The following is a 128,618-nucleotide window of genomic DNA, read 5'->3' as shown; positions in this document are numbered from 1 at the left end:
GAGGACTGGAAAAAGGGTTAGAAGACTTAATGATGTAAAACAGAAGAAAGAGTGAAAGAGATGAGATATTCACCTAAACATCCACGACCTCTAAGACTGTAAACCCTTAAGAAAAACAGAGAGGCCATTTATGAGAATAGATCTTGAAATAAGTATGTGTAGCTTGCCAGAATCCCGGATGTAAACTTGGGGTAAAAACTTCCTAATGATATTGGCATGGACTCTGCTTATTGGTCTTTGTATCAGGATAAGTGATAACTTTGAATTCTGGTGAAACAGGTTGAAGATGACTACACCAAGCTAAGTAGGAAAGATGTTAAAGAAACTGAGGCTGAGGTAAACTCTATAGAGTTATTCTCATCTTTGTGAAAATAATGAAGAGTGCATGGTTCTCGAGATAGATATTATTAGGAGGATTTTGAGATGTTCGAAGGAAGCATTCCTTGAAAGGGGACTGTTCAAACAGGTCTGTTTGCATTCCTTGAAAAGGGACTCTTCTCAAACAGGTCTGTTTGCTCAGCTGAAATAGTGGCCCTGTGGGATCAGGCTGATGTGACTAATTACTATTTTGAACCAGGTAATAACAACAGGGGTTTGGAAAAGACCATCATGTTAATCCCTCTAGGTGGAGAGGAGGAAGAAAATCAAGTAAAGAGAATATAAAAATGGGTAAAGAAGCATCTTGGGGGAAGAAGTTATGGGGATAACCCATAGCAAAAAGATATGTCCCAATTTTAGTTTATTAATACAACTGGAACTAATTTCAGTATAGATAGAAACTAGGTGGAAAAGCAGTGTGGCTAGAATACAGGAACTGAAGAATGTGCTATTCAGAAAAGTTGGAAGATAAAGCTGAGAGGGGATCGTACTTGCACGGTTAATTAATGCTGAGCTGGACTACAAAGAAATAAGGGATGGTATTCAAGAGATTCTAATGTGATAGCATTTGAAGATTCATTTATTTGTTGGACTGGGATTCACAGATGGCTGGATGTCTGAAGTTTTAGTTACCTGACAGAAAAATAAATAAATAAAGTGTTGAAAAGTTCATGAAGTTGTCTTCATTTGTCTAACTCGTGTGAGTAGGTGTTTACAGACTTTATGACAGCTGTAGAGTTTAACTAAAATATGCCTGACGTAGTCAGATGACATTTGAGCTTCCTTAAAGAAGGACTATGTGATTAAAGCCTTTTTGTATTTACCTACTCACTTGCTTGAAAACTTTTTATATGAAGTTACAGAAAGGATAGGTTTCTCAGTTATACTATGAATAAGCCTTTAGATAGAAATTCAAATAAGAAGACTGACAATTCAGTAATTGGGTAGGATCAGGCATCACTAAATTCCCTGGAAAACTTTCAGCATCATCAATCATGTTTGCAAGAACAACCATGCTACATTCCACCTGTTGTTTCAGAACACAAGAACTGAAGTTTATTTTAGATGTTAAAAAGGAAGCACAGTCAAGTTGTAGAGAACATGCTTAATGTAAAGAGAAAAAGGTCTGAGTAATTGTTGATATTTTATACCAACTCATTTTATTTTGCCCTGAAACAAGCCATGTTTTCAGTAGGCATATCTCAACTGAGTAGGTGATAATACAGGGTTGAGGTGCAGGAGCTTCTCAAACCTGTATGGCTCTATAACAAACAAGATGTGGACTGCTGTCTTCAGCTTTTGAAATGTCACTCTCTTAACTTTTACTGCTGAATATTGTAATAAGTAGACAAGATGTATTAAAAGAGCATTAACTGATTGTAGGTGCTGTTTGAAAATGTTTGTTGGTTTCCATTACTGAGGCAATCTTTTCTCTGTGATATTTGTAGATACTTCTAATAAATATGGCAGTGAAAAAGACAGTATCTTCTGTATGAGGATATGGACAGCTAATTGGAATAAGCACAAATCACAGCTGTTGGAAGTAGAGAGCTAGCAACTACCGCTTTATCAAAAAAATTACATATATTTTCCATTTTTAAAAAAACCTTTTTAAAAAACTGTGAGTATTGCATAAGAAGTTCCTAACACTGATCAGTTCCTATTACTGTCCTTACAATTAGCCTAATTAATTAGATCAGCTACTACAAAATTGTCCACATGTTAAATGGTCTTCATGGAGCATCACTGAAATAATTTGGGTAAGATGTATGTGCTAGGATCTGATTTCAGGGAGGAAAATTATGAGCAGTACCTATCATGTTTAAATTTGTGTTTTAAATTTTTTATATTTTGCTTGTATCATGGTTTTCCACACTACTGATACTTACCTTGGATTAATAATCTGGGAAAAGGTATGTATTTAAAGTTTAAAAAAGAAGTTACAGTGGTTGAACTGAGTCCAGTATATCTACTTTTTCTTAGTTTTTTTTTTACACTCATATTTTTAATAAATTCATACAGTGTATGCAGAAAAGCTTTTCACTTATTCCTAGAAGGACTATTGGAGAGTAAATAATTTCATATTAGAGACATTTTCATATTAAGCTACATTTCTTTGACTATTGTATATTATGTTATAGATGAACTTTTATTTCCTCCTCTGAAGAGAGGCTAGCATGAGATTTTTTTTTTTTAACGTCTCTATAAAAAGATCAAAGTTTCTAATACTATTAAATTCATGGATGTTAATGACAGCAAAATTTGTCTAGCTAATACTCCCAAGGCTAATGATTATACCCTACCTGGTCTACTCATTCTCTCATCTGCTTTAATCATGTTACTGTATTCTTCCTGAGTTATGTCCGGGACATACTTTTAACAATATCTACTTCCTTTAAATTTTCAAAGTTTATACTTCTATAACATCGCATATTAAACATTCCATTTTAAACATTGACAGTATTATTTCCAGACTGATAAGGTAAATATTGACTTTCATGAGCAGGTCACTGCCTGTACCTCATAATATAATTTCACTTATGTAATTGTATTTGCTTTTAGTTTTGCTGTAAGCAAGATTCATGTAGCAAAAAAGGAGACTGGATCTACAGATGAATGTAAACAGGCAGGTAAAGGGGTGAAGAGTCAAAGTTGTATTGATAGAATTTACATGCACCTTAAAAAAATAGAAGATGCTCTTGAGCAGGATAGCGGTGATTACTTTCAGGGAAAGAAAACAGAAAGTTACTCTCGCTGTTGTAGAAGCCATCTATGTATGTTAAGTGACCTTGCTCACTGCTGTGGGGAATTTCTCCATCCTAAATCTGGAGCAAAGGTCTTACCAAGGAAATTTTTAGTGTAAAAGATTCATGTGGCAATCTGGTTTTGGATATGTTTGTAGTTCTTTAATGTTTAAATTGGATTGGTATAATTTCTTTCGTGTTTCACTGGAACATGAGCTAGCTAATTATATATGTAAATGAGATGTATTTTTCAGTGCATCTCACTATTTGTGGTGTAGTGCAAAGTGCATAGTTAAGTCTTTGAAATGATAGTAATTGGTGGGAGCAAATGAGTTTGAAATTCTGTGTATAGTTACCCTTCTTCCGTTCCTTTCCCTAAAGAGGGACTAAGAAATGTGACAGAATAAGTGTCCAACGAAGTCATCGTCTTCTCTTTGATGGAGGAATATTCGTTTCCAGCAAACTTGGGGACTTCCAGAGCTATAGGTGGTTGTTATTACAATTAGTAACTGTGATAGAAGAGTCTTACACTTTTTGAATCAACTTCAGTTTAGCATCCAGGATGTATTGTTGTAGACTCCATACGTTTTTTTTGTTTGTTTTTGAACCTGACATCTTCAAGCTTCGTTTGGTTCTTGTTAATCTTTTTTATGAAAATATTTTTAAAAGGTGAACAGCTGTTTCCTATATTCTTTAACAGTTTTTTAGACCTCTGTCACATCACCGTTTAATCTTCCTTTTTTCTAGGCTGAAGAATCCTTACTTGGTTCTGTTATTCCTCATTAAAAAGCTGTCACTTGGATTTCTCGGACCTTGTTACTGATTTCTGGACTTCAAAAAATTTTACTGTATAACCTTTTTGAGATAAGGGGGTCAGAAGATTGTCTTATGATATTTTCTCATTTATTCCATATTTTGAATAGTATATATATGCATATTTCCATATAATCCTATCATCTCTTTTGTTTTCTTGGTCATTGTTGAGCACTGAGATGCATTTTCATAGAACTCTATGCTTTAACTCTGAGATCTTTTTCCTCAGTGGTATCAGCTAGTTCAGGGCCACCAAAATATATATAAAATTAGGGTTGTGGTGTGGTGGGGTTTTTTTGTATTTGTCACTTTTGGGGTTTTTTGTACCAAGCTTCACCTACCATTTTGTCTCCCCATCACTCGGTATCGCTAAGGTCTCGTACAGCTCTTCTCGCCATCATTTTGACACAGGTTGATATGATCGGTAAAGTATATGATCACAATATTTACCTCCTTTTTCAGTATGCTGAATAGCGTTGTACCTATGACAAGGGCTTGTGGGACTTCATTAGTTATTTCCCTGTAAAGCAGATCATTCATTCCTGACAACATGTTACTGTCCTTTTTGTTACACAGTTCTGTAATGTTTGTAATCAACATAATGGCTTGCGACATCTACCAATATGTTCCACATAATAAAGAATTCTGGTTTGGAAACATCCCTACTCTCCTCCACTGTGAACACACAAAAAATCTCTTAAATCTGTTCACAGTGACCTTATTTTTTCTGACTGCTGCTCTTATAAATTTCATCTCCTACAGGCTTCTTTTTCAGATTACCTCCTGCTGAGGTATTCAGAAATGAATACAAATTTTATGCCTTTACTTTAGAGATCCTTAAACATTTTGTTTGGTCTGCGTTGTTAAGTTTCACATTTAACTTTGACAGAGTTTGTTTTTTTTTCCCCACTGCTTCTGACACTGACCATTGGAGGTAAGACGGCATCCTTGAAAAACTTTACTTTGTTGCCTGATGATGGTTGGGGAAGTTTTGTTCTCTCTAAGGTCTCCATAATGTTTAATTTTGCTTGCTTTTATTTTTTAGTAGTTATTTGCTTAAGTAGGAATTTTCATAATCTCTAGCAAATGAATTTAAAAGATTATGTTCTTAAAAATATTTCCACTGGTTTTATTTTGCTATATAGGTGAGAGAGACAAAATAAATGAAAGAAACTAAAAAAAAACCTCTTCACAGAATCACAGAATCACAGAATCACAGAATCACAGAATCACAGAATCACAGAATGTTAGGGATTGGAAGGGACCTCGAAAGATCATCTAGTCCAATCCCCCTGCTGGGGCAGGATTGCCTAGACCATATCACACAGGAACGCGTCCAGGCGGGTTTTGAACGTCTCCAGAGAAGGAGACTCCACAACCTCTCTGGGCAGCCTGTTCCAGTGTTCGGTCACCCTCACCGTAAAGAAGTTTTTCCTCATATTTATGTGGAACCTCCTGTGTTCCAGCTTGCACCCATTGCCCCTTGTCCTGTCAAGGGATGTCACTGAGAAGAGCCTGGCTCCATCCTCATGACACTTGCCCTTTACATATTTAAAAACATTAATGAGGTCACCCCTCAGTCTCCTCTTCTCTAAGCTAAGGAGACCCAGCTCCCTCAGCCTCTCCTCATAAGGGAGATGTTCCACTCCCTTAATCATCTTCGTGGCTCTGCGCTGGACTCTCTCTAGCAGTTCCCTGTCCTTCTTGAACTGAGGGGCCCAGAACTGGACACAATATTCCAGATGCGGCCTCACCAGGGCAGAGTAGAGGGGGAGGAGAACCTCTCTTGACCTGCTAACCACACCCCTTCTAATACACCCCAGGATGCCATTGGCCTTCTTGGCCACAAGGGCACACTGCTGGCTCATGGTCATCCTGTTGTCCACTAGGACCCCCAGGTCTCTTTCCCCTCCGCTGGTCTCCAACAGCTCTGCCCCCAACTTGTACTGGTACATGGGGTTGTTCTTGCCCAGATGCAGGACTCTACACTTGCCCTTGTTATATTTCATTAAGTTTCTCCCCGCCCAACTCTCCAGCCTGTCCAGGTCCCTCTGAATGGCTGCGCAGCCTTCCGGCGCATCAGCCACTCCTCCCAGTTTTGTGTCATCAGCAAACTTGCTGACAGCGCACTCTAATCCCTCATCCAAGTCATTAATGAATATATTGAATAGTACTGGTCCCAGAACTGACCCTTGCAGGACTCCGCTAGACACAGGCCTCCAACTGGACTCTGTCCCATTGACCACCACTCTGGCTTCTTTCCTTCAGCCAGTTCACAATCCACCTCACTACCCGATCATCCAGACCACACTTCCTCAGTTTAGCTGCAAGGATGCTGTGGGAGACCGTGTCAAACGCTTTACTGAAATCGAGATAGACCACATCCACAGCTTCACCATCATCTATCCACCGGGTTACGTCCTCATAAAAGGCTATCAGGTTGGTTGAGCATGACTTCCCGTTGGTGAAGCCATGTTGAGTGCCCCTAATGATCCCCCTATCCTTGATGTGCCTAGAGACAGCACCAAGAACAAGTTGTTCCATCACCTTTCCGGGGATGGAGGTGAGGCTGACTGGTCTATAGTTACCCGGGTCCTCCTTCTTGCCCTTTTTGAGGACTGGAGTGACATTCGCTTTCCTCCAGTCCTCAGGCACCTCTCCCATTGCCCACGACTTAGCAAAGATGATGGAGAGTGGCCTAGCAATGACTTCCGCCAGCTCCCTCAGCACCCAGGGTTAATTAAATCATCTGTTTTCAGATATCTAACCAAGAAACAGAATAGAAAAAAATAGAAAAAGAATTAAGTAAATAATAATTGACAAAAAAAAGAGAAACAGCAAAGCATGGGTGTATGAAAATCTGAGTAAGTTATGAAAGTAATGATACTTCTAATTTTTGCACTTTTGAGCCTTTTGAGCCTCTTGAGAGGTAATTTATGAACAAAATAGAGTGGAGGTTCTGGTTGTGATTATGGACACTGTTGGCTGCAGCCATTATTTGAAAGTGAAAATGTGTATAGGTATGTGACCACTCTCCCAAAGCATGAGAAGCGGCATGTACCAAGCTCAAGGCAATGGAAGGCTACAGTTTCTGTAACTTCTCTTTCACTCTGAAGTAAGTCTGCCTGTGTGATTCTGTAGTTTTCAAGGTGCATTGATTCATTAGTATGCTGCAAAGATGTCATGGTTTGCCACACACCTGTTACAATCTTTTCCTTGTTTGTTCCTGATTTAGTTGTTTATACGTTCCAGTTTGACAAAAGATTACGTGTTCTGCACAGGCTTAGTTAACACAGAAGAATCACAGGCTATCAAATGGGCATCTATTTCAACTTACATTGGAATAAATTAAGCACAAAAAGTGAATAGTATAGAAAAAGAGAGGATGTCGCAGCAATGTTCTCCTGGCTTGCAATTTTCTTTCCTCACTTCCTGATAAAATTCAAGTTTTGAAGTGTATACCTTGAATAAGCAAAGGATTTTGCATCCTCACTGAAGACAAAAGCCCTTGTCATATTAAGTCTGGAATACAGCATCAGTTTTAAACTTAGCCTGTCTATAAATAAGCTACAGAACTGTGAAATAATTCCATTTATGAGGAAATGCATCAGAGTGGAGCATAAAAAAGCCTCTGTCAGACATAAGTAAGGCTGAAAAGAATTTAAAGAAATAGTACATGTTTTTCTCTTCTGGAAATGTGGTTTGTGCTAAAGAAAATACATTTTGCATTTCTGTCAGATAAAACCCATATGCCCTGAAGTTACTAATCTATAGCTCAACATACCAAAGGCTTGGGGAAAAAGAAAGGCCTCAACCTCCTTCTTCAGTGCCTTAGTGAGTGCTAGAATCACAGAATCACAGAATGTTAGGGATTGGAAGGGACCTCGAAAGATCATCTAGTCCAATCCCCCTGCCGGGGCAGGATTGCCTAGACCATATCACACAGGAACGCGTCCAGGCGGGTTTTGAATGTCTCCAGAGAAGGAGACTCCACAACCTCTCTGGGCAGCCTGTTCCAGTGTTCAGTCACCCTTACCGTAAAGAAGTTTTTCCTCATATTTATGTGGAACCTCCTGTGTTCCAGCTTGCACCCATTGCCCCTTGTCCTGTCAAGGGATGTCACTGAGAAGAGCCTGGCTCCATCCTCTTGACACTTGCCCTTTACATATTTATAAACATTAATAAGGTCACCCCTCAGTCTCCTCTTCTCTAAGCTAAAGAGACCCAGCTCCCTCAGCCTCTCCTCATAAGGGAGATGTTCCACTCCCTTAATCATCTTCGTGGCTCTGCGCTGGACTCTCTCTAGCAGTTCCCTGTCCTTCTTGAACTGAGGGGCCCAGAACTGGACACAATATTCCAGATGCGGCCTCACCAGGGCAGAGTAGAGGGGGAGGAGAACCTCTCTCGACCTGCTGACCACACCCCTTCTAATACACCCCAGGATGCCATTGGCCTTCTTGGCCACAAGGGCACACTGCTGGCTCATGGTCATCCTGCTGTCCACTAGGACCCCCAGGTCCCTTTCCCCTCCGCTGGTCTCCAACAGGTCTATCCCCAACTTGTACTGGTACATGGGGTTGTTCTTGCCCAGATGCAGGACTCTACACTTGCCCTTGTTATATTTCATTAAATTTCTCCCCACCCAACTCTCCAGCCTGTCCAGGTCCCTCTGAATGGCTGCGCAGCCTTCCGGCACATCAGCCACTCCTCCCAGTTTGGTGTCATCAGCGAACTTGCTGACAGCGCACTCTAATCCCTCATCCAAGTCATTAATGAATATATTGAATAGAACTGGTCCCAGAACTGACCCTTGCGGGACTCCGCTAGACACAGGCCTCCAACTGGACTCTGTCCCATTGACCACCACTCTCTGGCTTCTTTCCTTCAGCCAGTTCACAATCCACCTCACTATCTGATCATCCAGACCACACTTCCCCAGTTTAGCTGCGAGGATGCTGTGGGAGACCGTGTCAAACGCTTTACTGAAATCGAGATAGACCACATCCACAGCTTTACCATCATCTATCCACCGGGTAACATCCTCATAAAAGGCTATCAAGTTGGTTGAGCATGACTTCCCGTTGGTGAAGCCATGCTGAGTGCCCCTAATGATCCCCCTATCCTTGATATGCCTAGAGACAGCACCAAGGACAAGTTGTTCCATCACCTTTCCGGGGATGGAGGTGAGGCTGACCGGTCTATACTTACCCGGGTCCTCCTTCCTGCCCTTTTTGAAGACTGGAGTGACATTCGCTTTCCTCCAGTCCTCAGGCACCTCTCCCGTTGCCCACGACTTAGCAAAGATGATGGAGAGTGGCCTAGCAATGACTTCCGCCAGCTCCCTCAGCACCCACGGGTGCATCCCGTCAGGGCCCATGGATTTATGGACGTCCAGATTGCTTAATTGGTCCCTGACCCAGCCCTCATCTACCGAGACAGATTCCTCCTCTATCCTGACTTCTTCTGGGGCCTCAGGGGTCCGGGGCTCCTCAGGACAGCCTCCAACAGTATAGACAGAGGCAAAGAAGGCATTCAGTAACTCCGCCTTCTTTTTATCCTCTGTCTCCAGGGCCCCCACCTCATTCATCAGTGGGCCTACATTGCCTCTAGTGTTGGCTTTACCTGCAATGTATTTGAAGAAGCCCTTTCTGTTGTCCTTGACCTCTCTTGCAAGGTTTAATTCCAAGGAGGCCTTAGCTTTCCTAGTTGCCTCCCTACATCCTCTGACAACAGACTTATATTCCTCCCAAATGGCCAGCCCCTCCTTCCATGATCTGTACACCCTCTTCTTCCACTTGAGTTTGCCCAGCAGTTCCCTGTTCAACCATGCAGGTCTCCTGGTACCCTTCCTTGACTTCCTACCTGTTGGGATGCTCTGATCTTGAGCTCGGAAGAAGCAGTCCTTGAATGCTAACCAACTATCTTGAGCCCCCTTACCTTCTAGTACCCTGTCCCATGGGATTTCCCCTAGCAATTCCTTGAAAAGGCCAAAGTTGGCCCTCCTGAAGTCCAGGGTTGCAATTCTGCTAGCTATTCTGTTCCAATTCTGCTAGCTATTCTGTTCCTGCCACATGAGATCCTGAACTCTACCATCTCATGGTCACTACAACCAAGGCTGCCCTCAACCTTCACCTCTTCAACCAGACCCTCCTTGTTAGTGAGGATAAGATCCAGCAGCGCTCCTCTCCTAGTTGGCTCATCCACCATTTGCATCAGAAAGTTATCATCAATGCACTGGAGGAACCTCCTGGACTGGGGATGGCTGGCTGAGTAGGCCTCCCAGCAAATATCAGGGTAGTTGAAATCCCCCACAACAACCAGGCCCTGTAATTGCGAGGCTGCTCTCAGCTGCCTGTAGAAGGCCTCATCACCCTCCTCATCCTGATCCGGTGGCCTGTAATAGACACCCACAACAGTATCACCCCTGCCAGCCTGCCCCTTAATTCGCACCCACAAACTCTCAACTCGCTCCTGATCCGCCCCTGGACAGAACTCAATACATTCTAGCTGCTCACTCACATAAAGAGCAACTCCACCACCTCTCCTTAGCGGCCTGTCTTTCCTGAACAAGACATAGCCATCCATGACCACATTCCAGTCATGCGAGGCGTCCCACCAAGTCTCTGTAATTCCCACTAGATCATAGGCCCCCGACCGAACACAGATTTCTAACTCCTCCTGTTTATTCCCCATGCTGCGTGCATTGGTGTACAGGCATTTCAGGGAGCGAGCTGGGCACACCGATTTCACCCCAGGGGGATGGGAGGCCTCCTGGTCTACCTCAACACTAGAGCGTTGCCCCAGTGGTGCAAGCCCAGCTACTACCCCATCCCCCTTCGAATCTAGTTTAAAGCTCTCCGAATGAGCCCTGCTAATTCCTGTCCCAGAACCCTTTTGCCCCTACGACATAAACCTTTCCCATGTATCACTGTCACGCCTGTTGTCTTATAAAACCAGCCATTATCAAAGAACCCAAAGCCCTGCCTGTAGCACCAGTCTCGTAGCCAGGCATTAATAGAGAGAATCCTACTATTCCATCCCACGTCATCACCTGAAAATGGAAGGAGGGAGGACAAAACAACTTGTGCCCCAGACTCTTTCACCAACCGTCCTAGGGCCTTGTAGTCTTTCTTCATCCCCTTCAGACTATGGGATGCAGCTTCTTCCCCACCTGTCTGGAAGATCAGCAGGGGGTAGTAGTCTGTGGCCTTCACCAGGTTGGGGAGTTGCCTGGTGATATCTCTGATTCGGGCTCCAGGCAGGCTGCAGACCTCCCTGTGATGGGGGTCAGCTCTGCATATTGGGCCCTCAGATCCCTTTAGGAAGGAGTCTCCAACCACTAAAACTCTTCTCTTCTTCCTTGTGAGGAGGTAGCTATACGCCCGTCAGGTTTTTCTGACTGTGGTGGGACCTCTGATATAGGTTGCCTCTCCACCACATCCCCATTGGACCAGCTGTATTCCATTAGGGCTTCATATCTATTGCTCAGAGGCACCTGTGGAGGCAAGGTAGGCAAGGAGGGCACTCGCCTTTTGCCACGGCCATAGACTTGCCTCCACTCACTCTTCTCCTCTAGGTTATCGTTTTCCACCTGAGAGGGGCAGAGTACAGGGGTCCCTCGATCCTGGGAGCTCTCCGGCAGGTGCTCCCATTTTTGTTGCAGGGAGGGCAGAGCCTGGCTCCACCAGTCTATCTCCATTTCAGCCTCCCGAATGCTCCTAAGCCTTTCTACTTCGGCTTGAAGCCTTTCAACCTGGCTTTGCAGCTGTGCCGCTCGGCCAAGCAGATCATCTGCTTGCTCACAGCGCACACAGCCCCCTGACACCACAGAGATGCTGTAGCATTCCCTGCAGCCCGCAACCTGCACCATCGCCTCCTTCCGTGGGAGCTCTGTCTGGGTTCCCACATCCATTTTGGTCTTCTTCCACCGGATAGATACCATTGTTCTTCCACTGAACTGGGAAATACCTGTTGGTGCCACCCCTGGTTCACAGCTCCTTGGCACCTTCCTCGCCTTGTGCACTGGGAGGGAGTCAGCGCCCTCCCCAACGAGCTGCAAACGACTGCAGCCTCTCCTGCCCTGGAGGAGCCTCTCCTGCCCTGGGACACACCCAGTCACTGCTGACTCACACAGGCACTGCTGACTCTCCCACTCCCTTCTGGGCAGGGACCGGTCCCTGTCCTCCAGGGGGCTCTTTATCAACGATAACAGGGGGTGGAGCGTTTAAATTGTTTAAATCGCCCGTGGTGCCTCCGCGGTGCCTCCGGCTACGCCCCCTCCTCTCCTGATTCGTTGCCGGGAACCTCCGGGTCCGGGGTCAGGGGGAGCAGCTCGGGGCTGATGCTCGCGGGGGGCTCAGGAGGGGCCCAGAGTACGAAAAACCGCCCGGTTAAGCCCGATGTCACCCTCGCCCCCGCACTAACCTCAAGTCGCTGCCGCCGCTTTCGCTGCTGCCGCCGCTGCCAGAACACTCTCATATTTCAGTACAAAAGATCAGCTTATTAGAAAAAGCTAATGAACGATAAAAGCATACCAAGTTTGGCCAGCACAGCAAATAACTTCTCTCTAGTTATTCTAGTATTATTTGCTAGTAAGATGGACTGTTAAAGATGCCTGTATAACAAGCATTGTGCCAGGGTTTATTGACCTGCCTTACTATGAATTTAAATATTTGTTCAGTTGCATTGTATGTATTAATTCATATGTTTCAGTTTACTGGAAAATTCTGTAGTTTATAACTAGCTACTCTAGGATTAAATATTGGATTGTTGATATTCTCTTGAAGGTAAATGTCAAGCGAAAGTATTTGAGTAATGCTAGCATCTCCACTTAAAACTCAGTTTGAGCAATAAGTCTCTAACACTGAGACTTACTGTATTCTGATATTATGATACAGTTACAGAAGATACTTAATTGATAAATGAAATAATGGTATTTAGACTTATCCTATGATGATGCAATTTTGCAATAAAATTCCCAGTCTCCCTTCTATGTCACCTAACCACAAACTGTGTGGTTTGTTTAGACCTACAAGTGTGCTGACTGACTAGCAACAAAGCCACATTGAACAGAAGTGTTAAGCTCCTGCTGCATCCTTTCCCTAAATGGGACGATTAGCTTTGTTCTTTCCACCTTCTCCAAACTCCAATTGTGAAATTTAAAGGAATTTGTATTTGAAAACTTTACCTTCTTTTATTTTGGTTGAAACTGGCAAGAGAGTCAATAGGTTACTGTGAAGAGAAAGCAGGAATGCAAGATAGGCAATATGGACACTGTGACTGTCCAAGTCTCATTTCCATAAGAAACAAGCAAGTCATGGCTCTCTATGGACATAGCATAAATATCATACCTTCTCTAGCCAAGGTCTCTGAAAACGTAAGACACATTTGGAAGCACTTTTGTATAATAGTAACTACATAGAACATTTCGCTGATAAAGTCAGTAAGCAGCATGGTAACATGTTAAACCTAGTGAAAGACAACGCTTGCTATAAATCATAGTGACACCTATCAAGTAGAAAAAGAGCTGTGACAAGTATAGACAGATGGGGGAAAGCTTATAGCCAGTTTGAAACTGCCCCAAAACCCAAACAGACTAAGAAATTATGTAACTCAGTAACAAGTGATCCAATACCTTATGCTTGGCTCTGATTGTCCTCTGTCAAAAAATTCTAAAGTAGAGAGAGGGGCATTTTGGAGATGAGAGAGAAAGAAAAGTTTGAATCTCAGAAAAAAAATAATTTGTGCAATAGTTTAGAACAGTGGAGACCATGATTGCACATCCTTGGTCTGCCACATATTTCTTGTCTGACCACAAGAGTGTTCTTTAAGATTTCTCCACTTTAATTTCCAGTCTGCAAAATGAGAATAATTCTGTAGCAAATAATATAAACAAACACTTAGATTAGATCTACTCCTGCTTTCTGTGCTTACTTGAAATTTGAAGAGACTATTTCACAGCACTACTGTCAAATCATAAGATTAAATAATTGCATCAAATTATAAAGATAGCTAAAGCAGAAGAGCTGACTAGAACAAGATAAATATACTAAAGATTTTATGTCACTGTAGAAAGACATAAAAAGATATAAGATAAATTGATAGGTACAATGGACTTCAAGTTGTATTGGGCAATTAATATAGGCCCGAATAGCTCAGCTAATACACACATACATCAAGCCGTTACAGGTCTCATATTATTTGGACTTACTAGTTCTGTAATTCTCATGGGCATCCTCTCAGGTTTGCAGAGACTTACTTAACTGCCTTCTGTGCCCTGTGATAACACCAACTGCTTCTGAAATGCAGCCAATCATGAAAGTAGAGCAGCTGCACTCATACAGAATTGCTATCTAAATTAGGCCTGGTTTGGGCAAGCTGAGGTGCCTCCAGTCACTCAAGCTTTCTACAAATAGTATAGCTGAGAACATAGACAAAGTGAATGGGCCATCTTCTTTATTCTCTGATGACATAAAATAGAAGACAATGAAAATGGAAGGCAATATGCTTAAAATTGTAGAAGGAAGTGTTTGAAAGCAACACATAATGTAAGGAAATAGAATCTTTGAGATGGTTTAATAAAATCTAAAATAATTTGTTTATATGATTAATGAGTATCTATTGAACTACTCTGGGCATGGTATGAAAATTATTATATAAATAGTCACGTTTCAGGGCTTAAGCCAACTATTAAGACCACCATCTGATAAGTCACTAAAGCATGTTAAGAACATTCATGGTTTCATTCAAGGCAATGGAACTATTCATGCTTAAAGATGGTATGCACTTAAGTGCTTTACTGGCTCAGGAGCTAATAGTTCAATGGTAGAAAGATAATACAACTATGGGCAGGTTGTATTGTAAAAAATTTTTCTTTGTAAAAAAGAAACTTTTACTTTCCCATAAAACAAATAGTATTTGTTAGTCACTGTCAAAAAAGGATATTATGATAGATGGACAACTGGTCTGATCCAATAGGTAGTTCATGTTCTAACATTTTCAATGCTAGTTTTGTTTTTCCTTTTTCTACGATGCAAAGAGGAAAAAAGAATTATGAGCCCTACCTCCTCCTTGATCTCTTTGACCTCTCTAACAATAGATGTATCCACTAGGAAATGTAAATTACTAGAAATGTACATACTAGGAACAGACAATGGAGATTACCTTTTTTAAAACATTATATAGCATCCAGGTTTTTTTTTTAAAGTAGATGGGAAAATCATTTCATTCTTTAGCAATGATGTCACTAAGCTTGCAGCCCAAATGGCATTCTCGTTCTTGGCAAGTAACATTAAACAAAGAATGTATGTTTTTCAAATGCTGCTCAGACTCAGTAAAAGCATTTATGCAAACAAAAGCTGTTGTTGTGTCTAAAAACTGTTGTTTATCTTTAGAATGGAGCCATGTTAATAGTTTTAATATGCTAAAACATGAGGTCCTAGATGCACAGAATAGTACAATTCTGATCATCTGACTAAATAGCACTGTTATACTGTGATCTGAATTAGGACTATGTGCAAGAGAAAGAGAAGATTCGAATGCTGAAGCTTCAGGCCCTGAGTAAATTGTGCACAAATTAGATACCACAGAAGTCTTTTTTATTCTTACTTTTTATAGAAAGTATAGTTGTGTTTTGAAGTTTTAGCTGTATTTTCTTGAATGTCTAGAGAAAATATATGTATAATACGTATAATAGTTGTTACGCTACATCAATATACAAGTTTACTGATCTGACTAAACTGTTGTCTTTCTTTTCTGGAATCTTGGAGGAGATGCACTTTGAAGACACATCATGAGTTTTAGTTCAAAGTGGTTAATGTCCACATCCAAAATCACTAAAATCATGGAATCATAGAATTGTTTAGGTTGTAAAAGACCTTTAAGATCATCGAGTTCAACCATTAACCTAGCACTGCCAAGTCCACCACTAAACCATGTCCCTAAGCACCACATCTGTGTCTTTTAAATACCTCCAGGGATGGTGACTCCACCACTTCCCTGGGCAGCCTCTTCCAATGCTTGACAACCCTTGCAGTGAAGAAACGTTTCCCGATATCCAATCTAAACCTCCCCTGGCACAACTTGAGGCCATTTCCTGTTGTCCTATCGCTTTTTACTTGGGAAGAGAGACTGAGACCCACCTTGCTACAACCTCCTTTCAGGTAGTTGTAGAGAGCGATAAGGTCTCCCCTGAGCCTTCTTTTCTCCAGGCTAAACAACCCCAGTTCCCTCAGCCGCTCCTCATAAGACTTCTCTTCTAGACCCTTCACCGGCTTCGTTGCCCTTCTTTGGACTTGCTCCAGCATCTCAATGTCTTTCTTGTAGTGAGGGGCCCAAAACTGAATAAAGTATCTGAGGTGCAGCCTCACCAGAGCTGAGTACAGGGGGACGATCACTTCCCTTGTCCTGTTGGCCATCCTGTTTCTGATACAAGCCAGGATGCTGTTGGCCTTCTTGGCCACCTGGGCACGCTGCTGGCTCATATTCAGATGACTGTCGACCAACACCCCCAGGTCCTTTTCAGCCAGGCAGCTTTCCAGCCACTCTTCCCCCAGCCTGTAGCGGTGCATGGGGTTGTTGTGCTCCAAGTGCAGGACCTGACACTTAGCCTTGTTGAACCTCACACAGTTGGCCTCGGCCTATCGATTCAGGTTCTCCAGATCCCTCTGCAGAGCCTTCCTACCCTCAAGCAGATCAACACTCCTGTCCAACTTGGCGTTGTCTGCAAACTTACTGAGGGTGCACTCGATCCCCTTGTCCAGATAATTGAAAAAGATCTTAGACAGAAAGGATAAAGATATTAAACAGAAGTAAATAGTGGGATCTCGGTGCTTTTGGTGTCCTCTATTTTCTGATGAGTGCTTCTAATTTTATCAAAGGATATGATGGTATTGAGTGTGAATATATAGAGTTATCTTCATATTCATTTTACAGAGCATAAACAAGGACTGAAACTTTGTAGTTGAGAATAGTATCCCTAATAGTAGATAGGAATATACAAATAGATAGGAAGCAGAATGAGCAGCATATTCTTGTGATGATTTACTTGACTGCCAACATGAATTTCCAGTTTTAGCTTTTCTGGTTTTGCCTAAACATTTATATTTCATTATAAAACATTGTATAGTGCCATTTTTGCATGGGACTGTCCTTTTGTACTTGGGATGGAAGTCATTCCCATGAGGATGACAGAGCACTGGAGCAGGTTGCCCAGAGCAGTTGTTGAGTCTCCATCCTTGGAGATATTTAAAACTGTCTGGACATGGTCCTGGGCAACCAGCTGTATGTGGCCATGCTTCAATTAGGAAATCTCCAGTTGGTCTCCAGAGGTCCCTTCCAACTGTAACCATTCTGTGATTCTGTGATTTCATTTCTTGCCTCTAAAAAAAGAAGGGAAATACATGTGTTGGTGTTTAGATGAAGAATTCTGTTTATAGTAACAGAGCTATCTTTGTGAAGAAACTCTTTCCAATGCACAAAAGTTAATATGGTTCTCGACTTTCTTCATTGTCCTTCAGTTTTTCTCTACCTATTAGGTGTTGGGGAGGGGAGGCAAATGACTTTACTGTACTCGCTGTGTCTCTGGTTGGGATCTGATAAGGACTGAGAAAAAGAACACGGGGACAGCCTTACTCCTCCTAATTGGTGAGTGCAACCAAATAGACAGTATGATATTCTACCCAGGCAAAGATTCCGCAAGTGAGAGTAAGAAGAATTCAGAAAATAATTTACAGGTCTCCTTTTGGGGAAAAGTGTATACAACTATTCTATGTGTCATTTTTATCTGGATGGCTCCCCTAATAAGTTGGCACTTCTTAGCCAATTTCAATCACATTTGGCCAAATGGGAAAGGTCTCGGCAAGAAGTTCCCGTAAGTCTGAATATAGGTAATGGAGAAGGATCCATTAAAGGTCTAGTTGAAGGAAAGCCTGCAGCTGTATTCATTGCCAAAAAAACTACATGGGAGAAAAAAAAAAATCTTAATTTCTTCAGCCACAGGAAACACTTCAGCTGGAGTTTGTATCTTTTTAAACATCTGTTTCAAATAATGACGGGAAAAAAAACATCATGAACCAAGTGTTGGTATTGATATTTTAGTGTGACTTGTCTTAATATTTACCTAGTGTCCAGGAAAAATGATGAGAAAAAAAGAAGAAAGGAAGTGGAAGATTTGAGGAGAAAAGAAAAGAAATGGCAGCTATATGAAGTAGCTTTTTTTTTCATTTAAAATGTTCATCTATGTATCTAAACATCTTTTAATCTCAGTATCACTGTGACATTCAGTGGAACAAAGAAGGAACATCTGTATGTCAGCTACGTACCATACTGTCGTAAAGCACAACCTCCAGACCATTTGGATAACTGTATAATTATCAAGGCAAGTAAGACATTATAAGCCATTTTTAAAGTAATATACAAGCAAAATAGGTTGTTAGTTTCCATAGGTTGGTTTCTCATTGTTTTCATTTGTTCTTCCATATTATTAAATTAGTCTCAAAGGGTCTTGGACAGAGGAAAGAGAAAGGAAAAAAATAAAATAGCAAAAAAGGAGGAGGGAAAAAATGAAGTAAAATGAAAGCAAAAACCAAAGGGAAAAAAAGGTTAAATGAATACTGTAATAAAAGTAACAGCTATCCATTGAGAACAAAAGACTCCAATGGAGTAAAATTGTTCTATGCAAAACCAGGAAGTTTTAATCCCTTCTGGGATGAGTTTAGGATTCCAGAACTTACTCAGTAATGTTTTCAAAATTTATTCAGTAGTGGTTTTGGGGGCAGAGTTAATCATTCTACCTTCATAATGAATCCACCTATATACATATATGAAGCGTAGGTTTTCCAAAATCTCAGAAATTAATACATTCTTGGTAGTTGCAGGGAAGCAGAACCAGTATTTTTCTATCATTTAAATAGGAAAAAGCACTCCAAGCTGCAGAAATAGTACTAATAGACTGCAATTGAAGTAGTCCTATGGGACAGAGAAGGAAAGGTACCATTGTTTGGGAGACAGGGAAGTTGGTTCTTTGTGCTCTGCTGCTGTGAGACATTGCTCTCTCCCAGCTGAGGCAGAATATTCCAGGTTATTTTGGAATATGAAGAGCAAAACTATGACTCAGTGGATTCCCACCTTCTCAAGAGTATGGAAACCATATCACTTACAATTTGAGGCAGCCATGGAGTTGTGTCGGTACCACACAACTTGCCATTTAAAATTGTGGGAAAAAAAAAATCCATCTTTCTTCCGTCTTTTCAAATGACACATTTTTTCTTACTTAATGACAGAATCCAAGATCTGGTTGCTTATTTTTAGTTATTATAGTAGGCCTATTAGATACAAGACGTATATTTGCCAATGTCACATTCCAGTTCACAGACCAACTGCCAATGATTAGGAATTAATAAACTTTCCTACAGCATGATACAAAATCTCTTTATCATCTCTAATGCAATCTTCCTCATATAAAACTGAAATTAAGCAGTCTGTGTGGATTATATATTCTCTTTCTGAGAATCTCTGAGGCAACTGCGTATGATCATTCTGTGGTTTGCTATGCCAGTTACTAATATATCACTAATATTTTTTCTAAAATTGTGTGCAAAATAACAGCTAGTGATGCTTGCTTCATATATATTTGTGTCTCAAATTCGTAGTCTAAGAAGTTCTAATTGCTAATTTAGCTTTGCCTAAGGTTGAGAAATTTGTACATTCTTTCATCTGCTACCTCTCATGTAATAATTCTCTGGCATCTAATTAAGTAGTGACCTGGGATCAGATAACGTCATTCTTTATCCAAGTATCTATTGTCACAAGTTGTAATGGAACTTAATAATCTTTTGCTCATTTATGTGTCTATTGAATTTGGCCCAGGCTGTGAAAATAATGTACAAGAGACAGAAGTGTGAACACACTAGGAAAACAAAAGAGCAATTTAATTTAATTTATAAGAAGTATTTTAGAAAATCTAACCTCCTTTTTGCCCCCATTTCTTTTTTTTTAGCCTTTAATGTTTGCCCTAGAAGATTTTTTATCTACAAAGATTATACCAGCTTGACTAGAAAACACGCAGGAGAGTTAAATGTAAAAGGAAGTTGCAGTAATGCAGTTGGAGTAACGCAAAGCAAGAATCAGCTGCAGGCAGGAAATTTTAATGTGCTGAGGTAAAAATTGTTTTGCAAATTTGCCAGTGTGCTGAATAGACCGGTCTGATACGTTGTCCCCTTACATTAGCTCCCTAAGATGTAACACAACCAAAGTGTACCCAGGGAAGCAGCAGTTCACAGTGGGAAGTATTTCTCATTCATTGGTAAGGTAAGTCATGATCATTTACCTATGGATTTTCTACTGTGCGGAGAATAGTCTTTATCTGATGCTGAGATGAAATATTTGTACGTTGAGTTACAGAGTTTGGATAGAGAAAGGAGGGATTTCTAACAGGATTCTTCACTTTGAAGAAGTTTCTTCTTAAGAAAATTCTCCTCTCTTGGAAAAGTCTTGAATCTCACATTATACGGTGCTGCTGAAGAGGCAGGTAAATTGAATTTCAAACTTGCATTGGAGATAGGCCTCCCTTATCAGGGTCAGCTAAGCATTCCTAACAGATCAGTTTAGCTAGAAGCGTAACTATACGTGCAGGATTGTAGCTTAGGCTTTGTGTTCACAGGGGTGTTAAAAGCAAAGGATTTCCTTTCCACCACCCAGTTCTTAAATCTAGGTATAAAAATGTTATAGGGTACTGAATGTCTACTTGCTCTACAGTAGATTGGGTGGTGAACAGACATTGGCCTGGCTATTTGAATGAAGTTGAATGGATGTTGGGTTTTGCTACTATTTTAGACAAAAAATGTATTTATGCTAAAGATGTTTTTTGTTTGAGATGTCCTGCAAACAAATCAAACCTACAACTCATTACAGTCTCAAATGATTACAGTACATTGTAAGTTTAAAAAAAAAAAAACCAACAACAAACCCACACTTTTTTCTATGCAATAGTGTTTAATTTTAACTACTATTATTATAACCATTAAAGGCCAAAAAGTTCTTCGTTCATGTGCACAGCTTCTATTGCCAAAGACCCAGCAATTGCCCCTAAAATATTCTGATTTTCATCTTGTTGCTATAGCTGCCTCTTTCATCCATGCTGACGAAACTTATGGTAACAATGCTGTAATTGTAACATGCTCCTTGCTGTCCTAAGTAGTTTTCACAGCAGTATTGTCAGAGTGTTTGTGAAGCTTACCATATGGTTTCCACACTTCGGTGCTGACTAGACTCTGGCTGTTACCAATAGACACGAACAACACATCTTCAGAAACTCACATTCTTTACTCTTTGCATCAGTTCATTTTTGCAAAAGATCTGTAATAAACTAGTCTTCATTAAAACAGGAGAAACTGAAATCAATTGTTCTATATATGTAAAGCTGCTGTCCACACCCAGGAGACTCATCTGTGACTGCTCTGCTAGCGCTGTTTGTCCTTGTACACCTCTTGAATTTACTTCATAGTTACTTTGATGAATGACATTATTGATTAAAAAAAAAAAAGCTGAAAATACTAAGAGGCTGCTAAGCAGCTCAACTATTATGACAAACAAGACAACTAATTTATGTGAAGACTGCCATCTTTCTATTAGCCTGTCCTCCATTTGTGTGTTCACCTCTCACTGTAGTTTTCTGTCCTAAATTTTAATAATATTTTGGCACACGTGTGCTTTTGTTTGGTCTCTAAAAAGAATTCTGTTTCCCATTTAGTCCTACATGGTGGAATTTTAAATATATTTAGGTGCTAATTCATGTTGAATTCAGAGAGAATTAAATGCCTTAACAAATATCTTTACAAATATAGCCACCCTTAATACAAATACTAATTATAAATGTATCCACTATATTGGGAATGCCATGATCCAGACGATATTTTTTCACTCATCTTTGATTTTGCACTGTAGGGAGTTTTCATGGATGGGCCTAGGAGACTAGTCTTTCTCCAGACAGTAGAAGAAGAAAATTTTTCTGTTTAGATTGAGCTTTCTAGGGCTTATGAGACAATGTGGTATATAAAGGATAGAGGGTAGTGCAGCTGGCCACGGAACACTTGCTGTGGATATCACTTAAAAAAAGTAACTTTAGTTAATGCAGTTATTTTTTTAATCAAATTCTATCATATGGAAGGAAAGGATTCACAGTTAAATGCTGTATTTTTCTTTGAAGATTTTCCTAGGTACTTTAAGTAACCTTTCATCTGGCTACAAAGAGTTCAAATAATAACTATATGAGTTTGCTTCCCACGCAACTTTAGCTTTCCAAGGTTCTAAGTTTTCACAATTAATTGTTTAGTTCTTTTCCTTCTCATGAATTAAAGAAAAAGAATGAATCATCTGACTTTACATTTTTGGTAAAACCTGTGATTTTGGCTTACAGGATGGTACATTCCAACAAAAGTAAAAGCCAAGCAATCCAGTTTACCATTGATGTAAATCAATACAGCTTCATCAGCTGCTGCTTTTGCACACTAACAAATCTAACATTTTAGAAGCTTAAATACTAGAAATAGTATGGCTATGTCCACTGCTAAGGCTACAGTAGTATAGACTGAAGATAGCAGAGGCATTTCTCCACCCTGAGAGATGTTAGTGTCTTCTGTTTGAGACGACTGCAGGTTTCAGAAGCACAGAATGTCAGATTCTGCCTTGTGAACCTTTGCTCACTGAGTAACAAGGTGTCTTTCATGTGTTCTCAAACCTGAATGGAAGTTTAGAAGATAACAATTCAGCTGCATATCTGTGCAAAGAGGTTAAGAGCTGTCAGACTATGAGTTTTTTAACTTTGGGATCTGACATGTAAAAGTAAAAGGTGCAACGTAACCATTTGCTCCCCTCCCAGACCAGGCAGCCCAAACAAAAATGAGGGGAATTAAACATAGCTTTGGTGAGCTACTTGCTGAGCTCAGCTACTGTTACCACATGACAGTGCAAATTTACAGCTAGCACAGCCCATAAGTCAGTTTGTATTCCTCAGAACTGCCAAAATAGCAAGAAGGAATTTCTGATTTTCTGAACCATAATTATTTCCCCAGCAATCTAGGAGGACAATAAGGTATTACCCCATCCTTTATATCTTGGCTACTGGAACTATGGCATGGATGCATTGTCTGACTCTCCTTAAGCCATTGCCTTCCTTTCTTTGCCTTATTGCTCCCTTATTTGTAAAAACATTACCTGTTTGGGTTTGGAAATACTGATTTGTTAGTGTTTATAATGTGCAGTCATCTATTCCCTGCAGAATTCTGTTATAAATTCATAGTAAAGATTAAAATGAGTGGAAACCTAACTGAATATGATCTACATAAGAGACTCAATATGGCTTCAATAAAGGAAATTTCTGCCTTACAGACCTCAGGGTGATCTTTCAGAGGATCAATATATTTGTGGATGATGATGTTCCAGGCAGTATAGCCTGTGTAGATGTGTAATGCGTTTAATGCAGTCCCTCACTGAAAGCTTTTAAGAAAATTAATCAGCCATAGAACAAAAAGGAAGGTCATTGCATGGCTAAACAGTTGACTAAAATATCCACTAAGGAGGATAAGTGTAAAAAGTCAGTTTTACAATGGTCATTTGTAAAGTTCAGCAGCAGTCTGTGCTAGGATCTACTCTATTCAACATACTCATAAATAACCTGGAAGCAGAGGTTAACATTGATATTAAAAGTTTGTGAAAGATACTAGGTTATTCAGGGTAGAAAGGAGAAGAGAAGACTGTGAAGAAGAACTTACAGAACTGAGTGACTGGGCAATAAAATGGCAGTTGAAATTCAGTGTATATAGATGTGAAGTGATACACATGGTGAAAACAACTCTAGAATCATATGTAAAATTGAATCAGCTGTTACCACTCAAGCACAAGATTCTGAGGTTATGATCTTTAGTTTCATAAAACATTGATTCATTGCTCACTGATAGTCAAAAAAAATAAATCCACTGTTAGGCATTTTCAGCATTGAAAACAAAACAGAGAACACCATTATGCCACACTGTTATGCCACCATGTACATTTATAGTTCAACCATGTTTTGAATACTGTGCAACTTCTGATCCCTTGATCTCAGAAAGGAGTATGTTAAAACTGGAAGATGTTCAAAGAAGGCAAAAAAGGTGATGAAGGTATGGAGTTTCTATAGAAGGGATGAATTAGCAGACTAGGCATTTTTAACTCGGAAAAGGAGGATTTAGAGGGCTGATGACAGATCCACAGAATCCTGGCTTTCATGGGGACAGTTGATGCAGATCAGCTGTTCACTGTCTCTTCTCATACAAGAACTAAGGACCATCAAATAAAGCTGGCTAAGCCAACTTCAAAACAAATATAATATGGTAGTTTTTTATGCAAAGAGTAGTAGACCCATGGAACTGCGTGCCAAAAGGCATTGTAGGTGCTCATATTTATGTGTATTTTAGGGGAGAGTGGACAAGCACATAGAAAAGAAATCCACTGAAGATTACTAAACAGGAAAACTCCATTAAGCTCAGGAAATTGTGTGACCTGAATGTAATTGGAGACTGAGGGACTATTGTAGGGAAAGTCAAGTCTGTTTTTTCTCTGTTGCTCTTTGCTGAGCATCCACTTATGGCTACTGTTAGAAAAAAGATACTAGGCTAAATGGACCCCTGGTTTGTATCCATAGATGCATTTCTGATCTTATATGAGCCTTATTTCTTTTGGTCAGCTGCAGATGCTGAGCACTCATGCTGACAATGTAAGAAGTGCAAATAATGTGTTTCTTTTTTTAAAAACAATAAAGACAGAAGTCACCCAGTTAGAGATTGTTGGGCCTGTGGTGTTCTGTGTTATTAGGCTATTTATATATCTAAGTAAGAATTTAGAGCTGATATTTTCATAAAACACTAAGGGAGCCTGGCTTCCAAATCTGACTGAATGTCAGTCAGGTTTAGCTATTTCATTGTATTTGTTGTCCTTGAAAACTGGGGCATAAAATAACATACAGGCAATACTAGAGAGTAATGATTCGGCTTAAAATTGTGTTGACTTTTGCGCTTTAATTAGGGGTTCATCCCCTCTCTTATACTTTAAGATTATTAAGCTGCCATACATACTTTCAATACAGGGTGAGTAGAAACTCATGTTTCTGTTTTAAATTTTCATCCCCCAAGCCTAAAAAGAGAAAAAAACCAGAAAGTTCAAAACCAAGCTGATGTTAATCATGATTTTCCAGGAAATATGACTGTTCCATAACTGTATTCTGTTGTTCATTCAAGCAGAATAGTGCTCTTTGCATTTGCTGATTCGCTGATTCACTGAGGCTCCTAGAACACTCCAGAATGTGTAACCCTTTAAAATGTCTTTTTCTGAAGAATCAACAGGTTTTTTTTTTTCAGCGAAGACTCAACAAAAAATTATGTGGTTCCTTAATGCATATATTTCTTAAAACCTCAAACTAAACAGTTTAAGGTCTAGAAGAATATTGCTGTCCAAGATTATATGCTTTCAAATATTTCATCTGAGAATGTATGTATGAATGGACATTCCCAAAGCATATGCATTAGATAACATTCAGTCCACCACAGCTACAATGCATAACATTTTCTTTAATGAATTCCAGGGATTTAAGAGGAGTATCTTTTACATTATTAACTTCAGCTTAATGCTATTACAGCAATTAATCCTCTTTTTTGTTCAACTTCATGAGATTTATGCAAGTTCAGGATTTTGAAAATAATATTATATTAGCATAGAACTACCAATGAAGGGATAAATAATGAATTCACTATTTTTTCACTGTCTATCCGGTGAAAATTCACTATCCAGATGCTACCACACTGTCCATCATTAACATGCCTACTCAGTTCACAGTTAAGTAAGTTTTCTAGTTAGCACACTAGGACTCTGGCTTCCGCCTAAAGAAGACTGCTGCTGACTGATTAGAAAATTAATATATTTATATATATATATACGTACCTAATATATCTAGCGATCTAGTACAAGATTTCTGATAAAATTAGGATTTTTCTTACTACATTAAGGTTTTTGCTTATGTTATTTGTTGCTTGCATAACCCTCAATAATCGTAATCTTCTGCAAGGTTAGCACATCAGTTTAGTTCTTAATGTCAGATTAATCTGCAGTAAAACAATATTGGGTGGTCGACAACAGCCTGCTTCTTGGTCTGCACATCTAGTAAATAATAAAATGCAAAAATTCAAATTTTTTGAATTGGAATAAGAGTATTTTTGAAGTTTTGAATGAAGGAGGGAAAACTCACTAACAATTTTGCTGCCAACATCAGTGCATCCAAGACTCAAGTCTAAAAATGCAAGCAGTGTAGATCATAATTTTGTTATTTTAATTTTTTTTCCTTTTCTAGCTCTAATAAATAATTCTATTAGCCAGTTTGCTTGATGGCATTTAGAATTTTTAATATTTTAGCATATTACTTAAATCATAAGACAGAGTGCATCAGTTCCTGAGTATTGGGCCTTCATTCGGGAAGATGCTTAACATATTGTTTATCACTTTAAACAGGAGTCACTTTGTTCAGTTAAGAGCATTGTCAGGTACTTAAAAGTCACACTTGTGTTTAAATTCCTTGCTGCATTGGACATTTGTTTCTTAAAGTAATGTTTCTTAAAGTGTAAACCCGCACTTCAAGAAAGTTGTTGAGGTGTTGGAGCGAGTCCAGAGGAGGGCGACCAAGCTGGTGAAGGGTCTGGAGGGTCTGTCCTATGAGGAACGGCTGAGGGAGCTGGGGTTGTTTAGCCTGGAGAAGAGGAGGCTCAGAGGTGACCTTATTGCAGTCTACAACTACCTGAAGGGAGGTTGTAGTGAAGTGGGAGTTGGCCTCTTCTCCCAGGCAACTAGTGATAGGACAAGAGGACACAACCTCAGGCTTCGCCAGGGGAGGTTCAGGTTGGACATTAGGAAGAATTTCTTTTCAGAAAGGGTCATTAGACATTGGAATTGGCTGCCCAGGGAGGTGGTGGTCACCATCTCTGGATGTGTTTAAGAAAAGCCTGGACATGGCACTTAGTGCCATGGTCTAGTTGACAGGGTGGTGTCAGGGCAACGGTTGGACTCGATGATCCCTGAGGTCTCTTCTAACCTGGTTGATTCTGTGATTCTGTGATTCTGTATGACACTTTTGACATAACCAAACAATTTCTATTTTGCCAACAGATGATACGTGTTTGGATTCAGGCAAATTGCCAAAATACCTTTCTCATATAATTAAAAAATTGCCTTTAGTACATCAGAGGGCCTAATATAGGCAAATCTGTTTGAAAATCAGATTCTAAAGCAGTTGCAAATGGCTAGTTTAGGAGCAATGAAAATTTTAGTCTACAGCAGAAGTTTCATTGCTTTGTTTTCTTTAGCCCTGTAGGACAGATTTGAGACCTATGCCTGTGTGGATATCTTTTGATATGAATGGAATGTAGTCTGAAAATTATATTTCTGATCAGCATAGTAGATTTATTTTTCCTGTTCCTCACTGGGAAGCCAAACTGGCTGTTTGAAAAGAGACACAGCAGGTACAAACAAGAAAAGTTGTTTTTAAATTACTTTGGGATGTTACAGCCTCTTTCTTCTTCTTTTAGTGCTTCTAGAAGATTGAGAGAATTGTAAAAATGCTATAATGTTGATTTTCATACTCATAGTAATCTCAGTGTTTGCATTTAATTTCCATAATGTATTTAATATACAACTCATAACTACCAGTAATGCTTTGAGCACCCCACGGATATTGTAAAACCAGAAATAGCATTTGTACCTTTTGCCTCCAACTAATATTTTTCATTCTGACCCCTCCAAGGTCCATGATAAATCATGTTCCACTTCTACTAGTACCTCAAGTGGGGACCTGTTAGACCCTTATAGACTAGATCCAAACAGTCACAGAGCTGGAAGGGAAGACCCCAAATTGCAGTGCAGCAGAGCAAGTACTTCAATGAGTTGCTCCTATCCTTTTGTATATCTGCATTACTATTTATAAGACATCAGTCTCTGGTTATGCTGGATATGTCTGGCTATCCCTTCAAACAGCTGGACTTCATGTATTTCCAGTGTTTGGTCACATTGTGTGTATATATTTACAATTTGATGGGAGCTGAGTAGCATATGTCCATGTTTGCCTGCTCCAGTTCATAAGGAAAAAAAAGTATTACTGCACTCTGTAATGATGTTGCCATCTCAGTGTGTTGTGTCATGAGGATCTGCTTGAAGTCTTCATGCAAGCTTGTTGCATGCACTGAAAATGTCTATGGCTGTGCCTGCTTCTGTCCCAGTCTGGTGTGGAGGTGTATGGCTTCATAATATAATATAAGGCAGATATGGCAATTCCTATCATCTTCCTTTTCTTCCCTCCTCAAGACAAAGTTGCCACTCCTGCCATTGTTCAGGGTGGATACCATCTTGTTTCCTCATTAAATGTTGAAGATAAAACATTCTGAGCTTGAAAGGGTACTTTGGACACTTTCTTCAAGATCTTGAAATATGCTGTAAGACAAATTGGTGAAAACTTACTTGTGGCCTTACTTGCCTGTTTCACACAAGTGATATAAGATGATGGCAGTTTGCTTTTCTTCATTTCACCTACATTGTTAAGCCTTCTAAGCTCCTCTGTTTGGAGACTTTATATGAACCCATTGAAGAAACCAGGGATTAAGTGAACAGAAAAACCACAGAATCTTTTTAAACCAATAGGTAGATGACTCAATGTTAGAATTCAGGTGTAGCTGCCAGTTGCACTAAGTGAAAAATTTACATCAATTTTCTTTTAAGTGAAAAACCATTTTTGTTGAAATTCAATTTTAAGTTCCATCTCCCCTTCTCCTGAGCCAAAGCTTCCAAAGGGATTACACCTTCCTCGATGTCCAGTGGTTGTCTGGCTCCCACAATACATCACAGTATGTCAGCAAGAGCAAAGACTACTATAACAGGAAAAAGAGTCAGAGTCTAGTATTGCATATCAGAATAATTATAATGAGCTATGGATCCAGCAATAAAAAGTGATCTTGAAAAAGAAAATGGGATCTTACTATAGAAAACCTTTCTTTTCAGAACCAGTGTATCTCAACTGCAGTATTCAAGTGCAGATCTTAATATTCACAAGACCACGAAATTAAGAGTAAAAAGAATTTGCACATTAATAAATGACATCCTAGAATAATAAATATATGGTTGATTAGTATATGTATACATACCAACTGCCTGCTAGTTTTCATTTTCTTTGAAGGACAAGGTATGGCTAAAGTCCTCTCCACAACATAAAATGTTTCACATAACTTGGATTGGATCCTGTTTCCTGTGAAGTCAAGGAGAATTTTGCCGTAGACTTCAATGGACCTAACTCTTGCCCAGATGCTTATATAGTCATTTGAGACAAAGCAAAGAAAATGAAAGAAAAGCCCCACTGTGATTCTGTCTTACTCACAATTAGCACCAGTGTTAATGACTAACATGAGACACAGGACAATAGATAATAAGGCTCACAAAATACTGTAATTTGGAGCATGCCAGAATTTATGTGTTCAGTTACATTGGTACATTGTATTGTAGGAAAAAAGCCTTATAAATACTAATTCAACATTTTTAATTGAGCACAAGTACTATTATCTTACTCAGTTAAATACTTAACAGATAGTAAGCCGTATCAGGCAATTTCAACTAGTTGAAATGTGTTAAGAATTGTTAGTTGACTCCAGTGGTCTTTGGACCAAGGTTGCCTGTAAATGTACAAAACTGTCTTGATTATTTGTAATTAGAAGTTTTTATTTTTTTAAAGACTAGATTTCAAATTAAGTATGGCCTATTTTAACCCTGTGGGCAGTAAGTATTTCTGTTGATTTGTTTAGTGCAACTGTAATGTAGTTAGCTTGATCCTTTTACCCTTGGAATTAATGGCAAAATTCCTGCTGACTCCAGCAGCAAAACCAAGTCTACATCATAACTAACCACAATTCCCTCTACTCCTCCTTCCCTCTTCAAATATCTTGTTTATTACAGAAAATTAATTTTAAAATGTTTTTTAACTAATGATTTGCTGAAAGACATTTAACTATTTACATTTACTTTTTAAACGTCAGAAGTTAAGAAACAGGTTGCTCGATAGGAGAAACAAAATACTTTGATTAATGTATTTCTTTTTTGATCGGTGCATGTGCCAAACCTATGGATAGAAAGGAGATGTTTACATGGTATATCATATGTTGCAAACACTAACAGTATTTAGAAAGACCTGTATTAATGCAATTTTCCTGCTTAAATGTATCCTCTGTGTTTTGTGTGGTACTAGTTAAAGCTTATTATCATACAAACTAAATGAAAGAGCCTAGTGAAATAGGCTGTTGTCAGATCCCACATGATGAATTGTAACTTCAGGCATCTCTTTTTAAATCTCTCTGCTAACCTGTTCCCAATTAGTGACATCTGGGACCAGATTTTCTTTCATTTGAAGCAGAGGCTTTAAGAAGTTTTGACTCTGGAAAAAAAAAAGACATTAAAAAAAGGAGACGGGAAATGTAATAACAGAAAGAACTTTAAATCCAAGTCCTAGATATGATTTTACAAGCAGTGTCAGAATATTTTTAAGTATCACAGCTAAGTGTAGTGCTTTATACCATGAGGTGTTAAAAGTCTGATTTTACAGTGATTGGTATTTTTCCAAGTCTAAGTTTCAAAACTTTGGCTAGGATTTCTTAAGAGGCTTTTCTTTTTTTAATAAAGAGATGAACTAGGATATCTTTGAAGAAACACTAGTAAACTTCCTATCCTACATATAGAAATACAGAAATACGTAGGACACTATACCTCCTTTTTTTCCAAGATTTGGAAATCCTCTTCTGTTGTAAATTGGCACGGTTTTGTTGAAATTAGTGGAGCCATGAGGATTTACACAGTTGAGGATCTTGACATATATATATTTATACTTCCTTTGCATTTTTGGTTATGATATCACTTCTGTTTTTCTTCATGCCATGGATGACTTTTTAGACTATGGATCTGTTCAGTCTTTCCCTGAAATTATGGCTGGAGTGCAGGAGTCCTGAGGCAAAAACATCTAACTTGCTGAAATGTACAAATGGTCTTTTAAACAAGAATTCTTCATTTTGAGAGACACTGAACATTAACCTCCCATGCATTTCAGCTGGAACTGGGGATGTGTTGATCCAAAAACCAGGCCAGCATAGAAATGCATGCATATATACATAAATACACAAACAAGCAAAGAAATACATGCTCAAACTTTGCATTTTTGTGGTTTTTCACAAATAATTATGGGTGCTTTTCATATGTATTACTGTCAAAAGAGAAGGTGGTAATTTAAGTAAATCTAGGTAATTTTTTGTGTGTGTGTCTCCCCAGAAATACATATCCTGTTCTTGTGATAACTAAGACTGCTTAAACAATTCATTGTATAAATGTAATTATACATGCTATAGTGGCAGCTCCAATCCCACATTGCAAAGGAAATGTCAGTCCACGGGTCCTGAGGGAACTGGCGGATGAAGTTGTTGCTAAGCCACTATTCATCATTTTTGAGAAGTCGTGGCAGTCTGGGGAAGTTCCTGCTGACTGGAAAAGGGGAAACATAACTCCCATCTTCAACAAGGGGAAAAAGGAAGATCCGGGGAACTACAGGCCAGTCAGTCTCACCTCTGTGCCTGGCAAGATCATGGAGCAGATCCTCTTGGAAACTATACTGAGGCACACAGAAATCAAGGAGGTGATTGGTGACAGCCGACATGGCTTCACCAAGGGCAAATCATGTCTGACAAATTTGGTGGCCTTCTACGACAGGGTGGATAGGGGAAGAGCAACTGATGTCATCTACCTGGACTTGTGCAAAGCATTTGACACTGTCCCGCACAACATCCTTGTCTCTAAATTGCAGAGATATGGACTTGATGGATGGACCACTCGGTGGATAAAGAATTGGCTGCATGGTCGCACTCAAAGAGTTACGGTCAACGGCTCAATATCCAAGTGGACACCAGTGACGAGTGGCGTTCCTCAGGGGTCAGTATTGGGACCGGTCCTGTTTAACATCTTTGTTGGCGACATGGAGAGTGGGCATTGAGTGCGCCCTCAGCAAGTTTGCTGATGACACCAAGCTGTGCAGTGTGGTCGACACGCTGGAGGGAAGGGATGCCATCTAGAGGGACCTTGACAGGCTTGAGATCTGGGCCCGTGCAAACCGCATGAAGGTCAACAAGGCCAAGTGCAAGGTCTTGCATGCAGGTCGGGGCAATCCCAAGCACAAATACAGGCTGGACGGAGAATGGATTGAGAGCAGCCCTGAGGAGAAGGACTTGGGGGTGATGGTTGACGAGAAGCTCAACGTGAGCCGTCAGTGCATGCTTGCAGCCCAGAGGGCCAACTGTATCTTGGGCTGTATCAAAAGCAGCGTGGCCAGCAGGTCAAGGGAGGTGATTCTGCCCCTTTACTCCACTCTCATGAGACCCCACCTTGAGTACTGCGTTCAGCTCTGGGGTCCCCAACATAAGAAGGACACGGAGATGTTGTAATGAGTCCAGAGGAGGACCATGAAGATAATCAGAGGGCTGGAGCACCTCTCCTATGAAGACAGGCTGAGAGAATTGGGGCTCTTCAACCTGGAGAAGAGAAGGTTCCGGGGAGACCTTATAGCAGCCTTCCAGTACCTGAAGGGGGTCTACAGGAAAGTGGGAGAGGGGCTTTTTACAAGGGCAAGTAGTGATAGGATGAGGGGAATGGTTTTAAACTGAAAGAGGGTAGATCTAGATTAGATATTAGGAAGAAATTCTTTACTGTGAGGGTGGTGAGACACTGGAACAGGTTGCCCAGAGAGGTTGTGGCTGCCCCCTCCCTGGCAGTGTTTAAGGCCAGGTTGGATGAGGCTTTGAGCAACCTGATCTGGTGGAAAGGTGTCCCTGCCTGTGGCAGGGGGGTTGGAACTAGACGATCTTTAAGGTCCCTTCCAACCCAAACCATTCTATGATTCTATGTGAAAAACATTCTTTTGACCCATGGTGGAGTCTGGCAATTGCTAGCTTTTAAGTAGCACTTGAGAAATCGTAGTGAAAGACTACAGTTCCTAACATATACTTGGGAAAATGAAAAGCATGAGTGAGCTTTTTTTTCTGTTTAGGACACTTTATGTAACCCAGTTCAGTAAAGAATTTAAGGGCATATATAAATTAAGGTGTGTGAGTAATCCCACTGAAGTTAATAAGACTATTAAAAAATGATGAAGTGTTTTGCTATATTGAAATCAGACTACATACCATCTCATGGGAACCAGTCTTACAGCAGTCCAATAGAAATATTACCATTTACTTCAGTGGCAGTTACTTGCAAAGTTGAAGCTATTCTTAGCTTTGCTTGTTCAGAGTGAACAGTCAAATTTCTTTCACGTAGGAACAGAACAACAGTACTTTAACATCTATTGCAAAACTTCCCAGACTTCAAAAGAAAAATGCATCTAAGCAGCTAGAAAGACTTATTGAGGGGACACACATATTTATTCAATGACCACTAACATGTATCTGCATTCAGTATGTTTAGCAAAGCACTTTAAATATGGAAGATCCTCAGTATATCATTACAGAGAACTCTCCATGGTTGGATTTTTAGGGATTTTGTTGCACTGTGACAATGTTGCTGAATTTTCTGTTACATGTTGAATGCAAAGTTTCTTGTTATCTGGTGGCAGTTCAGTACCTGGCTTTCAATCCTTTTGTAGCTGTCAGGGAACGGGCAGAATTAAGTTGTACACAACGCATAAAATAAAACATAATGCAACCAAAGCAGTCATGTTTGTAATGTATAGCGAAGTAGAATATGCAGTATAAGGTCAAGTTATGATTGATACTAATGCCCTGGCTTCAGTAAATGAAGCAAACAGAACAGTGTTGGCTTTTGGTATTGCTGCTGCTAGGTGGAACAGATCTGAGGAGCAAGGCATATTATAACTAAATTAGTGTCGCAACTTCAGTAGATTACTGAAGTAGATTGCTAAGTGATGGAAGGTGCAGAAGTGTTATCGGTGTGTCTCTGTACTTTGTGCATATATGTCCTTTAAGTGCTTTGTTTTCTATTCACAAAGTCATCTTTATATTTTGATGGGAGCAAGCAAGCTGAAACATACCAAGCACAGTAATGAATGGTCTGGTGTAAACATATATTTAAATCATCATTAATTCTGACAGCTTCAGGAGATACAATGTAATATACTAATATTTCACCAAATTTTGTATATTTTAATGTATTTATAGTTAAATGTCGGACCTGAGGGCAAAACATTTCACCAGTGTTCATTTAAGAAACATGAGTTTCTTTCTGAAACTCGGAATGAATTTTTTAATTTCTGTGAAAGCAAAACTGTCAGTGAAGCCATTGGAAGATGTAAGTCTGCATAGGTGCTTTCACTTATAAAGTGAGCAGTTTGTTTTACTCCAGGGTAAAAGTTTCGGGATAATTTATGATGCTAGTTTTGTCTTAAGGATTTGGCAAATTCTCAAGAATAACAGCCTTAGTAATTGTACAAGGTCAGTTCAACTTGTAAGCAGTCTGGAACGCGGTCTTAACAGAGGCAGGTCAGTTTCTTAGGCAATCTGGATTTTCCTTGTAGGGAAGAGTTAACAGCAGTATTGGCCCCACTGAAGTTGGTGGGAATTTTGCCAATGATTTCTGTAGAGCCAAGGTTTCACTCGTCTTTAGCAGAACTATTAAATACAGTATATTGCACAAACTGAGGGAAAAAGTGAAAGCTGCAAATAAAAGAAACTTCTTTTTTCTGGATTCATGTTAATGATTCTGCAAATGCTTTTCTTACCAGCTGCTTTGTCAGAGTTAAGACACAATTTATGTTATTCCCGAATACACAGAGAATACACCTATTTAATGGGAAATCTAAACTCTTGAAAGAATCTTGTTTTCTGACTTGCAATGAAGCTATTACTTACATGCACAAGTTAGATCCTCATAATGACTGGCCTGTATGTTTGTGGAACATTTCTGAAGGACAAATTGTGGAATAACTATCAAAGCAAATGTATGTATCTGCTGTTCAGCTGGAAATTTGGCTGTCTGTACATTTCTAAGTTTAGAGAAAAGAATAGGACAGCTATTCTGAACACTAACGTTATTCTAATATAGATGACTATATGGGATGCTGCTTTTAAACAGGGGAAATAGAAGTTAAGCTAAAATTGGCCTAAATTACTTCATACCACATTCATGGGAAGTTAATGGCTCAAGGAGGCTAGTTTATAACAGCTAATTCTTATGCAATGTGTTTAATTTTATGGACCTCAAAACATTTTACAAATCAGGTTATTCTTATAGATAAAATGAGGCACAGAGAGATAAATATCTTGCCAAAAGACATAAGCCAGATAGAGAGCTGGAGACAGAACCTCTGTTGAAGGCTGCTTAAACTTGCTGTTTAGCAGGGCACATTTCTCCCAGATAATTAATTCCTAAATAGTTAGGACTCCTGTGGGGTGGGGGCTCATTTTTGAGAGTAGTCTGAGCATGTTTTTTCTACCTCCCTTTGGTGTAAGTTGCTGCTGGCTGACTGTATGTGTCATCCTCCCTTTTTATACGTTGCACTGGGGACTGTTCTTCCCTCTCATAAGAATATCTCATTGACCCAGTCCCAAACACTATGACTAGGTCTAAGAACAGTTGTGAGATCACAGTCGAAAGAAATAAGAGTGGGAGGAAAGGGTTTTCTGGAATAAAATGGGTAGTACAGGGCTGGTTGGTTTGAGTTTTTTTAGATGGAACCTAAATTCTTTTGCTAGCTCTGCTTCCAGAGGTCAGCCAGGAGCTAAGAAAGGAGTGTCAGAGTAGTCCCTGACAGACAGAAAACTCAATTTTTATGCAAAACTTAAATTACAGTACAGCTCTTCTCCAAAGATTCTGAGCCATTCTTCTCATCTACATGGCCTGTGGCTAATGATGTAGTATATACAAGTGAAAATGTCTGCCCTGAGACTTGGGAGCCACAGAGTACATGCAGCAGGGAACAGCTTAACCCATTAGGTTCATTTAATAGGGCTAATCTGTTTATTTTTCGTTTTGCAGCTGTCCAAAGATATTCTGATCCATCCACCCTTCCAATTAAGAACCGGTGTTCACCAACTTCACACATCCCCGATGTCAGCCAGTTTCTGTAGAATCGTGCCAGAAAACATGGTAAGTTTATAATATTTTTTTCCAAAGTTTGCTACACTACAATACAATAACTTTTAAATTAATTTGTATCAAGGTGCCCTTCCATAGCCACCGCTCAGAACTGTGTAAGCATTGCGTAAATGCAAGCCCCACTCCCTGTGTATAATATTATTAACATGTGTTTGTAGAATCAGGCCACCAAGGATGATCTTAGGTTCCTGGGACAAAGGAAAGATGTGGTACATCATGAGTAAACAAAGTTTGGGAACCTCTGTTAAAGAAACTGAGATGGAAGAAAAGAAACAGAGGCTGTCTATGAAGCTGAGGGAAAAGGAGGAAACCCAGTATACATGAATTTGTTGTAGAGCTTTATCAGTGTTCGTACTCTTTCTGCTGACTGTCTGCTTACATTATACTGAATTTAAATCGCAGTTTCTACTGGTAAGATAAAAGTTTTCTGGCAGGCTGGGACTGTTTGCAGATGAATAGGATGGCTTCTTTCTTTATTAGGCTTATGCAAAAACATTCGTAAATAATACAGCAAATTCATAAACCAATAATGAAATAGCACTGAATTAAGCAGATTTTAAGTGAACATGAGGAAACATAAAAAACTCTGTGCTCCAGTTTTTAAGCTGTTAGATACAACAGACTCTGGAATTTTATTTATGCAAACCTGAAATGTCTTATACTCACTTGTATATTTTCTCTTTCCCAAAGATCATTTGGTCACATACTTGGATGTTACTTTTGTTTGACAGGTATGGAGCTCAGATTTATCAGGGATGTCAGGAAAGGAAATGGCCTTTTGCCAGAATAGCCATTTACTTTATTGATAGCTTTTTCTCACCCTTTATAATGATTTTATTTTTGTTTGAACAGTGAAAATAACCATTGGTACAGATGCCGACTGACAAATTTAAGAGTTACCCTCTGAGAGACTGCAGCTAAAATAATGACTGATCCCTGCTGTTGTTAGATTTGTGGAGGCACCAAGCAGAGTCTAAGGCAGATGCCATTGTCCCCTCCAACCCATGTATGCATGACTCACACTGCTCTCCAGCTTATCCAAATAGAGCCCAGCCTTCCTAGGCCTCAGGTCCTGGAAAACGCCTTGCTTATTCACACATAAGACTAGCTCTGCCTGCAGTGACATGAGAGAGTCTAGAAGGGGAAAGGAAATTTACGGGAAGGGGGAGATCTGAGAGACAGGGAGGATGCATCTCTAGAAGGAGAGGCAGGAAATACCCCATGAATGTCAGATTGAGTTATTCCTGAATTCTACAAGTAATGCCACAAGGGAAATGACATGGATCATCAAAGCATTCCTTTATAGCCCAATAAACTCCTCCTTGTCTTAGAAGCAGACCCTATACATATTAATAGAAAACCAGTGTATGTTTTGAGTGTCCAAGATAGCTGTACTTATTTCTTTCTGCATCAGACAGGAAAGAAAAGAAAATGTAGGCAGTACCTACAAAATGGATACAAACTCCAAAATGGGTAAAAACTCAAAATGCTTAGAAGCAATGACGTTGAAAAGGGCTCAGGGTTATGAGTCCCAGTCTGGAATATTTAACAAAAACAAGGTTAAATTCTGCCTTGGTATTCACACATTGATCCATGCAAAGAGGAAAAAAATGTTCAGAGATTAATCTAGCAGTGAAAGAGTTTGTCTGTACATGGAAAGCTCTATAAAGTAAGCTGAGCCTCTTTGAACAGTCTTTAGGTATTTGAAACATAGAGCCCAGGAAGATACCCTAGTTTGGATACAAGCATCTGTATTGCCACCCATATGGTATAAGCAGCTTGGGCTATTGGCATTCACATAATTATATATATGCATATATGTAATGTTACTTATATATGTACATATATATATATATGTAATTTTATTTATATAAAGAGCAGTCCAAATTTAGAATGGTTATAAATTTTCATCTGACATTGTAATTATTCTGGAAGGACTCCTGAGCCAGCTTCTTTGCCTGACTTTAGCTACAGAATGCCATCATAAGGCAGATGGCATACAAGGTGGTGGCTAGGTCAGCCTTCCTGACTAGACTTGGAGGCACCGTTTCATACACACTAGGGAACAGAAGAGGCTCTCAGTCCTCCCACCTTCCTTTGCTTATCTAGGGCCTGGCATGACTCAGGCTGGTATCCATTTGATGTGGATAGTCAGTAGTTTGGGATTTGAGAATGAAGATAAGCCTGTGGCGTGAGGGATAAACCGACTTATCTACGGGGAGGTTTTATTCCAAGCTAAACCCCAACAAGGACGTGCCAAGTGCGTATGAAGTGTCCACAAGCTACACTGCCCTAAGGTGCTTTGATGGTGACTGATGATGCACAACAAAGCACTGAGTACATAGTAACTTCAACATGAATACAAGCCCAGACATCTATTTAAAACTAAACCAGATATATTTAGACTCAAAATAAGCAACAAATTGTTATCTGTAATGCTATTAGCAGTTTCAAGAAATAACAAAGGATTATGGTGCGTCCGTCTCTGAAAACTCTGACAAGTTTTTTTTTTTGTAAAAGGTGTGTTCTAGTTCAATCGGAAAACCTGCCGATACTATTCAGAAGGACAGGCAAGATAGCCAGAGTGGTGCCCATAAACCTTAACAATCCATTTCCAATATTAAGATGCTAAAACCTAAAAATTTCCAAAACTTCCAGTATTAAAATGATTATCACAGAATGTTAGGGATTAGAAGGGACCTCGACAGATCATCTAGTCCAATCCCCCTGCCGGAGCAGGATTACCTAGATCATATCACACAGGAACACGTCCAGGCGGGTTTTGAATGTCTCCAGAGAAGGAAACTCCACAACCTCTCTGGGCAGCCTGTTCCAGTGTTCAGTTACCCTCACCATAAAGAAGTTTTTCCTCATATTTATGTGGAACCTCCTGTGTTCCAGCTTGCACCCGTTGCCCCTTGTCCTGTCAATGGATGTTACTGAGAAGAGCCTGGCTCCATCCTCATGACACTTGCCCTTTACATATTTGTAAACATTAATGAGGTCACCCCTCAGTCTCCTCTTCTCTAAGCTAAAGAGACCCAGCTCCCTCAGCCTCTCTTCATAAGGGAGATGTTCCACTCCCTTAATCAAGGGAGTTGATTGATTGATTGCCACATGTCTTTTGGACAGAGGTCTTCCTTATTACTCTAGTTAGAAAAGACTGAGGTAGTGTTTTCTCTAGGAAAAAAGCTGTATGCCAATTGTACTTTGCACATACTTGTGTTTGGAGCTAAGCTGAGTGGGTCATTTGTACTCCAATAGCCATGGGTTTGCCTACTGTAGAGTTTGGGGTCTTATTTTTACAGTGGGAGATGGTAAGATCCACCCAGGCTTTTCTTAATCCTTGTGCGTCCATAGCAGTCAGTGAAGTATTCTTCCTATTAAGAAGGAAAGAGGCTTTTTTATCCATCTTTAGTGTTGCACATTACCTTAATGAGAGCTAAAAAGTAGCTTCATTTCTTTTGCCACAAGGGCCAAGGAGTTTCACTTCAGTAACTATGGGTAGATTTCATTTCCAGGTGGATCTGTTTTCTTACTTGCAACATCCTTTCTGAAACCAGAGAAGATAGAGACATTTCTCTTCCCTCTCTTTTGCTCAACTTGTGGGACAGATGGGTGGAGGAAACAAAAATCAGGATTTGGGAGCTGCAGTAAAACAGAGGAGCTGGGAGGCACGACAGCTGGGACTACGGGGCAGCTTTGTTCACTAGGCAGAGGTTGATGTCCTTACATAGGCTTGTTCAGGCCATCTCAAGAATTCCTGTTCCCATGAAAACTAAGTAGCCGAACGACAACTGTGAGCCTGCTGCCATAGATGGTAATGGATTTGTTAGAGTATCTAAAGTCTTTGTCAGTCTACTTGCATGTATCTACTCTCAACAAGACCCTTGGAAATGACTTGCGCAATGATTTGTTTCGCTGTCATTACTCATTAATCTGAGCTTCTGCAAATGATTTTTATTCTTATGAAGTAAAAATAAAAGCCTCATTAAAGAATTTGTTTGTTTTAAAAGCTACACAAAGGATTACAGGGCCTTTGCAAACAGATGTAGAGAAAAAATGTGGTTATGCAAAACGTTCCCTCTCATAAGCCTTTACTTTCCATTGACTTCCAGGAGCTTTGAATTGAGCCCAAAGTGCATGGCTTAGCTCACTACAAAGCTTGGGGTCAATAATTAGAATCACATGTACTTGAGGCCACTGAATCTGATTGTAGGTGAGAGTGCCAATTTATTCTGGAAATGTGTATTAATATTATGCAAAAACCCCCACCCCAAACCAAGGAAAAACCTATTATCAGATCTGCAGATGAGCATAGCCATGATAGTTTCTAGAAATATTTCTTAAATTGTTACTTGAATTTGCCTCATTTCTGGTAAACAGCTTGTGGTGGCAAACTCAACAGGAATGAGGAATTCTTAGTCTGGAGTAAGAATGTCCACACATGGTGTTAATCAGGGTAACATACAGGCTATTATGTATGACTTCACACTGTTTTAGTCAAACTGGTGAACTTCTTTCTACCTGCCTTTAATCAATTAGGAGAGGGTTTAAAGTAAAGTGAAATAAGCCAATATTGAACTAAATCCAGGGTTTCTATAGAGGGGATTCCCCCAGTTCAGTTAAGCTTGTACAAACTTTGGACAAGGTGTGATCTTTGTTAGATGCCTCCTGCAGCTGTCTGATACATGAGAAACAGTAGCTTGGAGGTTGTGATGAAACACTGCCAAGGTTCCACTATAACTGATGTAAGATCCTTGTCAGCTGAGTTAGGGCATTTAAAGAAGAGACAGAAATAGCCATGCATGTGTAGAAAAAGGAAGAAAAAAATACCCCCAAATAAAGTCAGCTCTCCATCCTTCTTCCCCTTTTCCAGCTGCTCCTTCCCAGTAAAACAGAGAGGGGGAAAAACCCCAACCAAACAAAAAAGAAACAGTATCAAAAAAAGATGACCTGGGCATTAAGAGTGTGGATAGGGGTCAGTTCTTTGATGTCTCTTCCTGCAATAGAGTTAGGAGGCACCATGAGAAGGTAGGTGGAGCCAGGTTCAAACAGAACAAAAGGAAATGGCACTTCACACAGTCAGTGGTAGATCCATGAAACCTGTTGCCAAAGGTTATTTTGGATGATAAAGGTTTACAAGAACTCATGGGGAGACAGAATAAATACCTGGAACAGAAATTCACTGGGGACTCCTAAGTGCACAGAAACCACATTCCAGTGATGAAATGCTCCAAACTTAAAGCAGCTGGAGGCTGGGAGAGTAGTTGGGAGAATTATCACGTGTTTTCCTTGTTCATACTCTTCCTTTGGTGACCTTATGATCATTGTTGAAGACAGGCTCTTGAGCTAGTTGGACCCTTGGCTGTATGGCCATTTTTATGTTCTTGTGTAAGAAAAGAAAAGAGCAAGTAACCTGGTGCAGAACAAAACATGCACACTTTCAACTCTTACTGCCTTCAATACTTTTTCCAGTTGGACACTTTGAGGAGATACTAAAAAGTTGAGTTATTGAGTAGTTACAGGAGGAAGAGTCCAATCAGAGTCCATGTGGCACAACTACCAAGTAAACACAAACTAACTTCCAGCTGTTTTTCTGAGTGAAACAGAGGGCAAAGTATAGAGGGGTGATGAACTCTCCAGTTGTTTCCATGAGCATTTGCCTACAAATATTATCCCCCACACTATCTTAAAGATCTTGGCAACAGTATAGCCAACTGGGTGCTTTCAACTCTAGCTCTTCCTTTGACCGCTATCAGTGTTTGTGTTCCTGTTTAAATAAGATAAGGAGGTTGAAAAGAAAAAAAGAAAAATAGAAAAGAAGGGAGGGGAGAGGGAGAGCAGAGCTGACTTCCTCATTTGGGTTAAAATTCTCATCCAGACTTTTTAAGAGGAGGGGGAGGAAAGGGGGGAAGGTTTTTTTCCAGTGAATTTCATTGAAAGATTCTAGAATCTCTCTCCTTTTTAAAATCCTTTTTGTTGACAAAAGTTGTGTTGGTGTAAAATCCACGGGAAGACCATGAACGAGGGTTGAAAAATCTCCCCTCCGGAGGTTAAACCTTTCCTTCTCTGCTAGGTGGTTTCCTTTTGTTTTGTTTTTCTTTGCTTTGCCTTTGTTTGTGGCTTTCTCCTACTTGGCACCGAGAGAAGTCGCTGCCTTTCTCCTTCACACAAATCAGTCACGCCGGCCCTAGGTTCACGCTGAGTATCTGTGTAAAGTTTTCCGAGCTAAAGGGAGTCACTTTTACAGCGTGTGTGGGGGTGGCGGGGAGAGAGGTAGGGGGATCGGAAGCAACAGGGTCTCTGCCTCCAAGCTGCAGTGGCGGCTCTGTTCTGCTAAGCACTTGCAGGCTGTGTAATTAACCGGGTAGGCAGTGAATTAAATCTTTGTAAAGCCCACTGAGTGGGGGGTTCCTGCAAGCTCTTTTCCAACCGGTCTCAGGCGGCTGGGATAACATCAGAAACAGCAGCAACAGCAGCAAGCAAAAAGGGGGGAGCCCACTGGACGCTGCAGGAGAGCCAAGCCCCTGCTCGGTGCGAGTGCTCCCGCCGGCGGGGACCTGCGGGCTGCCGATGGACAACCTCCGCGGGGCCCGGCCGCTGCGGCTGCTCTTGCTCCTGGCGCTGGTGCCTTCGCTCCGGGGCCAAGGTAAGTGCGGGGAGCGGCGCCGAGCCGAGCCGGCGTCCGACGGGATGCGACGCGCCGCGCTCTCCCCCCGCCGCCGCCCCGGCGCCCGCGGGCCCGGCTCTGCCCCCGCGGCGGGGTCCCGGGCGCCCCGGTGAGCTACGGGGTGCCCGCGCAGCGCCGCCTTGCCGGGGGACTGCCGGCGGCGGCGGGGCGCCTCGCCAGCACCCCCAGGCTGGCTGCCCCGGCGGTGCTGCTCCCCTCCCCGGGGCTGGAGGGCGCGGACGGCCGCGCTCCGGGCGGCGAGCGGGGTCCCGCGGGGTGGGAGCGGGCCCACGGGGGATGGGGCAGGGAGATAGCTGGGCTTCCCCTGGTGTCCCCCCCTCCATGCCCCCGGACGTTCCGGGCAGGCTTTAAAGCGCCGCTGCCACGTTCAAGTGAGTAGAAAGGCGTGGCGTGCACCGGCTCCACCGCTGCCACCGCCGGTTCCCGCTCCCCCCACCCTCCCCCGGGGCCGCTGCCACCCGAGCAGCTTAGCTCTGCTCCGGAGGGTCGATACGAGGCTCCGCCGGTACAGACTTTGCCGCTGGGAGCTGGTGAGTGGGTCTGTCGCGGGGCCGGGCAGCGCGGTCCGCCCGGCCCCCCCCGGGCTCCTGGCGGCAGAGCCGGCCGGGCCCCCGGGGAGGCTCGGGGCTTCTGGAGCCCGCTGTGCTGGGAACTGCGACGTGCGGGGGCTGTTGGCGCTGCCGCCCGCCGTCGCACGGTGTCCCTCTGCAACGAAAGGCGACTGGTGGTGGGCGTCGGCTTAAATTGCACACCGCGATGGTGATGTGTCCCGAAACCGGTGGTCAGGAGAGATGTCACGTCTGATCTGCTGGGGACCAAATTACACCTCCCCAAAATGGGAAGCGGGATCAACAGTTACTTGAAATCTCTGTCGGGCAGGAAAAATAGTGAAGCAAGGGACGCAGGGTTTTTGAAGACAAAATGTGAAACATTTATGAATGATGTTGTGTGATGTGGTTACTTTTGAAGGCAGGGGTCTGGATGTGGGCCACGACTCCCTTTCCACACTGTGCATTTTTTTCCTGTTCTCTTAATACTGTATAAAAAAAGGCTATTAATTTGATTTAATTTGGTGTAGTAATCTAAAGCAGATATAACTGGTAAGATATGACAAAGAAACTACTTTTCATATAGTGATAATGAATTTATCATAGCTAAGTGACTTTTTCTATTTGAGTAACCGCAGGGGAGCCATTCAGAGTTGAGGCTTGATTGTGCTATACTCCTGGCAAACATTTACAAACATATGGCCTAGGCCTAACAATGGCAGAGAAAAGCCAGTGAAGTAAATTATTTGTTACTATCACAGTATTTTGGCTTTTAGATTTTCCTATAGCAGAGCACTTGTCACAGATACCCTTCAAAATGTTTGCTTTTGATAAAGAGATGTTAGCCACTCCTTTTAAAGAAGGAGGAACAAAATAAAGGTTAGAAAAGTAACATTTAGTGCCAGAATCCCAAGATAGCTTCTACTTTCTCTCAGACAACAGGGTACATCAGAAAAATGTGGCTTTGATGTATCAAAGCGAACAGATATAGTAATTTTAAGTATTCAACATTATCGGAAAACACTGAATAATTTCATTTTGTAATCTCAGTGTGCATTTAACCTTAACTACTGGACTACTACTTAGAAAAATGGTATGTAATTAGATATATAAGTTCAGGTTCTCGAAGTTTTTTGTTAACACAAAGTATAGCCAAATTTGGCAATAAAAGGTGTATCAGGTTTTTATTCTCCATATGCCTAATTTCACCTAGTATTTTTATATCCTTAGAATTTTGAAAACAGTACATAGGATAAAATTAGATTTCAATGTCTAAAAGCAGATGAGGTTCCTTGCTTAGGACACTACCTTTTGAAGAGAAGACTGTTCAGGTGAAATAATTACTAGTAATTGTAATTCATAGAATCATGGAATGATTTGGGTTGGAAGGGACCTTAAAGATCATCTCGTTCCAACCCCCCTGCTGTAGGCAGGGACACTTTCCACTAGACCAGGTTGCTCAAAGCCCCATCCATACTTCCAGGGAGGGGGCATCCACAATTTCTCTGGGCAACCTGTTGCAGTGTCTCACCACCCTCACAAGAAAAATTTTTTTCTGAGTTATTTCATGTGGCCATCTGTGTTTTGCAGGCAAATGAAGTAATTACCTTGTGAGATCGTGTTGTCTAAGTGTAGGCTTTTTGTGGCAGAGCTTGTGTTCCTCTGTGCGACTAGTATAAAGGGGCTTGGGGCAAAGAGGAGCTCCTAAGTGCTTTAGTGATACAGTTGCCAAGTTACTAGGAAACATATTTCTGAAATACAGTTTCCTCCTAAGCTTGTTACCATCAGTTTTCTTAATTGCTTTTCCTTACTGATGAATCATCAAATCATCAGTATCTATTAATTAAAGTCCTCATTCTGAAGAAACAGAAGGGACTGCCTTCACTGGAACTGCCCAGTGCATGTGAATATAGATATGCATGTCATTCTTTGCAAAAGTAGAGGTCTTATAAACCTTCTCAATTTTATAATGCAGCTTCAGTTTATTGTAAATGTTGCATTATTTTAAAACATTTTTTTTGCTTATGATGTAAACTACCATCTACTGAAGAAAATTAATTACTCACATCATTATGTCCAGTCAGTGTATGAATAGTTCATCCTTTAGCTGCGTCTTTGGCATGTCTTGGTACTACAGGCACAGACAGTTTAACTCACTGAACATCTGGAAACATGTCTTTTCAGAGTGAGCTTATAGTTTGTAATAAAAAGAATGTTCCACTGACTTGTGGAATGAGTTTTATTTTAAGATCATGATTTTTACATGTGCTTTTATAGCAGGAAATTTATAAGAAGTATATGGGTGGAGGCAGGACTTATAAAAGGCTAAATCTGTGCTTTCTTGCCCGCTATCATAGATAAAATCTCCCCAAAAGTCACATATTACCAAAAAATACAGTTCTAAAATACGAGTGCTGTCTCTAAATTAGTTTTCAGTTGAGTTTCTTTTTAATAGTCCATTTTCAGACATGACATTTTATTGCAATCAGGGAAGAGCAAGATGTTAAACTCTTGTTTTTCATCTGTGTAATTGAAAGCAGACATGTTAGTGAAATCCAAGATGAAAACCCATAAACTAGCTTATCAAGTTACTGCAGTATATTTATACTATTCTGGCAGATTTCAGGCATTATCTGATAGCAGGTCAATGCATTTTCAAAAGTTACTCATTTATTGTTGCACTTCATCCCGTTCTGCAAGTTTCATACCAACTTCACATGTGTTTTTCATAAAGAGTTGTGTTAAGACCAACTTGTTCTACAGTACTTTTATTAACATTTTCTGAAATGAAAGATGAGTCTTACACCTCTGGGACTTGACAGAAATAGAGTTACCTGGGACCATTAAAGGATTTAAGTTTGGTTTTGTGAGTTATGGATAGATCTAAGGAAGTAGGTGGCAAAATGAACAGAGAGTATGGGTTTACTACATGTAGTAAAATATCTGTAGAGAGTAAAAGGGGATGAGACAGAGAAAGTCAAGAGAGAGAAAGCTGAAATTAAAAAAAAATCACGGTACGGGCAAGAATTTTAATGGTAGAATAGAGTGGTTTTGTATGAAACAGATAAATGAACAAAAGCTTTTGTTGAAAAGGTAGCAAAAAGTGATGGTTGACAGTGACAGGGAATAAGGAAAATTAGTGAAGTTAAAAAAGAACAAAATAAGCAGATCATTTTATCCAGAATAGGCAAAAATTTTTGTAAAGCACTTAGGTAATGTCAGGCACATGTATTTACATGTAGATTCAATGGAAAGGAAGAAGGCCAGGTGTTAAGACTTTAATAGGTAAGTCAACAAATACAATTAAACTAGGAGAGTGGATAACATTGCTCCAAGATAAAATGTAGAAGTGGAGGTAGAAGACTGAGAAGACTGCAGGGTAAGAAAGAATACAAAAATTGTCCACAAAGAAGTCAATGAAGGAGTTGTCAGGAGCAAGAGGGAAAGCAGTGGAAGAGGGCACAAGAAGCAAAAAGACCAAATTTGAAGGAGGGGAATGGTCAGTCCAGATCAGTAAAGAGCCCTAGAAGAATGTAAAGTATTACTGGCCGTAATAATTTGTGAGTAAAAATCAGTTTAGAAATGCTCAGGGTAATGTCAAGTAAGTGGAGAAGGAATAGTCAAAGTAGTATCTACGAAGGTGATGTACTGGGTACTTTGCAGTGAGAGGGAGAGTGTGTACGGTAAGGGAAAAATTGTGACAGTAACCTGCCCATTTATCAGACTGGGTGATGATTTTTGTCCTGCTGAAATCATCTCTGGCAAGATGCTGGGACAGTCCAGTAAAAGTTGTGTTGAAAGTCTTTGATCAACAGGACACAACAGTTCCAAAGGATCTCCAGTGCCAATGCTTTCCTGAATACACTGGCGCATCTTTGGCTAATGCAGTTAATGAAGCTTCTTGCCTTCACTTTTTTAAACAAGTAACACTTTTTTTCCCAGCACTCATGAATACTTTGTCTCTGCTTTGTACTTAGTATGATCTACTTTAGACTTCTTAAAAGTTTTGAGAAATTGCCCTTTGGATTTCAAGTATGCGCTGTTGGATCTTAAAAAGAAATTGAATTTCTACATTCTCAGGAATTCTCATTCAAATTCTTCTCAGTTAATCAAATTAGTTTAAAATTTTAATTCAAAGAAAGCTGAATGACATGTCTGATGAAGTTTTGGGTACTTACCACACAAGTATAGGAAATGCATTATTTTCTGGATTATGGTAGCACCCACAAATGACCCATGCTGCGCAAGCATGTAAGATGTTCCCTGCTAAAGGGTTCATTTTTGGGTCTAGTACTGTCAAAATCTGGATTGAGACCTTAAGCGTAGTAATAAAGAAAGCAATATCTAAAAAACTCTTTCATATTAATGCTAAAGTAAATGTATGGATATAGAAACACTTTGTCTGGTATATTCCAGCTTTTTAGGATGTCTCCTAGGATTTACTAAGCACTGGAAGGATATACTGTACAAATGCTATCAGCAGTACATCCAGTTGAAATACTACAGTCTTCCAGCTTTGAAGCTCTTATCACTGACTAAATTCCCAGCTTAGAGTATTGAGTAGTTCTAATATCGATACTTTGGCAGAAAATCTGGAAGAGCTAGATATCAATTTGCAACTCGGTATGCATAATTTCAATGAGGAAGAAAGTCTCATGGGAGAGTTTTAGTAACATTTTCTCCAAAAGAAAACCTTTTCTAAATCATTGCTGTATAAATATATACAAAAAATGGATCTTTATTTTCTCGCTGCTCTGTAAAGTCTGCAGTTCCTTCTATGTTCATTAGTTGCTTGATCCTTGTCCCATTGTGCTATAGATTTTATCCCATCTATATAGTGTTTCCAGACTATTCTTTAAATATGGCAGTTGTAGAAGATCAGAATCTTTCATCATTGTCCATCTTTTATTTTATTGAGCAATAAATATGCCTCCACAGTAGATATGTGTCACTTAAGCAGTACATAAAAGTGTAGTTATTCTTGCTATTTTTCTCGTCAGATGAAAGTAGAGAAATCCCAGTGTGAAAATGTTTTTCCTGTAACCGTTTCGTATGAGAAAATACAGAAATGTCTGAGCATATAGGTGTTTGATAGTCCGAGACATGCTGCTCTGTCATATTCTCATATACTTCCTATTTCAATTGCTTTAATTTAAATATATACATAGTTTTGGACTTGATCCAAAGCTCTAAGGTCTATCTGAAGACTGTCATTTACTACAGTTCTTTTTGGATCATGGCCTTTATACGAATGAACAGGACTAACAATAGATTAATTGTAACACCTTATATAAAGCTTTCTAATCACACAGTTTTTTGGGATTTGAAATGAGAAGTCAAGAGAAGATAAAAATTTATTCTTAAATGAGAAAGAAAAAGTGCCGCTTCAGGCTCTCCACACTCTGTGAAGTACTTTCATTGTTTGCATGATTTTTTCGTACAGGGAGGAGTGAAGGACAAAATTTAGCATGTGCTTGTCAGAAAGAGCAGTTCCTGTTCTTTTTCCAATTATGAGTCTTTTTTTTGTAGGTGCACCCATGTCATCTTAGTGAGACTGGGTTCTTTAAGCCACCTGTGTCCATCAGTGCTGTGAATGTACTCTCTTTTTTCATGTTCTTGTGAGTATGTAAAGTCTAGGACAGCCATTACTTACACTAAGCTGTTTATATGGTGCTGACTGAGTGGACTCCAGTATTAAATTTCTCTCAGTTTCTTCATGTTGTCTAGAAATCGTCAGAACAGCCTTCGGTCTTCTAGTCTTGGTATCTTTCAAATTCCAGCTTCCTCACAAAAGTCCAAAAAATAACCTATCCAGAAAGGTGAAAAAATTCAAATTAGTTTGAAAAGACAGAAAAGACATCCACATGAAGTAGTAGTCTTCAGGTATGGGTTGTTGAATTGTGTAAGAGCCTGTGTATAAGAGGTAGCAACAAAGGAATGGGTTTAAACAGGCTTTTGGAGCAGACAGTGAGGTAATATATTATTAAAAATTCTCTGTCATTAGGGACATGGAAGCACAAGAGCACATTGCCTAGAGAGGTTGTGTAATCAGCCTCACTTGATGTTGTTATGAACAACTAAATAGAAATCTGCCTAGAACTGACAAATTTTGTCAGCTTTGCCTGAGATTAGTGAGTAGAACAAGGTAACCTCTTGAGGGCTCCTACATCCATATCTTCTGTGGTATTTTGATATGTATTTAGGATGCCATATAGTCTTCCCGCAATAGGTGGAGTCTTCTAAGATTTTAGTAACCAGTTGCCTTTTTTGAGAGGCTTTTTTTATTAGAACTTGGACAAAATAAAAAAAAACAAACCCACAGTAAAGCACTTTCCCCACCAGGGAAAATAAGGCATGTTGCAACAGACCATTGGCTCCCTTAGGCCTCTCCTTATCACCAAACACAGCAGCTACCGCATCACCTGCTATTGCCATGAACGGTTTAAGAGCTGCTTTTATTAACTGCAAACAGATACCTCATAAAATGAGGTTTGGCCATATCTGAAAAATCCCCCTAGTTGTGTGATGGCTGGTGCTACCAGAGCCACATTCCCCATAAATGAATATTCTCCAGACCTAAGAAAATTTCCAGTAAAATGCTGGCTGTTTTAAAACCAACCACAAAACACACTAACATACCAGGCATTTCCTTTAGGGTGCTGCTACTTTAGTGAGTGTGCTAACTGGGTTTCTTCAGTGATTTCAGCTATCCTGAAATAATCACACTCAGCTGAGAATTCATCTGAAGGTGAAGGTTCAAACCCTTTAAGCCTGTTTAGGGAGAATATCGTATTTCTTAGCAGCATATGAACTATGAGTGATTGTCTGTCAGTCCATACAGATCCAATATGACCTCCACACTTGTGAGAGAGAAGCACCATTGTCATAGGCCCTCTTTGAGGGCAAAGAGTAGTCTAGAGCAGTACTAAAGAGGGACAGCTGGTGATGAACACAGCCTTGCAGGCTGCAACAGATGCATTGGAGACTGCCTCCTGGCTTGTGCTGTTGTGGGGATTGCAAGAGAGGGCATCCTGGCTCCAAGTTTCATGCATTTGTTACGAAGTTCAAGCTGATATATTCTTTAAGGGAACCTGTAAGAACAACCTAGTGGAAGGACTAGAAATAGCTTACTGTCCAAAAGTGACTAATGCCACAGCTCAGCTGTGTCTATTCATTTTACCCCATCACTATATTGGCATATTTGATGTACGGTCTTGAGGTAAACAAGAACGTCTCTGCAGAAAAAGAAAAGCTCCTGTTCACTTTACTTCTTTCTCTACATATAAAATGGAGGACGGACATCTTCATTCCAACTCCGGTCTGAAGAGATCCAGCAAATACTCACATCATCTCAGATGGAGAATGGTAATGCTTTCCTGCATTGGTCCGTTACTCCCAATTCAAAGTATTTGTTTCAGGGAAGCATGAGGCCAGATTTTCTGTTGTATATCTTTCTCTTTCATAGTTTCAGGTCTCCTTCACCTTTTCCTCTACTCTGTGTGCCTAATCCCTAGGCTTACGCACAAGATCAAGATGCAACAAGGCTGTACTTATCATGTTAGTCTATTACCAGTTGGACCTTTGAAGTCAGCTGGCTTCCCTCTTGTCTAAACATGTCTCTGGGTCTATTTGATGCCTTAAGTGGCCAGCCAGAGTGTATTTGCATTGCCAGAAACAGCATTTCCACAGTTTGTTGTAAGGACAGCCAACAAATCAAGACTACAAATCCCAGCTGCCAGCAGTTGACTGCCGTTGCTGCTACAAAGGCAGCTGACTTGTCCACCTAGTATTAGCCAGGTGTCATTGTTTCAAGAGTAGTTGGGTTGGCATAGCAGATCAGGCCAAGCACGCTTTGTGTGCCCTGAACCTATGTGGAGCCTTGGCCAAAGGGGTATGCAGTTGCTCTGGTTTTGTGTCAGGAGAGTACAGATGGAAAGGGAGGCAGGAAGACAAAGAATGTGACTCTGAATAATACAGATGACCAATCTGTCATTTTGAGGATCAAATTCTGTGTGTAGACTTGGGGTTTTTTTCAATTGACAGTTAGATGGATGAGCATCACTGGTAAGACAGTTTTCTTGACAGACAAGAAAGGTTTCATCAGAAAGGTACGCTATGAAAGTTAAAAGTGTTTTTCTTGCTGGAAACCTAAACCAATGCATGTCTGTTGTAAGCATGAGTTCCAAAAATTCTGGATGACGTACTGTTGCTGAAACGTGTTGGACTAGTGCTGAGCTTTCACAGAGTCCATCTGCTCCCTGTATCTGCATATGCTAAGAAGTGATAATCATGTTCTGTTTTCTCACATTCCATAGTGCTGACTCTTTTACAGAGTAAATTGAGTGAAGGGCAAGACCTGCACCACATTTTAGAACCTTAATCAGTTAATGTGCTTAAAAGATTGAAAACATCTTAATAAGGAGGTGTGACTGACCCCTTGACCTGGAGTCACTTCCAAATCCATACCCAGCTATAGCTGGTTACATGGGCTGGGAAGTCGATGAATTTGACGGTCACATCACTCACTGAACTGGAAAGCTTTACTAGCATTAGCTTGATAAGCCCACCTAGGCTCAGGTGTAGCTTTGCTTTGATACTATCATCAGCTTTATAACTGTTGCATAGATCAGCACTGAGTAATGAACAGCTATCTAATCCTGGATTGTACGTAGGCTTTTCCATCATCAGCAGCTGTACAGTATAGCTGCTACTGTAGATTGTTACTTAAAAAATCTGTCCCTTTTTGATCTAGCTGCAATGCTACTGCCATGAAAATTATCCAGTCCTTTTTACTTCTGCTTATTTTTTGCACAATTCCCAGAAACAATTCAGGGTTTCTCATTCCAGGAATCATGCTTTTGGGTAACATTCTTAAGCTTATCTTTCTTTTGCAGAAAATATTCACTGTAGCAGCTGAATAAGCAATTATTACATCATAGAAGTCTAAGGTTATACAGATTTTAACCACATTTCTTGCTTTGAACTCCCACACAGTATGGCAGTCCTATTAAGATTAGCAAACTACCTTTTTTTTAAAACAACCATATGCTCGTACGCATTTTGTCTATGTAAGCATACTTCATAACTAGCACATGAATGCATCACGTGCACAAAATGTTTTAATTTGTGTGACCTTTAATCACTTCTTATCTGATAGGTCTTCTTCATGACAGCTTTTGTAAAATTAGAGTTCTGAGTTCCAGCTGTCTTTCTACTGTCCTCTTCCTGAGACTCCTGAAATCTCAGAATGCTACGTATACCATCAGGACAGGCATCCTCACTGCTATTATACTAACATGACTGAAGTTCTTTTGGATGCGCTGCTGCACATACTTTTTTACAGGGACAAAGTAGTGATGAAGCTGCATTATGATAAAATCATATCCAAAATAGACTTGGATTTTCTCAATTAGTCAAGTAGCACGCAAAATTACTATATCTGAGTGAAAAGGAAGTAAACGTGCTACCATCTTAACAGATCTTGGGTTTACTTTATACTTTTCTGTCTCATGATACCAAAAAGCTGGACAATTGCTTCACAAACTTACAAAATGGACCAGACAGTGTATTCCTGCATGTTACAACTTTCCTGTAGGCTTTCTCCCTCCAAATAAAAGGCCAGAATTCAACTGAACACAGACACTATCACCAGCCTTTCCCAGAAGTGTGTTGTCTCTCAGGTGCCTGAGATTTCTCTGGCTGACTTGCATGAAGCTTTATGCACTTGGCAAAACAGTTGAAGGGGCACAAGGTTCAGAAGAGCAGTACTGTAATTCCTATTTGATCATCTTTGGCACTCCAGCTCTGAGGGGTGCCATGAACCCATCAACTGCAGTAAAAGACACATGATCACATTCAGAGAAAGAAGAACCATCATTTTCTGGATAGTTAAGTGGGATTCTTCGAGATGCCGTAATGAGAGTAGTTTCTACCATCTGCTTTCCGCTACCCCTTCCTTTTAGGCGCCCTGCATTACTTCTAGTTATGAGAAACTGAGGAGGGGCCATGCCCCACCCCCCCCATGCTGTTGGTCCCCTGAAGAGGGTCTAAGGAGGCACAGATGGCCTCAGTATGAACTGCTTGCCCAAAGAGTTCCAACTGGGAGCCCCATGAATATGCACATGGACAGTTGAATCCACAACACTGGAAAAACACAGTTATGAGACGATATGTCTTGTCCTTTTTCTAAATACTGATCAACAACTCTTGATGCCAAAATAGTCAGAATTGATTCCAGTACAATCAGGAGTTGACACCCAAAGTGTGAGACACGCACTTTCGGAGATTTTGAAAGAGCAGAGATTTGTCCACGAATGATAATTTTAAAAGCAAACTGCAAAGCCAAGTGCAAAGAAAAGTGTTTTTCACTGTTTTATTGTTATGTTTTAGAAGAATGGCCTTGAGGGTGGAGTCCTTTTTTTACTGCTTGTTTTTCACTTCCCTCTATTCTCAAGAGATTTTTGGCAGGATCTTTGGAGAATATGAATTGTGATGTCACAAAAAAAAATGAGCCTGGACCACAGTTCTTCCTCAACAAGCTATCTGAAATCCTTCTTTGTCTGGATGCACTCCTACCGATGAGCTTGCTTAGCTTGGCCTGCTTTGAATTCTTGAGTTATTTGGTTAGAGTAGAGGTGTGTTGCCAGAGCTGGGAGGGAAGAACTGGTGTCCAGAGCCAGGGATTGTCCTTCTGGGGAGGAACTTGGCTAAAGACCCATTTGTACAAAGCCCTGCAAAAACTTGCAGCCAGCTCTGCACTTCAGTTAAATGTGTATCATTTTTCAACATGGTTAAGATTAATTGCAGGCAACAGCACTAAAAATATGGTTATTTGTAACACATTGTATGAAATTTGATGCATATAATATTTGTTAGCAGTACACTGGCAGGCAGAGAGCACCAGACAGGGTCCCTATTCCCAAAGAAGAGATCAGATGCAAATTCATGTCTTTCACCACAGGCAGATATTTATTTACAAGACTGATTTTCTCTGTAGCATTACAAACTACAATTAGGTTTCAGACACTGGCATGAATTCTGGACACACTGAGGAATTCAAGAGAAATATTGCCTTGACTTCATAATGACAGACTTTTGACCATTATTTTGGGTATGTAAGTAAGACTAGAAGGGTGACCTGGGTCATAGAGTACAGAGCTCTGTTATAAACTAACATTTCATGTAATTCAGTTTGTAAGTATAATAATTTTCTTATTAAAAAATGTTTGGTTTACTTGATCCTATAATTCTGATTATTGTTTGCTGCTATAATATTTGTTGACGGAAACCACATCCTTTCACAAGCTTTACTTATCTAGACTTAAAATGGTCTGTTTCTTCCAGTTTCTCCTCATATAACAGGGCTTTGATTCCTCTGACCATCCTCCTAGCCTTTCTTTACACATTTTCCATTTTGATGTAATTTTTCGTAAAGAGGGATAGCCAGAATTATGCTCAGTACTTCAGAGCTTTGCACTGTGGAATTGATAACTACCTGAAGAGTACCTACCTTAACATGACTGATGCATCCTAAAATCTCATTTAACTCTTTCCTTTTTGCTTTGAATTGTTGGATTATAATCACTAGTCGGGAATATAGGTTGGGAATATAGGTTGTTCCCTGCAAACAGCTGAGTTACTGGAGGGGATTATCTTCTCTACGTGTTTTCAGCTGCCTTTTACTTTCCCACATATGAAGATCTGCCAGTTGAGGTACCGATATAAACTCTGCCTCGTGTGTCAAAGTAAGTTGATCATGAACAGGTTAAATAATATTTCCGCTTATTTTGATAACTGCAACAGGTTAGGAGGTGGATAGATGGACAGATGGAAGGAGACTGCAACCTCCGTACATCCGGAGCACCTCGGGAATGACAGCTTTGTAACGGGTATAGGGAGAGCCAGAGGAGACAGGTTCTTGTCCTTACTAGACTCTGCAGGAAGTAATTTGTGAAGATGGATAGTCTTGAATATAATGCTGCTGCTTATTGAATTTTGCTCCCTTTAGATGTGCTTGGAGCAAAACTAAGAATGAGGCAATCATGTGAGGCATTTTATGATCCAATGGAGAGAGATGGTCTGGGAATGACCTGGTGTGCACTCCCTGTTCTGCCACCAGCTTGCTGTGTAATTCAGGCAAGTCATTTCATCCTTCTGTACTTCCTTTTCTCCATCAAAAAGAAGTAAATGAGATTTGCCTTCCTCTGTGCAGCACGACCTACAGATGAAAGGGTCTTACTTATTTTTCATTAAGTAATCAGTCACAGAATCGTTTAGGTTGGTAGGGACCTCTTGAGATTATCCGGTGTGCTTGAACACTCTCACAGTAAAGAAGTGTTTTCTTCTGTTGAGGTGAAACTTCATGTGGTATAATTTGTGCCAATTGCCTCTTGTCGTGTCAGTGAACACTACTGAGAGGAGTCTGGCTCCCTCTTCTTCATCCCCTCCCATCAGGTGTTTATAAACATCAATCATGTTCCCCCTGAGCCTTCTTTTCTCCAGGCTAAACAGTCCCAGCTCTCTCATTCTCTCCTCATATGAAACACACTCCATTGCATAAATCATCTTGGTGGCCCTGCACTGGACTCATTCTAGTAAGTCCATATCTTTCTTGGACTGGGGATCCCAGGACTAGACACAGCACTCCAGGTGTGACTTCATCGGTCCTGAGCAGAGGGTAAGGATCACCTCCCTCAACCTGGTGCCAGTGCTCTATCTAATGCAGCCCAAGATGGTGTTGGCTGCCTTTGCTACGAAGGTGCATTGCTGGCTCATGATCAACTTGATGTCCACCAGGACACTCAGGTCCTTCTCTGCAGAGCTGTTTTCCAGCTGGTAGGCCCCCAGTGTGTATTGGTGCATAGGGCTTATTCCTCCCCAGATGCAGGACTTTGCATTTCCCTATGCTGAACTTCATGAGGTTCCTCACTGCCCATTTCTCCAGCCTGTTGAGATCCCTCTGGATGGCAGCACAACCATATGGTGCATCAGCCACTCCTCCCAGTTTTGTATCATCTGTGAACTTGTTGAGGATGCACTCTTTCCCAGTGTCCAGGTCATTAATGAAGATGCTGAACAGTGTTGGAACCAGTATTGACCCCTAAAGTACACCACTAGTGACTTGCCTCCAGCTGGACTTTGTGCACTGATCACACCCCTCTGGGCCTGGCCATTCCACCACTTTTCAGTCCCCCTCACTGTCCACTTACTTAACCTGTACACTGTCAGCTTGTCTATGAGGGTATTACGGGACAGTGTCAAAAGCCTTACTGATGTCAAGGTAAACAGCACCCACTGCTCTCCCCTCATCCACCAAGCTAGCCACCTCATTGTAGAAGGCTATGAGGTTGGTTAAGCATGATATCTCCTTCATAAATCCAGCCTGACTTCTCTTGATCACCTTGTCCTTCACATGTTAAGATATTGTTTCCAGGAGAATTTTCACCATCACCTTCCCAGACAGCGAGAAGAGGTTGACCAGCCTGTAGTTTCCCAGATCTTCTCTCTTGTTCTTCTTGAAGACAGGGGGACATTTGTTCTCTTCCATTCTTCAGGAACTGCTCTTATTTGCCATGAACTCTCAAAGATAATCGTGAGTAGCCTGGCAATGACGTCAGCCAGCTCCCTCAGCACTTACGGGTGCAGCCTGTCAGGGCCATCAGTCAAAAAACTTATGAAACAAAGAGAAAACATTAGAAAGCTGCCCCCCTTGATAATCAGATGTTTTTTTACACAGATTGCATATTTGTTATACAAGGAGCTGTTCAGTGTCCGGACTACAAGATAATTAATAGGAAAATGTGACCAATGTTTTATTCCAAGTTTTGATACACCTGCTGTGCAGTGAACTTTTGCCCTTGGAGTACGAAGCAAACCTGTAGTGCTTGTCAGTTCATTAACAGTATTTAGTTTTATTAAATTAGAGACTTTTGCAAAAATCTTACTCTGCACAAATAATTATCTTCACTACACTTTTCCCTTTAGTTTCAGGGTTGGTATGAGTTGGTATCTATATTAATTTTTCTTTCATCTGTTAAGTGATCAAAATACTGTATACTTTTGTATCTCTGTGTACAATACTTTTGCATTTACAGACATACTTTTGAGTAAAATAGATTAATTGGATAATAACCTCAGGAAAAAAATAGTCCTGCAAATTAACTTATAATGATATTCATCTGTCTTTTGTATCAGACAGCTATTTGATTTATCCTGTATTCTTCAGGATTTTAAAAGTTTGCTTCTTGCTTCTGCCACTTCTGCTAATAAAGGAGTTCAATCCAACAGGTCCTTTTATTGTGCAGGACTCTCTGTCTGAACTGTTTTCTGCTGGATTGTCAGTCCCTAGGCTGTGTCTTTATGTGGAAGGTTAAGGGAAACTGCAGTTTGCTTCACGAGGAAGGAATACCCCCAGCACCTGGGCTGGTTGCAAGGTGCTAACAGATGCTTCAGTTGGCCATGGCTGCCGTTGGGATGGATGCACTATTCTGTGTGTGGATTAGGGACGGGAAAACGAACTGACTTTCTTTTGTGTTTCTTTTTTTTTTTCTTAACTGGAAGATGCAATACCATTTACTAAGGTTGTATTAAATATATTGTTGTTTTTTTCTTTCTCCCCTCATTTCTGCAGATCTTTCAATGGAAGAATGCTGTGACAAGGGTATTGAATGGGCAAATAAAAACAGAATATGTACTTCTCTACCGTTAATATCTGAGTCCAGAGAATGCAGGTATACAGTTATGTATTATATATTAAGCCATAGTTTATATTTTCATGTGAAACCATGGGAATGGCAGGTATGAAAGCTGATTTAGAAGATGAAGCACCCAGCTCTTAAATCTAAGTTTTTAAAATCCACATCTAGCTTTGGGGAGTACCTACTGACTACCTACTTTTCTTCCATTAAGTCCTTTAAATTTTTGCTCTTGGTCTAGTGTAGAGTCACCCAGCTCTAATCTGTTTGACATGTGCTGTCTCTTAGTCAGAAGTTTTTCCACTGTACTCTACTCACAGGGCTTGGACTCTGCCTACAGTTAATACATCTCAGTGTGGCTCCACTAATGTCATCAGCAAAGCTTCTTCATTTATTCTGTGAATCTAGCCCAGCAATGATCCAAATTCTTGGGCAAAAGTTTATCAAGAAACACAACAGATCCTGTACATGAATGATCTATGGATTGAATATGTACACATGTATATATGTCAGGCAGCCTTTTAAGACTGTTTCTCCTGTGTGGTGCCACACAGGTAATTGTCCTGCAGTTCTTAGTTGAATTGCTGTGTGGGGGAACTTAAAGCTTACATCAAGGAGATTCCTAGTTACGTAGAATGTCCAACTTCTGTCAATTGTATTTGACTGTAGAAAATAGTAACCTTTAGTTAATAAACAGATTTCATAATTCTACTGACATTTAATAGGATACTAATTTCTATTATGTAATCTAGCAAATGAAATAATGAAGTTATATGTTAAGATTATTTGCACAGTAATACTTTGATTATACTGAATCTCTTATATGCTTGGGGTATTCGTATTTTTTATGTCAATGATAGTTTGCGTTATTTTTGCTGTAAATGCACTTGTTACATTTAATTTGTGGAGCTAACAATTTGTGATTGGTAGTTTGAGGGGCAGTTTCACACAGGACTTTGTATTTAAAGCACATAACGTTGCTCCCCTCTATCTTTTCAAATGGATTGCAAAGTGATTTAACCTTGATAATTGTAGAAGTGTTGGGTTGATGTTTATTACAGAAAGAATGTGTCTTGCAGGCAAGTCTGTCCATGTTTTCTGACTTTTGCATTTATATTGGCATTGAAAGCAGTCTCTTACGCAGAAGAATTGACAGTTAGGACTTAAATCCCAATTTAGGAAATACTTGAAGAGTCAGAGAGTCACAGACGAAACAGAGGCAGGAAAAACAGGAAACCGAGTTTATTGAACAATCTGGGAGCGAGAATCTTGATGATTATTAATGTTATTAATGTGATTAATGTGAGCTGCGACTCTGCTGTAAATGTAATTTGTTCTTTTAAAGATTGCCATTTTAGAGAGTCTTTAGGACTTTACAGGAACTGAAGAAGGCTTACTAGTACTTCGTCTAGCTTTTGTGCATAACTGATATGTAACTAAGAAAATTATAGTCATGTAATGGTAAATCACAAATAGGTAAAGGCACATATTCTGTGAGAGGTGTGAGCACTTACTGATAAAAAAGTGGATAAATGCAATTCAGTTGCATTTATTCATGACTGTACGATAAATAAATATAGCTCCCCCTGAAGCTTGGCTTCACTCTAGAAATGACTAAGTAAAATTGGCACATTTGCCTGCTTGCTTTAACGGCAATATTATTTTACTCCAGTTATGATAAACTGGCATATGTATGAAAGGTACAGAAAAATCACTTTATGATGCCATTTCAGACACAAAAGTAAGGGCCAAATCCTACTCCTAATTGCTAGTGTAACTGGAGCCAGAATGGACAGTGATGGAGCATGATTCCCTTTTCAAGCACGAGGGTAATTTTGTGCATTTATTCCTGCTTCACAGAGGTGCAAGCAAAACGAGGTTCCTTCCACTTGCTGAGGTCTAGGCAGGTGAGAATATGGCACAGGATGCCTTACTGGTTACAGACTTTCAAAAGAACTTGCTTCCTATTTAGATACCTATGTGCAGTGGGAGCTGCGGAGGGACAGATATCTATCATTTATGTGGTTGTTTAAACCCCAGCTGGGATCTTTTGACTGTCTAGTGCAGCACAGTGTTGGACAGTGTAGGTCATCTAACTTTGAGTGCTCTAAAACACGTGTCCTCTTGGGTGTACAAACCCATGTTACTTCATGCCAGATGGAGCTGTTTGCCCTGCATATTTCAGCTTGGGTTTGCAAGGTTAGCAGTTGAATGCAAGGGAAAAATACATTGTGAAGGGAGCAGATTTGATGAAATTACTGAAGTAAAAATGGTTTTGTGCAGTTATTTGCGAAGACCATGCAACACAGAACAGATTGGATGTATTTTCCCCAACATGCTTTACAAGAATTTACATGCTGTTTTTGAATCCTCTGCTTAGAATAGTAATAACATGTCATCTCAGATTTAGTCCTTCTCTCAAAGCAAGCCCACTGCTAGAGTTTCTTTTGCATTTCTTTTGTTTGTGTGAGGAACAAGCTGCCTTATTGAATTAGAATGGCACCACCTTGACCTTTTCCCAACTATTTAAAGCACAGTCATAGTAATCAAGAAGGGTTTCCACGCAAGCACTGACACTCTCATATCTGCTGTGCATCCTAGAAACAAGCTGACAGTTCTGGGTTTCAACATCTTTTTAGGATCCTTCCCCCAAAGTCTCTTGTGGTTCTTGACATACTTGCCATCTGTGTGAGCATCATTTGCTGAATATGGTACAGTTTAAACTGCAGATATGCTCTCACTTTCTTGTCCTATACCCCAGGTGAGCCAGCCCTCTGTCTGAGGTTCAGATGAATTCCTAAGATCCATCTGGCTACTGTTACTCAGTGGCATTTAAGTCGAAACAAGGCTCCTGGCTCAATGGCCAGTCATGCCTGCAGTTTCTTATTGTGGTTGCTTGTCCAACAAATGAGTATACCTCATTGTATTATCACTCTGGAAAATGACGGTATTTTTCTCTGTATCTTCATGACTCAGTATGTATGAGTGTAGAGTTTTAATGAATGATATATTTGGCTGTCATAACAGCAGCTTTTTGCCCATTGATCCATTTTCTTGTGATGTCGTTAAACTCACAGCAGCTGGAAACAGCTGCCATTTATTTTTGGAACTCAACCTGCCTCATAAATCTTCCTTTCAAAAGTTTCCCCTGCCCAGAACTCTTAGCAAGTGAATTTAATTCCTGGGCTAGAAACAGCATATATCTATATGAGAATTGCGTGCCTTTTGCACTGCGTAGAGTCTTTTTGAAGTTACATTGGGAATAACATTTATTATTAGTGTTGCAAAAATGCATAAAAGAAGAAGCTACAAGGCACTCTGTTAGGTACTGAGCAAAAACAGAACAAAAAGGTAGTCCGTGTTCCCAAGCAGAGAGAAGTGTCAGTACTTGGATACAGACTCAGATGGGAACATAAGGAAGTAATAAGACAAGAGTGTTTGGAGTGATAGGCACCAGATGCTTAACTGCTGATAGATGTTTATTGATTTATGTCACTGTAAGTCTGGAAGAGCCTGAGATTTTGGACGTCTAAGTTGTGACAGTTTTATGTCTGAAAAAGCTGTTTAAAGTTATTTTTGGAGAAGTTGTCTTTATTAATTATTATCTCATCTCTGTAGCCTGCTAAGTGTGCCTCACAGTCAAAGATTTTTGGCTTCACAGTCAGAGGGATAGAAGAACAGTCTGTTACGTCGTCAGGGTTTTATTGCCACTCATTCAGGACAACTTGCTTCACTTTGTGAATAATGTCAAACTCAGTTGTTCTCTGCCACGACGTTATCAGTATTGTTTCTTTACGTAATACATGATATAAATATAACTTTACACAGAATCACAGAATCACAGAATGTTAGGGATTGGAAGGGACCTCGAAAGATCATCTAGTCCAATCCCCCTGCCGGAGCAGGATTACCTAGATCATATCACACAGGAACGCGTCCAGGCGGATTTTGAATGTCTCCAGAGAAGGAGACTCCACAACCTCTCTGGGCAGCCTGTTCCAGTGTTCAGTTACCCTCACCTAAATATGAGAAGTTTTTCCTCATATTTATGTGGAACCTCCTGTGTTCCAGCTTGCACCCATTGCCCCTTGTCCTGTCAAGGGATGTCACTGAGAAGAGCCTGGCTCCATCCTCATGACACTTGCCCTTTACATATTTATAAACATTAATGAGGTCACCCCTCAGTCTCCTCTTCTCCAAGCTAAAGAGACCCAGCTCCCTCAGCCTCTCCTCATAAGGGAGATGTTCCACCCCCTTAATCATCTTCGTGGCTCTGCGCTGGACTCTCTCTAGCAGTTCCCTGTCCTTCTTGAACTGAGGGGCCCAGAACTGGACACAATACTCCAGATGCGGCCTCACCAGGGCAGAGTAGAGGGGGAGGAGAACCTCTCTTGACCTGCTAACCACACCCCTTCTAATACACCCCAGGATGCCATTGGCTTTCTTGGCCACAAGGGCACACTGCTGGCTCATGGTCATCCTGTTGTCCACTAGGACCCCCAGGTCCCTTTCTCCTATGCTGCCCTCCAACAGGTCTGTCCCCAACTTGTACTCATACATGGGGTTGTTCTTGCCCAGATGCAGGACTCTACACTTGCCCTTGTTATATTTCACTAAATTTCTCCCCGCCCAACTCTCCAGCCTGTCTAGGTCTCTCTGAATGGCTGCGCAGCCTTCCGGTGCGTCAGCCACTCCTCCCAGTTTTGTGTCATCAGCGAACTTGCTGAGAGTGCACTCTATTCCCTCATCCAAGTCATTAATGAATATATTGAATAGTACTGGGCCCAGTACCGACCCTTGAGGGACTCCGCTAGACACAGGCCTCCAACTGGACTCTGTCCCTTTTTTTTTTTTTTTACCTTTTACCTTCAAGAAACCTTTTATTATGTAATCCACAAAGTTGTTTATGGATTGCAGCTGATTAATTTTGAGGTTTGTTATATCAAATATTTTTACTTGATTCCTTTGCTAATTTATAATACATCATCAAATATATATATTTTCATTGTTGAGGCACTCTTTATTATTTTCATTTGTCATATTGCGTCACTCATAATACCAGATCTTGCTCTTGCTCTTAATTTTCCTAAGTTCATTTCTGTTGCATGTTAAACTGCAAATTGAAAGCACTAAGGGTGGAAGACGCAGCTTGTTTTTGCAAAATAATTCTGGAGTGGAATCATTCCCATTTTAATTTTAATTTTTTTTGTCCAAGACCTTCCACTGTGCACATGAATAGCACTGACATGGTTTGAAGATGGGCTAATAAGTAGAAGGAGAGAGGCAGAGGGTAATGAAATTAGGCTGACAACAAAGACATGGTTTTCAGAGCAAAGTTAAATTCTAATGCTTTTATAGAAAGAAATGAAAGGAAAAATAGGTGATTATGAAATCTGTGCTGGTTTAGGAGTCCATCCTCTGGGAAGGAGAATAATAAATGTGAAAGGATTGTGGAAGTAAACGGGCATGTAGATTTTCAGCTGAAAGTTTATTCCACGAAAATCAGTAACGTCAGTTAAATTTTAACAGAAAGTAAAAGTGAGAATATAAAACATTATGTCTTAACTTGATTTATAATCAAATTACTTAGTAGTGAAATAACTTTAATTTTAGATCAGCATCTGCAACAAAGAATAAGAACTTTTTAAATGTCTGAGTGATTTCTGTTCACTGAATAAAACTGATCTTTCAGAGATACATGATTTTACCTGAAATATCCTAAGTGAATGTCAGCTATGAGGCCTCATGCTCCTAGAGATTCCAATATTTAGTGTTTTAAGATTTCAGCCATATTGTAAATACCTATTTATTTCAATAAAGTTCTGTTGCACTGTTCTAACTGAAAATCAGAATATGGCAGATAAGGAAGAAGTAGCCTTTGGCTTTTTTTAATTACTAGGAGTAATTAAAAAAAAAAAAAACACAAGAAAGTACTCCTCTACTTTCTCTTTTTTTAGAGACCAATATTGTAAGCCATCCGTAGGCATGAAGTTAATAGGAGTGCTGCATGGGAAGGGTTGAAAGGTTTTACACGAAGAGTCAAATCTATATGTCCTATTAGCCAGTAGAGATGGCTCCTTTACTCTGCTGTGAAGTAGAAAGTGGGTATGTATTATATTAGGGTCTAAATCAGGGAGACACACATAACTTAGCAAAGACAGAGAGAGAAACTCTTCATCTCAAAAGTAGTGGAGTATGAAGAGCTTGTGGTGGTATGCTATAGCAACCATCAGCACGTGGGCTGGTGTGTAAAGGGAAAAGGATGGTCAGCTGGGCAGGCTACGTTGCAGCCAGAAGACTGCTGTTGTGCAGATTTTTCTAGCATTTCTCTCTAGTAACTTTCAAGGATTCTTCCTCTGTTACAGCCACACAAGTGTTCACATTCTCAAGCAATATTTGCTACTAGCACAACTTTGCTGTAGAATTTGGGCAATGAAGTGTGATTTTATTGTTGTTATTCTGAGAATGAACAAATGGTATTTTAATCTAGTATTCAATTGATGTTTAATTCCTTATTACAGTTGGGGTGGGCCACATGACTTATGAATACAACTGTGGAAAACACTTTAAGAAACTTTTTTGTTTTGGGTGAAATTGCCAATTTGTCAGATATTTCAAAGACATGACTTGTATTTGGAAAAAAAAAGCCACACTGGAAATCAAACAGATCTACTGAAAGACTGCTGTTGTTTGTTTGTTTGTTTGTCTGTGGCTAACATATCTAGCTCCGCAACAGGACTTCAAGGGCTAAAGGAGCTGGAAAGTCTCAACTCCCACACCCTTGGGCTTAAACTTCAGGTTTTACAAGCTTCCAAAGTCCTGACAGTCAGACCACCCCAGAGCTGGGCAGGGAATGGAAATTCTGCTTCAGAGGGAATTTCAGCAACAAAAAAGCTACATATTTAGTTCCAGTTTGAAAGAATCAAATATCAAAAACTTCAAATATTCTGCCAAATAAAGTTACTGTCCTGGGCTTAACTTCTTGCTATGACTTTAGAGTCTGTTTTTGAATAATTTGTTCATGAACTTATCCTGGTTTTTGTTCCTATGCATTGAAATCTCATAGCTTGTCCAAGTTTTGTCTCCCTTTGTCCAAGCGAGAAATGCACAGTCAGACCATTACAAAATACAATAAATAGGAATCTTCAGGAATGTAGCTTGACAGCCTTGCCTCGCGAATATGCACAGAGATGGAGCATCTGAGCCTAGTACCCATGTGTCCCCTGCTTCTAGTGGGCTGGACTGGATGGCCTGGCCTTATAGCTGAGGGAGTCCCTCATGCCGCCTGGGAGCTGAAAGCTCATCCGATGGTCATCTAGAGCAGGGATACTCCTCCAGAAGTGATGCGTGGGAAGGCACTTACCTCAGATGACAGTAGGAGAAGCCTGTAGTTCAGTGGTGCAACTAACCCACCCCTCTTCCTTATACTTACAAAATTTCCAACAGTGTAAATAAAGGATTTTTAAGAGTAAACGGTATTGGTTTGCTGAATACCTTTACACAATTTTATTTTACATACAGTATCTTTACATACTGTATTTCTAGGTAACCCATGAAAATATTTTGCTCATCAGTTCAAATAACTAGAGTTGAGGAAAAAAAATAGGTGAATACTCTTAACAGCAAAGAGAATGCCTTCAGTGTTATTGTCTGTAAGATGTGTAAGATTTCCCATGCAGATGGATATAAAAGTACATTTATAGGGTTTTTCTGTGCGTTTCTTACAGAGCTCTAACCTACCACGGCATGCCTTTTAGATGGTCCTGTTGTAGTATAAATAGAATTTATCAGCTTGGATTGCCTTTGGGATAGTTTCCTTTCCCCTTAGCAACTCAGATAACATCATTCTGAGTGAAACTGAGTTATCAGAAAACACATGGATATGTTTATATCCTTGTGTGTGTAATCTGATTTGTTACCCTTCTTTAACTTTTTCCTCTGTTTCCCAGTGTCTGTTACAAGAGGTAGTGGTGGAAGAGCTTTAAACTGCAAGTTTCACCCACAATGCTACCCAACAAAGCAGAGTTACACATAAAAACAGAGTGGAGAAAGGGCAGATACTTCCTTCAATGGCTTTTGCATTCAAGTGGCAGTAGCAACAGCAGTGGAGGAGTTTAAAGCCTCCTCACACAGATTTTTTTTCCACAGGAAGGAGTTCTCAATTTATTCACTGAAACTGAGATAAAATAGAATGATTTTATGAGCAGTGGAACTAACAAAGCTGGGTTTCCTGCAGGTCTCTGTTGTGTCTCCTCTCCACGTGCCCAGTGATACTCTTCTCTCCCTTGTGTTTCTTCACCTTTTGCTTGCAATACACTCTGTTTCTGACTATGACTTTGCTGGGTATCTTCACTTCTCCCCATATCTCCAGTTGTCCCACAGAGCAATGCTCTGAGCTTCCTGCAACATGCTGTACCTGTTTGTTTGAGCAAGGGGCAGCAGGTGCCAGGGTTGACTGGCCGTGGGATTGCAGACTCTTACAATGTCCAGGGCCTGACTCTCCTTTCCGTCAGTCGGAGCACTGATTTGGTTCTCGCCATCCTCTCTTCAGCCACCAGCTGTCACAAAACATGCAAGAATGCAAGTCCTGGAGACCTTGAGGCCTGTGGCAAATGCGGTTGAAGTTATCCATTTGCTTAAAAAAATTGTTAGGATAGACTGCAAGGTAGACAGGCAGTTAAACTGTATTAAACATCACCTAGACATTCTGCCTACTCCTAGAGAATATTTTTACTTTGTAACTAAAATGTGTGTCCACAGGAACCTCTTTCCATGAGACTAGTACAAGTGCTAATTGTGAAAACTTGCATTGTCTGTTCTTGACCCGTATATGACATTCTTCTCCTGTTGCTTCCATCCCTTTGTCAGCATGACTCAGGTGCAGTGCTGCCACAGCCAGTTGGAGAAGCAGTACTGTTCAGATGGGATTGAATTTGCCAACGCGCGTGAGGAGTGTGACTCTCATACTGGTGAAAATTCCACCTGTGAAGCTGAATACTTCAAGGTGAGACATCAGAGCTGCTCCTGTTCATCTTTAAGAAATTGTGTTGACTGTCTAGATTGGTATTAAGGGTTGACCCTGAAGGTCACCATACTCAGTTTGAGGCACATAAACAGTTTTTTTTCCCACCTACACCTCGTGTCTCTGTTAAAGCTGTCCACTTCTTTGAGAGAAACAGTCCCTTGTTGAGTGAAGCAGACTGTCTCTTTACATTTTAGCAGAGGCAGAGGGTAGAATGCAAAAGGGTGGGAAGTCTTGAATGGGTAATTGGCTAGGAAGCTACTTTTGCATGATGAGAAGATGTCAGCGCTGTAGGAAGGGATGGGTGAGAAACTCAGTCTTGTTTCAGACTTTAGCTTTCATTAGAGCTTCATGGCCTAAGGTCAAACTCAGTGGTGTTCAGTATTGGTGGTCCAAAGGGATAGGACTGAAGTTAATCCTCTCAGCGTACTTATAATTCCAGCTTGTGTACATGTCCTTAGTTAACATGAGTTTGATTTACAGTTGAATGGAGACATCTGTAAGCTTGTGAAAACAGCATTCGATATTAGAATAAAAATGTCTGTCATTGGCATCTTTAGTTAATCTGTGCCCTGCCGTCCGCCTTCATTACTGTCTTTGTCTCTCATTTCTTGAAAGGGAGCGTATTCATACCACTCCACAGAGTGTTTTTGGAAGAAAGTTCCACCAGTAAGATCATGACCTTGACCATGACCCAGTCATGAACAGCTCTGATCCTGTTACGGATTTATTTCAGTGGTGATAAAAATAGATGAGAGGGATTTTAGTTCTTCTGACTGCTCAAAGATGCTGAATGTTTTGGTTCATTCAGTTAAAAAAAATCTCCTGTATAGAAGATGGCAGACAATGTCTGACTCACAAGTTTCATATCTCTTCAAAATGCCAGCTTGATCATGTTCCTGGCAGTGGGATGCCACTGATGGCAGGGCTCTGAAGTAATCCACATTCTCACTGTGAGTAGAAGAAAGGTAACACATGCTGATGAGGCTGGCATTGTTGGGTTGTCTCAAGCCTGTCTGCATGTGCAGTGTGTTTTTGTCCCATGATGGAGTGTGTCCCACAGAGGGGACATATGTCACCTGTTGACCATGTCCAGCGTATACCCTGCTACTGGCATGAAGATTCCTCTGTGCAGCCTTTACTGTTAGGAAGCCTGTCCACCACAATCTGAATGTGGCATGAAAAAGCATTTAGCCGTCTGCGTCAGTACTTTGAAGGGCTATGAACAGATGAACAAGGACAGTGATGGTGATTCAAGTGCTTGCTACCAGAGACAGGTTTATAACAGCAGCACTATTTTAAACATATGCCATGCAACAACTCTAAACCAGAATGCAACTGTTCAAGGAAACCTACTTTCCCATCAATTGACTGATGTTTACCTATGTGGGCTTGTCAGCATGAGGAAGAAGAGTTAATGATGTTGTTTTTTAAAATGGCCAGACTTCTTTAAAGATGGCAGGTTTTCATGGTGACAGCTGTATTATTAAACAAAATGGACTGGGCCTTGATCTCTGGCCCGGAGTATAAATGGCTCAGCACAGCTCGTGTCACGTAACTGACGTCTTTCCCCTGCAAAACACAGTGCATGAGGACTGTTGGGAACGCTCGCTGGCCTATGCTAACTTCAAAATATGCTTCAGCATTGTCTGAGAGGATGTTAGTTGCCATTAGAGCTTGCTAATATTTAAACATTACAGACGATTGTGGGACAACGTCTGAGCCCATATTCTGTCCCTGTTTAATTTACTGGTATAAACACAGCCAGTGTTATTTAATCTTTGTGGACAACATTCTGCCCCTCCACTACCTAATAGGAATATCCTACACTTAATAACTGTACTGAGGTAGCTGTAGGAGTATCTTTGTAGATAATCTCTTTGATCCTTGATGGACATAGATGGTTTATGATCTAATATCAGTGAAAAATTCATCATTTCTTCTGTTGAATACATTTTGAATCTGATGACCTGAGACATACAATGTATCTGGCAATTGTGCCCTGCTGTGGTAAACAAACTTTCACATTCACACCAAGCCCATCTCATGTGGGCTTGAATCTCATTTTGCCTGAGTTGGGCCGTTTTTGTTTAGCTTAGGTAGCATGGGAAATCTTTTGGATCTTCTTTGTCTCCTTCAAGGAAGCAGAAAGAGTGATGTAGTACTTAAATTAGTAGGATTAATCACCGCACTTTGCAGCAAATGAGGCAGCTAATCTTTCTTTTGAATCCAAAATTTGTGATTGGAAAGAAGATAAAAAGACCATATTTTGAAAACACTTGCTTCAGCTTTTACACTTCAAGGCAGTAGGCATAGGTAATGATGGGCATAATTTTACTCCTCCATTTTTTTGGAAGCATAGCTTTTCTTGCCTTGAAAAAAAAAGGATGCAAAATTAATCATTTATCTTCAAAATCTGCATCAAAAGACAGTAATCAATTTCCAGATTTGTTGCTGATACAGGAGATGTAGAAATGGTTTTATGAAAGTTTCTGCCACAACAGCCTTGCAGAAAGGAGTGAAGCTTGTAGAAATGTGACCTTCTTTAAGGTGCCTGGACATTTTCCCCAAAATTTGTCATAGGTACTTTCTTTTTCCAAAGATGGAGATATGGCCTTATCTCCCTAGTTTTGTCAAGAATATTTTGGTTGTGTATATTAGGTGAGCACAGAATTTTTATTGCTTTGGACTGTTGAAGATATTTTTTGGTTTTGTTCAGATCTTCAAAAGTTCTGAAAAATTCTGCTGGGTTATTTGTATTTTTTTCAGTCTCTTTTTCGTAGCATCTACTAGTTAGTCTGGATTTCAGCAAGTGAGAGACCTCTTGTGGACAGTTACACAAAAGCAATGTTAATACATGGTTCACCCTTCCAGATCTGGTGACTTAAATGGTGACATAAATAATAAAGAGCTGTTATAAAATTTAACTAATTAAGAGAGCTTATTGATGAAAGCAATTTCAGGTGCTTCCTAATCACACAAAAAGAAAATCTTCAAACTTCTCACATGTAACTATTTATTCCTTTGTTTCTTCCATCTTTGTTCCTTTCTGTGAGAAGGCAAGGTCTAAGAGCAGTCAAGGGATCATATGACTCGAAGTAGGACACAGCTTTCTATCCAAACACGAAGATCAAGGCATGGCTTTGAAGCTGCGTGGGCTTTTGCTAATAACAGGGGAGAGGCAAAGGAAAAAATATTTGAGATTATTAAAGGGATCTGGCAACCTTTATAATGGCTGCAAACACATCAAGAACTGAACTATTATGGAGTCTAGACTGCACTGTGGACTAAAGGATCAAAGTCTTTCAGAATAGGCTAACAACCTTGAAAAAATTAGTGTGAAAAAGGAAATGTTGAGATTAATCGTACCAGGATAGTGATAGTTACAATGACACACTGCTTTGTGTCTCAGAATACCAGAGTGCTCTGTGAACATGAGTTAAACTAGCCTTATCACTGCTATATTATTACCATTCCACAGTGGGACAACTGAAAGAGAAGGTGATTTTCCAAGTTCATAGGTGAAATACGTGGAGACGTATGTGGGTCTACAGAGTCCTGGGTGTGCTCTAAGCACAAGGCCATTCATCAGCTTCTCCATCTTTTTTCTTTAGTTGAAAAGGAAGTGTTAGCCTTTAGGACTACCCGCGCAGAATCTTCTGGGGTCAATATTAAAAGCCAGTTACCATAAATATCAGTTAAAAAAACATTTGACACTTTCCATCTCTGGATCATTTTGGCTGTGGTATAGCAACATAAGTTATTATCATTATCAAGATGTTAAATCAAGATGCATCATGCACAGTTAGAATAAATACAGGTTGGAACAAATGGTTCAATGCATACAATTGTGTTAAATGAAGATACAGTTTCTTACAGACATTGCAAGACTTAACAAGCTCTCTACTTGAAGATTCACATTAGCTGGAGACAGAGGTCTTTCAAGTGGTGTCTCAAACTGGAAGAAAGAAAGAACATAAGGTTATTCAGCACTTCAAGAACGGCAAGATTAATGATCACTCTTTAAAAAAAAAATCCAGAGAAACTCTGCAACTCCCAATTTGAGCATAGTGTGACAAGACAAAGAAATAGATTGAGTCACTTCATATGCCTAACAGTAGAAGCCAGTGAGGATATCCAGAAGCATATAATATCAAAATTTGGCAAGGCATCGGCTGTATTCAGTAACTTAAATAAGATTTGGTTATCAAAAATACTCAAGCTTAAGTCAAACATTGAATCTTCTGCTCAGGTTTTATTTCTGTCTTCTAATTTATGGTTGTGAAAATTGAAAATCTAACAAATTATAGACAGATGTTTAAAACTTTGAGAAGGATGCCTCAGGAAAAAGTTAGATGTGTTAGACAGAATAAATATTGAGAAATGTTGCAATTCTTGGAAGAGATCATCAAGTATTTACTTCTAAAGTCATCCAGAAAAGCCAGAAAAGATGGAAATATTCCAGACATATTAGTGATTAAACCAGAGCATTCGCCACTAGATGGAAGTAGTTCGAGAACCAATTAAAAATAGTGGGTAGTGAGGAACCATCCCACAAAACAGTAGTTAATAAGGAAAAACATGTATCGTAACATTATGGTGGGCATGAAAACAACACCCCAGCACTCTCCAGGAGGGAAGAGTTCCTGCCATATAGCATTCTGCAGCAGGGAAAATATTCACTTGTATATTTAAATACAAAGTAGAAAATAGCATGCTTACATACTTCAAAATGCTGTAAAGTTAAAAAAAAAAGATGGAAGAAACAAGGAAAAAGTATTTTATTATTTTACTTTCATGCTACTCTAGGTTTTAAAAAAACCTTTCACTGCAGTACAGAGAGAGAAACATATATAATACCTTATAAGGGAAAACTTAGAATATAGGCAGGGGTATATGTCTCAGAGTAATGAAAGAAATGTAGTAGTTGCCTTGTTTTCAATAGGTGTGGTGCTTAAAGCACCAAATTACAGAAATTTAGTTCAATGTTTAGTTATTTTATATTCCATCTACTATCTTTAATTGTGCAGGCTATTTTCTTCAAGCACAAAAGTGTCTGGAAGAGTAATAAAATTAACAATAAAAGCTTAAATCTGCATTTACACGACAGTAGCAATTGGCAGACACCAGTTCCAGAGAGCCAAACATCTTGGCTGCTTTCTAACAGCAAGGAAGAAAACTGGATAAATCAGCAGTGTCGCCTCAATTTAAAATAAAAGGAAACCTCCACGGGATTAACTTGTCCCGTGTTCACTTCTGTAGTGTATTCCGGGGGCATAGTTCAGCAGGTCTGGAAGAGGCAGATCATGTTTCATTGCTGGAAGCCATGTCAGGACTGTGATGCTTTTAAATAATGTTTGACTATGTAGTCTGTTTTTCAGAGCAGAATAGCTTCTCTTTATGACTTGTTAACACTAACCTTGGATGAATCATGTTTGTTCACGTCTTTGTTAGTTCAGAGAATGGTAATTTTTGCTGGGAAGTTGAGTAGGCAGTTTAATTATAAACTGAGTCATGCACTTCACTGATTATGTCCCATTTTAATTGAACTGGACGCAAAAGGGAAGCAGAGGTGTTAACAGTTCCCACTGTTCGCTGGTATTTGAATCTAGGCTATGCAGGCAGGGAGCTATGAAATTCCATATGCATATGTGGACTATTCTGGTCCTCCACATCACCTTGCACATATTCACACATACACAATATTTGTGAGAACTGGATCCAGGTTCTGTGCTTGGCTACAGGTAGGCCAGATGCAGAGCTCACTGAACTCAACTACAGATTCAAATGTCTGAGCCTAAGTATACCAGGAGTTCTTAAAGAGTTTGCAGAAAATTTTCATCAGTTTGCCAAGGTGAGATAACACTGTTGACACTACTGACAAAATTTTCATTGATTTGTTCAGGGCTAGGGTTTGACTTTTTTTTTTTTTTTAAACAGGTATGTTGTTACTGTTGTTTGCTGGGAAAGGCTGCCCAAGTTCAAGGACAGAGTTGTGAACCCAACCCGAAGACAGGATACCAGTGTGGAATTGTCTTCAGAGCTTGCTGTGTGAAGGGTCAAGAAGGCATTGATGTGTCCATCAGCGATGATGCTCCTAAAAAGGAGCAAGGTATTTTATGTTGCAAATTATAAAAGAGTGGGACACCAAACAATATGGGGTACAAGGAGTGCTTGTACATTAAATTATTTCTCTTGGAATTCCTCAAACTTAAGATCTCCTCTGAGTAATTTAATGATGTATGTTTTGGAGCTCATTTTCTTGGCTAGTGATAGCTGAAACATTGTATACCACAGGAGGCTAAAAGAGCTGGAAAGTGGCCACTCAGTTCCTGGTGTCAGAACTTATCTATAAGACAGGTTATTTTGGCCACTAATGATCTTATCTTGGAAACTGAGTATAAGCTATTAATTTTTCAGAGCATTTTGCCCATTGATAAATTCTTAATTAAAAATAAAATCGACAACTGATTCTTTTAATTGGATTTAAAAGCCAGATGGCCTCTGCCAGCTCGGCAGAATTCAGATGTTGCCTTTTGTATGAGAGGCAAATGCCCACAAACTGGGGGCTTTTGAAATGCCTGGACTGTCTTGGGAGAACTGAACATTTCCAGGAAACGTATCTGCATTTCTTCCAATATTATCAGAAGAGAGGGGCATCTAGATGGCAGCAGCTCCTGACACCCTTCTCCATACATAGTCCACAGAGCTTGAGAGAATGATTATGGACATACTGACCCTTACAGACCTGGGTTTGGGATTTTTTTTGCCTTTTTCACTTAGCAGACAGACCTGAAACTGCAGAAAAGTCATGCTGTGTAGTGTTGCCTCCTTCATGGGCCGTTGAACACTGAAATCATGCAGTCTGGCTTGCAGATCACCAGTTACAGATTTTGGGAGACATCATCCTAATCAATCACTTAAACTCAAACCCAGATCCCACCACAAAAGCTTGCATTGGTCTGCTTGAACCAGTGTGTTATCACACTTGTTTCAGGTCTTTCAAACCTGCCTTATGCCAGCGTACAACCTTATCAAGTAACATTTAGAAATGCCTTGCCAGTTTCTTTGTGTACTGCTGTCTCAGCAAGGGAATTCTCCTTGTCCATTAGCACTGGCTGAAGTGACTGGACTGGTAGATATCTTGTACTTAGACCACTCTGCTATTAGCAAAAATTTTCAGACTCAGTGTACCTGCATGACATGAGAAATATATCAACACCTGAAAATCCAGAATTTTGAGCACAGCATACAGTATTTCTCCACTTACGCTTGTGGGCAAGTGGCACACGTAATACCCATTATGCATATGGTTAGTATGGTTATTATGGCACACATAATATGCATTGCAAAAATGGGTCTATGTCAACAAGCAGGGCAGGACAATGCTCTCATCATAAAACTAAGAAACAGGTGGTTGAACATATGTCAAATATCCCTATCGGCAATAAAAATTGCCTGTAGAAAGGCAGATCAAACAACATGAATAGACACCTTTGTCAGTCATGAAGGGGAGATGAGTCTCCATTTTGTAAGGCAGCTTCTTAGACTAGCACCTTGTGTTTGCGTTATGCAATAGCAAGGCATGCAAGACATTCTGCTGTGGAGGGTAAAGCAAGCTTACTCCCTGTATCATGCTTTCTTAGTCATGTAAAGAGTAATCTCTGGTACTGTGTCTCCAGAGACCTCTACAAAATCAGACCAGACATGGGAAAACTGATTTCCTTAGCTTCTGTGTGACCAAAATGTACCCCTATGGCTTAATGTACCAACTGAGCCTCGTGCCACTGCACAAAAACTTCCTTTCACATCCATGATGTATTATTTGCTTGTAAGTGAATGCTGGTTGAATAGGCTTATGGACAATCACTGAAATGAGACTAAGCTTCCTATTCAATAACCAGAGTATTTTGAGATGGTGTTTTTACACATTTCACTGCCAACCTACCATTTCCCGTGGGTTCAAAGTGACAGGATTGGAGGAAGTCCATTAGCTAGTCCTTTGTTGCAGTGAGTTCACGCAGTGGATGTATTCAACCCTTTTATGTCCTCCGTGTGGAGAGAAAGAACTCTCAGGACAGAAATACTGCTGATCAAAACTCTCCAAGTTAAGGTATATGAAGTACATTTGAAAGAATGCCATAAGTAGGTGCCCAAAAGTTGGGTGTGGAGTTCTTTTTGGAATGAAGTCTAAATAAATAACTGAGGTTAATCTGATTTTCATTAAAACTGTGAGTACCCCAAGCTACTATAAAGTCAGTGGAAACCAAGCATGCCTCAACAACATGTCTTATGAAAATGAGGTTAAGCTCTGGTTAAAAGCCTAATGTTAAGAACCTGCATTTGAAAATCTCAGCCCATATGTAATCTATGATTACAGAGTGACTTTCATATTGAATCAGTCAGATGGAAAATGCCCCATGGCCATGTGCATTTGAATGTCAAATGTAAGTATGAAATAGCTGTAAAATATGTAAATAATGCTCTTTAATTTTGTCCTGTTTATCCAAAATGCTGGTCTGAGTCCTGTCTCAAGCAGGCAGCTTTTTACTCTGAGGAGAAAAGTGCTTTCTCCTCTAATGCCTGTCTCTCCTCTTTTTAGTTGAAATTTCAAAGGAGGAGCTAGACCAAGAAGATCCTTATCTGCATGATGGCTGCAGAGGTAAGTCAGGTGACTAGCCCTGTTAGCCAGCTCTTTTGTGATTGCCTCCAATAAAAGTGAAGCAAACTTAGATCTAGAGATTAGCCAAAACCTTTTGCTTAGGCTAGTTATGGGTAAAAATAACAGAATGAAGATCCTTTCTAAGAAATAGGAGACCATTATGTGATGCCTCAATAGTTCTTAAATATAAGCGAGGTATTGTCTCCCATAGCAGAGTTTGTCTTACCCAACTGAAGCTTAAACTATACGTTTAACTTTTATTTAACTTTTAGTGGATGATACCTCAGAGGTGTTGCCCATTGAACCTGTGGAGTACTCTGGATTCTTCAGGACATAGGGATCATATATTAAATGTGTGCATTCTTTTATTCTACTCTTGGGATGATCAGGGTCATGGAATATGAAATGAAACTTGTTTCCTTTTGAGATGCATCACCTGAAAAAAAAGAAAGGAAGAAAAACAGCTATTGTCCTCATTAGTCAGGCTGTTCTGCCTCCTGGGAAGAATGTGTTATTGGGATATTGTTCGGCTAAGTATTCTGATTTATTGCTTGTCACATGTGATTTACATGTCTATAAACTTAAAACAGCAGTGATTTATTATTTTCTACAAACATTTCAGAACTAAATAATGTATTTAGGATAAAATCAATTTAATGGACTATATTCCAGCTGAGAGATGATTTACTGTGCTGCATGTTGTATAGCTATTACACTCTAGAGAGGATGGAAATGTCTACTAGGTCATTAGCTAGTCAAAGCCAGCACTGGTTCTCCTCCTTGTCTCCAGCTGCTAATTACAAGAGATGACATAGAAAAATGTGTTATATATTTCCTAGCATTATTTCTTTATATAATCAGTTGTTGCATTTGTCAGTTAATCAGCTGTCCGCAAGAGTTTTCTTCATGATGAGCCAAATTTTGTGTAAATTTCCTATAGTATCCTCTTTTCCTGTGTGCCAGAATAACCCCAGCTCTCTTTCACATCCTTTGTGACTCCTGCACAGACCTCACTAGGTCATTAGTACCCCAGTAGTAAGTCTTGGTTCCTTTAGGTTCTCTGAAGCCTTTGTCACCCACAGTACCCTCTTCTCCCTTTCACGTTTGCTGCCTGCTGAATACGAAAAGAGCATGTGCTGTAGCTAATACAGGAGTATGATCCTAATAAAGATGGGCTAAAAATAAAGCCTAATGCAGCTAATAGTGAAAATGGTTCATTAACTTATGGTGATGCATCTTATCTTCCTTATTTTACAGTAATCATCATACAAAGTTTTAACTTCCCAGACAAAACCTGAGGAGGTGTCTGAACTCATCAGCACTTTCCCTTCAGCTTCTAAAAATGATGGGCTATGAGTGACTCCTTAATTTACTTCCTTCTCGTGTTCATTTTTAGAGCTAAAAAACTCCAGTGATTACAAACACTTCTTTCAGTGTTTAGCCCTTTCCTTCTTTTGTATATGTGTGTTTAGTTATCTGCTTTTCTAAATAAATCAGCAAGCATCCTGTAAATTAATGGTTTGTTTCAGTTCATGTAAAGAGCCTTTTAATTATATAAGACTTCTTAAAATATCCAATAAGGTGGTGGTCCCTGCTCTCAGCAGTGCAGAGACACAGGATCCAGTTACGTCTGCTCCTGCTTTGTTGGGTATCAGCTTCAACCAGATGGTGTCAACTGTGAAGGTAAAAGAAATAAAACCATTGCCTCGATTATCAACATCCTTGTTTTAAAAGAGCAAGAATTGATAAAAAAAGATCCAGACAGAAGAGATCAGAATATGCTTATGCCAGCTGGGGAAAGAGCTGAGATCATAAAAAGTTGATTTAAATGGAATGTTGGAATGAGATTTGTGGGAAGATGGAGTTAAGAGAGAATCAGTAGAAGAGATGGAGGATTTAGAGTGGAGAGGAGGCAGAAGATCTTGAATTTATTGTTGTGAATAAAACCAAAATAAAATACCTATTCTCTTTTATAATAGTAGATAGTAATTGATAAGGCAGATGAAATAGAGTAGGATTCTTCAGCTTGTTAAGGACAGAACTGACAAAAAGGATAAAAGTTTCGGATATCATGAGTGGCATGGGAATAGTCAAGGGGGAAGAATTGTTAAGTTTCTCCCAGAAGAAGAACTAAAGGGACATCAAATGGTGGGCTGGGATAGAGCTTATCACACTTGACTTTAGACATGTGCAATGTAGATGTTTGCTTCTGAGGTAGTCAGTGTAGGCTCCTTTTGTTGCTGAGAGAAACAAGCACTTCCAGAGCACAGTTCATCTTGCCTGTTCTGCATAGCTATTCTAGGATGAAAAGTGTTACACATCAGGAGTCCCTTTTTCTGTCATTGACTGAAAAGGGAGTCTAGGTAAGTAGGTCAGATACAAACTTCAGAATATAAAATAGATATTGCTGATTAATCAGATTAAAACTTACCTAGTGTGAAATATAAAAAGGAAGAACTTTCACATGTGATACACGTGGATGCCAAATTTTCTTATGCATTCAAAGAGAAAATGAACAAATTCACAAAAGAAATATCTGTCAGTAGCTATAAAGTAGGAAGTTGCAACCTGTGGCTCAGGGAGTCCCTAAGCCATATATTGGTGAGAGGCAGAGTAAGGGAAGGATTTCTGAAAGTTTGCCTCATTCATATAGTCACTATAATCATCTGCTACTGGACTCAGTCAGATGTTGGCCCTTTGCTCTCAGTACAACTTCCTCCTCTTTCTTAAGTACAGTGAATCAGCAGTCCTAAGTCCTGTTACCAACGGGGTCAAAATGTCTTTACTGGCTCATGTTCGGACAACAGAGATGAGTATCTGCATTGTAGGTGTGTGAGTATGAGGTCAAATCCACACCGTTCTTTGTATCCTGATGCTCAAAGTAACAACTGGTTGGAGGTGTGCCCACAGCTAGCCTTTGACCTCATCTCTTCCCAGTGTTTTCATGTTTCTTATTTACTTTCCTTTTTTTAAAATCATTTTGCATATTCTAGATATTAATGAGTGTATCACTGGGACACACAGCTGTGGGATTGGACAAACCTGTGTCAATACATTAGGATCCTTTCGCTGTCAGCGGGACACAAGCTGTGGAACTGGTTATGAGCTAACGGATGACAGTCGTTGCAAAGGTACGTCCTGTGCAGAGAAACTGAAATCTTCCAGACTTAAGTAAAAAAATAAGTACATCATCATGTCATGCTCTTTTTCTTCTGGTAAATACATGTGTAAGCTGTAATTACACAGGGACACAGGCAGGGCTAGTTCTTCTGGGACAGTAGTTTTCCACCTGTCACCTTGCAGATACCAGATCAGGCTTTCTGTGGACTACTACGAAGACTTCCAGGAGACATAACTACATTTATTTTACACTGGCAATTTGTGTTGCACAATAGGAGCTGGTCTGGGGACTGAAACAGTTAATTTTGATGGCCCAGCACTCACATTATACACACTTTTCTGGTGTTTACTTCTGGCTAGCTCTAGTCAGGTCCTGTGAATTGATTGCTCATTAGTGAGTGGACTGCCTAAGTCCTGCTCCTGGAGCATATCTAATGGTTTAGTTTCACTTGAAAGAATCAAGTTTGCCGACTTCGGAGTGTGAAACGAAGTGTGGCAAGTGGAGTGACCAGGTGATTCAATTTGACAATGCTAAGGTAGATGCAACTTTTTAAAAAAGTAAGCCTTTATCCTCAGGAGGTTTAAATTTGTTACAAAGGGATTAATTTCTTAATCACAACATTCTTAAGGATTTAAAAATGAAAAAGTGTTAAAAGCCCTGTTCTTGACTACCTATGTTTGAACACAAGGGTAATAGTCTTTTTTTTTACAAAAGAAATGACTGATTTCAAGTTGCATCTAGCTCAATGTATGCTGTTATGTGCATCCATAACCTCACCTGACATGCTACCTTTGCAGAGATATTACAGATTAGCAGCAAACTCTTATTTGATGTGGAATTCGTTTCCATTGTGAGGAAGTCTGTTCCCCCAGAGCTTAGAATTGTTTATAAACAGACTAATTTCATTCCACTGAGTGAATTAACTCAACCAAAATTCTGGATAAGGTTTTATTGTAGGAACTGATCAGTGATGAATAATAGATTGAATAAAAAAGCTGACGAACAAACTCCCAACGTAAAACCTGCAGAACATGCAGGCAATATTTTTCAAAGTATCATGGTCTTTGATCCCTTTGAAGTAAAATTTCTGCTGATTTGAATGACATCAGATTTAGGCCAACAAATAGCTTACCAGCAAGTATTAACAATCTTTCTCTTGTGGAAAAAAAGGAGTACTGACAGTAAATTATGCATGCCACTAATGTTAGAAATTTCTTATCTGGATAAGATATGTTAGTAATGTTAATTATTATGTTATGTTAATAGCGATGAAAATAGAAAATTAATAATTTTCATGTATGATTTTTAAATGCCAAGTAAAACGACTGAGTTGTGCAACATGTAGAACCCTGCTGAACCCAATTCAGTATTAACCCATCCTAAACTTAAAACGGGCTCCACAGTTATTGAAGTCTCAAAGCTTTAGGGATAAGCAATTTTATCTACTGTTGTGTCCACTGCATAAATGGGAAAGCTGAGGCATCCTGTTACTCGAAAGCTTCTGTATTTTAATAGCTTTAGGAGATTTCATCCCATTGCGAGGTGGCAGACACTAAATTTTAGTTGCTTTTATGCGGACAGGGTTACATTCATGAATGAAGCTTCAGTAGCCCTTGTCTGCTTTATCTGAACCATAGTTTATTCAGAAATATTTATTGTCTATTCTGGACTGGAGTGGAATATTAAAGTGAGCATAAATCATATTTATGTGCATTTTAAAGCACAATAATGCAAGGATATTGCAAGCCTTAATATGGATGAGAATCAAGGCCAATTAATTCACTTATGAAAGAAATGAACAATGTCTGCATTGGATCGAACATTAAAATTAAAATTGCACTTGGACATGTAATTAAATCTTACTGACTTCAAAGCTGAGCTCATGTATAAGCACACTGCTGAATCAAGGCTGAACGCTGCTGAACATGATGCTTCAGGTGCTCTATAATCATTTTGAATCATTTAGTTGTGAGAACTAAACTTGTAAAGCATAATAAACACACACCCACCTATATATAATGTTAATAACAAAATAATAAAAAACCCCTAACTTATTCTACCTGTTTTTAGTGAGATTCTGTTTGCATGGGTCACTGCATTCAATTGCATGAAGGTATGCTGAGGATTAATCTGACATGTTTAACTATGTCTTATGTTTTAAATTTGATGAAAAAGCTTCTGTCAAACTCCTGCTAACAATTTTTTTTTGTGATGTACCAGATATTGACGAATGTGAGACTGGTACTCATAACTGCCCCCCCGATTTTATCTGTCAGAATACTCCAGGATCTTTCCGTTGCCGACCCAAGCTACAGTGCATGAATGGGTTTATACAAGATGCGCTAGGCAACTGTATTGGTAAGACATATTCTTATCTCAGTGAATACTTAAGTGTTGCCTATGAGATAACTTGTAGTTTCACTGGGTGAGTTCTGAGCTTCTCAAGTCATTTTTCATGCATGTATGCATTGCTCTGCTATGTGTATTTTCTGCTCCTTTAAAGGCAGGCTTGGTCCCACAGGTAAGATTTACAGATGAAAACCATTTAAATAAAAGACTTCAAGACTAGATCTCTGTTTTTAATGAGATTTGATTACCTAAGGCACTTAGCTGCATTTGAACACTTTCCTTAAGTCTTTGGGGATTTTAGCTGAAACAAAATTTGTAAAAAATTTGTGATATGTTTTATCCCCCTTTATCCAAAAGGTTTTAGCTAAAGCTTAGTATAAAAAGCTGTAATTTATGACATCCTCTGTAACACACTTTGTTGATATTAGTATGCATGGTTTTACAGGTATGTAGGTCTTTCCAGACCTGTCCCCCGTTAGTTACAGCCTACCAAGAATCTTACTATGTATGCAAATGATGGGCCAGTTATAATACACTGTGGAGAGGAGTTTTATTTTAAAGACTGTTTGCAATCTGTCGGGCTAATGCCTTGTTTCCAAGACTCCTATGAAACAGAATTATAGCCTTTATATAAATATGTTTGAATGACTGATTTCCAGCAGACCCTAAATGGAATTGTCTAATGTGACCTACAAATCTATCAGTTATTCCCTTGAGTAGTATTTTCAAGTCTCAACTTAGCTTTGAATTCCCCCAGCGGCATAGCGTGTCTTGGACTTGTGGAACTGGCTGAGCCGCAGCAGCTGCCAAGTCTAGCTCATCGTCAGCCCCTTGTTCTCCTGACCATGTCATACCCTGTAGTGCCGAAATCTGACACTGGAAACACGGAGACTGAAAACAAAATTGAAGCCTTTAAAATGAAGGGGGCCAGTGCTTGTGCACAACAAACCCTTTGAAGACATATATCTGCCATAGCTAGCACCAGGTCCATGGCAGTTAGTAGTTAGCTTGCCTTCACTGACATTGGTAAAGCCACATCAGTTTGCAGCAGCAATAGTTATGTCCCCTAAAATGCATTTGCTCAAAATATTTACCAAAACAATTTCACAGGCTGATTTTACACACTGTGAATCAAATGCTGCCCTATGTGGTGCAAAAAGTATGAAAACTTTCCTGTCTTTCCAGTGTCTTTGTAAGTTGAAAATTTTACACTCTTGTGAGCTGGGATAGGCCTAGCTGAAATGTTTCAGATTGTACTACGTCCTCTTCCCCATCTTCAGGCAGCCAACATTTTGCAAGCTGGATGCTGTGCTTAATACCATACCATACCAACTGGAAAGCAGTAGCTCTTCAACAGTTAGCAGTACCGCTGTGTAAAATGATGATAATATCCCAGTGAAACAGTTGGGAAAATTTTAGGCAGAGAAGTGCTCATGTGAAGCTGGACCTTGCTGAAGGTTATGGAATGCAAGCCCATACACTCACTAGCAGTGCTGCTCCTACAAGCTGTCAGGTCTTACTTACATTAACATTTCCAGGTAGCAAAGGCTGCCTCAGTACCTCCTGTAGCCGCTGAATCCCAACTCTGAAACTCCTTTCCCCCAAACTAATAGTACATGCTAACCTTGCATAACAGTGAGTTCCTTACCTTCTTGGCTAGGTACACCGCACCAGATCATACTCAAATACAGCTTAGTGTCATCTCATTACATTTGCTGACATTTTATTTTATAGTGGGTTCTTACCAGGCAAAGGATATCTTTGTCACAAAGTGATCTGGTGTCCAGTTTGTAAAAAAACAGACATACGTTTGATGGATGGTAGGGGGTAGTTTTGTGACTATGATTCGTGTAGTCTTGTGAATACATAATTCACATTCTTAAATGTTTACATGGAGAACTTCCCATAAGACAAAGTAAGGTATTCATGGTGAATACCTGTGAGCAGTAGTTTATCTCTCTGTAAAAATGGAGTCAGCTAATACCTCTGTGAGCACATACTACCAAACAGCACATGCACTGTGAGCCACAGACTGCAGCATAACTGGTTGAGCTAATGAACTGAATTTTCTTCATATGTTTAGGGGAGACTTTCAAAGGCTGCTAAACAAATGCAAGTTCTATACCCAATTTCTGCTTTTCAGTGGGATCTGGGCTTGTCATAGCTCTCCTGATCTTCACCCTGGAAGCATTTTATCGGTGAAGCTAAATGACACGAGTAGTTGTGTTCTCCCATGGGCAGAGCTTTTCACGTTCTGAAGGATTACATCAGGACGTAAGGAAAGCATCTTGCCTTAAACATCTTCAGACAGCAGATAGTTACACTGATTTGTTGTGCTCTTGTAGATATCAACGAATGCCTCAGCACCAACATGCCATGTCCAGCTGGGCAGATATGTATTAACACTGATGGCTCGTATACCTGCCAACGAATCTCACCCAGCTGTGGCCGAGGTTATCATCTTAATGAAGACGGAACAAGATGTGTAGGTAAGTAACAGTTGAAGACAAAACAGTCTGAAGAAAATATATCACATCTGTGATTTACGTTTACTTGCACTTTACCCAGGTTTTTCTCATTCCCACAGTCAATTCTTGATCCTGTTCTTTCCCTCATGGCAGTCCAACAAGTGAAGAATGACAGGGATCCACTCTCTGTCCTTCATATAACTCATGAAACCCTGTATTCTGAGGAGAAATGATAATCACCCCCAAAAAATGGCATTGCCTGTGACTATATTAGTGTATTGGAACAATGCAGTGTGGTCTCAAATCTCCCCAATACAGAGGTATAACATACTGCCCACTTAACATCCCACAGAAGCTGTTCAGGTAATGTTGAAAGGCATGCATGCCTTTCACTGGCTTTCAACTAAGCTGGCTTTTGCAAAGAGATATTTTTGCATGTGTTTTCAATTTTTGTAAATGGCTTGTCAAAGCAGTACTGACTGTGGATCTCTGGTGTCTTACACTAGCTGAAGATCTGATCCATGAATATTGAGTGTGCATAATAAAACAATTTTGCATCTGATTTCCTCCAAAGATTTGTCTGATTTCCTGATTTCTTTTTGCTCCCAAGTCCATCAGCATTAACAGGACACCTGAGATAACCTGTTTCAATAAGAATAGTTTGGATTTGTGACTCTGATCTTGTGGAAGCTGAGAGCTAGATCAAAATCTTGCTTTCTGTTTTGAACTGCTTTTTAACTACATGGGGACACAGAAATATGTTAATATGTTGCTCTTTTCTCAACTTGGATGCTCAGAAGTGTACTTTCAATCACTTTTCTCCTTTTTTAGATGTGGATGAGTGCTCATCCTCTAATCAGCCTTGTGGAGAAGGACATGTTTGTATAAATGCCCCAGGCAATTACCGTTGTGAGTGCAAAGCTGGCTATTCTTTTGATGTCATCAGTAGAACTTGTATTGGTAAGTTGCACCTATCGACTTAAATACATGCAGCCATGGCATTTTAAAAAATGATCCTGTGTAAAGAATGTTATTGCTCTCTGCATAACCTCTTTCATCTGAATGTAAAACTGACTGCTATATTATTTGTACAAATCTAATACCATATTAAAGAGCTGCTGATACTTCAAAGGAAGCTGTATTAGTATTGTCAACATGTTATCTGTTATCCTGTTAAAAGGTAAGATTATGAGAGTATGTGTAATTGTTTTCTGTGATATTTTTATATGCACCTACAGCAAAACATTCCTTTGGAAGATCAAAGCAACTTTCTTCTTTATAGAACTAATTCAATTATGCGCTGGGGTGCTTCTAAATGAGCATTTGGAGCAAGTCCTTCCCTCTCTAGTATGAAATTTAGATCTCAAAAATAAAAATCAAACTTCTATGACCACGTTCTTGTCCAGACTACTATGGCTGTGAAGCTAGCCAATACATAGGCCTCTGTATATATTTATCATTGCAGATATCAATGAATGCAGACGCTATCCAGGCCGCCTTTGTGCTCACAAGTGTGAGAATACTCCTGGTTCGTATTACTGCACGTGTACCATGGGATTCAAACTTTCAACTGATGGCAGGTCATGTGAAGGTATGGCTGTCATATGCTTCAGTCATATAGTGTGAGATACAGCTCATTGCTGTTTAGCCATTTTCGTTTGATTTTAGCTTGTAAGACTGCACTGGAATGGCATGAGAAGTGCCAGTGTGGTCTCTTTGATTACGTGAATGCTGTTATGATTAATCAAGGCCACTGTAGCCGACAGTTCCAATATATTGCCTTTTGGTTGGGTCACACAAAGGTGTATGGGTCTGCACTTACTGTATTTCGAAGGGTGATTCAGCTAGATCAGATTCAAGACCTTCAAAACCAGCCTTGCTGATATCCAGAGATAAAAGTGCAAGTGTGGTCCTAAAGACTCCCTCCAAGTCACACACCTTGAAGGACAGTGGGAAATAATAGCACAGTGCAGATTAACCTATACTGCCTGACTCTGTTGAGAGTAAAACACCCAAAGCCCCTTATTTCTGGCTTACTCAGTGACATGCATACAATCCTTTTTTGATGAAAAAATTGTCTTCCAAACTTTTGCCTTAGTCCTGTAATAGGAGCAATGAATATAGCAAGAAATTTGAGGTTCAGGTATATAACTTTGCATTTCAGATTTGAATGAGTGTGAGAGCAGCCCCTGTAGTCAAGAGTGTGCCAATGTGTATGGCTCCTATCAGTGTTACTGCCGCCGTGGTTTTCAGCTTAGTGACATAGATGGGATTTCATGTGAAGGTAAGCATTATTGTTTTGCAAATGGATAATGAGTGAGTGAACAGTTCCATGTACCTGTAATTGTTTCATTTTGATTCTCTTTGGCATTTTCCTGTGAAATTATTAAACTGTATTTAATGAAGGTCTCCCACCCATGTCCTAGTCTAGAAATATCTCTGCTTTTGTGGTGTCAGTTATGCTGTTTACACTGAATTGTAACTTGACATACTTTTGTAACTTGACAGAAATGATTTTTTTTTCAGAGGAACTAACAGGATTTCTAGTCTTCAGCAAGTGAACATACAAACATTTATATGTTACATATGTAATATATAATATTACTAGGTAGTATTTTATGTATCCTCTTTTTGTGGCTAGTTCTGAACTAATGTGTAAGTAGATTCTCCTCAAATACAAGGAGGATGTGGGTGTGACCTCATGGACAAGATCCTGAATTTGGTCTTAGGTCTCCAGGACATGCTAGACAGTAAGACCTTGGGCAGAACACCTCATCTCGATTTCCTTTTTGTAAGAACAAGGATAACACTATTCCTCTCCCTCCCTTTTGTAAAGTACTATGATACACGTCACTGTAAAGTGCTTGCTCTTATCCATTTACTTTCTCTTCAGCCATTATATTGCTTTTCATTTTCTTCACACCTCCATTTATTCCTGACAGCCTTTATTAACCAGAGTACACCTATCTGATGATTTTTTCCTTGCCCAGCGATTAGAATCATACATACATGTGCACTTGGTTGAATGTCATGGACACATAGTAAATTAGTTGTGTTTTCTTCTTGCAGATATTGATGAATGTGCTTTACCTACTGGAGGGCATATCTGTTCCTTTCGATGTATTAATATTCCTGGGAGCTTTCAATGTACTTGTCCCTCCACTGGTTACAGGTTGGCACCCAATGCACGCAACTGCCAAGGTGAGCTCAATAATTGCAGGGAGGCCTAACTGGATTGTGGACTTCTGAAAAGTTCTAGCAAGTTTTTATGTTTAAAAAATGCCTTTTCTACAACATTATAGGCAAAAAGGTAAACATGAGCTTGAAATCTGAAGAAACCAGTATTTTATAATAGATATACAGGAAATTTCTCTTATAAACTATAGAATGCAGTAGAGAATACTTTTTATAACATTATTAAAGAATTGTAAAAAATTCTGAAGGCTAAGATTCTCACTGTGAAATGGTATGAGTTCGTTTAGCCATTGAAAGGAAATATCATGTTGTAAACATTTCAGCAGATATTTAGGTCTTGTCCACTTAGTGGCACTGCAGCTCTTCCTTTTCCTGTTCCTGCCTGTTGTTTGGGTTAATTTTCTTCTTTTTTGTTCTCCTGCCTTCCCTTTCCAATCCTGTAATAATGTTTAATTGCACCCCATGTTCTGTAGTACCTAATATGATACTTCCATCATCTGGTACCTGCAAATAGAGGAAAGGCATGTCTTTAATCCATTCACCTTTTTCCATTTGGCAGATATTGATGAGTGTGTTGCAGAAAGCCACAACTGCTCTTTCAATGAGACCTGCTTTAACATCCAGGGAGGCTTTCGCTGTCTGTCTTTGGAATGTCCAGAAAATTACCGCAAGTCAGGAGATACGTAAGTACTTTCTTTTTCAAGGTTGAACAGTTTTTTGATGACATTATCTCATTTATGTTGTGCCACTGCCAACTGAATACATACCATTCTGGCAAATATGTGTTTTGTTGGTAGGCCTACCCTATGTTTTGCACACACAGGTCTGGTCCCTTTCTTATGCTCCTGTTTCAGTCTAAGAAAAAGGTATTCCCTTAAAAAATGCCATGTGTCAGTGGTTTGCATCATAATGATCTCTAGACCCATAAGCAGATGTTCTCTCTCTGGCTACCTTGCAGGAAACCTGTTAGCAGGATTACATTCAGCTTCAAAATTCTGACTTCTGTTTCCTTTCACACAGAGTCTTTCCTTACTATTACCTTCCAGTGAAAGAGTTCTTTTTAGCTTCCTCTCTGAATTCTTACCAGTGCTGTTGCAAAGCATTGCAAGAATGTCTTTTTTTAGTACCATTTCACCTCTGTTAAAAAAGCTGTGAATCCTAGCAAGGGTGGTATGTTAGCTGCTGCTCATATTTTTGTCTCTTAACCTAGCTCAGAGAAAGTCTATGCATTCTGGTGTTGAAAATATGAGACAGCTTTGAGGGGAGGGGCAGCTGGCAGCTCATTTATACCCATCAAATGGTGCTAGCAAAGTGGAGAAGTTGGTGCAAAATTTCAATCGCAAAGCTAGAGTTTATGGCTGATGCAGATGACTTCTTTTCCTCCTGCCCTGTGGCTTTATGGCCAACTTGTACTCCAGCGATTCTTCCAAAGGCTGATCCACAGTCCCCCCCATGTGCCCTATACCCAGGTAAGTGTGTGCTCCACCAGCTAGGGAAGAAAGCTGATAAATGATATTTGTCATCAGCCTGCTATTTCTTTTCGCAGACAGTGTTCATATGCCCACCATCTTTTAGATAAAATTGAGTACTCTGTGCTGCCTCTGTAAAAATGAAGCTAATGCAGATCTTCATCAGAGGGATGTTGTGGGGATTAGTTAGTTTCCATTTAAACCTCAATCTGTGAAATGCCATATAAGTGGCACAGTGTATGTATTTGATCAGAATGCTGTAGAGGGAGTTCGTGGTGTAAAAACAGATATTTATAAAATATGCTTGTATTCTGAGAAGTGTCAATAGTAATTACATTTTAAATTGTATTTGTTACATCAATAAACAAGCAGTGCCTCGTGATGCAGATGTTATTTTTGTTTGTAATATTGTGGGTTCATTTGTATCCTAATTCAAAAAAAAGTCATTTGCAATGGGCCACTAAGCAGAATTAACAGATTTCTACCCTTATGGACATCCCTGAGTTGCAAAGTTCAGTTTATAAAATATGCATCGTACACACACATTCCATTTCATCTTCTTTCTTATCTATATTTTTATGCATGTGTCGAAATTAATGGCTATTTGAGATGTAAGGGATCTTTTGGGGAAGTAGTAGAATGTCTGAATTGTTTTTCTGTGTCTCAGTTGTTGGGGTCCTGTAATGGCTTACTCTGCCTAACTCAAACAGACTCATAGGGAGAGATTCTTCTGATGTGCTAGGGCTATAATTAGGCTATGAGTCAGACACAAATCCTGTAGCTGCTCAGTGAAGTTCTAATTATTTTAATTCCTCGAGTTATTATCTTGTTGCATTTATTAGGCTTTTCCCCCTCAACAGCTACAGACACAGTTACTAAATTTATTGTCGAAAATGTGTTTGCATAAACCAAAGAATATATGAGTTCATTATCTTTATTGCAAAAAGCCCAAGTTAGTTCAATGGGGAGATAGGTGCTCTCATACTTAGCAAGTATATGAGTATTATACCAACGTGCCAGAATCAGGGTTTATGTAATGGGTTACCTTCTGCCCATTGGGGAACAGTATCATAAGACAGCTCTTTAGCACCCTTTTAACATCAAAACTAATTTACATATTATGGAATAATTTATTTTTGGCATATATAGACCAACATAGCTGATAGCTAGCATATCTTCATTAGCTTTTGCGTGATAATGACAATCACTTTTTCACCCAACCTTGTGCCAGGACTCTAAAATCAAAATAGTTGGCTTCTCATAACATCGTATCTGTTACAGATACCATTTTCTTCTCCTTTTTGTTCAAAACATATTCCAGTTTCACCAGCTTGGCACATCATAAGAAAGACAACACATTTTCCATTCCCATCAAGTTGGCACCTCATGGGATTTTTTTACCCTATTCTCCAATATCTTCTTTGGAACAGCTACAATTTAATAGGCCTCAGTCCTGCAAATCCAAGTTTGTTCATTCATATTTTTCCTTAAAATCCTTATGTACAGGCAACAGCCCTCAGTGGTCTAGAAGCTTCCCAATACCTTTAAAGCAGAGATTTTTGCGTGGTGGCTGTTGCAGTGGTGATTGTCATCAAGTGAAGTAATGGCAGGATCATCCCATGCTACAGGCTGAAAGCTCAGGACACTGTATAGACACTCTGAGCTTCAGGAGCAAACAGCCTGTGTGACCTTCCCCAAAGACAGCAAAGTGCCTGGCATGGTCTGATCCTTAATGGTAGTAATTTTGTTGAAGGTCTTATCTCTTTTGCTTAAATTCTGCTCTTTTTATTCCCCTTGATCAGCCTATAGGCATGGTATTTTTCCAAGGGTAATTAAGATCTACTGCTACTCACAATAGGACTTAACTTGCTGTACTGCCTTGCCAAACACTTTCTGTTTTCAAATTGCATAACAATTAAATTCTCTTTATGCGACACTGAAGTCTAACATTTGTAATATTTAAGCCAAGAAAAACAGTAGAAAAGATAAAGAAGAAGTTATGGCGGCATGTCAGAAATGCGTGCTACATTGAGCCAGATTGGGAAATATTTTTATATTCTAGACATGTCTGTGTATTATTAAGATTGCCTGTTGCTTCTCATTATTATGACCTGTTTTTAACTGCTTAGGATTTCACCAAAACGTAACCAACGGCTGAAATTTTACATGCCAGGTGTCTGAGTCAGGCTCAAGTTTTGGCAAATTTCAGCCAAATCAGTTCACTCATTTCCAAGAACAAGGGTAGGGAGGAACACATTGTTTTGTGTATTTAAGACATCTTAGTGATTTTTTTTTAACAGTTTGCTGTCATGTTTTGGAGCAGAAGTCTGAAAGTTGTTAGATTACTTTTGTGCTTTTTGTCATCCTTGCCAAAAACCTCTGAAACTTCTGAAATTACGAACTTCGTAAAATTGCATTTGTCTTTTTTTCATAAGCCTTAGGAAATGAGGACCTCGATGGGTAATCTTGATCCACCCCTGTATGCCAAAACAGAGTCAGGTCTACCTGAAGTATTTCTGAGAGTTTTTTGTTTAACTTCTGCTTCAAGTCCTTGAATGATGATAAGGATTTCATAGCCTCAGTGGCAATCTGTCTCTGGGTTTGACTATCTATCTTCCTCAGTGCAATTTCATTCTTCCTATCAGTAGAGAGGTCTTTCTTTTTTAGCAACAAACAGTTCTCTTCTAATTTAGCAGACCTGAACTTCTTGCAGCTCTTTAAAGCAGTCTAAAATGCACAGCTCCACAGACTGTCTGAGCCTGCTCCCACATACAGCCACAGGAAAGAAGCCCAATCTTCCCCATAATGTCAGCTCCTATCTGTCCTGGGCCAGGCGCTGCTGGCCCTGACAACTCCAGAGCCTGTTTATTCTGTGCTTTCAAAGACCACCCAGACTCCATGGATAAGAAAGCTGTTTCTAGCACAGGTGAGAGAAGAGCCAACTCTGTAAGAAGGAAGGGTGTACTTAGGGATAAGGAGGCTGAATGTAGAGAGGCAAGGATCTGAAGGTATGACCAGGTGAGGAGGATGAATCTGGGAGATGCTTGAAGGGTAGAAGGTAAAATTGGGTAAAACTGAAGTTAGAGACAAGGAGGAAACCAACCACAGGTGTCAGGAACTTATAGTTAAGGGTGTTGGATGAAGACCATCAGAGCAAGGAATAATTTGGGATGGCTGCACAAAGATACTGAGGGAAGGGTGTGCTTTGGGACTAGGGCTGTGACGTAGAAACTGAGAGAACCAAGTGTCAGCCGGGAGAGGATGGAGCAAGAAGAGGAGGATTGGCACTGGCTGAGTAGACAGTCCTGATGCCAAATGTTTTGAGTGGGCAGGAAGGGCAGTAGGCAAGGAAAGGGGATAGGAATCCAGGTTGGGAAAGGCAGATGAAGGAGACAAGGATGGGACATAAAGGCTCAGTGCTGAGGGCAAAATGAAGATGGGTCTGTCTCTTCTATAGCTTGAAAACTCCTTGAGACTTTCCAGCTCCAGACAGGAGGAACACGCAGAGTGTTTGTCCATGCTTTCTGCTGTACTGCTGTATACTGTATTCCCACCTGAGCTGGAAGTGGGACTCCAGATTCTCCTCTGGTTAAGAAATATCTGTGAAAACCAACCATCAGTTGGTTTCATTCCCTTTAAGTTCTGGTCTGTTTAAGACAAAAACCACCTTCCCTACACAGCTGCTCTATTAACATAAATGTTGAGATCCACAATGTGGTGATACAGCCTGGCTGATGGCTCATCTGGGCCTCAAGGTGTGGTGCAACCTGCTGAAGAGAAATGCACACCGATGACAGCATGAGCAAGTGCCGTTGTGGTATATTCTAGGAGGTCTGGAAGATTGTTACAGCTCTGGAAATCTACAGGGTCAAATTTCAGAGATGTGTAGCGTATAGTTTAGTAATAATACTTCGTTAGTCATTCAGCATGTTGAGATGGTTCCTCTCAATGAACCAAGAAGTAAATTGCAAAGCCATAAATCCTACTAAAAAGTTATTTTCCCTTCAGTGCACGAGGAATCGTTGTATAACACTCAACTCCTTTGGGCACAATGGAATAAATTGCCTCTGTACCATGTGAAAACCAGACTCAGAAATTAACGGGAGGGAAGGCAGAAAATATTTTCTCCTCATTTCTCTGTTAGGAAATGTTGTGTTCATTATCTAAAATGGAATCTCTGTAGTTTTGGTAGTTTTATTTTCCTTTATGAGTAATCAGTGTTTGGTACATGAAATTCAAACTATGAGTAATTCTTTGAAACCAGTATTTCAGCCACATAAATAAACCTAAGAGAACTGAGTAGGAAGTAAGTGAGCTAAAATAATCAGGAATTAATTCAGGAATAAGCATTTAGCAGCATTATATGCTTATTTTTCTAGCCCACGCACCTAATGGCAGAGGTTTGCAATGATGTGTATAAAACTGCCTCACTGCAAAGCAGTGCATGTTTTACTTGGGCTACGCATTGGGTTTCTCTGGGAGCATCTTGCTTCCTCCTTAGTGCTCCCCTTCTCCCGGCAGGTCCCCTGTGGTCTCTCCCACAGCGACACAGCGTGGTGGCAGGGCGCGGTAGCTGGACAGCCAGCTCATCCATCCCGAGATGCCATGGGGCTGGAGCAGCACCCAGGGTCTTGGGCTGCTCCCTCACTAGCTGTAGGTTGTTGGATTCCACCGCTGTATGATTGTCTTCTGCCCACTGAAGGGAAGCATTTAAATAAGGTCTAGAGAGTACACCAGGATTTAAATGCTCATTGCTTATTGCCTTTGTGGTGCATGACCCCAGTATGAACTCTGGTTCTTGAAAGCAATAATAATTGCTGTCTCTTCTTTGTGGTTATTTGATGGAACAATTAGTGTACATTAACTAAACCTATAGTGAAGTGTGCAGTGTGTAGTGTGCACCACCAAAGAATAAGATAAAAGATGATGAATTTTGAATAATTCTAGCTCCTAGCCGCAGGCACATCTGTCTCCACAAATAACTTTCTGAATCAGCAGAATGTCCTTTTTCAAATCTTAGGAAGCTAGGAGCTTTGTTTTTTTTGTTCTCTTAAAAAATTCTGGCTATTATTATAAAATGTATTTTGCTTTTATAAAAGAATAAATCAAGGTATCTTTATGAGCACGTCAGTGCTTATGAGCATGTACATGTTTCCAAAAAGATTTACATGAAGAAAACATTTCCAGCTAAGAAATTAACTGTCTTGACTTGCTTCATGATTTCAGCAAAACCAAGTAATTCTCTTTAGTGGAGTTATTGATGACAATTCATAAAAGAATGCAGAACTACTACACCTGAAAATATTCCAAGACTATCCACACCTAATTAGCTGGCCATCCTGTGAAGACTTGTGTGTGCTCTTTACACACATGAATAAAATTAAGAATGCATTTAAGTCTTCAAAGAATTGCTTTGTACTTTAGCTTGCAAGTGGTATTAAAAGACAGCATAGAACACATTAACTGAAGAACTGAAGGTGCTTTTAACTACTCTTTTTGAAAATGCTTATTTCATGTATAATGAGAAGTTCCTGGAATTCAGGTCACCATGCACTGGTGACAAAGTGGGGCTTGCTTATGAGCCACAGTTCTGTTGATACCACATACTCGTGGTAGGAGCTCAATTTTATATGTCAAAATAAAATAAATGAAATGGGCACTCAAATTTCCTTGAGGGAGTAAGAAGCAAACCATGCTTTCATGCTGGAGCATTTCTCAGGAAAGAAACAAATAAATAGTTTAGGTTCCAAAATGTCAGACTGTTGACTGAATATTGCTTTTGAGTGGAGAGACTCTTGTGCATGATTTAATTGATTCATAGTTGTGCATGAGGCAAGTTTGGAGCTAAAGACACAGCCTAATCATCCCCAAATTTTGCAAAGTCAACATCCAGCTGAGATCGTCATGTCTACCTCTACTTCCATGCACCTGTCTGAGAGGATGTTCAGATACCAAATTGAATGTGGTGATTTGGGCATATCTTTAATCTGAAATTCATATAAACTTTCCTTGTATGCAGTTCTTGAAACACTTCTCAAACCCACCGGGTATTATGACATGTCAACATTCTTTAAAAGCAGTGACTTTAATGCCTACACTTGTCTGTGCCATATTGTACTGGACAAACTTCACTCCTCTCAGTAACAGAAAGGGAGGAGATTTCTCCCTCCATGCAGATCATGATTTCTAGTGCTGACGTTCAGTGTTCACTTTCAGCCTTCATGGGTGATCTCTTCCTAGTTCTCTGGATTTTTCACTGTAATACAATGCCTAGTGATAAGGGAAGGAAACAGCAGAGGGCGACTTCCTCACTCACCAGCATTATTCCTGTGACTCAAGGCTGTGTAAGAGTGGACCGAATTGCAGGGCTCATGCTGGAGACATCCGGCTGTTGGATCTTGTTTTCAGTGCTTGCCTAAATGGGTGTTAGACTCTCAGATTGGTTTGCCTGGTAGCACAGAGAAATACTGTGCCACATCAAGAGGAAGAAGGTTTGTCTTCAAAGCAAATAAACCTTAACATACAGACAGTGCTGGAAATAAGATTTACATTCCTCTGTATGCTGTCAGGTGATGAACATACATAGTGTACCATCTAGAGCACCTCTTGTCTCTCAGAAAGACCAACTCCTTGTATGTTTGTGGTTTTCAGAATACTTTGCTCAGTCTTAAAATCCAGACATCTGAAGTAGGACACAGTCAACTCACTAACCACTTAGGATCTCTTCCTTTATTTAACATATGTCCAATAAAACTTGGTGGGGGGGGAAAGCCAGTGTTCTCCTTAGGAAGAGCTTAGCTGATCTAAATGCAAATAAACTCTCACGCACACTGAGGTGCCAGACTCAATCCATCTGTTCGTGCAAAGAAAGGGCAACACTTCTGAAAATGGCAATGCTTCTCCAAAAGCACCAACTCCAGACAAGTTCATCTTTATTTAACAAATGTCCATTTGCAATATGACTGAGGTGCCAGGCTGAAGAATGGATACAGTATGCAAGTCAACATATCTTTTCCCACCCCCACTGCCCTTGCTCTCCTAGCACGCTTGCTAAATGTACGCTAATCTTCCTCTTGTCTTGTGTTCTCACTTTTCTTGCAGTCGCTGTGAGCGCTTGCCTTGTAATGAAAATAAGGAGTGCCAGAGCCTGCCTCTGAGAATAACCTACTATCACCTCTCTTTTCCTACCAACATTCAAGTACCCACCGACATTTTCCGCATGGGCCCTTCCAATGCTGTCCCTGGGGATAAAATTCTGCTGTCCATCATCAGCGGGAACCAGGAGGGTTTTTTCACCACAAAAAAAGTGAACAACCACAGTGGCATTGTGGTCATGCAGCGGAAAATCACAGAGCCCAGAGACCTTCTTCTGACAATTCAAATGCAACTTTCCCGCCATGGAACTGTCAACACATTTATTGCCAAACTTTTTATCTTTGTCTCTGCACAGCTTTGATCTCTAACTTACAGGCATCATTGGCTACTTTTTCTCTTCTAAGAGTAGCTTTTTTTCCCCAATTTTAATAAAGTTTTAGTTCATCCGTTGCATGCTGCACTTGCATTTTATTTGCCATCATCATTACAGTTCTCCACTTTCCCCTATCACTGAATGTCTCAATTTGGGGAGGTTCTTATGTGTACTCTGCATCATTATAAAAAGCAGAAATTGGTGTCCAAGAGCTTATTATCTGAATATACTGAGGACTGAAAAATATTAATTTACTTCACACAGTAGTGGAGTAGGTCTTTTGATGATACACAGCTGCATATGCTTACGTCTAAACTTTCAAAACAAAATAGGTAAATAATTTGAGCTGTCTCAACTGAGACATGTTTAGAGAGTTTCATTACTTATGGGGCAAATACTGTGCATTTTCTGAAAATCTATTAAAAGGGCATAACTGAAGCCCTTAGGACCTCAGAAGTGCACCAGCACACAAGTCACTTTGAAAGCATGGAGCCAGATTCTCAAGCTGCGCTAGTTATCGTTGCTCTGTTGTAGCCAGTGAGCTTGTGCTGATTTCCACCAGGTACAAATCCCAGTTCTAACTTTTAAGGATGGTACCAAAGAGAATCTCCTCTAAAGAACATTTATTTTCGAGATTTTTCATCTTCCTTTCTGTGGAACTTCCACTGAATTGAAAAGCTAATGATGGGAAAACAGCAATGAGCTTCCTAACAGCATTGAGCTAGTAGCAGAGAGCTCCTTTTTATTTCACAGGCTATGTCCTGAGATGTGTCTATGGGAACATTTGAAAAAGATATTTAATTGGTCTCATAACATTTTTGTCTCTCCAGCTTCCATATCAAAGCTGATAAATTTTTAACTGTAAAGACTTTATCCACTACCACCACCAAAAAAACCTCAACCAAACCCTAGCAGCCCTGAAAGGTCAGCCAGAATTCCAATATCCAAATCTTTATTCCTTTACTTCTACGACTTTCTTCCTTTACTTCTATGCAATCAAGAACAATGTAGGCAATACAACTGAAATTTCTTTGGAATTCTTTTGTTTTGTGAGCTGGAAGAGGATTTATTTTACTTTTCAGTCCTTGTATTGGTAAATATTAAAAGCTCTGTCTGAGAGGTATGACCTAAAAATTAATGTTCTTTTACACCATCCTGAGCTCAGATATCTCTGCTGCCCGGTACTTAGGCAGAATAGTCTGTCCATACATGAATGAGGAATAATCCATGTGAATGCATGTATTAAAAAAATGCTTCACTATGTAAATACAGACAGCACAGGCAAAGTACAAGGTCAGAAACTGGGAACTTTCTAAACCAAGATCACAAGCCTTAATCACCTGAACACAAGGAATTACTCTTATTAGCTGTAAGCTGCGGGCTCTCAGGCTCATCATCAGCCAAGGACTAGATTGGGGCATGATCGCAGCACTCTGCCAGCGTATTACATGTTCCCTAAGGCAAAGTTTATCCCAGCTGGCTGACAGGAGTTCAAGTCTCATGAGGAATGCCAATGTTTAATAAGTCTGTTGACACATACTTATAAAGCTGCCAGAAGTTGCCAGTGGGGATAATAGTCCCAGCTTTAAATATTGAAAGCACAAGCCCATGCTACTTGAGCTAATGGAGTTTCTTACCGCCACAGAAGATGCTTGTGTATAAATGCCCTCTGGCTACCAGTTCATTATGAGGCCATAATTAAGTAGGATAAAGATTCAAAAATAAACTTAATTTTTTCAAGCATTAATATATATTTGTTTGGCAGGAAAAGAAGGGAGTGTGAGAATTTGGCCCTCAGTATTGTAAAATGCAACCATATTAATTGCATTCAGCAAGTAATTCAAGAACACAGAGCTCTGATTCTCCTGTATTAGATGCTTTAATGCTGCAGTGTAGCTGGAACTTTCAAGAACATGTATGTAATTATATAGCACCATTTATGTGCGTGGTTCTTTCCTAATGAAAATGGAATCACAGCTCCTGGTCCAAAGAGCTTACTAATTGAATCCAACAGAGAATATGAAAAGGAGTGACACCAGGACCCATGAATAAAGAAAAAAATTACATTCAGGAAGGGATTATTTGTAAAATAATCAGAGCAACTGAGCTGTTTCTTAACTTTTTTCTCTTTTACATGTAAAAGGCCTGGAGGAGGTACCAGCTCCAAAGCTGCAATTTATATTAGAGGAGGAAAACCTGAAGGAAAGATTTGAATAAAGAAAGTTCTCAGCACTTAGGAAGAAACTTTTGTTAGTCACAGTCCCCACTATAGAAGGACATGAGCAAAAAGGAAAATGTCAGCAAATCAGAAGATCAAATGCAAAGATGATGTGTAAGGATAAAATTTAAAAGTATTTTGAGATCAGAGCACATCATTAATAGCAAATATCAGGATTTGAAATAGATGCTACTTGTCAAAGAAGTTACTCCAGAAGATGTCTAAAGATGTGCCATCGAACCAATGAGAGAACAAAGTGTTACCAACTGCACCTTGGATTTGCTGAAGAAATTAGCAGAAATATGAAAAGAAAGGAGATCATAGAATGAATATTTAGGCAGAGGAAAATGAAAGCACAAACTCAAGTTTAGCAGTGTGGACAGAGCATGCAAAAAAAAAAAAAGATTGTGGGCTTTGTAAGAGGAGAGAGAAACCGTGCAAAGAAATAGAGCTAACACAAATGTTTATCATCTGTCATATGTATGGTTACAAGCTGGATGGATCTAGAAACTAGTTTTAGTTAGGAACTAAAATCACTTGTGATCATTGTGATCCTCCATTTCTGTATGCAGGGTACCTAATTCATGTCAGAATGCTTTACTCCAGTGAATCAGAAGTGAGAATTATAAATGTAAGTCTCACTTAAGACTTCATCTTAAACAAATTCATGGCTTTATTGGATGAGAATTTCAGAAACGTTTGTATTTGCCAAATTTTGTTCCAGCTGAAGTCAAGATTAAAGCGCTCTTTTTTTTCCCAGGAAGGAGCAAAGGCAGACCAATACTGAATGCTTCAGACACTCCCACCACAATGTTTTTGCATACAAATTCTATTGTCTAAAAACAGCTATGAAAATTGAGGATGCTGTATGTATTGTACCAGTACTTCATTAGTAATAATGTCCCAAAAAGAGTTATGCAAGCTACTGTTTGTTGGTGTCCCTAAAGCCTTTAGATGATGCTATAGTTAAGAAAAAAATTTTAAAGAACTTTTTCAGAATTTGTAAACACGTTATTGGAAGTAAAACCAGTCTGACTTGGCTGTTGTGACCCCAACTCAGCAGGATCCTGAGGAAGGATGCAGTGTGTGTTTGTATGGCTATACAGATGTAAATGTCTACTAAACTCCTCTATATGCAGTAAGGAAAAAAAAAAGGGAGAGAGGGAAGCAAACACAAATGATATATATTTTGCCTCAATTATTTTTGTTACCTATTTTGAAATAGACTATTTTACGCTGGAACTAGACTATGTAATTTAGTTGATCCTTGTTTCACTGACGTGAGGGTCAGCTAGCTGGAAGTCCTTTCTTAATTCGGCAACTGAGGTCTAAAATAAGGGGATGGAATCTGTTATCGTAAGTCAGACTATTATGTCCATATATCCAGAATCAATTTGTTCTGAAATGACCAGCATGAGGCATTTCAGCAGAAAACCCTATTCTGTTCCCTGTGAGATGTCTAGGAAATGTCAAAATTTTGTACTCAGATAATAGTGGGAAGTAAAAGGTCTCTCCTGGCCAGTCTCAAAACATCAGCTACAGAGTGAGAATAACAAGCCAGGCTCAGCTGGTGTAAATTAGTCCAGCTTCATTGCCTTCCCGTGGACTATGCCAGGTCACATGTGTTGAAGCATGATTTCCTTAATGTTGATTCATGTTTTCTCTTTTATCTTTATTTTAGCTTCATACAATATCAGCATGTTTGGCTTTGTTTTCTTTGACGAACAAGTGTGGGTAGCATATAATAAGTAGTTACTGAGGTATTTATTATTAATAGAGCCATAAAGTCCCTTTGAACATCTGAAAAAACATGGCTTGTAGGTGTGGACTTGGGTAACACGTTTTGAAAAGAGCAAGAACCATTTGCTTCTAGAGGTATCTGACAAACTAAAGCTTCCATTTTTGTTTCCCTTTTACTCAGTGAATTTGTCTTCCTTTTAATTCCCACCCTCCCCAACACTGCAGTCTTTTCTTTTTTCCACTTAGAAATATGAAGAAATGGGCAGGTCAAAGTTGAGATCATTTGTGGGGCTTAGTCACGTTGTAAGTCCCAGCATAGCCCTTTCATCTCTCGTGAACACAGACAGGGTATTGTGTGAAGTTCCTGAACTGTAAGTGACTTTAAATTCACTCTAGTGGACAAGGGTGAGAAGTCATTTAACTTTTAATAGACTTTCAAGGACGAATGAGCAGCTGGTTGAGATGGAATATGAAATGACCCTTACCATTTCCCCAAACTCAGAATTCAACCTTTGAGGTTTTAAATAACGTGGTTAACTTTTTTCATCCCCCAGTTTCCATTCCTCTCTGTTTTCTGTTTAGAGGGAAAGGGAGATGAGAAAAAAAGACTGAAGAGAGGCTTTTCTGGCTCTTGCTGTGCTGAAAATCGTGAAAGAAAGTTGGCCTTTCAGATATTTCCTGCCAGATTTCCAGAAAGGAAACAATTGTTTCTGCTTTATATGACTGATGCAATATGGAGCACTAAAAGGCTTGGGCAAATAAGTGTAGCTCCACTGAAATTGGTGAGACCATGCCAGGGCACTGCAGCTGAGGATCTGGGCCTAGTTGTTTGGTCCAGTTTGTACTTGGAAAGTGACTTTACATGGCATCTTATGCACTACAGTACTCCATATACTTACACGCCTGGCTTGAAGAACTGGCTTTGACAGGGGTTTGACTGCAACTCTCAGCCAAGCCAGATTTTTCAGTGGTCCAGCAGTTCTGATGATCTGCATTTGTCTTATGTTTTGGAGGTCAAGAATGAACACGTATATCAAATATAGTTTCTAGCTCCCCAGACTGCAAAACACAAAGTAATTAATTTTCAGGATATATATGCATCTCTCTCTCGTTTCTCTTAGTGTCAGACTTGAAAAGACAGATACTATCCGTTGCATTAAGTCTTGTCGACCAAATGATGTCAACTGTGTGTTGGATCCAGTCCACACAATTTCCCACACTGTCATTTCACTGCCCACGTTCAGAGAATTTACAAGACCTGAAGGTAAGTGGTTCGTTCCTTTTTCCATTTAATAGACTACAACATATAAAACCTCCACCGGAAATCCTTGCCTAAAGCCAGACTAGCTACCGGTGCAGTAAAATGTTTGCACAGCTCTAAATTATAGTGTACTATTCATTTAATTAAAACCTTCGATATACAGGAGTTTTAATTTTATGGGGCTAAGAAAGTAATTCTGAGCTCTAACTCATAACAGCTTCCCATTCTAAGGAAATACTGAGTCTGAATTCACATTTACCACATTTACTTACATAATAGCCATGTGCCCCATGACTTTTTTCTTCCCTTTTTTGCAGATTTTGCCATAGGAAATAGGTGTTCATTATATTTCTCACATCTGTTTATGGTCTGTTGTTCGCTATTGACAGGTGGCTTGTTCCAAGAATATAGCCTTTATCTACATGCAAACATTAATCACAAAATCCATTATATTGAATATACAGTCTAGTACTGTGATTTGCGTATTTTTGACCTATTAAAAAAATAAGTGTTATTTTTTAAAATATAGATTAAAGGAAGGGAAATTCCAAGGACTGGACAGACAGTTTTTAAGCCAAGATTTTCAAAAAGCATCCAAGTGAGTGGCTGTTCAGTCATCCAAAGTGAGTTTTCCAGTTCCAGATGCTGCACTCTCATGGCCACTTGTGTATTTCTTTAGTTCCTTCGGCCTCTGCAGTACCAGTGAGTTTTTAAGTCCTACAGTTTCATAAGAATCGCACTCACTTTGCTTAGTTCACATATAAACTACAGATCAAGAGCCAATTTTTGCTCCTTGGCATTTGTATTCATTTTCTGGCAGCTTCACTGGGGATTGCCTACACATCCATAGGTGGGATGACTGCCTTCAGCCCTGCTTCTCTATAGGATGAGCCACTCAGCAACTTACTGTGTGGCACAGACACAGAGAGAGAAGAAGGGGACAGAGGAAAGGAAGATTATTTTGTAGGGGTTTTAAAAGATCTTGAATTTCTATTTGTGATGCACCCAGAGTCTCAGCCTTGCTATCTGAGAAAGTTGTCCTAAATGAAAGGCAAAGCTCATTCTTCACTTCTGTACCAGGCAGAAGGAGTAGGGCAAGAGACGTCCCGATCCTTGTTCATATAGGAACAATTTAGCCACCAATAACTTAGCTGGGTAGAGCTGCTATAGATTGCATCAGGCCTGTTTCAGGCCTTGGCTGGCCCTGCTTCACAGGGAATGAAGGAATGCCCCATAGCCACTTCTACTCCCATACACACCCTTCAGCTTCACCAGGTGTACTGGCAGAAGAGCCAGATCAGAGTGATCTGAGAGTACTACCGAAGCCCAGAAGACGTTCCTAAACTGGAATTCAGTGCATGGCCCTGCGTGAATTCTTACAGCCCCATGCTTTAGTTTCATCATCTGTAGAGCGAGGATAATGATGAGAATAATAATACTTACCTACCTCACAAGGGGCTTGAAAAATAGTCTCACTTTTTTTTAAACCTAAAACCCTCCTCCAATATGCAAAAAGATTCTGTAATTTGTAATGGCAATACTTTGTGTAACTGCCTAAGGGCATCAAGAGTTCGGGGGTTTATCTGTTTGGTCCCTCTCCACTGCCCACCCTGTGGATCCTCAGTGTTGTCCTCTTTGGGTACATGCTGGAAGTCTGACTGGTTTCTAAGAGTGGTCTTTCTGGACTCTAAAAGTAATAGTGTTTTGGCTTCAGGACTTCTTGGATGGTGCAGGAGGAATAAATAAATCTATCTGAATCCTCCCTTCGTCCAGATCTTCTTTCCTTCCATTTTAAAGGACAAACTGGGAGTGGTGCGGGAGCGGGGTGTCCTCCACCAGCTTTGAGGACAAGTCATTTTGGATCAAATTCTGTTGGGTTCTTCAGTGATGTTTTCAAATACTTCTCAGTACATTCTGTGATACTCTTTATTTGCAGAGATTATTTTTCTTCGTGCCATCACACCTACATATCCAGCCAACCAGGCAGATATCATATTTGATATAACAGAAGGAAATTTAAGAGATTCCTTTGATATCATCAAGCGTTACATGGACGGTATGACAGTGGGTAAGTAGAGAGTTTTCTGTTTACTCTCTTCTCTCAATAATATTGTAGAACAAGGTCGAAGAAATTAACTAAAGTAATTAATTCCCACCTTGATTTTCAAGCCTGTATTGATTTAATATTCTCCAGTCCAATATGTGTAATTAGAACTAATATCACAGATAACTTTTTATTCAAAATACTAGAGGCTTAAACTTTAATTTGAGAAGTATTTTAACTTTTTTCAGAACTGGCTCTAATTACAAATGCAAATGGCTTAGCTTTAAAATGATGAGGTTTGCCCATTATAATCAAACCAAATACAAAATATGTACTATGTCAGCAAAAAGACTGTAAATTTAATTAACTGTTCTTTCTTGTTTAAACAGCATTGCACCAATTTTTGGATAGTAATCAAAATTTCTAAAGCAGGACTGAATTTACTGAAACTGTTACCTGTTTGAATATTTAATGACAGGCTGGTTCAGTTTTAAATAAATACCTTTGTTGAGGGTAAAAGGGATCTGTCAAATGCTGTGGTTTAGAAGAAACTTCAGAGTGGAGCATACACGTTTGACTTACAGTCTCAGCTTGGCAGGGAGGAGACGTGGCAGGAGGTATACCTGTGTATATGGGTCATATGCTAGACCTGCATCTCCTCTTATAGCTGGGAGGGGCTGCAACACAACCTGGGGTCATGCTTTCTGGTAGGTTTCTTTCAGAGCAGGGCCCTTTTGGGGGATATAATGCATACTGTATCCAGTATCTAGTGTGTATAGTGCATCTAGTATATATACATACATGCATACAGATACATACTTCCAGTGTATACTGTAGCTTGGCTCTCACTCTGGGACCCAACATACCCAGGAGTAGTTGGCAAATGATGTGAAGGTTGCAGAGCAAGAGCAGGTCCCAGGTGATGTGCTGCTCTTCCCAATGTGAGTTGCTAGTCAGTGGCAGGGGAGTATGCTGTGATTCTCATGCTTAGAGAATGAATATGCCAGGTGTTAAGAAGTAGTATTTGATTGCTCTTTATTAATGTTTATTTATGGAAATAAAGGACCACTGTTCCCAGTGAACATTTGTGTTTCAGTATGTGAATGTGCAGGTTCTGCTCGGGTTTATACATGTGCTTGTGGGCTTTCTAGCAGGACTTGTCTGGATGAAAAAAAAATCACTGCTGTGCTGCTTCTATACTGGTTTGTGAAAAAGTCATATTTAGCATTATCTGAAGGTGGCACTGTTGTATTTCAGAAGCATGATAGTACAGTGTCAGCTGTGCAAAAGTTTTATGAACTGTAGATAAAAATCATAAGTCATTAGGTTTATATTTCTTTATCAGACAGAAGTATACCTGTGAATGCTGAGAAAGAGGGAGAGTCTGTTGAAGCAGGTTGATAAGATTACAGATTTCAGGTATTGGGTTGATTCTTTAGAAGAGTATAAATGTTATCAGATCCCACAGTAGTTACAGTAGTTTGCTTTTCGTGCTGTGTGCTTCTTTCTGTCTGAAATAAGAGAGAAGGATGTGTTTAGAAATTTGACTGGGCAAGGTATTCGCCTGAGGGGAAGCGTTTCCATTTTGAATAACAGGACTGCGTGTCAATGGTATTTTACTTGGTAAACTGGATATCTGCCTCACAATGTTAGGAGAGAAAGGATATTCTTATACACTAGGTTGAGAGGATATGATATATGCTGAAGTATATTCCCAGCTCTGCAAAAGAATTGGGCAACTCTTTCTTCACCTCAGTTCCCCCATGTGCAACATGGAGATAATAAAACATGCCTACTACTGTCTTAATTAATTCTTGTATGTAAGAGTCTTAATTAATTCCTCCATGTAAAAGTACTTTGAGATTAATGGATGGAAGCTGCAAAGTAAACTGCCTGCAGCAGAACTGAAAAAGGAAAAACAAAACAAAACCCCAGCTGATATTACCTGGAGGGGCAGAGGTTCAGGACAGCATGTTGTATGTGTGAAATTAGGATTGCAAATAATTCTGCCAGCAGCAGTTCTGCTGCTCTCATCATAATATCGTTTTTCTTATTATTAATAATAAGAATGTTAGGTGTTCCCAGAGAAGTGCTGGGCAGTTTTCAAGACAAATAAGTAAGATGGAATCTTAGTCCACAGGAGTTCACAAAGTGAGTCCCTCTTGTAAAGAACGGGGAAGGGTTTGTATAAGGGTGAAAAAAGACAAAGGGCATAGATGATATCAGAAAGATTGATTGGTTATCAGAAAGCTTTATTGGTTATCCCATTAAGTTATAGGAACATTAAGAACTGTGGGGATGTAACATAGGTACTCTAGCAGAGCAAATGCCCAACTAAGAAGTCTCCAACTTATGGGCCAGTAACAGATAGATATACAGGAATCCTTCTCCAAATATAATGTTCCAACTTGCTGCAATCATCAGTTTATACACTTCTGGGAAAGCACACCTGGACCATCATGCTTGATGACGGCTGATGGACATATGCCTCAAATCCGTGTAGCCTATTTTTTAATCTTTTTTTTGCTGCCTATATTGTAGAGGAAAGAATACATTTACTCTGATAATAAATCATAGATGCATGGGTAAAAGCAATAATAAGCATGTTTCATTCTCTTGTAATATTTAAGAAGAAATGACCAGAGTATCGTATCAAAGCTATTTTATCTGCTAATGGAAATTAGATCACCAAATCTCTTTTCTCTACAAGACAAATTTTCTCTACAAGAGAAAAGATAGAAAACCTCTATAGAAGGTTTATTTTTAAAGAAAAGACATGGACTAGCTCAGAGAGAGATGAAATGCATAAGAGCATATGGAAAAAGGCAGGAAAATAGTTACTAGTGTTACTGAAAGAGCTGAGTTTATTACACTTGTAATAAATCTTGACTTGATGTCAGAGCAGAGGAAACCAATGAAGCATTCAAAGAAAGGAGAGAGCACTGGGAAAAGAGGAGGAGAAAGGACAGATCAATGAAGATGCTCTTGCAAGAAGTCCTTCATTAGTAAAAAAGATTTTTGCTCAGTTGTCACAAACAAGAAGAGAGATGACACCTTAAGAAGGACCTGCATCTAAACTGTGTTTGTGTGAATGGGAAGGAACAAGATGCTCTCAAAAGTGTAACACTAAAAAATAAAGTGAAAAGGTACAGGTTTCTTTTGGTAAATGTTTAGAGAGTGGGAGGAGCTGTTAGAGATGGAGTTACAGAAGAAAAGTGAGGACTTCAAAAGTGACAGAGAATTGTGGACTGAAGAGAGTCAGGTCATCAGTTTTAGCTATTATCCCTTTAAGTTGACACTGAGACATCAAGGAGAAGATGTTAGTGAAGCTGAGAAATATGTAGGATTGGATGGAGAGCGGCTGATCAGGCTGGTTTATGATTTGTTGATGGAGAGATAGCAGCGGAGGTCACACAAGGAGATGAGAGTGTGTAGGAGCAGGTTATGAGGAAGGAAAAAGAAACTAGAAACAGAGGAAAGAGCTGCCCCAGGGAATGTTAGAAAAAGAAAGAACATAGTCTCCCAAAGGAGGTGTAGGAGAAGAAAGAGGCAAGGGCAGTATTGCACAATCAAGGAAAGAAAATATATCAAATGAGAAAAGATGATCAGCAGTATCAGACATGGAGGAGCCAAAAGCAGTAAGAACAGACTCCAAAACTAGCTGTGCTGACCTACAGAAAGTATCTTCCAGTGGAAGAGAAGGAATGAAAGCCAGCCTGCTGGAGCGGCAGTGCGTAGACTTCATGCAAGTTGAAGAAAAAGAATTGTGTAAAAAGTTGCCTCCAATATTTGTACCATATTGTATTAAAAAGAGTTGCAAAGCCCCATTCTTTCCTGGTTCAAGAAGTGCTGTAGACTCGCTGTTGCGTGGTGTGGCTACAGACCAAGGTGGCAGTGAATCCAAAAGATACTGTTAACAACTGCACATCCCTTACTAGCATGGGTGGGAGAAAAACAGAAGTGCAGACCTATCCAGGTTTTTTTTTTAAAGCTTTTATAGACTTTTCACTGCATTCCTCTTTTAACCAGCTGTCAGTGAAAAATGAAGAATGCATTTTCAACCTGTACAAAAATGTCCTATCAATGCCTAAGGTATTATCAGATACTATAAAACATTTCCCCCCTCAGCTATGCATTCATTTCCTGAAGTGACTGTAATACCACCTTGTAGTCTGGTAAACTTCAGGAAGATTTTATCATTTCGTAATACAGCTAAAAGTAGTTTTGATAGGCTGAAAACTTCTATATTGCATTTGATACTAACCTAAGCATATATGCTTGCCTATTAAGTAGAATGGTACTATTCTTATCAAAAACATCCAAAACCAATCAATTATAAAATTTCACTTGTACCTATAGAGCTTCTCAGGGGTGTTGTGCTGGTGCTTGAATACACCGATATCAACGGTTACTTATAATTTTACAGATATGTACTCCTGCTCTCCATTGTTATTTGCAAGGACTTCACTGCTATCTCTGTCCTGACTTTCCAGCCTCTTTTACATGTTTGATTGTTCATGATGTTACCTTTGAACCATTACAGAAAGTGTCTCAACTACTGATGGCACAAGACTGGATTTATTAGTAGTCTAATTTCTACTATGGTAGAAATCAAAACAAATCATGATTGTTTAGTATGTTCCAGAGGCTGGGGAGAGACTTCTAAAAAATTATCAGAAGGTAAACAAAACCAGATACCATAAGAAAGTGTGCTTGTGGGATCCCATATTGGTTGGGAGCAGGAGAAGGAGACTGGAAGTTTATTTGACTTTTTGGGAAACCTGTCCTTAGCACAGGGGTAGTCATTCTGTATCTCATAAGTAGTTTGGCCATTCCCAGTGTGGCAAAAGTCTTTTCACAGTTCACCATGCAAATGTTTGTGTGGTCTGACATTAAATTCAGAGTCACTGTATTTTAAAAGATTTGGTTCTGAACTTTGTCCCTGGACCCAGTCTGCAGTGCTGGGCAAGTACTTTCACATTCCTCTCTGGTTCTCCCTTACTCTCTGTTGCTCTAGACTCTTTATCTTTGGGCCAGAGGCTGGCTGGCTCTTACCGTGCATTTGTTAAGGTGTTTAGCATAATGAGATCCCTGGGCTGATTTGGGCTTCCTGGCAGGGCTGCGATGCTGAAAGTAGCACTTCACCTACAATTGCTTTTCTGTGGGGGAGTGGAGGCTAGGTGTAGGCAGAGACAGGGCATCTAGGAGAGCTCCGCTGTTCGCAGGGGCGAGGATTTCAGCACATACTAGGTATCTCCCCTCGTAGATGCTCTTACTAGAAAGTAAGCAGCAATAGCCACCTTTTGTCATGACTATAATGTCATTAGCATGAAACGACAATGGTGTCTGGCAATACAAAAGTGATGCTGTCCAGTCATCCACAGTGAGCACACAGCGCAGGGACATAATTCAGCAGGTTTTTCGACAGGCTCTTGCAGCTTTACGTTAAAAAAGACAGAGTCCCTTTCAGTATCTTTGTTCTGGTTTCATCTAGGCTTGCCCCTTTCACAAGAGGAGCCACTCAGCAAACAATATTTTGTGAGTTTTTCTCTATGCCAGGTTGCCCTGTCGAAATTAGTAGCTATGCATTTGAGACGAGGGTGCCCAGAAGCCATTTGGTAAATAGGATCCTAGATTTATTGCCTGAACCTGCCCTTTTGGGATGCTGATGACTGTGCTGTTCAGTAGTCAAATCTCTCAACACCCTCCCTCCCCTCCAGAAAAAATGTCAGGCTGGAGAGCTCTTCTGGAGGCAAACCAGCAACTCGAACAGGAGGCGAATTTTCATTTAGTATCTGAGAAACGCTGAAGGTGCTTTTCTGGTGAGAATGAGTCTCGTGCTCGAGTGGAACAACCTTCCTAATGCCAAATTTCACTCTAGCACATTGCAAGTATCTGGTTAATAAAACGCTCTTCCTTGGTCAATGTTCATCTCACCCCTCGGGTAGAAAGGTGTAACATATTACAAAAACATTCATACAGACCACCTTCAGTTACAGTTTCCATAAAGCCAGCAGACAAATAAATCACACTGCAACTCTTGACGAAGTTTTGTGAACTATGGCATGAAGTAGAAAACCTGCCAACTTGGGAAAGAAATGGACTGAGTCAGGGAACAGCTAAGGGGACCGCTGAAGGTCCTTGGTTCAGATTACATCATAGCATGCATTTTTTGGTATTAATTTTAAACAGTGGGCTGAGATATTACATAAATGAGCAAATAAAGCCAGATTTTGAATCCAATACACCGAGAAATGTGCTATAGCAATTCCTCTGAGAGATGTCTGTGTGAATTCAGCCTTCTGAGGTGCTTTGCCCTAGTTTAGAGTAGTCAGAGACCTGCTTTTCTGAGGATTTCCAGGTATGATATATTTGTGTGACTGATTCTGCTGCTTCTGCTGCTGCTCCCAAGTTTGTGTCTTGATACCCAGCATCTCATTCCTGCAGTAGCACCTACACACCTATAAAAATGGAGACGGAAGATAAGGGACTCAAGGCATGTTGTAAATCTTTCCCAGTATGATTCACAGATGCATAGCTCACTTAAAAAAACCCTACCCTTTTATTTTTAAAGGGGTCAAATGTGATGAAGTGACCCCTTAATTTCAGCCTTATTTTGAGAATTTGGTCAGGGATTAACACACATTAAGATTCAGAAAGCTTCCTGTGTTAGAAGTTTTGCTAACAATACCAGCAGAGCTGTGGCCTCTAGGTGATGACTGAGCAGCTCTATAAGGGCTTTCACATCAAATCCTCAGGATTATGTACTTTTTCTTCCATGTAAATTGAATCACAGAGCCATATCGTACCATAATGTGCTCTTTGCCAAGAAATGCTTAGGGTTACAATAATTAATTGTCCAGGTGTCATGGATACGCTACTGTATCAAAGCTTGGCTGAAATGGAATAATGTGGTTGTGGAACAGGCAGGGTAAACTGAGCCACTCTCACTAAAAGGAGAGATTGCACGTACATGATGATGTACGTTGATGGACTCTAAACCCCTTGTAAATAAGACAGTGGGAATAAAGTATGAGAAGGCTGATATATGTGATTTTGCACGTTTTGGACATTCAGCCTTAAAGTTTTTTCACCTGTTTTTGTAATATGTAAGATTCTTATACTACATAAAGCATGTCATGTTCTCAAAGGTGCAACAGGAAGGATTAAAAAATATATGGTGGAAACTATTTTTTAATGAGGCTACTTCAAGTACAGTTATTGCATTTTAGGCATGAGTGATTTTGCAGCATTGTCAACATTAAAACCCATTGCGAGGTTTGGCTGGAAGGCAAACCAGAGATCTAAAAGCACATCAAGTTTGCCAAACCAAGATAAGAGCACATCTCTCTGAAGTTATTTGGTATCCTTAATAAAGATCATAGTATTTGTAAACTAGCCAAACCTCAGTAAAATCAAAGGTTGTTTTTAATTCTTTCATAATACCAAGGCTCCATATGATCCAACATGACAGATAATAGCTTTGAAAATATTTACCATTTGTTTCTGGCCAAAAAATGTATTAATACCATGAGGCCTCTTTGTTGCCTCTTTATTTGATGCATTTCAGCAATCAAAGCTTTCTAGAGAAGCCCAAGTGTTAATGAAATTAAACTTCATTGAGTGGTTGAAGGATAGCATTTATAATAAATTGAATCCCAAATTTCTGATCTGTTGAATAAGTCAGAAAGACCCTTTTTCATGCTGAAATGTAATTCCTGTACTGTAATTTCCTTTTTCTTTTTACTTTAGAGATGAAACGAAAGGCAAAAAGAGAAGCACATTCAGTTTTAGCTAAACTTAAACTAAGACTTGTACCCTAGGTGGAAACTTCAAAGGCTATGAGTACCTGGAGACTTTTAGACACAATTGTTTGGACAGTCTTTAAAGGAGAGCTTTGTCCTTATGTGACTTACAAATGATCAATAGACACTCACACGGGAGAGATATGAGCAACGGGTGTTGCTTATGGTCACAGGCACAGGCCCACCTTGTTACACTGTTTTTTTTTCTGAAGGATGTCTTGCCCTACCTCTGATCCTCTTTAACACCTCTCGGAGAAGGATGCAGTAGAGCTTTGAGCTGCACTGTTGGGTAGCGGTTATTGTGTTGCTCAAGGGATGCAGGCATTTTTGCATGTTCCTGAGATAACATGCCACTGCGGTCAGCACCACACCAACTGGCCCAAGTCATTAGGAGTCCTGTTGATGCCACTGGTGCAATACTCACTGTTACAGCACCTAAATCACCATTGCCTTTCTGCTCCCTAGTAGGGAGCACTTGGGTTGTATTAAGTGACCTGGAGCTTTGTTGGTGCTCAAAAGGGAAATCCCCCTCTCCTGTCTACCTCTGAACAAACACTCCAGACCTTCCCCTGTTGTCAGCATTAGTTCTTGTGCAGCAAGCTACATTTTTGGTTCTTTTCTTTCAGGTGTTAATCCAAGGGAAGGGGTGGAGGATATAGCAGGACCACTATTTTTGATCAGCTTAAACCAACAGTGAAATTGCCCTGAGTGTCATGTAGCTTAGGAAAGTGTGATTTTATGTGTCCAGACTGACTTCTGAGGCATTTTATAAGCACTTGGTGGCTCAACAGTTGAAAATTAGGCCATTTTCGTAGGAATTTGAATGAAGATCTGGGAGGTCCATGTTTGAAAAGTACATGTTTTTGAAAATCTTGTCCCCAGATACTTCAGCAAAGATATGTATAGCCAGCCACATTCCTGTGAAGCAGTTCTTCATCAGCATGGAAACCTTGTTAACATCCAACTCTAACTTGATTCTCCAAATCTATTATTTTGTGAAGTGTTCACTATCAAACTTGAATGAAGGTCTAATTCACAATGTTATGAAAGCAATATACTTCAAAGCAAGCGGAAATCTGTTTCAGTACTTGTGTTTTGATTAATGAGTTTTCTGAATCCTTTAGCCATATTTATGTTTGTCAGGTGTGGCAGCTCAAGGATTAATGATATCTTCAGAGCTATTTTTCTGTATATGATTTGATGCCTGCAGTGATGATTACCAAGAAATATTTCATTTTCCAAAGAGCAGACACTTATTAATAAAACAGATTATATCAGAAACTATAGAGCACCACATAGCAGGAGCCTACATTGTTATTGTCACAAATAATTGAGAGAAATACAGATAGCTTTCACAAAAAAAAAAAAAAAGAGAAAAAATGAAAAATACTATTTAGCTTTTGAGAGATGGAGGAATCTAAGTTGTACATTAACCTTCTGAAGTCAGCAGACATCTGGTGGTCTGGGAAATGCCTGCAGTTTGACAGCTAGATTGTGCCTTTAGGCACAGTCATGAACTAGAGAGGACTGGAGGAACGTAATGCCTGTGAGACGGCCGATGGAGGCACAACCCACTGCTGTGAAGAGCAACAAGAAGGGCTTCTACAAGTACATCAACAGTAAAAGGAAGACTAGGAAAAATGTGGCCCTGCTTCTGAATGGGGCAGGAGACCTGATGACAAAAGACATGGAGAAAGCTGAAGTATTCAATGCCTTCTTTGCCTCATTCTTTACTGATAAGACTGTCCTCCAGGAGTCCTGGGCCCCTCAGAGCAATAGGAAGGTCTGGAACAAGAAATGCTCACCCTCAGTGGAGAAGGATCAGGTTAGGGAGCATTTAAACAAACTGGACATACCCAAGTCCATGGGAGCTGATGGGGTGCCCCCACAAGTGCTGAGGGAACTGGCTGATGTCATTGCGATGCCACTCTCAATTATCTTTGAAAGATTGTAGTGATCAGAAGTTCCTGTGGACTGAAAGAAGGCAAATGTCACTGCAATCTTCTAGAAGGCCAAGAAGGAGGATCTAGGAAACTACATGCTGGTCGGCCTCACCTCAGTCCTGGGAAGGTGGTGGAGCAAATCCACCTGGAAACCATTTCCAAACATGTTAAAGACAAGAAGGTCACTGGGAGTAGTCAGCAAGGATTTATGAAGGGGAAATCATGCCTGACCAACCTGACAGCCTTCTACAAAGAGGTGGCTGGATTAGTGGATGAGAGAAGAAGGGTGGATGTTGCTTATCTTGGCTTTAGTAAGGCTTTCAACACTGTCTCCCTTAATATCCTCACAGGCAACCCAAGGAAATGTAGACTAGGTAAGTGGGCAGTGAGGTAGATGATTGAAAAATGGCTGAAGTGCCCAGCTCAAAGGGTTGTGATCAGCAGCACAGCTAGCAGCCAGTCACCAGTGGTGTATCCAAGGATAAATACTGGGGCCAATTTCTTCATTAATGGCCTGGATGGTGGGACAGAGTGCACCTTAACAGGTTTGAAGAGGAAACAAAACCGTGACAAGTGGCTGATACACCAGAGAGTTGTGCTGCCGTTCAGAGGGACCTCAACAGTCTGGAGTAATGGGCTGACAGGAACCTCATGAAGTTCAGCAAAGGGAAATGCCAAGTCCTTCCGCAGGGGAGCAATAACCCTATGTACCAGTACACACTGGGGGCCTACCAGCTGGAAAGGAGCTTTGCAGAGAAAGATCTGGGCGTCCTGGTGGACACCAAGTTGATCATGAGCTAATGACGTGCCCTTGTGCCAAAACCAGCCAATGGGCTGTGTTAGGAAGAGCATTGCCAGTAGGCTGAAGGAGATTATCCTTCCCCTCTACTCAGCACTGGTGAGGTCACCACTGGAGTGCTGTGACCAGTTCTGGGTTTCCTGGTACAACAAAGACATGGACATATATAGTGGAGAGAGTCCAGAAGAGGGTGACAAAGATTATTAAGTCACTGCAGCATCTGTCATATGAGGAGAGGCTGACAGAGCTGGGACTGTTCAGCCAGGAGAAGAGGAGGCTCAGAGGGAATCTGATCAATGTAATGGGAGGGAGTAAAGAAGCCAGAGACAGAGTTTTCTCAGTGGTGTGGGAAGGACAAGAATCAATGGGCACAAACTGAAATACAGGACATTCCATTTAAACATATGAAAAAACTTAACTTTCTTTACTGTAAAGGTGGTTGAACACTGGAATGGGTTGCCTAGAGCTGTGGAGCCTCCATCCTTAGAGATACTGAAAACCAGACTGAACACAGCCCAGAGCAACATGCTCTAGGTGACTCTGCTTTGAGCAAGGGGTTGTACAGATGGTCTTCAGAGGTGCTTCCTGCTTCAACTATTCTGTGATTCTGATTCTGGATTGCGGTGATGTTGAAAACATGACAGGACTGGATTGCTACAAAAGGAAAGACTTTTCAGCTTTCACTCTAACAAATGCAGTAAGACATTCTCTAATGTGCAATGTTTGAAGCATTATATTTTCAAAGCTACGATACATTAAGCAATTACCCAACAGTTGATTCACTTCCCTTCTCCCCTGGCATGGTATAGGTCAGTAAGAACTCTAGTAACTATGTTGGCAGAGCAATTTAAGCACTGAAAATCGTTACTTTGGCATAACCTTTTGGAATAAAGAGCAGCCTTTAGGAAGGGAATTTAATTAAACTTTAATGTATGCAGAGCCCCAAAGCTTTTTACAGAAAAAAAAAAAGGATAAAATAGCCTAAAATATGTATTTTCTATTTGTGACCAGGATGTGAATTATTTTTCAACCTTATTGATGAACTTTGTATATTTGTAATGAATACTGAATATGAAATAACTTTTTTCTTAGAAATCTTAGCACGACTTCTTTCAGTTGAGGTCTACAGAGCCAAAAAACAATTTGGCTGTATAGGTTTGGCTTCACACTATAGATATGTATTTACATGTTGTAGACTGAGATAGTCTGGTATTCAAGCCTAACCTGCAGCTCGTTGTCTATGGTTTGATCCAAGGAAGCATTTATTCATGGCTGGATATTTTTTTCTCTTGCTCATTTCTGGAATGATCCTATCAACTTTGCCTTTTAAAATAGCCACTGCAATGATCATTTCCCTGGTGCTAAACTTCCTAATTGCCTGAACATCTCTTTTGAAACTATGACTAGGCTCTTAAGTAACACTGATGCATCTGAGATGTTTACTCTTAATTTTGAAAATCTTGGCTAGCAGTATAAAGCAAGAGGCCTTGAGGAGAAAAGCAAACTTGAAATTATAGTCCAGGATCTTGCATTAACATGAGGAGATCGGTCGTCTTGTATTGCTTAAGGGAAACTCATAAACATGCTTTTCCCCTACAAAAAGTTGTTCACCACACATTACCACTAGTATGCTGGTGTTTTGGGCTACTTTTCTTTAATAGCCATGCAATGGCTTTAGGTTCCAGGACTCTGAGATGATAACCTCTTGGGTTCGTTACTGCAACATCCACATGGGATTAAAGTTCACTAACATTAGGGGAGAGCCTATGTCCATCCTTTGTACGTAATCATACATACTCGTGGCCTGACACAGACTAGCAGACTATTTAAAGGCTATTTTTCTGATTCCCAACGATCCACTGCTTAAGAAAGGGTAGTTACTGTTGCGTTGTGGCAGCTAGGGCTATTCATCGATGACAAGGCTGTAAAAAGGACCAGAGTGCTTTTTGTGGGGAAACAGAGATCCAGGAGCAGCCAAATGCAGGACTTCAGAACATAGGCTGAGATTATTTGGAAGTTAATATAAAGCCCAATAAATTACCTGAGTTTCAGTTGAGTTTAGGCTTCAGCTCCACAGCTCTCACCACGTTCTCTGGTACTTCAGTTTTTCCAAATTAATCATTTCATGTTCCAAGTGTCGATTTAAAGCACAAGGAAAATAGCTAGAGGAGAAATTATAAGGTGTTTTTTGTGTCATTGAAATCTCTCTCTTGTAGGTGTCACTAGCAGCTCATCCCAAAAATTCCATCTGAAAACAGACAGCACTCTCTCTCACCATGTAATAGCACGTTCTCTTGACAAGCCTTCCTGTGTTTTTTTTCAAAGGGGGCACATTTTGTGATGGACATGAGCTTTCACTTACAGTCAGATCTGTAGACTCACAGCCCAAGGATTAGGAAATTCAGGGGAAAAAATTATTTGCTTGGGCTCTTATGCATCTCACATGGGATTTTATTTATCTCATGAGGAATAGAAATGAGTGTATTGCTACCAAAATTTCATACATACTGCATGAACAAGCTACGCATTTTTCAGCCCTAGTATGTATTTCTGCCTCTCACCTGTTAAGCCTCATACTCTGCTCAGCTTTTTGACCCCGCTGTCCTGCCTGCGGTGCTGCCGTGCGTTGGTTAGAAATTGCCTGGGGACCTCAGAGCTAGGCATCCAGTGAAACAGGGTGTGTATCAGGGGCGAAGAAACATCATCGCACATAAGAATTACCAAGAAGATCCTAGGAGATTCTTTAGCGTTCCTCAGCCCTTAGACCCTTTGCTGTCTATGACTGTATTTTACAATGGAGCTAATATTAACATTCTTATGGAGCTGTATTCCACACAATAATTCATATCATATTTCACATACCAAGTTGCTCTTGATTCTAACTAATGCAAAATATTATTTTTTAAATATATGGTTCCACTTGCAGTAGAGTGAATGAAGACTAATTCTCAGTTGTCGTATTAGTTTCTGATTTGTGAAAGTTAGTTTCAATAATGCATGGCCAAGATGCAAACACAGGAAAAAAAATTCAGTAGCAGTGTGTGCTTATTTTGAAGGAAAAGTGAACAATGAGCTATGCTCAGACTTGTTTGTCTGCCTTTGGTATTTCAAATATATATCCCATTCTTATTATTTTAAATAGTTTTTACAGAGTGTTTAATTTAAAATAGATCTCAGAATGAATAAAAATATGTGTTTTGTTGTATTTAGGACCAGATTAATATGTTAACTGTAGATAAATTATTCAGAAAAGTGGATTGCTCTTCTTTTCACCACCTCATGATCTCTCAGTAACTCCTCATGATCCATCCCAAGTTCAGTCAGTTTGTGGTCAGGTTTTAGCTGACCACAGATCATACAATTAAACAATGTAAAAAAAAATTAGCAAATTTTCTGAAGTAAATTGTTTGTTCCCAGAAAAACTGGCAAATTAATACCTGCTTATAAAGTCAAGTGTGAAGTCTTGCACTAATAGGAGCAGGTACTGTTGGGTCCAACATAGTAAAAAGCCACATGTCTCTTTGTTAACTTGCCACCTGAGAAGAAACAGAGAAAAGAGACTATGTGCTTGCTGTGAGCACAAAGGAAAAAAAAAAAGGTAGTTTTGTTACTATCCTTTGGCATGTGATGACCGGAACAAAACAATAAAGCTGCAGTGCTGTGTATGGGGGAAAAGATGGGAAGGTGGTAAGAAGAAAAGAGTTCTTGTGCTTGTTACTTAACACAAAGCTTGAAATGCGGTTGAGGGAATTGATCACATTTTTGATAACTGTGTTTATTTTATTTTCCTGAGCATAGACCACAGGTTATTTGGAAGAACAGCTTTTGATTTGGCAGTAGTTTGGATTGTTTATATGTACACAAATACATATACCTGCATATGCAGGTAAGGCAAGAGGAGGTTTACTTCAGCACATCCCCTTTTCCAGCAGTCATCTGATACAGCTCCCCAGTAATCAGCAGTCCCTGTTGCCTCTCCTTTCAGCCTACGATTCCTTGCCTGCTCCACTAACACTTCTCAGCTTGATTTTGTGGGGTCCTTAAAAGTTTAGGTTAACTGAGGCTCTGTTTTTGAGGAATGGGTGCAACTTATGTCTGTACTGTGTTCTCACGATGATACAGATTTAAATATTTGACTAGACTCAAGAATCAATCCCTGTGGAAAATCCTGTGACCTTCACCTCTGGAATAGAAAATGTAACATAATGCATCCTCTCTACCAACCCAAAACAGCCTTTTCTAGTGGCAGTGTGAAAATAAGCTGCTTTGGTTCTGCTTTGCTTTCTGGCAAACAGTGGAGATCCCTGTTAGAGGAACTTTCTCTGGAGAAAATGCAAATACAGTGTTAAGCAAGAGGTGTAAGGAACACAATGACCCAGATTCATTGCAAGTGTAATTGCTGCAGATTTTGTGGTTAGCAGTGGAAAAAAATAAGTGGGTTTTTTTTTATAAAAGTCTTTTAAAGAGTTTTGCAAGTGCTCCTTCGGCATACTGGGCAGTGAGCTTAGCACAGAAGTCAGAATCAGGAGTCTGGATTTCTGGAAACAAAATGTTAATGCATGATAACACAGGGACTTGTCATCCAGAATGGGTTAATGTGCTAACAAAACAGCAGTGTTTCTCCTAAGTTCAAAATGGAGCTTCTTAGCAAATCAGCTGCCTAATGTGAAAATACAAGCAGAAACCAGACACAGAGGTGAATTGCCTGAGGGTCTCACATATTTCAAAGCAGAGAAATGTAATGATATCTTAAAGAGGTATAGACAAGCCAAAGAATACCTGTGGCATCTGATTACAATAATAGAAATTCTGCTGAAAGGCTTAGGAAGATTAACAATATTAACCTTGCTGTCTTATTTATCCCATCTTCTTTGATAAGCAAAGCCTCAGTAAGCCAATGACAGTGGCGCTAAGACTGTTGGTAGTTGTCATTACTCTCTTTTGAAAATAAGTATAACATATTATTTAGGTTAATGTCTTCACTACACGTGGTGACATACTTTTACCTTAGACAAAATCAAAATACGAAACATGAAAGAAGAAGAAAGAGGGCAAGAGAGCAGCTCAGTGTATTCATTACAGAGCTTTAAAAGTTCTGGGCCATGGTCAGACTATCACTGCAGAAATAACTATGACATCCAAAAACTCAATGCCTCTCAAGCCAAGGCCGTTTGCTTACACAGATCAGCAGATGGGAAGGATTGGTATAGATCCTGTTTACGATAAGGGCAAAGTGCACAAGAAAAAGAAGTCTTATCATTGTTTTCTAGAAGGAGGTCAGCAAACCATGAAGATACCCAAGCAGATTTGGGACATCTAATAACACCTCTGCTCAGTTAACAAAAAAGCAAAACCAAACAAAGGTGAGCTGATGGAAAGTAGTCTGCCTGGCCTGTGACACAGAGGGTTTTCTGTAGGTTGAGTCTGTGTTTGGGTCACAGATTATGAACCAGAGTATAAACAGCAGCAGCAGCACGTCAGGCTGGAAGGTAACAGCGCTTGCTTGCATAGATGTGCCTGTAGGCAAGACAACACAGATGCTTGAGATTGCCTGGCACATGGGATTCAGCAGCAGTGCAAATCTTGTTCATTTCTTATCAGTGATTCACCCTGTTTTAATATAGACAGATATTCTCGTGGCTTTTTTTTTGTGCAAAATGCTAACCTAGCTGAAATCTAATTTTGTTGGAAAAGGCTTTGAGTGAACTTGCTTAAATAAACTCACCTCATTTACCAACTGTGGAGTCTGCAGCTTTGGTCCCAGAGAGGACCAGCTGATGGTGCTATTTGAGAGCACTCTGTTTTCAGGTCATTTAATGAGCAACACCATTGTTTTCCTGGCATCCTATAGAGAGTGACTCACAGGACAGTGTGTACTGCTACAGTGATCCAGGACCAAGTCTGAGTGGCTCCATCCAGCTACTTTGGATTTAGACTGGTAAAAAAGAGGTCAAAAAGCAGCTGCTTAATTTTTACATTTCCTGACTTTTCAGTACATTTAAAAATTGTAACCTTCCTATTACTGTAAAGTATGTTTTTATACTTAATATTCAGCTATAAATGCTGAAGGATGCCAGACCACAAATCTGGACCCAGCGTTAGTCTGCCAAAAGGCATAGTGGAACAACATGCTTATGCAAATGTTGCCATAACTGATAAATCCACGTCGCTTAAAAACATCCAGAATTATTACACATGGCATCTTCAAATGTGTCCCGTGCTAAATGCTCTTGAGATACTGACTGATTCATTGAGTCATGAATATGAATTACATGTACCAGGCCTGAGTCTCAGACTTTTTCTTTAGACATGAGAGTAAGCACAAGGCACTGCTGGCCTTGTTTGGGCCTGGAATAGCTGTGCCTCCCGTGTACCTGACGTGAAAGGCACAAGACATTACAGAATCAGACACAGGTGGCATCAAAAGGCAGTGACACATTATAGTAGGTAGCCTTTAACAGCATTTCTGAGGCAAGTCCTAGGACCACTGCAACAGGATCACTGGGAATTGGATAAGCGTGTAGCCAGGTTTGAGGCTCTGAGCAGCTTTGCTATTGCTTGGTTTCCACCCGCATTTGTCCTTGCATTTGGTGGAGAAAAATACTTAGGTTTTCCATTTTAGCACTTTTCAATAAAAAAAATTGAAGGCTCTCAAGAGTAGATCTGCCAAGAGTTGAAAACCTGTCATATGCTTTTGTCCAGTAGAACATTTCAAGGTTTTTTTTCTTACTCTTTTTTTTTTTCTTCTGCCCATTTAGAATTACTTCATCCTTATACACATGCTGTAGTGCAAATCCATCTGACTGCATCATCCTATTTATTGAATAGGAGACGAACGGAAATAGTTCTTTTGCACTGGTGGTCATTTCAGGACCATCTAGGACATTGGCACAACAAACTGGATAAATAAATATTGTGTTTCTTTGTACATTCCTTCGATTTCTTGCTGCAATATAGCTGTCTTAACATGTGCAGCATTCACTTCTCGGACCATTATTAGGCTTGACTTTAAAACTGCAGCAAGAGAACTGTGTGGAAAAGTACTGCCACGTGGATCACAGTGTTTGCCCATTGCACCTTGAAAATAAATGTTCCATTTTTTCTGCCTCCAAACAAGAATGAGAAAGTTACTAATTGCTTTGAATGCTATGTCAGTAATGTACGGATAGATGCCGTACTGTGGCATAAACCGTCTTGAGTAGAATTGCATCACATAGAAAAAAGCACAATTTTCAGTCCCACTTCTAGGCTAGAGTAGACTACTAGAGCAGAGCAAGAAAGTTCAGAGCACTATAAAAAGATTGCTAAATGGAAACAGCAGCCTTTGCAATCTGAGGCTCGGTGATCACTGCATGAGCCACTAACAGGGTGGGTTAAACAGCTTGCCAGTACTGAGTGATTCCAATGCTGCGTGTTTCCGTGGTTGTCAGTTAAAGCAGGGCCTGCAATAATGTGTTGTGTTGTTAGCAAAATGCTTTAAATGCTACCCTAAAGGGAAGGCAATTTTAGCAGGGCTTTTCGTTTTCAATATATCATCTGCCAAGCCCAGTCATTTTTATAAGGTGCAGGAGAGTAGCCAAGAAAACTAAAAAAAAAAAAAAAGTAAGTGTATATATATGTATGTACATATAAATTGTAGGGGGAAGGATGCTTAGCAAGTGTATTCATCAAATATGGCAGGCAAAGTGAATGTGGTGAAAAGTTTGCAATTTTACTGCATGCTGAAGATATTAGTTGGTATTTAAATGGGACAAAACTGTAATGTCATCACTGCCTTTGAAAAAGGTGCTGACAGCCTGCATAAGCAAACGTTTATCTCTCCCATCAGATCTCAAGCCAATGTGTTCGTAGGGGACTGCTGTAGGAGTTCAGCTGGGACTCCAGGAAGGCGCTGGAGTGCTGCCTGCGTGTGAAACATAACCCTCAGCATGTAGAAGGAATACCTCTTAAATAATCCTTTCTAAAACTGTGTATTTCTTTCTGAATCAAACGCCCTGTCAGATAAGTCAGTTGTCAGAAGGAGGGGTCTGAGGAGGGGTTTTCCACCAGACTGCCTGTGCCTACTGACTGACCTCGAGTTTACGTGATGTTGACCTTTTGGATACATCCTTCCAGATGAGAGCCGTTTGGTAGCTCCCTACTCTAACAACACCGGACCTAGAAAATAACTGTGAAGTGAGAACACGTTTATGGTCTGATCCTGAACCTCTGGAGTCAATGGCAAAGCTCCCGTTGACTTGTGTAGGTCTGAAGCTGGAACGCTATTCTGTTTGGCCACATCATGTCAAGGCACCGATATGACCTTATGGGCCTCCTTGGGGGCCTCCCCCACACCCTGCCCAGAGGCCAGGAACTCCTTTTTAGTTTCAGTCCCTGCCTGAGCTCTGCTGGAAGAGAGCTGGTCTCCAGCTCCATCACAGCTGTGGATTCTCTTGTTCCTAGACCTGACCCATATGTTGCCTTCCTAGTTTGACTTTGGCCCTGCATCATCGCCATGAACCTGCCCAGTGATCTGGGCCCTTGATTGAACCCGGCTGCCCCCTGGCCTGCCCTGCTGCCTGGCTGGGGTGATGGGACAAGCCCCAGCTGGAGAAGCCCTGCCCTGCCACCCCCCTGAGGACCTCCCCACTCAGCCCCCAGCAGTCCCCATCCTGCTGCGCCCCGGCACTAGTGCTCCTCTGTGTAAAACAAACCGAAAGACTAGAGCCCTAAAAGACAAAGCTCACTTCTGCTTTACCACTTCCTTCCTCATTATCAATCCCTGATGTTGGTGAGGGAATGGCCGCTGTCCTTGTGAGGAATGACACAGGGACAGATGCTGTGATAGTCCCTCTTTCCTCATTAAACTCGCCTGCTTTTATTCCTGTTGCTTCCAGTGGGGTTATCCATCCACGATGCAACACATTGTCAATTTACAAGTTAGTGTTATCAGATACTTATAGGGAAAGTGTTGATTTTATTGCTGCATTGTAATTGCCATTACAAATAATTGCTACTGTTCCAAATGAAATGTGGTTTTTAACATGGTACCAGAAATTGCATGGCATTCCCAGTGTGTGTGCTTAGGTACTCCTCAGGGCAATGTGCGTGCTGGCTTACCTAGGGAAAGTCTCCTTATATCCTACTTAAAAAGCAGTGTCGCAGACTTCTTGAAGAGTTTATCGCTCTGAATAAAAGCTAAAAAAAAAAATTCTCATTTCAGAACATATAGTTTTTCTGCCATGAGCAACATTTTCATGCTCTTTCTAGATCTTCTGCAAGATATTTTGATTCAAAGGTTATATTTTATTCTTACTTTGCAGACTTTCTTGCAAGCCATTTATAGATCCAATAGATAGGTTTCCATCAGCGATACTGAAAATGAAGGGGAGTTTTTCTCTTGCTGAAATGGAGCAGGGTGTATCATCTCATCCAAACCCTTCTGATTCTCCTATTAATCTCAGCAACCTCTTTCTATTCCAACAGGTGTAGTTCGCCAGGTGAGGCCCATTGTTGGACCTTTCTATGCCATCCTGAAACTGGAGATGAACTACGTCATGGGTGGAGTAGTTTCTCATCGTAACATTGTCAATGTTCACATCTTTGTGTCCGAGTACTGGTTTTGAGAGCATTTAAAACCCCAGACAAGCAAGCCACTCCAACCTAAATCATTACCACAAACTATTATGTCATATACTTGTTTGTAAAATCCGCTAGTGTTTTTTTGTTTTATTTTTAAATATTTGGTTTATAGTTTAAGACAAATAACAAGCTATTATGTTGATTAGACATAGGGTGGAGCAAATTAAGTGAGCCTGATGTAGTAGTTGTCTGTATAAATAAGTAGTGTGTAAATGTGCTCAGCTGCCTAGTGAAATTTAAAACTTTTCTAAATGTTTAGGCAGATCTTAACTATTGCTCCTTGGCCCGATAACCAGAGCAACTGATGATGTGGAACAAAATAGATGTCAGAGTTCATTGGGATGAATATATGGTATCTTTGGATGGAAGAAGTTTGGTAAGGATTAGTAATTTCACCTCAATAGTAACTAGCTTGATGGAGTCAGATTGTCAGAAAGTGCCAACTACTCGCTTTTGGGCCCCAGTAGGATAACTCTGAATAGGCACCCAGCATTGCTAACCATTTCTGAAAAGTTTAGCCTAGATATTTAAAAAGCGTCATTCAGCTACAGCTGCAAGAGGAAGTGCAAAAGAAATTAGAAATAGTAAGAGACTAACAAGCTATTGCACATATTAAAAAAATACTCCTTTTTTGTACTTATTATTTGATTGTAAGATTATGTTTGTTTCTAATTAAACAAATACCTCTCATTGAAATTAATCTCTTACAAGGATAAGGTGTATTGCTTAAATTCCAGTCTCATCTGTACTCAGCAATACATGGGAAACTCAGACCTGTATCTCCTGTCTATTATAGAGCTCCATACCTTTTTAAAATTGGTAATAAAATCAGCATGTAAAACTGTACACTTCCTATGCACCAAACCAAGCCATATGTAATAATATAATGAAACTCTCACAAATAAATGAATGTTTAATGTATTTTCTGCACATCAAAGTAATGTATCTTTTTTATTACAGAACAGAAAATAAATAGCTCCATGTTTCAGTTTGTTATGTTTTTTAAGATATGAGGAAATAAAGTAAGTCAGATGAGAAATACTCAAATGTATGCTATGGTTTCTGCTTACCAGAAAAATCATATAATATACAAAAATCTGTCTCCTGTAAGCAAATTAATTACATGTATATATTACACATTCCTCACTCAAAACAGTCCGCTATTTCATTGGTCATTATTGGTGCAAGGCATTTGCACCTGAAGCTTAAGGGAATCTTCCCATTGACCTGAATGATCTTTGAATAAGACTAATACAGACCCTCCTCTCTGATTCATTGCAAATAAAAGACCATAACAACTTGTCCTGGTTTGGCCTAAAACAGACCAATTTTCCTTTCAGTGATCTTTACTTTCAGCTAAGTCTCTTCTAAGCAACTGCACTTTCTGAAACTAACTGCCTGTTTTGCAGACAGTGTCTGCTTCTAGGACTGATAACTCTCGAAGTTTATAGTTATCACTGAGGCACCAGTAGGGATGTTATGCAGAAAGGCTCTTGCTGTACTTATTCTTAGAGAAACCAAGGTCACTGCTAAATTCCTCACCGATTATGAGTGCAGAGCTACAGGGGGGTCGCACCTCCAGGGAGGAGCAGACAGGACAGGTGACCCAAAATTGACCAACGAGGCATTGCATTCCATACACGTCATTCTCAGTATAAAGCTGAGGGATCATGCGGGTCTTTGTTTCTTCTTCTATGGCCAGTGTCTGAAGAGGACCCTGTCCGTTTTTGTCCTGCCCTCGATCCCAATCTGTGCATTCCTGAATCCAGTTCCTGTCTGTCGCTGAGTCCTGTCCAGCACATTCCAGAGCCTGCCCTGCAAGTGCCGTGGTGACGTGACTGGTATCAGGGAGCTCGATCTTGGTTTTGTCTAGATTTGTGTCTATTTAATGATTTCTATCATTATTATTATGCACTTTTTCATTGTTGTAGTTCATTAAAACTGTTTTAACTTTCCAACCCGTAAGTCTCTCCCTTTTGTCTTTTCCTTCCCCTTCTTGGGGTGGGGAGAGGGTTAATAGAGAGCATCTGCCACCGATGTAACAGCTGGCCCAGCTTTAAACCGTGACACAACTTCACTGTGTACATACGGAAGGTTTCATTACATTCTCTGTGGCAGGGAAGCTTCTCTGTCTGCAGCATTCTCACTCCTTAAATGAAGATTTTATGATAACATATGCTCATAAATAGAATTTGACTGGAGGATACCCTCTTGACGGTATTTGTTCCCCCCACCCTTACAGAGCATCCCAACCCCATGCATACCCTGGTTTTCAGGATGCCATCAGCTTGAAACGTGTTCATTGTTGTTAGTGGCCACCTGTACTGTCCTTATGATTTCAATAAATAGTTACAAATTTGTGTAGAAAAATGCTGTGAAGCAGATAGATAATTTATAGCAGGTGACCTTCATTCAACTAACGGAGATTTTGGGAAACACCAAAGTACAAGAGATACTGTTGACTTCAGGGATTACTAGCCTACGTAATTCCAATTTAGGTTGGAAAGTAAAACATTTTATTACGCTAAGAGAGTCCAAGAAAAGGAGGATGGAAGAGTCTCCTTAAATCAAGTTCTTTTTCTTGCCAGTGTAGGAAAAGTAAGTAGCCTTAGTACCAAAAATACAAAAACTGTTTCCATCTGATTTTCTAGACAGTAATTTTTGATCCTTTATTTCCTCTGTAAGTGGTATTTAGTTGCAGTGGAAAGAACTTTGGGACAGCAGAAATCTAATTTTAGGATCGAACTGATGAGCAAACTAATTTACAAACTTCTTTCTGTAAAGGAGAAACCACACACCATCACACACACACACCCCTCTCCCCTTCTTCTGTCTGCATTTTTGAGTAAAAATAGGATAAAAGAAGGATTACTACTGGAAAAATTACCTGGAAAACTGTTTTGCAGCATTGTCCCAAATAATCTTTGAAAATTGCAAGCAGCTCTTTAAATAGTCCTGATGTCATATGAGAACACTGATCCAGTAGATGATTTTATGTTTTGTGTGTAATAAAATTAAAGAGTGCTTAGTGCCACGGTCACTGTGACGTGTCTTAACTTTTAATAGATCAGCATAGAAAAACTAGATAATTCAGTAAGGATAGGAAAGATTAAATATTTCTCTCATCCAAACCTGTGACAATAAAGTTTCATTTGTTGCAAAAGGGACAAAGTAAAACTTTGTAATTTTTATTGGCAAATCTTTAAAGCTGTTCGAGTGGGAGAACGTGCTTATGAAATTGTCACTGAGATCCACTCACTTTGAGGGCTTTTCTTTTGCTGTGCTCTCTTTGGATTGATTAGATGTAAGTTCAAATAAATTTAATTATGGGGAAACAGAATCACAAGTAAATGAGCATTTAGAAGAAAACAACGAGAACAAGTATAGACTACTGAGTGCTCATTAGTTGGCTTTTTAAGAGTCATCTGCTCAGTCATACACAGAATGATATCACGTGCCTTGGAAAAGCAATTGCATACCATTAAAAGAATGAGTAATGATAACACCCAATTACAGATATTACATAGGATTAAATTACCTGATAAACTGTCTTATTTGACACTAGATGAGTATGGAGAGACAAAAATCACTTGAATGAGCAAAGGCTCACAGGTGCTAGCCACATTCCTGATGGGAGGAGCAGTGGGTCTCAGGCTGTTCTGCCAAAAGTCAGGCATCCTGCGTAGATGGGAAGACTTCTTGTGTGCTACAGGGACTGCTTCTAGGACAAGTCTTATGGTAGGAAAAATTGCCTCAGAGTTATTTCTAGTGGGATTAGGACAGTTTGCCTGAGGAACCATTCAGTGTACAGATGGTTCTGAGTAATCAGGGCCATAGCCTTAGTCAAAATAATAACAAACCAGGAATATTTCAGATCAATTTGCTGATAGACTGATCTACTTTCTGCTTCTTCAGTTTAAAAATCACTTCCTGATGGTTCTGTAATTTATTAGCAGATAGAGAAGGCAAAATAGCATAGTGTATATAATCCTAGCATAGTTACTCCTTTTACAGAGGGAGGGCACGACAGCCAAGGACAATAGCAATGAAGAACAAACAAGTGTCGTAACAGTGTTCAAATAAGTACAGTCCACGTATGACAGCTGGATAAGCTTGTGCAGCAATGGCAAAAGTTATTTCATGATTTGGAGAGAAATGCTGGGTGCCTTTCCAGGCTGGCTGTCCTAACTACGGTGTATGGTAACTCTTGGAAGCCACTGGTGACTGAATGTAATGCTCCAACATGGCAAATTGCTTGTCAGCACTGTGAATTATGTCCAAGATTTGGAGCTCATGCAGCATTACTATGTTCCTGTCTCAACCACAAAATCACGCTACGCCTGAATTTGGCCCGTGAAAAATATAGCATCCACTTCACCCATCCAGTTTGTGACTGCTTCAGTGCCTGAACACATGCAATCAATGAGTGCTGCGAACATGGCCCTGGTGAAATCTCCTGCCTTGTGCAATGCAGGGTGGAGAGAAAAGCATGGCCCAAGCTGACTTCTGGAGCAGGGTGAGTTACACCAGTGTCACCAACACGTGACAGGCTGCACTTTTTATGGAAACGGGGTCAATGCAGTTGTGTTCTCATATCCATGCCGGTATAAAGGAATTAAAAAAGAGACGGTTTCCAGATTAAATACAATAATTCTTTGTAATGATCTGTAGTTGAATTAGCAAGTGTATGTGGATGACAGCCTCTATTTCAAGCGAGTTAAAAACATGCATACTGGTAACTGAAGTGAATGCAATTATTATTTAATATCTAATTCTGAAGAGTAGCACAAAGCCACCAATTCAACACCAGCTGCCTTCTATCAGTTGGTATGTAGGTACCCCTGTGAAGACAACTCCTTTCAGGAGTGAGCATCAGAAGATGTTTAAATACACTTTTTCTTCCCCTGAACACAGAGAATATGCTCTGATCATCAGTGAATGTGAAAGGTAGCAAGAGCTACTTTTATTTTTAAATACGAATTTGTATTTTTAGTCTGTTTGTGAAAATGTTATTGATGCAGAAAATAGTAGGTGCCAGCTGTGGCAGGAAAAAAGAGCATGAGCTCTTAGAAACATTGTGAACTATAGCCTCTAGCAATGCTCTTGCAACATTTCAGCAGCTTAGATTTAGCATTCCATAAAAGGCTTTTACAGAGATGCTGACACACAACTTTTCTGTCTTCTGTGGTGGAGTTAATCCATACTGTGTATAAAATGTGTATATGTATGTATTAGGTGTAGCTTGCTAGGTGGGCTCTTTAGAACAAGAAATCCTGATGCCTGAGCAGCAATCCACACGTGCTGGGATGGAAATGTTCATGCTGCGACCATATTGCCTTTATCTTAACCAGCTGTCTTGACACTAGC

General features: G+C 40.0%; 1 protein-coding gene across 2 annotated transcripts; it reads left to right on the top strand.

The window, feature by feature from the left end:
• Positions 1-42,629: 42,629 nt before the first annotated feature.
• Positions 42,630-124,493, top strand: FBLN1 (fibulin 1). Of its 2 annotated transcripts, none has more exons than XM_068401217.1 (17): positions 42,630-42,783; positions 58,003-58,102; positions 66,935-67,070; positions 73,029-73,200; positions 75,691-75,750; positions 77,332-77,433; positions 78,744-78,881; positions 81,092-81,229; positions 83,566-83,709; positions 84,520-84,648; positions 85,154-85,279; positions 85,853-85,972; positions 86,758-86,889; positions 87,443-87,566; positions 100,900-101,042; positions 102,976-103,107; positions 123,096-124,493. In XM_068401217.1, exons 1-17 carry the CDS (start codon positions 42,708-42,710, stop codon positions 123,233-123,235), a joined length of 2,112 nt encoding a protein of 703 aa, XP_068257318.1. In that variant the 5' UTR covers positions 42,630-42,707; the 3' UTR covers positions 123,236-124,493. The 2 variants fall into 2 exon arrangements, with proteins under 2 accessions (XP_068257318.1, XP_068257319.1); XM_068401218.1 differs by lacking the exon at positions 42,630-42,783 and adding an exon at positions 43,165-43,196.
• The last annotated feature ends 4,125 nt before the right edge of the window (positions 124,494-128,618 follow it).

Source organism: Nyctibius grandis, chromosome 5 (genome assembly GCF_013368605.1).
Source record: "Nyctibius grandis isolate bNycGra1 chromosome 5, bNycGra1.pri, whole genome shotgun sequence".
Lineage (NCBI taxonomy): Eukaryota > Metazoa > Chordata > Aves > Nyctibiiformes > Nyctibiidae > Nyctibius > Nyctibius grandis.
The sequence above is the reverse complement of the archived record's forward strand: the minus strand, read 5'-3'. Positions and strand labels throughout refer to the sequence as shown.

Excerpts from the sequence above, each read along its gene's own strand:
- FBLN1 (XM_068401217.1), top strand. The coding sequence starts at position 42,708 with ATGGACAACCTCCGCGGGGCCCGGCCGCTGCGGCTGCTCTTGCTCCTG. Across the intron at positions 85,280-85,852 it reads TGATGGCAGGTCATGTGAAG|ATTTGAATGAGTGTGAGAGC; the intron begins GTATGGCTGTCA and ends TTTGCATTTCAG. Across the intron at positions 86,890-87,442 it reads CAATGCACGCAACTGCCAAG|ATATTGATGAGTGTGTTGCA; the intron begins GTGAGCTCAATA and ends TCCATTTGGCAG.